Source organism: Semicossyphus pulcher, unplaced genomic scaffold (genome assembly GCF_022749685.1).
Source record: "Semicossyphus pulcher isolate SPU_LCO1_2020_fin unplaced genomic scaffold, fSemPul1.0.p SCAF_4, whole genome shotgun sequence".
In the NCBI taxonomy this organism is placed as follows: Eukaryota; Metazoa; Chordata; class Actinopteri; order Labriformes; family Labridae; genus Semicossyphus; species Semicossyphus pulcher.
The window spans coordinates 10973460-11117638 of NW_027211715.1; the positions used below are offsets into that span (position 1 = coordinate 10973460).

Here is a 144179-nt window from a genome sequence, read left to right on the forward strand (position 1 = left end):
TTTATGTGGGAGATGAAGGACATATCCTGATCAAATAGAACTCCCAGATTCCTAACAGTAGTTCTGGATGCCAGGCTGATGCCATCTAGGGCAGTTATATCATTAGAGAAAGAATCTCTAAGGTGTTTTGGGCCAAGCACAATAACTTCAGTTTTGTCTGAATTAAGTAGCAGAAAGTTTCTAGTCATCCATATCTTTATGTCCTTAAGACATGCTTCTAGTTTAGATAGCTGATTGGTTTCGTCTGGCTTCATTGATAAGTATAATTGAGTATCATCTGCATAACAATGAAAATTAATGGAGTGTTTCCTCATGATATTACCAAGAGGAAGCATATATAAGGTAAAAAGAATCGGTCCGAGCACAGAACCTTGTGAACTCCATGACTAACTTTGGTGTGCATAGAGGACACATCATGACCATTAACAAACTGAGATCTATCTGATAAATAAGATTTAAACCAACTTAATGCAGATCCTGTAATGCCAATTAAATGTTCTAGTCTATGTAACAGGATGTGATGGTCTATCGTGTCGAAAGCGGCACTAAGATCTAACAGGACGAGTACAGAGAGAAGTCCTCGGTCTGAAGCAGTAAGTAGATCATTTGAAACACGCACAAGTGCTGTCTCAGTGCTATGGTGGACTCTAAATCCTGACTGAAAGTCCTCAAATAAACTGTTGTTATGAAGAAAGTCACATAATTGATTAGCGACTGCTTTCTCAAGGATCTTCGAGAGAAAAGGAAGGTTAGATATAGGTCTATAGTTAGCTAAGGTGCCTGAATCAAGGGTAGGCTTTTTAAGAAGTGGCTTAATTACAGGTAGTTTAAAAGACTGGGGTACATAGCCAGTCGATAAAGACATTTTGATCATATCTAGTGAAGAAATGCTAATTGAGGGAAAGACTTCCTTAAGCAGCTTGGTTGGAATCGGGTCTAAAAGACAGGTTGATGGTTTAGACGAAGATATCAGAGAATTTAGCTCAGGAAGGTCAATTGGAGAAAAACAGTCAAGGTAAACATCAGGTTTTTGAGCAGTTTCCAAAGATACATCTGCACCAGTTAACGGCAGGAGGTTACAAATTTTGTCTCTAATCTTTAGGATTTTGTCATTAAAGAAGCTCATGAAATCATCACTGCTGAGGCCTATAGGAATACTTGGCTCAGTGGAGCTGTGACTCTCTGTCAGCCTGGCTACAGTGCTGAAAAGGTACCTGGGATTGTTTTTATTTTCTTCTATGAGGGAGGAGTAGTAGACACCTCGAGCATGCCGTAGGGCCTTCCTGTATTTATTGAGACTATTTTGCCAGAGTAAACGAGACTCTTCTGTTTTGGTGGATCGCCACATTCTTTCAAATTTACACGACATTTGCTTCAAGTTACGAGTTTCTTATTCATAACATGGAGCTAGCCTCTGTCGTTTAATAATCTTCTTTTTTAAGGGGGCAATCGAGTCTAGAGTACTTCTCAGCAAACCTGCAGTACTATCAACAAACTGATCAAGCTGAGAGCTTTCTGTAGTAAACAGATGTGGTAAAGAATTAAAAGCAGCTGGAATTGTTTCCTTAAATTTAGCTACAGTCCTATCAGACAAACATCTTTTGAGTACATTTTTGTTAACTGGAGAGTAGTCGGTTAATAGGACATCGAATGTTACTAAATAGTGATCTGATAAAAGAGGATTTTGTGGGAAGACAATTAAGTTTTCGGTTTCAAGGCCATAAGCTAGAACAAGGTCGACGGTGTGGTTAAAGCGGTGAGTAGGATGGTTTACACTTTGAGTGAAACTAATAGAGTCCAAAAGGGACATAAATGCCATGCTTAGACTATCATTATCAACATCTACATGAATATTGAAGTCCCCTACAATAATTATTTTATCTGAACTCAGGACTAAATCTGATAAAAACTCTGAGAATTCAGTTAGAAAATCAGAGTATGCGCCAGGAGGGCGGTATACTATCACAAATAAAACAGGCTGTAAAGTTTTCCAAGCTGGGTGTGAAAAACTCAGAACAAGGCTTTCAATAGAGGAGAAACTAAGTTTTGGTCTAGGGTTGATTAGAAGACTAGAACTGAAGATAGCTGCCACTCCACCACCTCGACCAGTGTCTCGAGGAATATGAGTATTAAGATGACTGGGAGGAGTGGATTCATTTAAGCTGACATATTCTTCCTGACACAGCCAAGTCTCAGTTAAAGAGAGTAAATCAATATGATAATCTGATATCAGATCGTTCACTAATAGAGCTTTAGATGACAGGGATCTGATATTTAACAGACCACATTTAATTCTCATATTTTTTGGCATAACTTCGGTTGTTGTTTTAACTTCATTAAATTTTTTTGATTTACTCCTTTTTTATTTAAGTTTGAATTAACTGTAATAAAAGGCCTGTGTTGGGGGGCAGACACAGTCGTTGACTTGTAGTGCCATAGAATGAGCTCCAGCAGAGGTACTCGCGAAAGCACAGATACATCCCATCCTCTTGTTTCCCGGAAAAACCGTCCCGAGTGCTTTACATAAAAATCAGCCCACAGGTTGTTAGGGCCAATGGAGGAAGTTGGGGAAGGTCTCAATTTATCAGTTCCTCTACTATCCCTTCACACATTGGCAATAAAAAATTATATTTGATTGATGGATATATGTAAAATCTTATCCTACTAGGCTTGGAGATACTGAAAGGCTGTCTGGAGAATTATCAGCAATCTGTTAAAGCCACAAGAGCGAATTATTTTGCCACCATCATCTTCAGAAATTCCCATAATCCCAAAGCTCTGTTCCATACAATAAATTCAGTTCTCCACCCTGTCGCTGCCACCTGTCCTGTTCCGACCACAGCCATTTGTGAGGACTTTTTTAACTTTTTCTCCACAAAAATTGATCACATACAATCTAATATTTCATGGTCCACATATGATCCCTCTCTGGTGTCTGCCTGCTCTGCCATCCTTAATGACTTTCATTAAGACTGCCTGTGTCCCTCTCCAACATTTGTGACACAATCTCTCACACAAAGTCCACCCCCTGCCCCCTGGACACTGTTCCTACACATCTTCTAAAAGAAGTGTTAGACACTGTAGGTCCCACAATTTCCCTTATTATTAATAGCAATCTTGCAAATGGAACTGTCTCGTCCTGTTTTAAACATGCAACAGTCCAACCTCTTATTAAAAAGCCTAACCTTGACAAATCACAACTAAATAATTTTCCGTCCATCTCCAAGCTCCCATTCCTGTCCAAAGTGCTGGAGAAAATTGTCTACACTCAGCTTCTGTCTCATCTAGACAACAACAACATCATGGAGAAATTCCAATCTGGTTTCAGGGTTCCTCACAGCACTGAATCTGCCCTTCTTAAAGTTTCAAATGATCTATTGTTGTCTTTAGACTCTGTCTAGAAATGTGCCATTTTAATTCTTTTAGACCTCAGCGGGGCCTTTGATACAGTGGATCATTGTATTTTATGAAACCTTCTTAAAGACCAGGTTGGCATTCAGGGCTCTGCCCTCAAGTGGTTTGCCTCCTATTTAACTGACAGGACTTTCTCTGTTAAGATTGGCAGCCTCTCCTCTTCTACTGCCCATATAACTTGTGGTGTACCTCAAGGCTCCATCTTAGGGCCCATTTCTTTGCGCTGTTTATGTTTCCCTTAGACTCCATCTGGCAGCAAGCACAATGTCTCCTTTCACTGTTACGCCGATGACACGCAAATATACTTTCCATTGAATCCGGGGGATTCCAGCTCCATCACATTCTTTATTGCATCCAGGACGTGAAATGCTGGATGGCAAAAAACTGTCTTCAGTTTTATGACAACAAGACAGAAGTGATTGTTTTTGGTCCCCACAGCACCACTGGTAGTATAGCCAGCCATCTAGGGCCATTGTCATCAAACATCCATACCCAGGCCAGGAATCTCAGAGTCATCTTTGACTTGGAACTAAAATTTGACAAACAGATCAACTCCGTGGTGAAAGGTTGCTATTTTCAGCTAAGGAACATTGCCAAACTTAAATCCATCCTCTCTCTCTCTCTCTCAACGACATGAAAACCGTCATCACTGCATAAATCTCCTCAAGACTAGATTACTGCAACTCACTGTACCTGGGTGTTGGCCAGTCCTCTTTGTCTCGCTTGCAGCTGGTGCAGAATTCTGCAGCAAGACTTCTAACCTGTTTAAGAAAAAGAGACAGCATTAAACCGATACTAGCATCCCTGCACTGGCTGCCTGTTAAATACATTATTGATTTTAAGGTTCTTCTAGTTGTTTTTGAGGCCACACATGGGCTGGCACCCCTGTATATCTCAGAACTCCTTTGCCCCTACTCTACCACTAGGCCCCTCAGATCCTCAGAGCAACTGTTTTTTTCACTGTTCCAAGGTCAAGGTAGTGGGTAAGGGAGACCGCGCCTTTGCAGTGGCAGCTCCAAAGCTTTGGAATAGCCTACCATTTTCCATCAAATGTTCCCCCTCCATGGACTCTTTTAAGATACAACTCAAAACGTACATGTTTTCAATGGCCTTTGGTTGCTCTTAGTGTTTCTAGTGTTTTTTTAGACACATATTATTGCTTTGTATTTTTTCTATTGTCATTTATTGTTGTTTGTTTTGGTGTGCAGTTTATTTAGGGGTTCCTAGACTTCTGTGATGTGCTTCAGCATGTAGTAGGTGGAATTCCACTGCGTAGCCACATCTTGTTTCGGCAGTTGGGCCTGTCCCATTTGCAGCTGAACCTTGGTTATGGCTTTGACCTTTTGGAATAATTGTTGAATTTGAGGCTGCTGGATTCCATATCTGACTGTTAGATTTAATATATGTGCAAAATACACCAGGTGGTTCCAGTGCAGGATGTCTTCTTAATATTGGCTGCATTGTCACTGACAGAGGCGGCAATCTCGTCACTGCTGTCCCATCCGGTGGCTATCGAGGCCAATTATTTAGCCAGTGTTGCAGCTGTGTGGTTATCTGGTTATTATTCAAAACAGTCCAATAAATTTGACTGCAGTTTAAAGTCAGATATAAAGTGGCATGTAACAGACATGTAGCCAGTTGTTGTGCTGGAGGTCCAGCAGTCAGTTGTTAAGCACACAGCAGGTGCTGCCTTGATTTTTTCCACAAGGTCAGCTCTCATTTTCTCAAACAGGTTAGGAATCATCTGTCTGCATATTGTGCTTTTACTGGGAAGCACGTATGAGGGGTCAAGTGCTTTTGTGTAGTCTCTAAAACCCCTGTCTTCCACAACTGACAATGGCTGGAAGTCTGTGGCAATCATTTTAACCAGAGCCAGGTCTACCTTGCTTTGCTGTAGTGGCATCATGGGACTTGAACCAAATCCTCCAATGTTAGTTTGCCTCTGCCATTTTCTCTGTAACTGATTGGTCCTGTCCTAAGTTTGTTTGTGTGCTGGTACTTGGTGTGGTTGTTATTGCAGATGAGCAGCTGGATGCAGGAGATGTGTGTGCTGTTGTTGTTGCTGAAGTATTTTGTGCAGCTGTAGTAGTCTGCTCTTGTTGGACCCATTCTAAAAGAATTGTAGGATGGTTGCTATAAATGACTTCATATATTTGATGTGCTTCCTCCTCGAAAAAAGATAAAAGTAACTTGCATATCTGGCATATTGTATATGTCGGACTATACATGCCAAAATGCATCCAAACATCACTTTTTATGCGTAGATTGATCATTTTTCTGCTACAAAATTTTACTCTGTTTCTCTTCTTGAATCTGTGAACTATTTCTGTGTGCTAATCTCTGCGTCCATCACTGCCGGCAATACTTCAGAAACGAGCAGGGTGGATAAATAAAAGCAGACATATGACCGCACTTCGGTTTTGCAATCAAAACAGAGAGAAATTATTTAGATAACCAACTTACAGTCGCACTAGCAAGACACCGCGCAGATTACCCTTTTACTCCACATTTCATGAATATGCTTACATTTTACAATGTCGCTCAAAAAACACGAGTGGCATTTTGCATTTTTCACCTGCACCTGTTTTGTGAAGGAGGCTCGTCTTTGAATACATTGCGTATCAAGAAGATCAACAGGAACCTGCTCGGAGCACCAAGCAAATGGTTAGTCAAAATCGGCAGGAACCTATCCCTGATGATGAGACAAGGGATGCCCAAGATCGTGAGCAATCTAATACGGAGGAACCGCCAGTGGACCCTGAGGAGCCCAGTAGCCCAGATGCCAAGAGTGTCCTCAATGACCTCCCGTGGTCGCGATCAGACGGAACAACGATGGATTCTTATTACAGTCCCCGCTGGTCTTCACCTGTCGAACCCATGCTGGATTCACATGTGCCTTTGGGTCAGGGAGCCTCCCTCACCCATTGCCCCATCTACTCCTCCTTCACCCCCAACCAGATCTGAACAACCAGTGGATGTGCCTGTTGACAAACCTGACACCACCCTCACCTGTTGCTTCATCTACTCCCCATTCTGCCCCACATGGATGTGACATACTAGTGGATGTAGGTGTCATGTCATTTCGCTGGTTCAGGTGATTCTTGGATAGGGTACCACCAGAGCTTGTTGACACCATGAGATGATCTTAATTTCATGTTCTTTATTGGTACTCAAGTGTCTTACTTGATACGTATGGGTTAAAACAATATAGAAAGGGTTTTGCTTGCTCTAAACTCATGTTAGCAACAAAAACAGCCCACTGCAGTAGATTTGATAACACCATTGTGTTTTGTTATTGATCTTAGATTTGCTTTACTTGTTAGGGTTGGAGCATTATGGGTTTTCTCCTCATTTGCCCATTTGAAGTTTTCCCTTTTGTTCTGTCTGGGTAAAGTAGTTAGTTGCAAGAGAATCTTTTTTGTCCATCGCACATAGCGCTTATTAAGGAGATTTACCCATAATACAACTAAAGGGTATTCTCAAGGCTTACATGACGACATGGGGCATGTAGGTGCTGATAAGGTGATCCATCTTGCCTGTGAAAGGTTTTATTGGCCCTAAATGCAACAAGACATCGAGCACTATGTGACAAAGAAATGTGTGTGTATCAAACAAAAACCTCCCAATGTCCCACAGAGATTGCTATGGGCTACATCACAACCAGTGCACCATTTGAGTTTGTCTCTCTTGACTACTTACATCTGGAGCCAAGCAAAGGAGGATATGAGTATATCCTTGTCCTCGTCGACCACTTGTTGGATACGTTCATTGGATACGCCTGAGTTCGAGAATAGCCTGTTCCAAAGATTACAACAACTGGCAGGAATTGCTCATTCACAAACTATTCCTTATGATCAACTGTGCAACTCAGTGGAAAGACTAAATCACTTGCTTCTTCAAATGCTGCACACCCTACAAGAGGAGAAGAAGAGTCAATAGAGAGACCACCTGCCTCATATTGTGCATGCCTACAACTTCACGAGGCATGAAGCAACTGGATACTCTCTGTCCTTCCTCTTGTACGGCAGAGCTCCACGGTTACCGATTGACTTGCTCTTTAGCTCCAGGAGAGAGACTGCACAATCACCAACCGTCTTCATTTTGACCTTGGGGACACTCAGAAGACCAGTCCCCTGGGAGCGCAGTGCCGTGCAGGCACATAAGGGTACACAAGGTCAGTCAGAGGATACAAAGGCATGGATAAGACACTCAGCATCCTTAAACAACAGGATAGATCTAATCTTGGCAATGTTTCTGAGGGGAAAAAATGCTACTCTTGTCACCTCCTTTAAATCAAATGAAACGTGTTGTCTGTGATCAAAAAGCCCGCCAAGATTCTTAACTCTGTCTCTGCAATGAATCCAGAGACAATCCAGAGAGTAAAGTGCTCATACTGATGACTCTGTCTTGTAGGTCCAGTAACAATCATTTCTGTCTTTGCTGAGTTAAGAAGCAGGAAGTTTGATAACAACCACTTTCTAACAACAGCCAGACAGGCCTCAAGCCTAGCTTCAGGACAGAGACTGCACAGGAACTGGCATATATAATTGTAAATCATCAGCATAGCAGTGGAAAACAATTGCAAAAGAATGCATAATCTGACCCAGTGGTGCCAAGCACAGTTAAACAACCAAGGTCCTAGAACAGACCCCTGTGGGACCTCATGCCTAACTGCATAGGACTCAGAGAACATATTGTTGTATAAAACACTTTGATCTGCCAAAATAGTTCTGAAGTCTGTCCACTAGTAAACAGTAGTCCACTGTATCAAAAGCAGCACTAAGATCCAACAACAATAAAACAGATATTGAGTTTGAGTCTCCAGCCAATGACAAATCATTCACCAACTTTGTCAGTGCTGTTTCTGTAGTGATTAACCTGAGGAGTTCGCATCCAAGACTGGCTTCTTTAATAGGAGTAGGGGCGCAGCAGTTTTAAAACAAGCTGGAAAAACTCCAGTGGAAAGCGATAGGAAAATCTTAATGTTGGCCATAGCTCCTTAAAAGCCCATGATGGCAAAGGATCCAGAGAGCAAGTTGTGCATCTTGCAGCCACAGCAACCTAAGTCAGAGCAGCCGAAGAGATGGGCACAAACTCAGAGAAGCCCTGTACTGTGCTTATTATTCAAAATCAAATCAAATTCAAATTTGAATAATAGTCTGCCTTCACAGCCGACATCCTAGACTGATAGGCAGTCAGACTGTCTTGCCATTCTTGATAGTACACTTCAAGCCTAGAACCGACTGCTTTTTCTGTTAGTAATTCCTCATTTAGTCAGGGCGTATGGCTCTTTTGTACACACTTCTGAGTCTTTGCTGGGGCCACTGAATCCAGCAAGCCCTGGAGTGCGCCGTTTAAGTTTTCGGTAAGGCAGTCCACTGAAACAGCCAGACTGAAAACTGGCTCTACCACGTCCGGCAATCTTAAGTTTAAATAATTTAAGGCTCTGGGGCTGATGTAACGAGATGACCTTGGTGTCCTTGTTACTCTCCCAAAGCTATATAAATTAGGAATTAAAATGTAAAATAAAATCAGTGAATGCTCTAAAATTGGTCAAAAATTTCATTAATTGACACAGGCAAACCATAGCCTAACACCAAATCTAATGTATGTCCACGCTGATGTGTTGGTCCAGACACAAATTGTATGAGGTTAAAAGACTCAATAGTACTTAAAAACCAGTGACTTGTCATCACAACAAGCGTGAATATTAAAATCACCAACAATTAAAATCCTCTCTTAGTGCAGAATAAATCTGGATAAAATGTCTGCAAACTCAGAGATAAAATTGTCAGTATACCTGGGTGGACGACAGATCACAGCAATTAAAACAACAGAAGGTTTGTTTATTGTAAAAAGCTGCACTTCAAAACTAGTAAAATCAGCACAATTAGAATCACGAAACATCATCATCAAGAAACAATCTTCCCTAAGGTAAAAGCTGCCCTTCCTGAGCAACTTCACAACCTCCAGCCCAGAGACTGGGTAGTGATCAAGGACCTTAGAAGGAAACACTGCCGTCAGCCTGGACAGGGCCATACCGAAATGTTTTGGCTTCATTTTTAGGGAGCTATCATGTCGTCCATCTTTTTATACAGTCTATGCTTTCGACACGATAGACCATCACATCCTGTTACAGAGACTAGAACATTTAATTGGCATTTCAGGATCTGCATTAAGTTGGTTTAAATCTTATTTATCAGATCGATCTCAGTTTGTTAATGTTCACAGTGTGTCCTCTATGCACACCAAAGTTAGTCATGGAGTTCACAAGGTTCTGTGCTCGGAACGATTCTTTTTACCTTATATATGCATCCTCTTGGTAATATCATGAGGAAACACTCAACACATTAATTTTCATTGTTACGCAGATAATACTCAAAAAAACTTATCAATGAGTCAGACGAAACCAATCAGCTATCTAAACTAGAAGCATGCCTTAAGTACATAAAGTTCTGGATGACTAGAAACTTTCTGCTACTTAATTCAGACAAAACTGAAGTTATTGTGCTTGGCCCCAAACCCGTAAGAGATTCTTTCTCTAATGATATAGCTGCTGTAGATGACATCAGCCTGGCATCCAGCACTACTGTTTGGAATCTGGGAGTTCTATTTGATCAGGATATGTCCTTCATCTCCCACATAAAACAAATATCAAGGACAGCCTTCTTTTACCTTCGCAACATGTCCATGCATTCGTTACTTCCAGGCTGGATTATTGTAACTCGTTACTATGAGGCTGGTCCCATTAACATTACTAACCATATATCTTTCTGGTAGTTCTTGGGCTCCCTTGTCTTGTAGGTTCCTGGGGATCGTTGCTGCAGACCACCTGCTGCTGTGGACCTGCTCGACTGCAACAACTACTAACATCAGTCTTCCCCATAGTACCGGGGGTCCGTTTCACAAAGCAGGTTTATTGAAAACTCTGAGTCTGTTAACCCTGAAATGAGGGAAACTCTGAGTTTTCCGTTTCACAAAGGGAGGTAACTCAAACCAGAGAAAGAGGGGTAACTCTAGCCTGTTTCACAGAGAGAGGTAACTTAAGCTCTCCATCAGTTACCGTAGTAACAGACTATATGAACCTAACCTGGTTGCGAGCAGGTTTTCTTTAGGAAACTCAGAGTTTCGCTCTGTCTCCTCCCTCTAGAATACAAAAAACCCTCATTCGACTTCCTCATTCATTCAGCCCGTCTCACGCGTGTTTGAGCGGTTACAAATTTTAAAAAAAACATTGCGTCTCTGTGGTGCTTGGTCAGATGCTTTGCAAAAGTCTTTTATAATTATGATTAAAAAAATCAAAAGACAAATCTGTGTCAAAGTCATCATTTTTAGATTTTTCCACCACCACTGCCGAGAGCACTCAAATAAGAGGCCGTAAGTTATTGGATTTTTTTTTAAACTAACACAATTCAGTTTAATCAACATAAATTATAATGTATGTGAAGTCAGCATCATGTTAGGGATAAAGCTAATGCACATTAAAACAGCCACTGAATGATATTTCATTAGTTTAATATTTAAAATAGGATTGAAGTGCTTCCATGTACGTTTTTTTCTCCCGCTGGATTGCTCCTAAATTAATATACATTTTTACTTCCGGTCATGATTAAGTATTAAATAAATAGACCAGTTCAAACTTGCGCATTTACTCGAGCAGCAGTTTCTTCCCACGCCGCTTCTCTCTCTTTTGCAGCTGTAGCCATGTTACTTTATGTTTCTAAAAACATGCTCGTGTTCGCTGAACGTCCGCATTGGCCTAAAGCCTGATATATCTGACCCTGTGTTTAAGTGTGCTTGTATTTTGTACCAGACTCTAATAGTATCCCTGACAAATGGGTTATGAATATCTTTTAGTAGTTTTTTCAATGTGTCAGAGTACAGGTAAAGCTTTATAGGCAAAGGAGATGCAGTGGTGCTTTCAATTGTGACCCAAGGCATAGAATTGTCTGAGAACCTATATGGCTTTTTGGAGTCCTCCCCTTTCAAAAGGCAAGTATAAGAAGGCGAGTCTTGGGCATCAGTTATTCCAAATAAAGTATTAATTCATTAAGTCATTAATTCTTTCAATCCTAGGGAAAAGATTAGATGGGGGTTGTAAAGGAATGGATTGAAATAGGTTTTAGAATTTTGGTAAAACGTGCATCTTAACAATATTGACATGGCCAATTAAAGAAATGGGAAGGTCTGACCATCTTTTAAGAGATTCTGATACGGGTTATAGTTCTCTGGCACCAAGTCATTGATTTCTGGGGTGACCTTTTTTCCCAGATAGGTAAGGTCAGAAGGTGAATTATGATACGTATCCCCTACTGGTAGATATAGAATGCTATATTTTGTATTATTCACATTGTAGTCAGTGATGCTCCCGAAAGACTAGTTTTGTAAGTGCTGATAAGGACTGTGTTAGATTTAGAAAAGTACTATATCTTCGGCATAGGCCAATACAGTGTTTATAGTTTCCAATTGTAACTCCTGTAATTACGGGGTTGGATCTGATTGTCATTGCTAGGTCTTCAATTGATAGTACAAATAAGAAAGAAATAATAAGCCTTTCCTCCCTTCATACCAGCAAGGGCTTCATATAACTTTGAAAGCACCATTGGTCTGTCCAGACTTTTCCGAAAAGTCTGGACAGACCAATGACTATCGAGGAATTTGTTTTGTAAGTTCCTGTTGGCTGAACAATCTGATTTATATTGTTTTTCGTAAAATATTTTAAATGTTTCATTGATTTCCTTTTCAGTTGTAATTACACCATTTGAATTCTCCATCTCATGAATCACTTTTTCATTCTATAGAGCTTTAATTCGCCAGGTAAGCAGTTACCAGCTTTTCCCCCCTGATCGTAGAAAGATTGTTTTAATTTGTTAAGGTTAGTTAGGGCTTGTTTACTGATTGTTCGTTGTAATGGGTTGTAAAGTATGGTTAATTTGTGTTAAAGTGCTGGAGTATTGTTCAATGTAATCTCTCTTTCTAATGCTTTAATTTCTTTTTCAATTTCAGACATTCTGTTTTTGAATTTGGGGTTAGGGTCAGATAAGTTTTGTTGTGAATGGCACTACATACATACAAATTGATTGACCCAAGTGATAATATTTCAACAAAACAGATACAAGCAGCAAGCAAAACTGTATTTTTATTCAATATATTCTTACATGATCATAATTTCTTATGGCCAATAATAATATAAAATAATATAAGAAATCTATGAAAGTCCATCCACAGCCCCGAATAATGAGTATTGTGGGAAAAGAGGCTGCCTAGCAGCAAAGTTGCAAAGCCACCTTCTGCTTTTCAATAACATCATATCCTATGATGCCAGTGTTCATCATTTGCCCATCTTTGGCACAGTTGGCTGCATGTTTTGAGTTCATTGATCAAATTACTTCCGGGGTCCCTTACAAGCTGAAACCAAATTTTATAAGGAATCAAGCCAACTGTTCCTCTGGATCACTTTGGAAAACATCATGTCACACCAGTCTGCACAGAAGGACTCAAAGTCCAAGCTATGCATTAACAAGAATCGGTCAGGACCATATACCTGGATTTCTTTCTTCTACCAGAATGACTATCAGTGCTATGTGATAACAAACACTTATAGGCTATGAAGTGGCATAAGAAGTAGTTCTGGTCCATCTTGGCTTGGTTTTAGTACTGTACTAGAAAGCGGGTTAAAACTGGTTCTGTGGGAAGACGATGGGGTACATTTGGCTATAGTGATCAACAAAGTGGACCTCCAGGCCCTGAGTGATGTAGTCTGGGAGGTCAGAGAAGTCCTTTCTGTTCTCAGCTGGCAGGATGAGGCAGGTCACACCAGCACGACTGGCCTGACAGGGACAAGAAAATGTAGTTAATAGAAATAGAGTAGAAATGGAATTTCATATGGATTATTAAAAGTAACTTGAAATGAATTTCCACCTCAAGTAAAACTATTCTATTCTAAATTGTAGTGTGTGTGCTTCATATTTGTGCATATCTGTGAAACATATTTCACAGCTACAGAACATATTTCACAGATACAGTAGTACAACCCAACATATAGAAGCAAACCTTGTTGTATAAAATTGGCGCACCTGGGGCGGCTGTGGCTCAGTGGTAGAGTCAGTCATCATTCAATCGGAAGGTTGGTGGATCGATCCCCAGCTCCCTCAGTCTACAAGAAACTAAACCCCAAATTGCTCCCGGTGGCATAGCCAAGATTCACAATCCCAATTGACGGGACTGATTACTTTCTATGCAGAATCCCGCTGTAATCTCCATCCGATATCAGAATTACTGCAGGTACTTTGGCTACTGCTGTCAACAACACTTTACACTCTAGTTGCTGCACTCGCAACTGTCATTCTAGAACACGCTAATTGATGTTAGCAAGCTACCGCGGACTAGTACAATGTTTTTAAAACCCCCTACTCCTGGTCAAATGCCAGGAAAAGGGGCAAACAGTGGGAAAAAAAGCAGAGTGCACTGGACTATGACAAAAAGAGGAAAAGATAGGGATGGGTGGTATATCGGTTTCAATACCGTCACCAGTGTCACGTTCTGCCACTGACACTGCAATGCCATCATTACTGGGATAAACACACACGTTTTAGTTTTCCTACACATACAAGGAAGATTTACTTTCCCCAATGCTGATGACCCACGTACACTCCATAGCAGTGTTTCCCACACATAGAAAAACAGGAAAACTTCTGTCTGATGGCACATTGGTGCAGCTTGATATGAGAGCACAGAGTGCAGTGTTTCCGCGACATACATTCTACTATTACAAATTTCTATAACTTGTCCCGAAGTTGCAATTAAACGACTCTGCGAAGATGTCCACTCGAAATGAACAGTCATTCGCCCACTCTCCTTGTTGAGGAAGAGCACTGAAACAGTGACAGGAGTCACAGGACATCAATCACACGTGAAGTCCTGGTAACCAAATAAACAACAGCGTGTCACACCGTGTTTTAACAGCAAAAGAGGGTCCAACATCCGGCGCTCTCTGTCCGCACACAATCATATGCAGTTCTGTTACACAATTGTGTATCCTATTGTGTATCTCCGTACATCCCTACTGTAAACTCATTGATTGTTGCTGTTTATAAAGCTTATAAAAAGGGGCAGATGTCATTTGGTAATGATCAATTGTTTTGATCGCTACATCATTAATAACGTCCCTTGTGCACACGCGGCTCACTACTGTGAGAACTGAATTATAGGAGAAAATGTGTAACTTTTGTGACTTAAACAGACTGCTGATGAAGACGGACAACAGAGCAGACAGAGAGACAGACAGAAAGAGGGGGGCAGGGCCAGCAGCTATGCAGAGAGCAGGGTGCAGGTGTGTTTGGGCAAAGCAAAGTGATCACATTAAAGTAGTTTGTGAATTAAAACTTAATAAGGTGAAGAAGAGAGTAGAATTAAAGTGTGGAAGTGGAAGTCTACATGTGATGTATCAGTGATATATGCGATTCATTGCGATCAATTAATTACAAAGCCTGTAATTAATGAGATGAATTTTTTTTGACAACATTCATTCATTTTTTCCTTTTCATTGAGAGAAATATCCAATGTCTCAGAACTGTTTATATCTATGTGTGTGTGTGTGTGTGTGTGTTGTACTTACAGCAATAGTTTTTTCTTTGATTCCACCTACGGGCAGTATTTTGCCAGTCAATGACACCTCACCAGTCATGGCTACATTCTCACGCACTGGCTGGTTGGTTGCCAGAGATAAGAGTGCTGTAACAATGGTGCAGCCAGCACTTGGTCCATCCTTTGGAGTTGCCCCCTAGAGACAAATGTCATAAACAATAGATAGTATTGCCAACAAGAACACAGTTTTTGTACTACTAAGGGGGCATTTAAAATCTACAGATAGTGGTTTTAAGCTCTGTTATTTTGAAACATGACACATAAATAAAGTAAAAAGTTACTGAAGGTAAATAAGCTACTCAGGAATAAATAAAAAGAAAAAAAAGATTAAATCAAAGAAATTAGTAGCCCGTAGCCTGTATAAGACAAGACTGCTACACCTCTGTTAAGCCTCACTGTCTCTGGAATGATGGGGCAAAGTCATTCCCCTGTTAAACAGCAGAGGAAGAAACACAGGCATAACAGAGGTGAAAGGGCATATGTTTACACAGCAGAGCCCATGGTTACCTCAGGGACATGCAAGTGCAGGTGAGAGTTGACCAGGAATAGATTTTCTGGTTCCTGGACCATAAGGAAAGCTCTGGCATAGGTTGAAGCGATCTTTGCACTTTCCTTCATAACATCACCCAGCTGACCTGCAGAGGTGCAACAACAAAATGAACACGCTATCTGTTCAGTATCTGGAGAAGATATCAGGTGCTTGACAACTTTTGATTAACCTCCTCCTGCGGAGTTACTTTGATGGAGGCCTTTCTGGCTCACCTGTAACTTCCATTGACCCCTCTCCTTTAGAGTCTGCCCCTACAGAAGGAAGGCGCAGCGATGTCTCAATGAACAGTGTAGACCCACCTAAACAGATGACAAAACGCAGAAAGATCCTCAAAATGTCCCATTTTCTATTGGTACTGTGTTGTGTGAGTGTTTGTGTGTGTGTGTGTATGTGTGTGTGTGTGTATCTCTCACCAAGAGCAGTCCATGCAAGGCCCATAACCACTCCTGGTGGAGTGAGAGTGTACATCCGATCCACTGTGAAAACAGGTTTACCCACATAATCCTGCAGGTTGTCAGGTGTAACAGTCACAATGTCTTGCTCACAGCTGACAATACTAAATGCCACTTTACGGAAAACCTGACACACAGATAGGAAAGGAATTACACACATGAAAAAAACAATGGGGGATGTGCTTCTTTCTGGTGTCACTGCACTGTTAAGATGAGAAATAATGTTTTTTTGTTGTTGTGGTTGTTTTTTTGTTTTTTTTTACTAAAGAACCACTATTCTTCTGCAGTCTTTTTATCCCCAAATTAATACCAATGACTATGAGATGGTTGGTTCTGGTATACCAGTCTGTGCAATTCTCCCACCTACAACAAACAGCGTTAATTCCTGCTGTTCCAAGTAGTGGAATTCAGTTTTTGAGAAATGTACAACGTTCTGCATTAATTCATAATAGGGCCGAGCTTGACAGGTTTTTACCTTTTCAATTTGTTTCTGCAGGTTCCTGACTCCAGATTCCCTGCAGTATTGCTTTATGAGCAGACTGAGGGCGTCAGATGAGATTGAGGCCTTCTCCTCAGTCAGACCACACAGAGAGCGGAGCTGAGGGACCAGATAACGCTAGCAGACAGGCACACACACATAGAGAAAAGCATGTAGTACTTGTAATTCTCATTAAAATATTTGTTGTTTATAAAATATATAACCAATAATCATAATAAGATACTTTATACAGCACACATAAAACGTGATCTTACCACTTACCATAAGACTACCCTGTAACATACCACATATGACATAACTTTGGTTATTTTGTTAACTTTTAATTTTCAGCATTCTAACAGCAGCTTTCCTCAATATTATTATTATTATTAAATTACATATGCTATCAGGTTGTTATAAGCAGTGGAAATCAAAGTGGTAAATTATGATGCTTGAGGTTGGTTTCTACTATATCTTCTTTAGGACAGCCTTTAAGGTGTAACAGTCAGTTATGAATGATGATGTGTTGTTACGCTTTAAAAATGGCTCATGTTTGCCTGTTATAAATGTTGGGCAGTCGATAGAAAGGAATAATGAGTAATTTTTAAAAGTAAAAAGTATAAATAGTGAGCATGCATTGATGTATAAAACTGTGTTTGTTAACAAGAACTGTGTTTACAATCTTATGAATAACCTAGTTAAAACAAATTATACATCCTTGTGGTACCAAATGTATTGATTTCCAATCACATAAGGACATAGGCAGAAGCTGGTGTTACCTCAGCGATAGCCAGTTTTTCCTGGCCCACATATCCAGACACATTAATCATCTCCATCCTGTCTCTGAGAGGTTCTGGGATGGTGTCAATCACATTGGCAGTGCAGATAAACAAAACCTTTATTGGAGAAGTCACAGATAGGCAGGCTTTTAGAACACTGCATTTTTCACGAGAACTGTGAAATTGTTTAAAAAATGACATTTTCCTACCTTTGAAAGATCTACAGGAACATCAAGGTAGTGGTCAAGAAAGTTAGCATTCTGTTCAGGATCCAGAAGTTCCAGCAGTGCAGAGGATGGATCGCCCTGGTAACCACGGCCAATTTTATCCACCTTGTTCCATTAGGTCAGTTAAAGAAAGACTCATTATCATTAATATCTTGAACATCATCAAGCCTTTTACCTATTTGGTAAAAGCAATAATCACTTAAGCCTTGAGAGACAAAAAACTGCTGTAGTTGTGACTTTGATTGCTGACAGCACCGTTTTGTTATAGCAGCACCACCATACTGACCTCGTCTATTAGCACCAGAGGGTTCTCTGTCTTGGTTTTCTTCAGGCACTGGATAATCTTCCCTGGCATCGCTCCAACATATGTCCTCCTGAACAAACACACACACATTTAGTAAAATTAGTTATTTTTTCCCATTGAAAGATTCAAACAAATTCATTAGTGAAAAGGAAATATGAAACCTATAATAACGTCCCGTAATGTGCAGCCTTGGCAACAGACTAGGGACTCTAGGAACACTCAGAACCCGATTCTGTTTTTCTTCCTGTCTACTTTCTGGGTGGTTAAAGCCTGTCCCTCCCTCCACCAGCACCACCACTCACAAGAAAAAAGACAACAGTGAAACTCCGTAGGGATTAGATTATATTTTACTCATTCCGATGATGATTATACACAAAATCTTGTAGTGTTGGAAGCAGTAAATGCCCTTTGTGAAACATGTGTTCATCTACAATGAATTAGTCATTCAAAAAGTAAAGCCTTTCTTATTCTTTTCTTTTTTATATGCATTTTTACAAGATGAAAAATGCACATAACTTCAGTTATTGTATCATCTAAAATAAACGGATAAGTATCAGTTATCAACATCCGCCCTGAAATTCCATTAAGGTACATTTCAAGTTATAACCCTTCACGTAGGTGCAGTTAATGGCAGTATAGACTTCCAGACCTGTGTCCTTTAATCTCAGCCACATCGGTCATTCCTCCTACGCTGAACCTGAAGTACTGTCTGTTTAGGGCTCTGGCTATAGAGCGGGCAATCGAGGTCTTTCCTACACCCGGAGGTCCGTAGAAACATAGGATTTTCCCCTGAGTGGAGCCACGCAGCTGGCTTACTGCTATGAATTCCTGCACAAAGACAAAAAGAAAGTAATGTTCATTTCAACTAGAAAAGGTGGTTGCAGTTTTATGGCGTGCATAGATGTATCCGAACATTTGCCATCAATGTAATAAAGAATTTTTTTTTCATTTGTGTATTTTTACTAACCAATATCCGTTTCTTAACATCATCCATTCCGTAATGGTCTTCTTCTAAAACCTCTTTGGCTGTCTCCAATAATAGGTTTTCCTCACTGTTGGTACCCCAGGGCATACTGGTCAGCCAGTCCAAGTAGTTACGGGTGACACTGAAACAGTTATCGTAGTTGTTCTTTGTTTAGGTTTGTTATAGTGTAAATAAGAATAGCAATTATTTTAGTATCCTCAGTGTGAAATGTGTCTGTCAACAGAACTACAAGTGCATACATGAGGCAGAGCTTTGCTACACATAGTTTACCATAAACCCTGAGGAACCTTTAAGGATCCTATTTAAGTTCTTTTTACATTTGCTTCAGTTCTGCTAATATTCAGGGTTTGCACGAAAACACACTGTATGTATATATGGTCTTGCAAAAGTGAATGAAACTGAATGTCCTTCCTCATAAAACATTTACAAAGTCATTTTTGGGGTCTGTTTAAATCTTGCTAGCTAACAGTCTACTTGCAGTAATGAAATCATGGTAGGAATCTATCAAGTTATCTGTATGCCCGTGGCCTTGTGTGTGTGCAGGAGGACAATACAAACAAGAATGTGAACTAGCTAGCAAAAACATTTCTACTAGAAACTCAAACCAAAAACTAAACTTAATTATATGCCATCCTGTTCTACTGTTGTCAACATAACATATTTGAGACTGAAGTGTTCCTCGAGCATCCCTGGATAAAATGAAATACAAAGACCAACTTGAACTCCGAGGAGTGGTTGTCTAGCAGTCCCAGTTTGTTGAGTTCTTCATTGATGACATCCATTATGTGCTGAGGTACAGTCCTGTCTTTGAGTCTCTCTCTGAACTTCTCCTCGATAGCTTCTTTGTCCTCTTTTTCCAGACCCAACTCCTAAAAATTCATAGACAAAGACACCTCGTTTTAATAGTTCCAACTTCACAGACATCAACATACACTTTATTCTTTGACATTATTTCTGCAATCAGATTGATGATGTGATTGTTCGTCAGTAATACAATGACCAAACATGCTGAGGTGGTAATACAATATGGTGAAGATGTCAAAATGTCATCTGTGCTTGACTGACACAATGTATTAGTTAGGATGGTTTACACATCTTCTGCAGGTCTGCATAGAGTTTTATTTTTTTTTAATGAAAAACACAATTACACACTGACGGAGGGACGACATTGTCTATACAACCTTTTTAATGATCTTGAGCTGCTCCTGCAGCAGGTACTTCCTGTGAGTCTGTTTAATCTTCTCTTCAACCTGTCATCACAGCAGGGGTACAGATAAATGATGGATAAGCAGAGCAGTGGCTGGTAAAAGGTCATATGTCTCTGGTAATGACCTCTGACCTCTCGGCCCAGTCGCTGCTGCAGTTTGCTCAGCTCATACTCCTTCTTCAGCAAAGACAGAGCCTTGTAGAGACGCTTTGGAATCTGTAGAGACACCCAGCAACAGATTTTAAAGACCTGCACACTCACAACCAGTTTTATATTCTACAGCCAAAATAGAAGCTCCTAACTGTAAATTCATAAATAGATACAGCACATTAAAAAGCTTATGGAAGCATTTGCTGTTCTGGAACAATTAACCAGAAGTCCATTCGAATTGAATACTTAGTCTTTGAAGTCTTTTCTTTGGTTACCAAAAATACAATTTTTAGACACTAACACTTATTCTAAATATATTTTGCTTGTCTTGTTTTACCTTGGGATTGGCCTTATCGATGCCGCTTATAGCTGATGTGTTAAAAAAAAAACACCCACTATGACTATAGTTAACTCAAACTGTCATTACTGTGGATGTTTTCTTCCCCGGTTTTCCACTGAAGGCCGTAATGACGCCATTCTGGCTTTGCACATCAGTATGATGAGAGGACGCCACAGTCGAAAAAAGACTAGAGGTATAGCAGCACAAAGCCAATACATAATGCTATCTGATTAAATTCTAAAAAGTATGTTTGGTTTACAGAGAAAAGACTTGAAGAATGAGGACTGACTAGTTGGTTTTGTAAATGCATGTCTGATGAAATTCACAATATGCAGCACACCGACGCTTCCCTAAGCTTTTATACAGGAATTATCTAAGACCGTCTCCCCAACAGTGGATAAGACTCAGTGCTCACATTGATCTCCTCCAGGACATCCTGTAGTTCATGTGACTCTGCTCCTGTCAGAGCTGCCCCCATGTCGCTGAGGTAAATGGGATTATCAACCACTCTCTGACCAGCCTGCATCATCTGGAGGACCGACTCTCTGACACACACACAAACAAGCACATTTAAAAAACACTTTTATCAGTGCTCTTAACAAATCACATTCACCAAATTGTGAGCATAAAAGGAGATGCCTGTAGCACTAGATAGTCTATAGAGAAAACTTACAGTGAGACAACTTCGTAACATGAAGTTAACTTTAGTTAAGGCTGTTTATTAACTGTCTCCCTTAACCAACACACAAGCGTCACCTTCACATGGTCAGTCAAAAATATGTAACAAATAAATAAACCCACTGCTTACACTATGCACCATGTTCTATCCATCATCATATCATACATAATATGATAATGTGACAGATTAACAAATTAAATAAGTATATAAACAGACCTGTAGAGGGGGTTGAGTGCGATGATGTCCCTGATGGTCTTCACTATCTCTGCTGTCAGCGCCTGTATCATCAATCAATCAATCAAATTTTATTTGTATAGCGCCAAATCATAACCAGGGTTATCTCGAGACACTTTACAGAAAGAGCAGGTCTAGACCGACTCTTTGTTAAGTTATTTAAAGAGAGGCCCAACATCATCCACCATGAGTAGCACTTAGCAATTCGGCACATTGGCAAGGAAAAACTTCCTTTTAACAGGCAGAAACCTCGAGCAGAACCAGACTCATGTTGAACAGCCATCTGCCTCGACTGGATGGGCCGAAAATGGGATAGAAGGAGATGCAGGATAGAGACAGGCAAAGAGAGCAACAACATATGTCCTTGTTACATGAACAACAACAGACACATACTTATGGTTACAATGCCAATAATAGTGGTAGACTAGGGTGAAGATTGGCTAAATAAATAAATAAATAAATAAATAAATTAGCGAGAGAAGCAGAGTAATGATAAAGGCTGAGGTAATCGTAATTGTAACAGTTGAAGTCAACAGGTCTACTATTAGCATTAGCAGCAACAATAATGATACTATGGGGAAGGCTGATGTTAGTAGTTGTTGCAGTCGAGCAGGTCCACAGCAGCAGGTGGTCTGCAGAACACACAGATTACAGAGACTCCTTTTTTAAGGCTCTACAGGTGTTGCCTTTCTAGTTACACCATCTGTTTTATGAAATAATGTGTCTTTTGTACCTTGACCTCCTCGGTGACAGTGAACTGTTCATGCTGAATGTTGTCCACTTCGACCATCAGGATGTTGGACAAAGGCAGAGGCTGAAGTTCCTGAATCAGGACTGCCTCTGAAATCTGAGCATCAACAACTGAGTTAAATCACTCAAATCAATGCGTATATTAATATAAACTACAAATATATCAACTAAAGACTAATGATGATAATTAGTTGATGATACATATGAGGAGTACACCGGTGCTTTAGCTGAAGATGACGTAAAAACATTAAAAAGAGCATTGCTTAAAACTTTATCCAGTTCTTTTATATGAACTGTTTTTGTTGTTTTTTTACGCCCACCCCATCCACCCATATCCACCACCTTCATACATTTATTATGTACTTTGCCGCATCCAATTTTCAATTCAGTACACACTGCTGAGTCAACAATAAAGCTTTATTCTTTACCCAGGGACTAAGAAACCAACTGGTGGTCTTACACTGGAATAACGTTACCAGACTCTACTTTTTGGGGGGGGCTGAGTTTGTTTATGGTAACTCAATTACAAACAACTTGATGTTTAACTTTATCAAGATACACAGTTTGAGCACAATTTTGAAGCAGCTGGACCACACTCCCCCTCCACCCTGAAGCATGTCAATCAGCTATCTGCGGTGTTCAGACATCTTCAACACCTCACTAGAGACCTGCCACGTGCCAGCCTGCTTCAAGGCTGGACAGGACTTAATGACTACATACCCATCCCCCTGAACTCTGTGGTAATGAAGTCTTTTGAACTCTTGTGCTCTCACACCTAAAGGACATCACAGACCCCCTCCTGGACCCCCTGCAGACCTATTGGCTCTGTAGGCGATGCAGTCAACATGGCCCTCCACTTCATCCTCCAGCATCTGGACTCAGCAAGAACCCATGCAAGGATCCTCTTTGTGGATTTCAGCTCTGCCTTCAACACAATCATCCCGGCTCTGCTTCAGGACAAGCTCTCCCAGTTGTATGTGCCTGACTCCACCTGCAGGTGGATCACTAACTTCCTGTCTGATGGAAGGCAGCATGTGAAGCTGGAGAAACACGTCTCTGACTCCAGGACCATCAGCACCGGCTGCCCTCAAGCCTGCGTTCTTTCCCCTTTGCTCTCTCCCTGTACATCAACAGCTGCACCTCCAGTCGTCAGTCCGTCAAGCTACTAAAGTTCGCGGACGACACCATCCTCATTGGACTCATCTCTGGTGGGGATGAGTCCACCAACAGGTGGGAGATTGACCATCTTGTGACCTGGTGTGGTGAGAACAACCTCAAGCTTAATGCTCTTAAAACAGTGGAGATGGTTGAGGATTTTAGGAAGCCAGGAATCACCATCAGTGACTCCACTGTTTCTACTGCTGAGTCTTTCCGCTTCCAGGGGACCATCATCAGCCAGGACCTCAAGTGGGAGCCGAACATCAAAAAGGGACAGCAGAGGATGTACTTCCTGCAGCATATCATCAGCTCTGCAGAGAGGCTGATTGGCTGCAATCTGCCATCTGCCATCTCTCGAGGACCTGTACACCTCCAGGACCCTGAGACCTACAGGTAAGATTGAGGCCGACCCCTCTCATCCTGGACACAGTCTCTTTGGGACCCTCCCCTCTGGCAAGACACAGGAACAGTTTCTTCCCCTCTGCTGCCAGCCTCATCAACAAGGCTTTGAACCCACCCCACCCCACCCCCCCACTTGACAAGGACTGTCATCCATCCAGCCCCTCTGTCACTCAACATTTCACGAATGTTAAGACTCTAATTCAGACTATGCGTTACATTAACGCACACTGGAATCACCAATATCCTGCACATCTGTACAGTTTTTAATTACACTTGTTGTACATATCTACGTTTAGCTTTTTATATTTTTATTTTTATATTTTTTTATAAACTTTTTATGTTATTCTATCTAATCACCAAAAGAAATTCCTTGTATGTGTACACCTACTTGGCAATAAACCCCGATTCTGATTATTAAATTAAATTAAAACAAATAGAGGGCTGAAAACTACATTTTATTTTCTGATTGTTTCACAACGGTTACTATCTTAACAACAAACTAGTTATCTCACACCTCCGTACAACGATGCAGGAAGGTACAGGGTTTTGTTTGTCTGCAGCTGAAGTTGCACTTTACCCTGCTGACTATGTGTGTCCGTCTGTTCCGCCCTCCGTCACCTGCAGCTCTTATACTGCTCACACTCACAGGTCAGCAAAAACCAATGTTTTGTTAAGTCTTTTTGGTGTCAATAAAGATGCAAAAGTTACGTTAGCCTCTGTTGCAGACAGACATAGAGAGGCAGCGCTGTCACCTGGTCTCTACGTTTTCATTTAGTTCTGACCTGCGGAACACCACTGCACAATTATTGACACCCTGGAATGTCCCAAACACAGCAAAATTAGAAGAAAATGAGAAAATACAGATAAAGGGTAGATTTTCTGCAGATACAGACACAACTAAAAACTTCTTATGTTTATGATTGATAATTGAAAAAGGAGGCTATATTTTAATATCAAATAATAATCAAATAATATTCATAATAAACATTTAAACATGAAAAGCCTGCTCATTAAGCCTCTCATTACTGTAAACACTATGTCAAATGGGCTGGCTTTGTGTTCAGAGACTTTTTCTGTACCAGCAGTGTGTGCAGGAAAAAATAAAAAACAGGAAGATTACCCAATTTTTGGTATCTAACAGTTCTTTTATTTTTGCCTTGGTATCGAAACAGGTATCGAGTATCATTTTGTATTACTAATGTTGTATTAAATTTTAAAATTCTGGTATCGTGACAACCCTATTTACTAGACAGCGGCACAAGATCAGCAAATTTGCTGGACAATGAAATGACAATTCATGTGTTCTGACTTGGTAGCAACTTAACAAGTAACTGGTTCAGAAACAAAACCCTTAAAATAAAATATGATTAAACAGCTAAAACTGTCGTCTTACCATCATGGTGGATGGAAGTCTGAAAGATGGCCAAAGTATGCCTGATTTATGCATTTCCTGCTCAAAGGTTTTTTCTGAGTTTCTGACTGAAGGCATGCACAGAAGGCTAGAGATGTGGCACATGAGGGTAATATTACAGACCTTCTCCTCCAGCTGCTCTGTCAGAGAACCTGGTTGGTCCTTACGGCTACGTTTGACTTTGCGCCTGGGTGGAGGTTTGGGTTGGGACTCTGCTTCCGTCTCCGACAGCTCAGGAGATGTTGCTTCCTCCTCAAGCTCCACCTCCAGTTGTCTTGTGATCCGGATTCTGAAAGACAAGAGTATACACATGGTACAGTATGACAGAGAGTCAAGTCTACTGATTAACATTTCAACCAACCACTATGCATTTAACGAAAAAACCTGCCATCCAGCGGTAGTGTCGCTTACCTGCGATGTCCCATGACAATCATCCTCAGCTTGTCTCCCAGGTCCTGCATCTCATGAATCTGAACAAAAGTCCCTGTAGAGTAGATGGCATCTAGAGACTCGACCACATCTGACTCATAACTGCAAGAGACAGAGACACAGTAACAGAGAGCAGAGAAAAAAACAGTAACAGAGCTGCGGGTGAAATTTTTACCACATTTCACTGATTACTGCAGACAGTATTTGCTATTATTGCAACACTATCCTATACAGAAAAACACATCAGATACAGATTAAAAGGATGGTTTAAATGTGAAGCAACAGCAATATGAAATTATCATCTAACATCACATTAAAGAAGGCTATCCATGCCATTTACAAGTTTTATAAAACAGGTATAATGGCCCGATGAGAAAGAACGCAAATAGCAGTTGGGGGCAGCTTTTTTGTCATTGTTTTCAATAAGAGGGACGCTTTTTGCATGCTGCTCTTGCGTTGCAGAGCGCCTCGCTTTTTTCTGCTCTGTCTGCCTCGTGTTTTTGAGGAAACGCTCTAAGCGCCTCGAGTTGAAAAAAACTTCAACTTAAAGCAAAAAAGCGGCTGACTTCATGGCCGTTTTTTCTCATTGTCCAATCAAATGAAAGGAGAGGCGGACCTTCTGTCAGTTTATAATATAACGGTTAGGTAAATGACAGCTAATGATTCTGTGATTGCCTTAACAGTAGTAAAAAAAGGCACAGCGAGCTGCTCTTTTTATAACCGTAGGCTTCAACAAAAAAGGCAGTGCGGTGCACCTCGCGTTTTACAGCCTGCAAAATGCGTTCTGTCTGACCAGGCCCTAAGGAATTAACAGCATAGGTAATTGGAGAAGATGCAAGCACACTGCAACCTGTTGCAGCAGTGGTGTAAGTCAAAACATAGTCCAGTTCAGATATAAAACATAACAGACATAACATAAAACAAAACATAACTCTACATTATATCTAAATAATAAAAATGCCCCTATGGTAGGTGTAAACCATAATTGTTGGAGAATTATACTTACTAGTGATAAAGCCTCTGCCATCAGTGTATGAATGTGAGTGAATGGGTGAATGTGAAATATGGTGTAAAAGCAGCTTTGAGTGGTCGCAAGACAGTGCTATTTAAGTACAGTCCATTTACCATTTACTTATCAGACTTACTTATCATCTCTCTTCAGAAAAACTCCAGCATACGGCTGAGCCAGACGAACTTTCCTCCTCAACAGCTCCATCAACTCTTTGTTCTTAACCTGGCAGAAAGACACACAGCAGCATTAAACACACTGAGCACTTAAAAAAAGACATACTGTGGACTTTGGTCTTAATTACAGAATTGTGTTTCAGCCATATGATTGTCTTAAGATCTTTAAAGTGGTGGCACAGCATGGGGCCAAATTGTTTAACAGGACTGTTGAAAAAGACAGTCCAGCTTCAAATGAAACTAAAATCAAGTCTCTAATGGGACAATACAATAAATTATGAATAGGGATGCACGATATTAGATTTTTTGCCGATATCCGATATGCCGATATTTTACAACTCATTTAGCCGATTACCGATAACGATACTGATATTTTTTTCCCGCACATCTAATTGCAGAGATCATCAACTCTCTTCTGTATTGGAATAAGCGTACAGTATAATGGTGATACTCTTATCACATTTGTTACAACGGTTGGGGTGACGTGTCTTGAGATGGTTAATCAAGTTTGTAGCGTTGAAAGACTTTGCCTTGGCTCCTCCTCGTATCACCGAAGCTGCGCAGTCATTGCAAATAGCAGTTTTGCTATCTATTTCGGACACTTTGAAAAACTTCCACACCACAGACATTTTGGCCTCTAACTCTCTCATGCTGCAGGTAGACACACGTGACGTCATCACGATGCGCCGCGCGGGTCTTCTTCGCGCCGGGGACATTGCGCCGAGGTCGGGCATTTCATCAAGTATGCAGCAGCCCATTATTTTATCGGTTAATTATATCAGCGGATATCGGCGTGTTGCCTAATATCCGATTCATTTTTAAGCCGATATCGGCCGATACTGATAGCGTGCCGATAATATCGTGCATCCCTAATTATGAACACTCCCTCAAAGCAAGTCTTCCACAGCAAGATCAAGCAGACTTAATCTAAGCACTACCGTAATACCAAATTAAACCGTTATGAAAGACAACTGCCTCTGGATCTAAATTGTTACGTGATTGCATCATAACAGTGCCCTTGAAATAAACGAAAACAGCGGGCAGGACATGCAACTTTACATCATCCTCACCTCTATGATCTTGATGAAGCGGGGAAACACTGGGTTCCTGCTCACGGCGATCAGCGGCACATTGGGAAACACCTCCGGGACCATCATGGGGGTGAGAGCAGTCATCTGTGGTCCGTTGTACGGCCCTCCCCCATCTCCTCCAGACTCTTCTCCCCCAGAGCCTGTACTGTCGCCGCCGTCCTCTCCAGAGAAGCCAGCACCACTGGCTCGGTTCCCGAACATCCTGTCCTGCCTCATGTAGGGTCGAGATGATAGTTTGAGGAGACCGGTTTGGGCGCGGACAATAGCCCCGACCCGCATCCATTGCTGAGACCTGGTGGTCAGTCGGCAGCCAGCTGTCATTTCTATGCTGAATGGAATGTTAAAGAAGCGGTTGGTGCATTTTTTCTGTGAGCTCAGGGTGCTGCTGTAGAACCGTGGGTGCTGTAGTCGGCTTAGGGCTGATGTGTAAGTCAGAGGAGGGCAACTGCCACCGGTCCTGAAGACCCACGGCCAGTTTGGTTTAACAAGGACTGATTTACTGTGCAGCTGTCTCGCAGCGTCGAGCATCTTCATGCAGGCGGCCATGACGATCTCGAGCTTTCTAGTACTACAGCATGTGACCGAGCTTCTTCCGTCAATGTTTGATGACGTTGTGTTGATCGCGGATCGCATTGGCTTCATGTTTCTATGGCAGCCCGTTTCTACTATGGAAGCCTGTTTCTGCCTCTTGAATGAAAAAAACATCCCGTGTGTCATTATATTGAGATACTTTCTCAATATTTCAACTTATTATCTCAATATTTTGACATATTATCTCAATTTTTCTACTTATTTCAATATTTTGCCTTATTATCTCAATATTTTGATCTGCAGACACGCCGTCAGGTCCGGACAGGATGTTTATTAATGTTCTGTGTGCTGACCATCAATGAAAGGTCGGCTGTAAATGTTTATTTACTTATTGTTGCTGGTGGATCACATGGCTGTATGCTCACGTGCGTGCATAAAACGGACACTGGACAGTAAATATCTGTGGGCATGATTTTTGGTGCCCGAGTTGAGGTCTAGCTCTAGCCAGGTTAGCCTGTGTTTGCAATACCAGTGAATAACAACGCATTATGTGGTATTTTGGGCATACAAACACTATAACAATATGTCCACAGATAGAAGTTGGACATGCGAGTATGGCTGATTTAATTGAGACACAAGTAACACAATAATAAGAAGTGATAATAAACAGTTAATACTACAGCTTTCATTTACTGTTGATGCACGGAGATATGAGGTAGGGGTTGGTGAGGTTCCTCCGACTCTCCGAGTTGGAAATCCGACTTCAGGGGGCGTTCCAGTTGAAATTTCCAACTGGGAACTCGGAAATTCCGACTTCCGAGTACAAATGCGACGCACCATAAGCAAAGGTACTCGAGAACGCGCAGATACATCACATCCTCTTATTTCTCGGTAAAACAGTCCCGATTGCTTTTCATATAAATCAGCCCACAGGTTGTTAGGGCCAATGGAGGAAGTTGGGTAAGGTCTCAATTTATCAGTTCCTCTACTATCCCTTCGCACATGGGCAATAAAAATGATATTTGATTGATGAATATATGTAAAATCTTACATATAGCCCCTTTAAATAACAAGTATGTAAAAACAAACTGGGTCAAAAATGTTGTGGCTGGTGTATTGCCAAAGTTTAAAACCATAGAAAGGGGGGGGGGGGGGGTAGGGGTGTCTTTTTTATAAACACTAATTTTATGTACTTTTTATTATCATTCAAAGTAATCGTTGAAATTTTAAAAAAAGTGTACCTTAACTGCTATCATTTAACATGTATCAACTAGAGTTGGAAAAAAGGTGAAATTAATTTGTTAACATTAGTTTATTGCAATATTAAAATGTTTTTTCTTCACTCATAGAAACAATAAACATTCTGACATAGAGTTTAAGCTCTTTTCATCATCTGCTGAGCACTATGACATGTCGCCTTTTCTCTGAGGGAGGCAGAGTGACTTTAAATGTGAGCAGAGAGAAATGTTTAGAGTGAATGTGTCAAAGTGGCAGTGGGCTCATAATTAACAAACCAGAAAACCAGCCCTCCCCAGAACGTGTCGCCCTAGAAGATTTTTTATACAGCCTATGGATTGAACTGGACCTGGCTCTTACCCCCTATTTTGACAGCCATTGAACAGTGTCAAGATCCATTTCTGCACGCACGTAACTTTATGTGCTCCAGCTCTTAACTCTTCGCTGGCCTTGCAGAATGATCAAACGGCTGTGATTGACTAGATCACCTTTCGATAGACCAATTAGTTTTCATCAGTGACTTCCTAATTAAAAGGTGCGTGTGTGTCACAACACCCATAACATCCACGGGTTCGACACGCCTGCTTTAGCCAAAGGTTAATCTGAATTGCAAGGGTTTTTTTTCCAAAATGGTGGCTATGGGGCAAAGTGAGCCAAATGCTGTGGGGTAAATTGAACCAGTTGTTCTGCTTGACTTCATACAAGTAGTTACACGTGATGAAGTTAGTTGCCTCAGTTTAGGCTAAACTACATTTGCAAGCTAAACTGGATTCATAGAGTGTTATATTGGAGTGATGTGGTCTGCTTGGCATATCAGCCACCATCAACGTTTATCTAGTTACACTACTATGTCTTACCGTCTAAAACCACTAATTAGCAACCCTTCTGGTCAGAAACCTTTAAATGCATTAATCAGGTCCCTTAATCATTTAAATGTTCTATATGCTGTGAACTGCCTTCAGTATTCAGACTGACTTCGGCTCTGTGTGGCAAAAAGGCAGTCGCTCTTTAGTTTGAAAAAAGCTAAACTAAGCTCTGTACATGAAAGCAATACCCACACATCATCACAGCCCTTTTAGTTGTTTTAGAGCAGGGCTGTTTTGAGTCGAACTTCTATTCATGTTTGTTTGGTCATCTTGATATGAGCAGAATGAAATAAAAAAACTGTGACTGTGTTGTGGTATAGCTTGTTTATTAATGGTATATTTTTGCATAGAGAAACATACTCATTTCCATAATGAACTTATCAGCAGTTGCTGATAGCAATGGCATATATGGTTATAATGACATATTATCAAAGATGTTAATATCCCCCACAGCAGATGAATAACATTAGGTCAGAAACGCTGGATCAGACAGCCATCTCAAATATAATACATTCAAACAGCAACAGAAGGTCCAACCTTGAACAGACTTCAGTTTAGATGACCACTAGGAGACAAAACTATGCCACAGTTTTCATTAACTGTCCCTGTCTAAATGCAATTCTAGAGAAATAATTGACATCATGCAAATAAAGGTTGATTAATGACACTTGTTTCAGCTGAAAAAAAGTACTTAAAGCTCTTGCTTAAGCTGCCACAAACTACATATAGTGCAGAGCATGAGCCCTTTACACCGTGAAAGTCTCAGGTTAGTGTTAATGTCAGTTATCGACTCAGCATAATCACAACTTGCCTCTACCTCGTCTATTGTTTTCTTATATTTGTATATAAAGTAGTGCATTATTGCATGTTTCTGATTGGCTGTCAGGTAACAATTAAAATAGTTTTTAAGACAGGTGCTAATAAATCAAGTTTGACAAGAAAGGTGTGTTATTGTCCTTTAAAAGCCTTGTTTCAATTCAGGGGTTGCATCCTTCGAAGGACACGTTCTACGACAGATGAGTTATTTGTAGCCTGTATAGACCACTCAGGCTGAACTGAAATGACATGGTCTGGTCTACTGAGGATTTATGTGTGTGAATCAAGGGTAAGGGCGGGAACAGCTGGTGACACAAAGTTCAGCTCCTGTCGCCTTGCAACAGGTAATGAGCTAACTAGTTAACATAAATAACGTCACGTAACTTAACTTGTTAATTTAAAGAAAATTTAAAATTTCAAGGCCCCTCGTTTTTTTTAACATTTGTATAGCTAGCTATTCAATTAACAAAAACATTTAACAGTGTATTCCTCAACTGCTTGAGAGTCCGCCATCTCGTTTGGATTGGCAAGCAATGAATCTCAGAATACGTTGGGCCACGATGGATGCACCCGAGTGAGCCTTCCTGGAAAAGGAGGACGTTTTGTAGGACCCATTTGAAGGAGCCTTCAAATTGGGACAGCCTTTGACACGTCGCTGTGATGCAATCGGCCTTCAAATACGTCTCTTCGAAGGATGCAGCCTCTGAATTGGTACACAGCTTATGAGTAACCATAACAGTAGCACTGATGTTTCTCTTTAGTGTTGTTCTGTAGGAAGTGTAAATGGTATTATAATGCAGTCAAATATGGAAACTTGTAGACTTAGGACAGCCTTGTCCTCTGCCTCAGGTATTTGGGAATTTTCAATCATTATTACTTACCAAAGATTTAGTTTTGTAATCAGATATATATATGTCCTGATGAACAGTTAATGCGAAAAGGGCTGTGGTCTGTGTGGGCTGTAGTCATGCAATAACTGGTCATGTCTATGCTTTCTCTGATGTAAGGGATATATATTTGAAAGCAAGCAAAGCAGTCCTTTACAATTATATCTGAAAAGTTATGTGAAAAAAAATCTTTAAAATATAAGACTGCATTAAAATGTTCTCTGAGAGACAACTCTCATCACATAAAGTACACAGAGTGCAGACGCAATGTACTGATAGTTGCAGAATGGAATCAATATGGCATCACTGTCACAGGAACAAACTCAAAATCTGGTTTTCAATAACTATGGTTTTTGAGTCTGAATGACTGAAATGGGTTTGAGGGGCCATTAAAAACAACACACATTTCAAGTAATGGCACAAAAGAAAGAAAAGGGAACAAACAAAAACAAATTTAAGTGACAAGGTATCAGGCAACAGATGAGAAAACGATAATATTAAGAGTTTATAGAAAAAAACCCTCCAAGGAAACCTTCCCCAAAATCTTGCCCAGAATTGTTAGACATCCTTATGTTCCCTCAAAGCATTCAGCTAATAATCTGACCAACTCTGACCAACTGCAGCTTCTAAGCTTCAGTTATAGTTATCACTCTTTACAATACTAACCATAACCCACCAATCAGAATCAAAAAGCAGTTATGATACTAGTAAGATGCAGCTTAACAGCAGCTGTATGTTATGTTGTTTAAATACGCTCTGCTAAAAGCTGTCAGAACAGCACTTGGTTTGTACCCCCCAAAAAAGGAAAATCGAGATTGAAATTTACACCAAATGCTATCCCAATAAATAACGACATCTCAAAAAAAAATTAAGTAAACTAATTTCAAAGATCTTAGACAATATACTTCCATATAAACTGACAATTCTTACAGTGCATATTTCCACAAAAGTGAGCAGGAGTTTTGAATTTTTCAGCCATTAATCAGGGCAAAACAACAATCATGCCAGCTATGCAGCTTCAACCAAGTAAAAATATGCAAACACTTTGAGTCAGTGTTTTAAAATATCAAGTCGACTCAGATCATATTTTTATACATATTATTATAACATTGGGAATACTGAAAATTGAGTGGGACACACTCTCCAAATTTAGACAACATAAAGGTGTGGTAGAAACACTAAAACACAAGTTATACAATTCTAAGTAGTTCCCAACTACAAATAGTTGTATAAATGAAACAAAGAAGTGCTAATTTGTGGATAGTTAGCTAAAAACTCCCAAATAAATCAAGGATTTTTGCAACACAGGATGCTGTCCCTTAAAAAAAGCTAAATGGAATTCAGCCACCATTTATTTTATAAATTACGTCTGTACTTTCCAACTGTGACATATCCAAATGTCTTATGCAACAAAGATGTTTGAGGCCAGTCTGCTGAAAGATGAAGCAGATAAAGAAAGTAATCACGAAGACATGGGATATTTTCACTGCTTCAACTCTATTCAGGAAATACTTGTTGACTATCATCAAAGGCATTTGCTGATTTCTTCCCTACTCTGACTTTGGTAACTACAGTATTTATAAATTGTAGAGAGGTATCACCACATTTCTCTGGCTGCATTTGAAATGATGTCAGACTATTTCACGTAAAACCTCAAAAGTAGGCAAAAATATATTCCCTACAAAAAGGAAGGTTGTCTGTTAGTGCAGATTTTCTTCAACTCTCTACATTTTCTTCAACTCTTTGGGTTGTTTTATGGCTTGGCAACTCATGGCCTGTCCAGTCCATCTCTACTGGCAGGGCTGGTGATGTTATCAATAATAAGCATCAATCCTTGGGCCAAATGTGTGTCGCACCACCATGTACTGTTATACTACAACATGTACTGCGAAGCCCTACATACAAAATAAGTCAAATTAAACCAGCAGTTAAAACACAGCACTACATGTTGAACATTTCTTTTCCATTTCCAAACTGTTGACCGGCTGGCGTATTTTAATGGAGCAGAGAAAGAGATACGTCAAATTCAAATATTCTTGGCAAGAAGATATTTTGATGAAAGGCTGAAGTTATGTGTGCTGGTTCAATTTTATCATGAACAATTTTTTCTTGAGGTGGGAATTGTTTTTCTGAATTGGACTTCTACACACCTTTCCCTCTTACATGACTTGGAAGAAATTTCCACTTTGATTGGCAACAATGACACCATAGTTTCTCTTTGAGTATTACCTAGCTTGAGTTGGTTTGACATAGAGGCCTGGGCATTCTGTATGCCTTGTTGCGTTGACGCTTGGGTGTGGTATTTTAAAAAGGAAACTGATGTCTCCATTTAGTACATTTTGTTGAATGGATTGAAAAACACTGCAAAAACTATAACACTTTTAGCAGAGCCAGGACAGCTGACGCACATCAGAACCCAGTTTTCCAATCAGCTGGCTGGTGTTAAGTAGGAAAGCTATTTGGCATTCTCTGTGCATTTTACAGAAAAAATAAAGAGGAATAGAAATGAAAATAATTCTCACTTTTTAAGTGCTGCTTAAACTGCCTAAACACAGACTCAAACCTCTCATTAGAGGCAAGAGCCATTTATTCAAAGTCTTGCATCACATGTTTTGCCTTGGAATAGTGCATACATCATTTGTACAGGTCAAGATATTATATCGGTCATCAGTTAGAGAAGATACAAAAACCATAAAGCCACAACAGTTTTCTGTAATCTACTCCATCACCTCTACAACATACATTCACTTTATAGGTTGAGCTGTGTAAGAGATGTGATTGTATGTATTGCCATTTTTGGCGATAGCTTTGCAATTGCAAAGCAGAATTATAGTGGAATTGGGTGCTATTGAGTCAACCCCATACATTTTGAAACAAGCGATAAGTTCCTAATTTTATTTATCCATTTGCTTACAGGCAGCCAGATCCTAATTGCAGGCACACCACAAATAAGTAAACCACATAAATACACAGAAATACCCTTTATCCGTCTGCTTGTAGCTTAAAGGGCAACCATGTCAGTGTACCTATTCAGATTCATAACTGATGGTTACACAGTCCTGGATATATCATTATGGTCATTTTAGAGGACAGTATTACAACCCATATATCTTTGATCGAAAAAGCTAATGCGAACATAAAAGTATAAAAACAACTTAGCCAAAATATAAATAGTATATAAAATAGTACAAAATATAACTTCAACCCAAGTTGCTTCTTTGTTTAAAGAAACAAAGTTTAGTGTCAGGTATGTATCTGTTGCCACAGTGCTTGTCATGGGGACATTTATAAAGCACTTTTCACTTTGGCTCATACTTTCTGAAAGAACTGCTTAAGAGAGGCCTTTATGGGTCCACTGAGTCACTGTTATCCAAGACCTGAGTCAGCCAGGTCTGGTCGGCTACTGTTGTATTGCTGCAGGTCTATTTGTCAATATATCTAATACCTGAGGGTTCCAAGCAGATTTGTCATCTGCTCTGACCATATGATGTGTCAATATTAGGGGGGGGAAATGTCTTTTCATGCAGATCGAGGGTGTAAACTGTGAAATGCAGGAAAATGCAATGTATTGCTGTGTTTTTAATTGGTGGCGCTCATGCTACTGCCTGTGTAACGGATCTCTGTCTGTTTGGAATTGTTTGGTTCCATAAAAGTTTGCATCAGATCTAATGATCCTTGGGTCGATTCACACAGGTTCTGTCTGTCATTGTTTTTTTATTTTTATTGTGGCTAAAATATTTGAATGGTGAGGCCTACACCTAAACTTGCTAAACCACAAATATTGGGTTAAGGCAATCATCACTAAGAATACTCTGTGTCCATTTCAGTCTAAACAAATATTCTGGCTTTTTTTCTCAATTTAACCACTTACCACTTTACAGCTACATTATGTCATTCCATTATTACAAAATTTGACATCTGATATTTTGATGGGCTATCCATTGGCTTTTTCATTTACCCAAAAAACTTCTGAACATGTTAGGTAATAGCAACCAAACAAAGTTAAATATCCAGACAAGCTGCAGCATATTTGCGATTTGTGACGATATTTTCCAAATGGGTGTAGCTACAGCAAATAGAAACATATCGTTAGTTTGCGATTTTACACAACTCATTCCCTACAAAGCCCCAATTTTCCAAAGCAGGATTTAGTTGCTCTAAACCCTGTCTGTTAATAGAATAACACAAAACTGTGTAGCCTTATGGAGGAATTATGCACTCTTTGAGTGCCCAGGCCAAGCACAAAATTGTTGGTGCCCAACCCCCAACAGCTTCAGCCATTTTATGGGTAACTTACTCTGCAGCTTGTTCATCTTCTTGAGACAACCAAACTAAAACGCACATATGCAACAGACTTAAACATTCTAGACATTATTTTTATAGCTTTATAAGTCCATGTTTTTATACACACTGCTGTGTTATAAACTACATATCTACAAGCAACATGAAAATAACAACCCAATAAAAACAAAAACAAAAAACCTCAAAGCCAAGTTGAGTAAAAATAGTGTTAAGTGCATGCATCCATATAAAACTTAAACCCAAACTGTGGCCTTTTGTAATGTTTTGTAATTGGATGGTGTTCTTATAGCCAATCATAGAGCTTCTGAGCCTTAAAGCTGAAACCTAAACATTTCTATTAGATGGAATAGGGTGGCTCGTTCACATTGGCTAAATGCTTGGAAAAAAATTCACAATAAGGTGTAAGAATAATATTACTATAAAATGTGTATGCATGTATTTATTACTTAATATTAAATGGGACGAAGTTAGAGCTGAGCAGCATAGCTAAGAATGTTTTTTGTTTTTATGTGAATATTTAGACTTGAGATTTACCACTATACTTTTTAACCATACACTAAATAAGCGTATCATTACAACACATTAGTGTCCACAATTTTGGACAACATACATAAAATTGTTGACACTGTCTTCAACACTGTTAATGTCATGTAACATCAGTCCACACACCCAAAAGCCAACACTCCACCTTTAAAAACACGGCCACTGAACAAGATCAGTTTTGTGAGTGCATCAACACCGGATTTTAGCAAATGTTGCCATTTAAAATTCACACTTAAAAAACATTTGAACATTTTAGGGAAGTACAGTTCTTTTCTACGCAGAAAAAAGGACAGAACACATTATTGATGTGTACAGTTCATTCTTGACCTTTTTGTTTGACAAAAAAACCTTATCTTGATGTCTAAATACTAGCTATTTAGAGCTTTCTCATAATCAGAGTTTGCTCAGCTGTCCTTAAAATGATTCAGTTGTTACATAATCAAGTAAAAAACTTTGGTAATATGATAACAAGTGTTTGTATTTACATGGCAGACCATAATCCTTAAACCAGTATAAGGGTCTAGAGCTAGCCTACATTTTTATACCACTTGTTATCAAAAATTCCATAGTTATGTCACCTGATGACATGTGAGATTTAGCTGAAATAACAGAAAAGGGTAGTAAATGACAGTGAAGTCTATTTCCCAAACTGGCATTTCTTTTGTGCTGTAAAAACTTTCTCTAACTTAAATGGAATTTTAGAATAAGCACTGTTCCAGTCTATGCTAAACCTAATGAAGCTTTCACAAAGCTCACATTCAAGCCAGTATCTTAGCTAGCAGTTTACACACTGTGACTGTTTAACCTAAACTACGTACCTGCTACACTGGTTAATGCCAAGCAATCATACATGCAGCTTTTTTAAATTTGTTTTGTATGTTTAAAGCTTCCAGCTGTACCATGAAAAGTATGATCACGTTCCCATTTAGTATTATTGTTCTTTAACTAAAGGCAAGGCACATAATGTGTTTTATGAAATATCGTGCAAAATAGAAGTTTAACAATAGGGCTATTATTAAATTTTAAAGAAATAGACAGCCCTTCCGTCTACTGCACTCTGATGAAGTACAGAGAACAGAGGGAGGAAGGGGAGGAAGAGGAAGAGCAGGATAGAGAGGAAGAGGTATCATCAGTTTGAGCCATGCATTCTTTAGGTCAGCACAGCGACCAAGGCAGCACCATGCAGTATACATCAGCTTTAAGCTAACTTTAACATAACCTTAAACCTCACCCTACCGAAACCCAGCTCATATCAGCACCTTTGGTACAAAATCTGAACCCATAGTAGGCACTGACTGCTGCCAACTTTAACCCCAAGCTTTTGAAAGAAAAAGTATAAGACACACACCGAGACATGTGTTCAGACCGAACACGAATTTTAGATACAACTGGACTAAATACAGAGTAAATAGAAAGAAGAAGCTAATTCAAGGTGGTGCAACATTACGTGGAGACGCCTCTGTGTGAATTCAAAATTCACACTAAAAGGTGTGCAATTTCAACTCCACCATGTTCGTTTCTAAAAATTTAAACAGAAAGACAAAAGCAAAAAGTAAAATACTGTAGGAAAATATCAGGCAGAACTATAGTTCCTTCCAAACTCTAAGCTATCATACAAAAAACACACAGCTACTCTGCACAGACATGGTTGGATACGTTGCAAGCTGGTGAAGCTGGGTACCGTCAGCATACTGGCTGTTTGGGTAGCCACATTTGTGACCTCACTAAGCACTGTCAAATTGTCAATGGTATTTTTGTGTTCTGACAGATTTCTGTTTTCTGCCAGGAATAGTTAAACTTTTTTCCTTGAGTAAAACTCAAGTAAGAATCCATTGTAACCACTGTCAATGCAACACTGCTCCATTCCTCTTCACTGGCTTTACATTAGGTCCACTACTCATGGTATTGAACAGATATATTCAGTTGCCCTTGGAAAATATTTAATCTTTCCAGGCAGAAGGAAGACACCTGTGAGATCAGGAAATAACTGGTACAACAAGTTAAAGAATGATGCTTTGACCTTTACACTACTGATTGTGCAGGACACACAAATAAACAAATTATGGAATAATGTCTGGAGACTGCAGAAACACTCCATCGGTCATATGTATGTGAATAATGCAAGGTGAATTTTTGTTTGGCATTCATTCTGATCTCACCTCAACACAGAAACAAGAATCCACATCAAAAGGCAACAAATTTCAATTAACTGCATAATAGTTTAAAAGCATTGAGGATTAAAAAATTGCACCGATTATAAAATTAGACCCGATAAATTTATTTTCAATTTGTTCATCTTTAAACAGATTTTTCACAAAATATTAAAAGGCCAAGGTGCAAATTCTTTACTACTGTTGCATTTGGAGTTTGCATTGAATTTTACATACAAGTACCAATGGTGATATGTTTTAGTGTTTGTTTCTGGTTTTTACTCTACTTCTATACACAGACTTTGACAACCATACATATACAGACTGATTTGTTGCTATCTCCTTAACTAAGATCTCACTGACATATTAACTTGCTTTCATACTACCATGTGGTTTCGAGATGTTTCCATTACTGTGGATGACAACTAACGTTTCAATTATATTAAATGCTTACTTTGTCTAATGTTGAAGATTATTCTAATCAAAGTAACATGCAACATGTAAGATTTTAGGCTTTTACTTGTTTTTCTAAAGATTATTGACTAAGGCCCTGTGCCCACTAACAGCACTCTTTTAGGTTGGCAGAGTCTTTTAGACAACGATCTGAAATTGGACCCTGTTGAGACTAAAATAAGCCTTGAAACGGGCATACTTTAGTCGGTAATATTCTCCCTTCCTTATGGTTTATCTCATGCACCCAGACCCCAGTTTTTTCGAGAGTACGATTACCTTTCTTTGAAGGGGTGTGCATAAGACTTGACATGACACCTTCATAACCATGAATGACACCTGTCATGAACCTGAATGAGTCCTTATGAATGTTCATGACTGTTGTCATTAAGTGTCATTCGGTCAATTATGTCATTTTTAATGCAAAGTTGACATTGTTTGAGATCAATTTGCGATCAAATTTGCATTAAAATTGACAAAATTGACCTTATGCACACCCATTCAAAGAAAGTGTTACCAAATATTGCATTGGTTGGGCACAAAATGTAAGCTCATGGCCTCAAAACTGATTCTAAATGCTGATTTGTTGCTTATTGTCGGTGGTTAACCATCAAGGTAATACTTTAAATCAACCTCGGCTCTGTGGCCAACATATCCCTTTGTTTATCGGTCTCCAGCTGCCTGAACTCCAACCCAAACCCCACTCCTACTGTTCCTCCACAGATTTTAAAGGGGGGGTTAGGGTTGAGCTACACAATGCAGAACCTGTCAAGAACACCTTCTGGACCAAAACTTATTCTAGAGCTGGATTAATCTCTGGAATTTTGTGCTCAGGTCAAGTCAGTATACACATCATCTGCTATCATAAACCAACACAATAGAACCTGCCAGCTTGGTAACATGCTGCATTACCGCAACTTTCTCATTTTGCCTTAAGCATAGTGCAAAGCCTGCTTTATCTCTTTCTAATCTACCTACATAAAAGTAAAAACCCCACCAATGTGTTCTTTAAGAAACACACAATTTATACACAACATCTCCTCCAAACAGAGCAGTGATCTTCACAGTCTGACAAACACACACACACACACACACACACACACACACACACACACACACACACACAACCGATCATCTACAGGTCAACACGCCAAAACATCAATTTAACAGCGACTTTTGTTGCTATAACACATGATCCAGGTTTTCATGTGTCTTTTTCCAACTGAGGTGTTTCTATGTGGCAGGTGCATGTCTTCTCCAAACAATGCAACTTTGGCTGGATAAGTACTGCAATACAAATTGATCAGTATCTGAAGTGAAGGAAGAAGTATGTTTAAAACAATGCCCCCTGCCTTCCTGATACCAGGAGCACTGGACCGTTTTTTCACTGTTGTCAAACTGTTGCATTGTCTCTTGTGTTGGAGGGGGCATAATTATAGCTCTTATATTCCACTCTTATACACCATTGTTTTTTTTTGTTTTTAAAAAAAAAAAGCACAATTAAACAAAATCTTAAAATTATAAGCCTAGCAAAGCAAAATAATGGTTTCAAGCTGATGATTGTCAATAAAAACACAAAGCCTCTGTCTTTAAGTGGGAAGAGAAAAAAATAATGTTGCTTTAACTCTTGATTTTCTTCAGATGTATCAATAAAATATGAAAAAGTGCAAAGGAACATTACATAATAATAAGAGGATTTCTCTTTCTAGTTGGTTCGGGAAAAAGGTAGGCTTAATTGCATATAATATAAGCAGCACCTGCAGCGGAGAGGGGCATTCTGGGTGTTGGGGGGGGATGAGGTCCACGTCTGTCCCGGGTCGGAGGCCTTATACCAGATTAAGAGTCGAGACCTGGGGTGCAGAAATAAAGGCTGACATTCATCCAAGGGAAACAGGCCTCATCCTTGGGACACAGTCAGGTTACAGGCTTCTTAGGATCTGGTGTGTTGAGGCCTGGTTCTGGTCTTGCAGTTCACCTGAATATAACAGACGTCTAGATAACTCCTTTACTTTGACTTAAAAATCATAACTCACATCAGTTGCCATTTTTAGAACTATTCAGTGTCATATGGCGTAGTTCATTCAGTGACTGCAATATGGCTGAGACAAAGCAGCATCCTTCTTTCATCCAGGCTGTCTCTGGTGGGTACATACACATGTATAAATATATTATAGTGCATATTTATATGTATGTATGACCACATGTTATGCTTCTATAAAGCTGAATATATTTTTCCTCTGGCAATGTCTTGGCAACAATGTTTCCTTTCTTCCAGGACAGTACTTCCATGACAGTCATCTTTCCTCCAGAGTTCAGTCAGTTGCCCAGATACCAAGACTGGAACAGAAGACACACACAAAATAGAAATGAGTAAGATACTACATTTATAAACTCACAAGAACAATGTTTTTTTAAGATAAGTAATTAACACATATTTAAATTGCATTATAAACATATGGTTAATGGTTAAAAAAACCTTTCACCCTATATCAGGACATTATAAACTATTTTTGAAAAAAACTTAGCACGTTATAACAAAGATATTGTATCTTTTTTTCAAATATTCATGCTTCATGAACAGTTCCAACCTCTAATGAAGCCTGTGTAAATGATGTATTAACATCTTTAATGATTTTTTAAAGTTAAGACTAAACTAAAAACTTGTTTTTTTGCCAGGTTTATCACCTCAGGACTTAAAAGAGTACGCCTTCAATTCATGCTTTACTGCTAGGTTTTCACTTCTCAGCTGAGCTAAAAAAAAAAGACCCACACCTACAGACCGACTAAGCTGAATATGGCATGATGTGATGAAGATAACACTGACCGACCCTAACATTGTGTACATTCTGTATACATTACCTGTAATGCTGATTGAAAATGTAATTGCAAGTGTACTGAAAAGAACTACAAAAACAGATCATATTTCTCCCATTTAAGCTTCTCTGCAGTGGCTTCCTGTAAAATCTACAATACAATTAACAATCTTTCTTCTTACCTACAAAGCTCTTAATGATCTGGCACCAAAATATCTTAAAGAGCTATAACCCTGAAGATTGGGCTGTATGTAGGGTTACTTGTCATACCAAGAGTTTTCAAAAGTAGTATGGGAGGCATAGCATTCAATTATCAGGCTTATCTCATGTGGAACCAAGTTTGGATCTTTGAGGCAGACCTGCTCGCTAATTTTTAGTAGAGTAGGATTAACTTCCCTTTTTGATAAAGATTATAGTTCGGGTTGTCTCAGGCTTGCCTGCCTAGAGACTTGATGCACTAAGCTCCTCTCTTCTTCCCCTCTCAACAATCATGTTGCATGAATGAATTTTACAAACTTTGTATGACTTCTCTAAGTTTGCTTTCTAGTGAGTTCCTGTGAATTGCTGTGGACTGTCTGCCACCTGTTGTCCCCTAATATTATCAGTCTATTTATATTATTATTATAATTATTGTTCTAATTGGTATAATAAGTCTTATTGCTATAATTAGTTTTATTTTTTTATCACTTTTCTCATTCGTATCTCTTTATTTATAATCATAGTTGTTATTGCATTGTTATTGTATTGTTATTTTTGCTGCTGTGATTCTCTATCTGTCTCCAACTCTCTGTCTGTCTGTCTGTCTCTTTTTCTCTCTACCTCTTTCTCTCTTTACCCAACCGGTCAAGGCCGATGATAGTGGGGCGGCTGTGGCTCAGTGGTAGAGTCGGTCGTCCTTCATTTGGAAGGTCGGAGGTTCGATCCCCAGCTCCCTCAAGCTACATGTCGAAGTGTCCTTGGGCAAGACCAAATTGCTTGCTATGAATGTGATATCTGATTGACAGTTGGGCACTTTATGTAGCAGCCTCTGCCATTAGTGTGTGAATGGGTGAATGTGATATATAGTGTAAAAGCAGCTTTGAGTGGTTGCAAAGACTAGAAAAGTGCTATATAATTACAGTCCATTTACCATTCCATTTACTTAGGGCACTGTTCTTTTCAAGGTTTCTGCCTGTTAAGATGAAGTTTTTCCTTGCAGTTGTTACAAGTGCTTGCTCATGGTGAATTCTTGGGTCACAGAAAATAGAAAATAGTATTATAAAGAAGACTTGCCCTATATTTAAAGTGCCACAAGATAACGTTTGCTGTGATTTAGCCCTATATTAATAGAGAATTACTTAAATGATACTTCTGAGCACCATTGTTTTATTAAATACAAAAAGCCTGTGTTATGCTACAGTTTCAAAACATGAGAGCTGTGCAAATGACATACTACATCTCTGCTTGAATTCAATTTGCCATTCCGCCATTCGAAGTAAGCTTTTTGCTCTGCCTTTTGGTTTCCCTTTTTGGCTTTTGTTGGAATTAAGACTTTGTTTTTGCCTTTTGTTTGTTAAATATATATATATCTAGGTCTGCATTTGGGTCCTCTCCATTTTGTGTTTATACAATTGTGACACTCTATGGTCTTCAATAATTATGATAATAATGTTTTAGATTCAGTTTAACTGTTTCACCAAATTTGCATTCATTTGAACACATTTCAATTTAAAAAAATCTACAAAAATGTCAATATTTAAAGCTAAAACTGGCATTAGATGACATTTAATATCCCTAACAAGGAAATCATCTCACCATGTATTTAGTTGTGAGAAACATTTAAAAAGACACAGAGACAAAGAGATAGAGAGGGAGAGAATGGATTTCTGGCTCAGCAGTATTAGCTGTGCTGTTTCTGGAGCAAAAGAACCATCTCTCCTCCTCATTATGAACATACTTTTTATGATGAATATGTTTCCAAATACCAAAACTACCAACAGATGCTGACCCATCTATGTACCTTACATTTTCCTGCCTGACTGATCCACGGTTCACTGTTCAGGCTTCTGAGATACTAATATCTTTGGATTGAAGCTGCCCATCCATAATAGTTTGTCAATATTCAACAGAAAAACAATGTTTTATTGTCAGAAATACACCCCTTTTAGCTTTGAGCACCACAAACCAAATGTAATTCTCCTCCCTTGTATTTGGGAAAGAGAAAAGTCACAACCTCAGAATTTAAAACCCTCCTCTGCAACTTTTTGCATGACTACATACCACTACAGGTAGGAGTAACCAGGAATTTAGAGTTCCAGTAATATATGGGGTTTTGCATCGTGAACTGAGTCCTCCCTATATTGAGCTTTACAATGTCAAAAGAATCATACTAACCTGGGCTTGGTAGAGTCCACCTGGGTCTCGAGGGGTGACTCCAACAAAGGAGGTGCGATTGGCAGGGGGGGTCCCAGGGGCCGAGTATGCTGAGGGTGTTGGCGTTAATAACATCAGTCTCATGTCTATCATAGTTCCATGTCACTTGTAAAGTTGGATGAGGTAATACTTTCAAAAAAAATCTGTCAAAATCTTCCATTATCAAAAAAAAATTAAAATGAAAAAGGCATAAAATCCTCCTAGGTCATTGATTTATCTTGTCTGTTCAAACTCTGGTGTCTGTATGATCACTGGTGGGACACAAGTTCAGATCACATGTGGATTCCGTTTATCCTTTTACTTTATTGTTGTTTAATTTTGTACTAAGGTAAACAAATAGAGGCAACAACTCTTTCTGTATTGTCTATCTATAGTATAAAGAGATAGGTGACCAATAAGTTGCAAGTGCACTTGCTGACAACATAGTTGGTAGTTATTTTAGTGGAGTATTAACATCTGTTTACATTCACAAGCTCTAACATCATCTCCACCTCCATCTCATCTTATCTGAGCAGCTGAACCTCCCACTCTATCCTGATCCCTCTTTTTCTCTCCGTCCTTATTCTCTATTTCTTTCTCTGTCTTTCTGTCCTGAAAGTCTATAAAGATCGTCACAAATAAATGCATGGTGAGATAAGTTCTTATTGGTTTGTCATGACAATGAGGTTGTTCTCGTTCTTCTAATGTAATTGCAACCTGGACTTAGTTTCAATAGATTTAGGCACAGGAAACACGTCATTCAATCTATTTTTTAATTTACCATTTTATGTCTTCTTCATTATTATTCTAATAAAAAAATCTGTGTTCTGAAATATTGTGATATAATTTCATGAGTAAGAAGACTTCTGTGATGTTGAATTTCACCACTGTTATGTTGATAATTACTTTTTTCTACACTTTGTGAACTCACAGAGATCCCACAACTCCACTGTGCCAGCTGAGCTCTACTTCACTTACAGATCTTCAGAGCTTAAGGCTCAGTCTAAAGCTGACTAAGTGACAAGCTTGAGCTGCTGTTGTTGTTTTTTTTTCATTGTGCACATTTCTTTTTCTTGAACACAACTATATCTACGAATATCAGTACTTGGATTATAGGACTCTAATTAGTAAAACGTTAACACCCATTGGAGGGTTATGTATCTTCATACTGTATTTGTAATGCCAGACATTAATGCTGTCTGTGGAAGCTTGTTAGCCTTTGAACCACTTACTTGGTGATGTGGGGGAGTTTGCTCCCCCATCAGAGGAAGTGGTAGAGGCCTTTGACTCTGCAGGTAGTGTTGGCCTAGGTAGGGAGGATGGAGGAGGAGCCAGGGAGGATGCTGGTCCAGGGGGTGCCAGCATCTGAGAGGAGATGTAGTGACTGGGCACTTTTACCTGGTTGCTGCCATTCAGCTGTAAATATCAGAGGGACAACAAGCAAATATACTAATATTTAACTTGTGTTGCAATATTGCCAACCGGCACTATCTTAAAGAAAGAGAGAGTAGCAGCAGTGAAAACCTGATGGTGTATGACATTTTGATAGTAGTGGCTGAAAATGTAGTCTTGCAAAGCCAGATACAGCTCCACATTTAATTTTAGACTGTACCAACGCAACCCGTTCATAATTCTACGCCAAAGGCAGAAACAAGTCACAATCGTCTTGGCTGCACTAGGCCCAGGATGCAGCGATGGTGTCCTTGCTAAATGATGTAGGCAAGGAACTTGTTTTGGTGGAACGTCGAGAGGTGGCTCCTGGCGTGAAAATGGCTTGATTCTTGACATCACTGTAGGAACCAAAAAGGCCTGCCCTATTGCCAGTCAAAATCTTTGTAAAAATGTTCAATTTCAGTGTGTAGGTTGCTAGCTCTAACTCAGGTTTTTGCTGTTGATTCACTTACCGATGGAGCTTTTAAAAAAGGGTAACGCAGAGATAGTAGGAGGGGAGGAGAATTCTGTCAGAAATAGCACCCAGTGGCAGGCTTATATCCACAGTCTACATCCTGTCCTAGTTTAGGCTCTACAAATAAAACTTGCACCACCCATTAGCTAAAATAAAATATGTAAAATACAAATTACTGTGCCACACTGCCCTCGACTAACCTCACCAGAGATAGTAAGACAGATATTCAATTAATCTTTGCTTGTAAAACATGAAACGTTTCAGCAATTACTATTTCTTTGCTTTATCAGGCAAATGATTGAAGGGAGCTTTGTTAAGTATTGTTTGGTGAGATTTTGCAGGTAGTTTTAAAGTTCTGCTAAAAAACAAAAGCACCAAACAGTTTTTTCTTTACCTACCCAGTTACTTTTCTTTCATGGTGGTGTTGAATAGTTTGTCAAAATTGTAGGATGTTTATTTTTTATTCCTGTAGACGGTGCAGATAAGATCTACATCTGCAGTTCTTAACTGCTTCTAATAATACTCTTCTTTTCTACAGATGTGTAACTGCTTACACCTTGGCACTGCAACTGGCTGGTATTATTTTTGTTACAGCTTAAGTAGTAGTCGGGTAGGGGGACAGTTTTTTGGACTTCTGTGATGGGCTCTTGTTGGAGCTGACTTGCCTGGTTGTACTCACCGAGCTGGGGGTTTGATTGGCAGGGTCGCAGGTCAATGAGACGAGATCTTTGAGAGGATCCTGGGCCAGGTGAGGAGGATAGCGGATTGCTCCATGGGGGAAGTAGGAGGAGGACGGGAAATGAAGAGATGATGAGGGGTGGGGACTCCTAGACAGACCTGGACAGAGAAAGACCCAAGACAGAGAGGTAAAAAGAAACTATACAATACATTTTGTTCTTTGTTTTCTTCTTATGGATAAAAAATTAAATAAATGTGTTTGACTGACCACTGTGAACAGCTATGACTGGACGGTGGTGCTGTGTGAAGGAGCCCAGTCTTTGTGAGTCCTCATGCGGCGAGGGACTGTCCAGTTCTGCTTTTTTCACTGGAGGAGATAGACCTAAAACAAACATTTACACACACACTGTTGAGGATATATGTATTGGTGCAAGCACCAAAGGCGCTGGACCCATATATATAATATTTTTTAACTTGTTGCATTAAAGACAAACTTAACAGCACTGTAAATGTTGTTTTTGCCTACCTCTAGTACCACCACTGCATGATTTGCCTTATACGGCAGTTTATCATAGAGAAAGTAGAAAGTACCCTCCGAATTGGGAAGAAATACTAATTTGGTTAATATTAAGTATAAAACAGAATGTTGGAGAATATCTCAAGGTAGTTGCATTATTTTGAAATAGTGCTGTGTAATATAGCAAGAGAGTATATATATTCAGCTAACCCTCAAACCCCAAACCTCCTACTTAAAAGTTGGAAGCCTTACTCAATACACCATTGGGTACACCACACAGCAGTCCCATGACAAATCAACTGTGCTGAAAGCATGTTAAACATGACCACACACCATGCAGTCAGGTTTGCATTCCATTGCATTGTGTTGGCCCGATCTATAAAGTAAAGCAGTAAGAACTTTTCTATTGCCCTAGTGCTCTGAGAAGCTTTGGAAATAAAGTGACCATTAAAGGGATAATTTACTGGAACTTCAGTCTTTCTATGGCATTCTTTCATTTACTAGTTGCCATTTTTAATTTACCTACTGTTAAACTTCATCCCATTGTGTCTACCCAACATCTAATGATGGTGCCTTCCAAAGTGTTAGTGCATTGTGTTAATGTTTGTCTTGTGTGTACTGTAGTTAATGCGGTTATATTTAAATGCAATTGTAAAAGTTGAAATATGGATACATTTGACAGCCTAATAAAACATGTTTTAGATGTTTTAGATCTTCAGAGCAAAGCAGCTGTTGTTCAGAGCAGTTGTCCACTTTTCAAAAACTAAAGCATGTTGTGGCTCAGAATAACCTGACCAGTCAAACAGACGTCAATTATGTATTTATCAGATTAAATTAACAATGCTTAGGAAGGCTTGAAAAGTCAATCTACAGCCTCCTCTTCACAACCACCCTGGTGCATTATTGACTTCGTTGGTGGTACAACAAAAATCCTTGACTGAATTTTACAACTAGAATATGATAAAAGCCACTCTGAGCTTCTTTCCCTATAGTGTATCTTGTGTATATCGGTCCTATTTAACATTCTGACAGAGGAATCCTTAATTTCCAGCTGTTACTCAGCTGTTCTTTACTCTGCAAAATGATGGCTTGTCTTTAGATTGAGACAGCTAAAAAATGTGAAAAGCCTAAAAGCAACATGAGCCTTGGCCACTCTTCTTTCTTACATTGAGCTGTAAATGATGTTATGTTGTTATTTCATCTTCATAGTTGATCAAGAGCTGTTTACTCTTACGCTCCACTTAGTTTAACTCCACTTAGTTTAACTCCACTGTGGTCAGTCTGTCTTACATTTTGATTGCTTGTATGTACGGGGCTGTGTGATGGATCAAATTTTCAAAGATCTATCAACCTATCTTCTAGTTAAGAAGAAAAGTATTCTATTCTATTTTTTGATATTGATATTTTAAATAAAGGACAGAGGAAAAGAGAAAAAAAGAAATCAGAAAAATTCAGTTTGTTTATATCACAATTGGACAATAAAGGAGCAGAAGGTGTATGTAAAAATGCGGCTGTGGTTCAGTGGTAGAGTCAGTCGTCTTTCAATCAGAAGGTTGGAGGTTTGATCCCCCCAGTCCACATGCCATGTCTTGGGCAAGACACTGAATGTGATAATTGATTGACTGAATCCATCAGTGTATGAATGTGAGTGTGAATGGGTGGGTGAATGTGACATATTGTGTAAAAGCAGCTTTGAGTGGATGCAAAGACACGAAATGCGCTATATAAGTACTGTCCATTTACCATTACCATTTAAAACAGATAACACTTGGTTACAATGTAACCTTGGTTCGCTGAGTAAAGAGAGACTATCTCTCCACTGTTACATATTCCATATGTACAGGGAATGACCCGGCCACGCCTCACGGTTAATCTATAAAGCATCTGTGCTGGCATGGAATTGGTGATGGGTTTGATCGGAACCGTCTCCAAGTGGCCTATAAACTCCAGAGACCATCTCTCCACTCCGTTACATATTCCATATGTACGGGGAACACTTGAGGAGACAGTGCTGCCCACAAGCCCAATTCGTGAAACAATAGGTACAGTTATTTTATTTACAAACTATTTATGAATGCACCCTATCTAAATACCATCCAGGTCAAGGCCCTGCAAGAAAGAAAGGCCAAGCCTGAGCGGCGGAAGGGCTACTGAGGTCATACTGCAAGATGCAAGGCTGACCCTGGGAACACAAGTAAAGACACAGGGCCAGACTTAGGCACGAAGTGGCCACTCTGGCCAGCCTGCAAGCTGCTAAGCTGACAGAGGAGACAACCAATCGGTGAAAAACACATGGCCCACAAGGCCAAATGGTTCATTTGCGGGTGACACCCAGCACTAGCTCACCAAAGGAGGGACTGGCTGCTACATTCACACGGTAGAACCTTGCAAACGTGGTGGCGAGAGCAGCGTGAACATGACTTTACTGGCTGGGACAGGTGGAACTCTGATGGAACTTAGCAGGAATGCCAGGTTGGGCAAAGGATCGCACCCACCTGGTTGGGCAAGCACCTGCAGCAGTGACTGCGAACAGGCAGTGCCTGGAGCTCACCAATCCCTCTGGCGGTGGTTATGGCCAACAGGAAGGCTTTTTTAAGAGAGAGCCATTTAAATTCAGCCCCCAAGGGGCTCAAAGGGGGGACGCTGAGGTGTCCATCAGGGACATAAGGGACATAAGGGACTGAGTTTACTTAAAACAAGGCCTTGGTGTCATTGAAATAGCTTTTAAAAGATACTGATTTATATTGGTTGATTTGAGTTTGAGTGTCAGTAATGACATGCCATTGTAGCATGTCTTGGGAAGAAGTAGGAAGTCTGGTAAACAGCTACATGTATGAGTTAGATTAGCATTAGCTGTCAGAAGGATGACATCTGAGAGAAAGAGGAATAACCTTATTTATCACTTATAACTGAAACAAACACTGTAGGATGATGTGGTCAATGGTATTCATTAGTGCATTAAAATTAAATATAAAAACCCTTCAAAGCAAGATACTTCACTCACGTGTTGTAATAATTGTATGTAGGTCATCTTATTCAAAAAGATTTATTGGCCGCCCGTTTAGCTCATTGGTTAAATCGGCGACCATATACAGAGGATACAGTCCTCGATGCGGCGGCCCAGGCCCCTTGCCGTGTGTCATCCCCACTCTCTCTTCCCCCATCTCTGCCAATATCCACTGTCCTCTCTCTAAAATAAAGGTAAAAAAGGGCCAAAAAAATATATATTTTTTTTTAAATGGGAGTGTTAGATGTTTGAGGTTTGTTTTGCTGCATTTTCATATGTATTTGATGATATAAAAACACTATTCCCCAATTGAGGTGATGTACATTTCTCATAAATATTTGGGAGATGTTGTAGAACTTCCTCTTCAAAGTTGCCAATGCAAATGCCAGTGGTACAATGGTAGAGACAGTAAGGTATCATGAACACTGATGTTTTTTTTTGTTTTTTTTAATGTTTTTTTTTTTTTTTCTCTTTACTTAATTATCTCTGTCCTCATCAAGCCCCTTGAGGGTTTTCTGGGTTTCCCCTGCACGTCTCCTTTTCTTAAAATGTAAAATCTTTTTTTTATTTATTTTTTTGATATGTGCTAAATAAATAAATCAAATCAAATCAAATCAAACACTAGTATTGTCCTTCAAAATCTTCAAGGATCAAAAATGAATAAAAGATAACATTGATTTCACTGTGCTTTATCCTAAGTGTTTACCACACTAAACCTACTAAAGAAAACTGGCAGACAATGATTTAAGTATGTATGTAACATACTGCTCACTTCTTAGAGACAAATGCTATCTGTGTCTCCTAGTGCAGACAATGGACACTGTAAATCTCTTCATTGTTATTATTATTCTGTTACCTCCTTCCATGTCATCAGTCCAGTTCCTGGAGCTGCTGGCAGGAGAGGAAGGTGAGTGGTAATACTCCCCTCCTGGACTGTCAGCCTCTTCCTCCATAGAGCCAGACTTATGACGCTTACTCCTGTAGACAAATACACACACAGTGTAATATTCATGTTGAATCCCAGTTAAGCTCTATTCTTAAAACTTTTAATAATATCTCTCTTGGAACATTATTTAAGCTGTGTTTAAAACAAACTGCCTGCCTCTTTGACCACCAACCAGCTAAACATTTTAAAGATCTCTGGCGATCTTTCTGGGCCCTACAACACTATATATTGTTAGTTTGTCTCACATTACCCTTAGTAGGTCTAAGGCTACCATAGTAAAACCTCTGTAACCTTTCCTTTTACATCCCTCAAGTATTTACCTTGTAAATATATGGTTAATCATAATATATTGTTGGGTAAATGCCACTGATAAATAAGAAGGTAAGTACAGAGAAACTACAGCAGTAAGTTTGATTAAAAAAAAGCCTCAGCTATTTCCAATTAACCAAACTACGTAATGTGTATTTGTGACTTGTTTAGGTAGCTCATAAATCAGATATATTATGGAATTTTGTGCACTGTACTTTTCTGTTAACTGTGAATTACAACATATGCAATAACTCCACAAACAATACCACAATGCAACAAGTTGTTTTAATTTTATTTTGCACTGTGTGCACCATGTGGGGTCTTTGTTGTTTTGTGCTGTGTAACACCAGAAATGTTCTTATTGTGGGATTAATAAAGGTTTTCTTATTCTTATTCTTATGCTTACATACTTCAGGAAAGAAGGCAGCAAATTTTAGGAATACCTCTTCTTAACCATGAACCATCTTTGACTCTCTTTCATAATCCTTATGTAACCCAAATACTTATCCTCAGAGTGCTATAGAGGGAATGTGGGGGAAAACACCCCCTTGTTAGCAAAATGTCAAAAACACATCCTTCAAAGATCAGTGTATATGATGAAATAATGACATTAAAATGCCCTGGAGGCAATCAAATCTGGGCTTTTGTGGAAAAAAATGTTGGTTACTGTTACTTACATGCTGAAAACTTCGGAATTTCATAACTAATTAAAGCATCCTCTTCTCCATCTATTGTTTTTAAGTCATGTAGTCACAACATTTTTACGGGAGACTTTTTGGCCATCCCATCTATTAGAAAATTAACAAATCACCAACTGCTTATCCCTATCTTGCAATGCCATGGCACGTTCCCATCCATCCAACCATCCTTAAATCCTTGCATCAACAAATCTGTCATACACACTTTATCATTATAGGGGGCCAGAGTCTATATCAGTATTCACTATGTAAGAGGTGTGGTACAACTAAACAGGTGTATACAAAATAGCATAAAAACAAACTCAGAGTTAATTAGAGTCAATAATTGAACTAACCTGCATGTGTTTGGATTGAAGGAGTAAACAGGAGCCACCACAGAAAAGGTACAGGTTAATGTTAAAATATATTCAGCATATGTGTGAGCCACTGGTTCGCAATCTCATGTTTTCACAACTATCAAGTCATAGGGTTAGTTTGATTTCAAGGCATCTCCCTCATTAGGATGCTGTTTGTGGAGGCTTTGGAAAAGTACATCATTGTTAACTTGTTATGTCATTTGCTTTTGAAATACAGACTTTAAAAGAGGGGGTTGTTTTAAAGGAAAGCATAGAGAGGTTTGGGGTTAACATTTGAGCTAAGCTTGGTACAAGGTCAAAGCAAGGTTTGATGTTATATATTTATTTACATTTTACAGTATCGCTATTTAGTGCTCCAAAACTGGTTTAAATTGTGATCTCCGTGCAGCTTACTCTGCAAGTATAGCAATAATTGAACATCCATTTGCCCTCACTGAGGTTTTTACAATATTGTGTTGTACTGTAGACTGAAAAACCCTCTGGAGCAAACAGTAAATAGTAATTTTGGGCTTTACATATAAAAATTGATTTACCTTATTTGACTAAGTGTTAAGTAATATTTGTTTGGCTTAGTGATTACATTAGATTAAGATTAATCACCAAGGCAGGTTGTGCACTCTAATGTTTTGATACTGAAGGCAACTGTGAGGTAGTCAATACAGATTTATAGCAATTTGCAATTCAATTTTTCTATTACTTTTTGTTTATATTTATTTATTTAGTACAGGCAAAAGTACACATAACACAACCCACAGTAAAAGGATGTTATGATATGATCTCACAGGAATGAGCAAGAAGACAAACAAAAAAGTAGCAAAAATGTATTTTTAACAAAAGTTAGGTTCCGATTAGTTCTTGATAGTTCTTTAAATATACATATTTTATCCAGCAGAATAGTATTTATTATCCAGGGACAATTCTTGTCCAGACAAACCAACATAGTGTTTAAAGGTATAAGTTGAGGATAAATATTGAAAGGGCTTTAGCTAGTTTTGCATATTAGTCCACAGACATGCAACATATGGACAGTGGAAAAACAAATTAATTTGGTCTTCCTCTTCTCATTACAAAATTTACATAATGGTGATGTTTAATTTCAAACATGCTAAGCTGTGTATTGGTAGCAGTGATTTTGTTGTAAACATGAGCTGAAAGATTTTTGAAGTGATTGTTGTTCGGGAAAATGTTCTGGAAATTCTTTCCAGTGAATTAGAATATTAGAAAAAAACAGTAAGAGGAAACGCAGTAAGGCCTCTGTAATATCTCCACAGACCCGCTGATTGCACTCTTTTTTAATGTTTGTTTCCAATTATTTGGCATAGCTGATATCACCTAATTGACATTAAAAAAATTGCATAGGCTATCTGATGGTATAAAAGGAAGTCATCCTTCTAGAAGAGAATTTAGAAACACAAATGCTCTTTTCTCTTTCGTGTTTCCCATAAGAACGTTTTTTTCATCTATTATTACTTCTGAGTTCATCCACTTTACTTGATTTTGGATGTCTTCTTGGGTAAATGGAGGGAAATACTGTAAACTTAGAGGCCCTGGAAACTGGGCTTGAAATAGCAAAAATACATATATGATATCAGAGTTGAGTGTGTTATAAAGCATCCACAAAAATCTGAGTGAAAATAAGTGTTCAGAACCACTAGAAAATCTTCTTGAAAAACAGCTCATTTGGCTATTCAGACCATTTCTCAGGACTGTGTAGGTGTGGCAGATCCCATGTTGATTGACACCTGCCGGGGCCCGCCTGTCCACGTTCTCATGGCAACTGTCAACACAACAATAGCCCATGGGAAAGCAGTGTTTTCTCTAGGATTTTTTTCAGCAGCAGGGTAGAGGGTTTGTTGTACCACCCAGGCATATGCGCATGTGCACATCATATCAAAACAATTGCTGTCAGGTGATTGAAAAAATGAATCTAATTAATTACAGGCTTTGTAATTAATTGATTTCAATGAATGTCATATATCAATGATTTCTGTGAGAAGCACATCACATGTAGACTTACCCTCTTTCTAGATGGTTATTTCTTACTTAGAAACTTTAATTGTACTCTCTTCTTCACCTCATTAAGTGATCACTCTGCCCCCCCCCCTTCTTCTGCTTCTGTCTGTCTGTCTGTCTGCTGTGTTGAATGTCTTCATCAGCAGTCTGTTTGATTAAGTCACAAAAGTTACATATTTTCTCTCGCAATTCAGTTCTCACAGCACGTGAGTCGCGTGTGGATGAGGAACGTTATTAATGACGTAGCGATTAAAACGATCGATCGTTACCAAATGACATCACCTTTTATAATTCTTATAAACCCTGACAATCAATGTATTTACAGTAGGGAGTTACGGACTACGGAGTTAGATAGACAATATCTCCTCATTTCAGTATGATATTGTGCAGCTTGCTGGAGGGACATCGCCAGGGAGCTGAAAGTTAGATATTGAGCGCACAGCTGATAGAGGCACATAGACTGTTTACACTGCGTAATAGAACTGCATATGTATGCCGATGTCAGCGATGCGGAGCGGACCCTCTTTTGCCGATCCTGCTGTTGTTTATTTGGTTGCCAAGACTTTGCGAGTTCACTGTATCAGTGCTCTTCCTCAATGAGGAGAGGATGGACGATCCTTGATTTGAAGGGGAGATCTCTAAAGAGTCGTTTAATTAACTTTTTAAGCAGCGGCTGCAACAATTCAATAAATGTATGTAGCACAAACACTGCTGCTTCTCCAAGTCCGCCGCATTTAGAAAATAAAAGAATGACATGTTGTCATCTCAAATGGTAGATGTGCACCCGGGGACAGCACACACAGGCATGACGTTCAGGGTATGTGGACAGGAGTTAGCTCAGACTCAGAGAGGAAGATTGATCGCGAGCCGAGAAGTGTTATTGCATCTGTGAGGGCCGGACAATTGCGGTTGATTGGTTCACGGAAATTTATGACGTGATAAATATCATACATAACCACGCCCAATTTAACCCCAGCATCAGGGAAGTTAACAAAGAAAGAATGGCAATAACTCGAGTTTGGATTAAAACTAATTTCTAAAACTTTTAAGATGTTTATTAGTATGTCCATAAGACCCTAAATTACACTGTTAGAAGGATTTTGTGGATTTGTGTTTACAAGGGCTTTAAGAAAGCCTTCAATGCATCTTTAAAAAAGGGAGAAATGCTTGCTAACATTCCTTTAAAAAACAAAATAGCTTGCTGACAGAGAAAAAGTGCACAAAGGACATTCATATATATTTTCTAAATGTAGTCCACCATATTCATGTGTAATATATATTGTGCCTTCTAATCTTGTCAGGGTTATTGTTTTAAATTAACTTAAAGATTTTTTATTTAAAATATTTAAAGACGGAGGCCTCTGGAGAGACGAGTACAGTAACAATTAAATTAACTGAGGAATTACATTTGTATTTATCAATGTCATCTTTCCTTGTAAATAGTATTTTCCCCCGCCATGGTTGTAATTTTTTTTAAATTTGTACATTTTTGGTTCATAATTCATCTTATTCACTGAAGTCTTTAAGATTTACTGGAATATATATATTCCCAAAAGATCTACGGTGCCATTACTCCACTTGACTGGAGGTGGGAAATGAAGATTAACATCTATAATCCAGGGTGCTGGTTTAGCTCAGTGGTTAAAGAGCATGCCTTGTGTTCAGAGGCAAAGCCCTCGATGCGGCTGCCCTGGGTTCAACTCTGCCCCTCGGCCCTTTGTTGCATGTCATTTCCCATTTTTCTTCCCATATTTCTGATTCTATCCACTGTCCTATTAATAAAAGCAAAACAAAACATCTGTATCCCTCAGTAGTCCAACTGTCAGAATTGTGCATTTTTAAAAATTTGGCCTTAATCTGGAAATTTTGAAAAAAAGATTCAAATCATATATAAAGGCTTCTAGTGAAGATTTCTCAGGCTGCAAATAAAAAGTTGAATCATCTGCATAGTTTTGTTTCTATCCTTTGGTTTTAAACCACTTATTAATTAATTATTTCTAACCCTAATTAAAAAAATTTCAATACATAATAAAAACAAGTATGATGATAGTGGGCATCTCTGTCGTAGGCCTCAAGACAATGATAAAGTATTGGATAAATGTCCATTATTCGCTATTTTGATGGTTTTTCTGGTATTTTGTTGGTTGATTATACAAATAACCTTAACCCGTTTTATGCGAGTTTCGCATGAAACATGAAAAAAATTTAGAGCTTTTTAAGTTCCATCTACTTTGTCAAAAGCCTTTTCTAAGACAACATAAATAAAAGCCCAGGTTTTTGTTCATTTTCATAGTAGTCTATAGTATCAAGACAACACCCATATGTTATCACCAATAAAGCACCCTTTTATTAAATCACTGATAATCTTTTGGATTTTTAGTGCAATACATTTGGAGAGGATACTGGTGTCAAAGTAGAGCAGTGTCAGTGGTCTCTAATGTTCCACTCTGAGTTTTGCTTTAAGAGCATGATGATGCCCTCTTTCTGTGTGTCTGAGCATAGCTTTCCGGTTTCAATGTTTTTCTTCGCATAATTTATTTGGTTTCATCTTATTGTGCAGTGCACTTCTTCCTTTTTTCCCTCCAATTGGTGCAAGATCTATTGATAATATCATTAAAATGCTTAGAAAATCAATTCTCAAGTAGTAATTATTTCCTTTTTATTGAAAAAGCAATTTGTACAGAGGGCAGTTGCATTTCAGCCTTTTATTCAGTTCATTAATCTCTTCCATTAAATTTTTCTCATTCGTCAAATACTTTTTTTTTCTCCATGACCCCATCTTAATGGCATGTACTCTGAACAATTCAGATGTAGGTCCCCCTTCTGCCATCAAAAGAGCCTTGACCCATCAAGGCATGGACTCCACTAGACCTCTGAAGGTGTGCTGTGGTATCTGGAACCAAGATGTTAGCAGCAGATTGTGTTTGGTAAACTGAACCATATTTGCAATGTGGCAGGGCGCATTATCCTGCTGAAGCAGGCCACTGCCATCAGGGAATACCTCTTCAAATGAAGGGGTGTACTTGGTTTCCACCAAGAGACACTCTGTGTTCTGACACCTTTTGGCCCTTGTCAAAGACACTTACATTCTTATGCTTGGCCATTTGTTTTGCTTCCAACACATCAACTTTCAGGACAAAATGTCCACTTGCTGCCAAACAAACCCACCCACTGACATGTGCCATTGTAACGAGATAATCAATGTTATTCACTTTACCTGTCAGTGGTCATTATGTCATGGCTGATTGGTGTATATATGTTTGAGTCTGGATTTTGTAGACTCCAAACGTCAACTAAATGTTAGGATGACTTATATTGTTGAATTTCACAAAATGTCTCGGAGGGGTTATTGAACAAATAAGTTCCTGTACTATATTTGCCATCTATTAAAAAAATACTGAAGCCTCCCACTATTATATTTAGGTTATATTTTATGAAGAAATAACATGCATTTTCTGAAAGAAAATTGGACTATCTTAATGTGGAGCATATATATATATTCATTATTTGCTAATGTGTAGTCTGAGCGTATGTGTGTGTGTGTGTGTGTGTGTGTGTGTGTGTGTGTGTGTGTGTGTGTGTGCGTGATTACCCGCTGGATGAGGTGCTGGCCAGTGATCTTCTGAGGCTGACTGGCTGGTTGACAGACTGATTGAGGTCGTATGCCAGATGACCCTGGAGCTCCCCCATAGAGAAACTAGGTCCTACTCCTGTGACTACAGGAGCTACACACATAGGGAGATAGTTATGACTTACACCATGAAAATTGAAATCAGACTCTTTCGGCTTATCAGATATCCTAACTACCTGGATTGAATTAACAAAATCTGCTATGAATATTTTTTTTCCTCCCATCTTGAAAGGTGTGAAGCAAATCAAAATTTCATTACCCTGATGACTCATAATCATTAATCAATCAAATAGCAGTCATCTGGTAAAACAGCAGCAGGGATGGGTTTGTTTTTCAGTTTAGAACAAAGGACAGAAATACAGATTAAGGGCTGTGGTGCTAAATGATTTAGGGTCATGGTAATTCTAGGCTTAAAAGGCAAGTTGGACTTGGTTGAAGTTCTTGAAGACGTTTCACCTCTTATCCGAAAGGCTTTTTCGGTTCTAAACTGACTGGTGGACAGAGCTCGAAAATATAAGCCTCTGTAGGTAATTAGTATTTCTGAAATCTGCTATTTTCATTCTGCCAATATAATTCTTCTTCTTATATAAACCGGACTCGGGCCGGTATCATGTGTCATGATATTATATGTCATGTATATTAAACTTCTTTCCTTCCACTGTGCCCCTGCACAAGCAGAACACACACAGTACGATATAACACGCCCATGTGTGCCAACGTGGGCATAAGATCACTTGCTAAACACAACGTGAAAATGACAACTGCGTCGGGCGGAAAATAGCAACGACACTTGCGCTGTGCACTGCAGTGCTTTGTGCCGGGTGTACGATAGGGCCCTAACTGTGAAAAGGGAATAATTAAAAAGCCTTATTTTTGTAGATTTGTCATTCTAACTGTTCCACTCATTTAACATTTACATACACTTTGGTAAAGGGAGCCCAATGGATTGTATGACACCAAATATTTTGACTTGGGACATGAATTCTGATGCAGAGGCCCATTAGATGAAGTGCCATCTCATGCACATTGGAAGAATAGAAGTGTTTATGCATATATATTAGAACTATGGTACATTTTTGTTGTTTATTTGGCTTTTAAATATATAGGGCTGTATTGTCCATGCAAAGTATTTTTCAGTCAAATGGCCAACTTTGTGATCCTACATATAACTCAAACTAACTCTAAAGGTGTGTGTTCCAAGTAATAATCGTATTAAAGCTAGGTAAGGACTAAAGCTCTTTGTAAAGAACACTTACTTCTTGAAACCTGAACAAGCTCAGTGACACTGAAAACTCCTGATGTCACAAAACTCTCCTGGAACTCTGGACCATCTGTAGAAACACAACAGCAATAAGCTTTAAAGGGCTTTGTATGTGTGTGAGTCTATAGCATAGGCAATTTGTTCATATAAATAAACTCAGATATTGACTGCCATACAAATACATTTGTATTCTACAGATTTATTGGTTGGACAATTTTATCAGCCAATATTGGTCTCTCGCAGATTAATCAGCATAGAATGTAATAGGTCTGTATTGTGCATGTTATATACGCTGATTAAAACTTTTTATACACATTTCATTTGTACCTCATAGCTGTTGAAAACAATCAGATGGTTATTGAACATAAAAGTCTAACATCAGTAGTCCAAACAGAAACAAGTGGAAGAATTGTTATGGCATGTGGCACTCGTCAATGATGTCCCATGCCTCCATTAGCCTTATCCTAAACCTTTGGTGCAATGTCAAGACTAGAGATGAGACTTAATAATACTATGTAATGCTATATAGGAATGGCTTTTCTTGATCCTAATCCTTCATCTGTTCCAAATGTTTTAAAAAAGCAATGACATTTTAATTTGTAATTACAAATGAATCCTCTATCGCAGCAAACTGAGTTGATTGGTTATTTATGTATGGGGTTATTGCTGTGTTTTTTAAGTCATTACAGAAAGGGAAAATAAGCTTATACGCAGACAGAAATTAAAGATCAGGGTTGTGCACAAACATTCCCTTCTCATGTAATCAGGTGAAAAAAAACAGAATGTTCCTATATAATGGAATATCCTTTACATTACCCATGGTGGCGGTTCGACTGTCCTCCTGATCAGAGCCCACTCCTGTGCGACTGGGACTACTGCTCTGCTCTGCCTCTGGAGGGTGAGAGAGACAAAGAGATAAAACAGAAATTTACATATTTTAGCTGATGGATGATAAGAGGAATGCAAAAGTTAAGAACTTTTTTTTAGGTTTTACCTACTGCCTTCTACATTCATTAGGGTTTCTCTTCATGATGCTAGCCAATATGTCGAATACACCCGAGTGAAAAAAGTGTATTTTAAAGTAATGTTAGTAAATGTAAGTAAATGTTACTAAAGCACACAAAAGTGTACTAGCTAACAGACTAATAGTTGGTACACTTGAAATGTGTTAAAATGGAACAACTAATTTTGTTCTTATTTACCTTTAGTTGTACTAAAGTAGGACAAAAGCTCCATATTAGGTGTCTTTAGTGTACTTTACCGTACTAAAATGGGACTATTTTTTGTAAACTTAAGTACACTTCAATATACTACTGCATATGTATTTTCTTACATGCTTTAAATGTCTTCGCAGTGAAATTAAAAAAACATTTTAAGAGTATACCAATTGCACTTCAAGCACACTATAATAGCTTACTTGTAACCATACTTCAAGTTTATTCAAATTACCAAAATAGTACACTTCAAGGTAAAGTCGGTAGCACTCAACAAATACACTTCAACATACTTTGCCACACTTTGAAATGTGTTACAAATACACTTCAAAATACAATTGATGTTATTTCAAATGTGATCATAGTACTAAAAGATAAAGCTGAATCATGTGTTAATTTCTACTTTTGAAATATTTTGAGTATACTTTCATCACAATTAAAAAATATATTTTCAGCTTATCTATATTAAAAATGCACTTAGTCAATACAATTCAAAGGTGTGTCTAAACATATTTGTGTCATCATTTATAATAAAAATTACAAACTTCTCTGAACACTGTAGGTCAAGGGCTTTTAAGTTTAATTGCTGCTCTTTAAAGAGTACAAATAGTTACTGTGTTAACTCCACATTAAAATAAAAGTGCTTAACATAAAAAAAAAAAACAATTAGTATTACTTTTTTAATAAATCTGAGGGAAATCACAAATCTTTAAAAGATCATTATCAAACAATGCCATCTCAGTTAAAACTATTGGGCCTTTAAATAATAAATAAAAAAAGGGGCAACATATATAATTTCCTGGCAAACTGCATTAAGATTTTTCAGTTAGCATTTTTGAGGCTGATGTACTTGAATGTCCTTCAAAAACTGCACCTGATAAAGAAAACGGATGAGAAATAGTTCAGGATTGAGTGTGGAATCTTACTTAAACAGCTTAATTTAGTTATACTTTTAAGGTACTGAAAATAACAAATAATGATCGCCCATCTAGAAATGTTTCGCTATAAGAACGTTCTGAGAATGTTATGTGCAATGTTTTTAATAGTAGGAGAACGTTCTCTGAAAACATTTCCAGAAAGTTGCAGTGATAATGTTCAAATCACATTTCAGGAACGTTTTATAAATCACTTTCTGATAGTTCAGGCCATACTAACATCCTGAGAAGATTCTCAGAATGTTGCAGTAAGCATGTTCTACCTTTGAGCAAATGTTTTATAAAAGGCGTTCTGAGATCCTAGGCCTCAATAACATCCTGAAAATATCTTGAATGTTGCAGTTAAAACATTTTGTCTTAGTTTAAGTTTTAACATCACAAGAACATTATTTGAAATGATAAACATTTCTTTCAAACGTAATTGGAACTTGTAGGTAATGTAACAAATGTTATGGGAATGTTCCCTGCTAGCTGGGTATTTGCTTGACAATGTAAGGGATGTATCAATTCATTTTTAGCATGTACAGTTCTACAGTGAGCCTGTTTTTTCAAGTGACACTGGTCTAAAGTTAAATCTTAAGTTGAATAAGATTAACAAGTAAAAATATGATAAATGGAAAAATATATCATTATTGAGACAATTATGCACAGTTACCTGTTTTGGCACCTTTTGAAAACTGATTGTTGGTCTGGCACCCGATGAGGTACGTCAGAAACAATTTGATCGCTACTAAGAATCTTTGCTACAGTAATCTCCTGATATTGAGTAAAGCGAACTTGACTTAAACGTGATAGGGCATCAAAACAAAACATTAAGAGACGTTTGACTTGACGTTGAGTCAGCAAGTCAATTTACGTAGATATGCTGTGAATTACTATTCAAGAACTTCAACCAAGTCCAGTTGCCTTTTGGATTAAGCTTGAAATGAATAATTATTAAAGCAATAAAAAGTAGATCAAAAGAGTACAATTTAAATTAAAATTTTAACTTATGAATAATTTCGGTTAATGATGTGTAAGTATACTTCTCAGGTATTTTCAAAGCTCATTTTTAACAATACACTAATTATAGCCTATATTTGTGCACTAATTAATTACATACACACTAAAGTAATTTTTTACAGAGCATGTTAAAAATGAATTTTATTGAAGTGTGCTTTTGTATAATATTATGCTTTTAATAAATAATTTAACACACTGCCTGAAAGTATGCAATAAATATATTTGAAAACAAGCCTCTAGTGTACTTTAAGTTATTATACTAACATTTAAGTAAGAGTATATTTCACTAAAATACATTTTTTAAAGTATTCTAAGTGCACTTAGAAGTATTTTATAAAAGCATGTAATAAATATACTTTTAACATATGTTGTTGTTTGCTGTTTACCACAAGATACACGAACAATAGTAGTGTGGAGCATTTATCAACCTTGACCTGTTGGTTGATAAACCCTATCAGACTGCTTGTTTTTAGTTTCCTCTGTTGGACTACTCTTCATCTTCCTGTTTCCAGACATCAACTCATTTTTGTGAGCACAATGTTATTATAACTGTGAGAAATGTTGGACAGTTGCCTTTCCACTGAACCCCTGCTATAAAGCTTTACCAAGTTATAAATGGGAGCTCACTGGTGTCTCAATGGAACAAAAACAATCATTGATAGAAATATTTCAGTAGTATATGTCCTGTGATGATGTCTACTATAAGAAAAGTGTATATGACTCCACCAGACATTTATAATGTATAAATAGTAAGGGTCACCAGCATACAAAACAAGTAGTATAACTGATAGCCCACAACAGCAGGAAACTGAAATCCTACAGACACAATATATGCAGATTGTCATGAGATAGGTAGTATACATACAGAGTAAGTTGCGCGAGTGTTCAGGAAATGCAATGTTACAAACAGACAGCAAATTATTATGTCTTTGTTTGAGTAGGGTCTCACATCTTACAACAAGTACTCCATTAGACTTTAGACATTTGGGCTTTGGGAACTGAGTTTCTTTGACCACATGGATGGTTCTGATTCTTGGCAAACCTAGAGTATGTAAAATGAGGTGTGGTCAGACAAAAAGGTGGCACATTGCTATCTTCAGGTCAGAAAGTGACTGCGCCATAGACCAATAAAAACCTGGTGTAAAGTCTAAGTCTATGGTGCAGTCTGTCCGCTGTTTAAAGTAAATGGTAAATGGACTGTACTTAAATAGCGATTTTCTAGTCTTTGCGACCACTTAAAGCTGCTTTTACACTACATATCACATTCACCCATTCACACACACAAAGCAGTGTATTTGCTGATACAGTGAAAAAGCTTTGTTTATGGGACTGTGAGACAGCAAGCTTTTGTTTTCCTCGTCTCCTTAAATCATGATATTGTTTTCTGTTTGTTACCGATCTGGTGAAGCAGGTGCATTCCCCATTAGGAAGATGCCTGCTCGAGCCACGCACAGGCTAAAAACTGCAGAGACCGACACAAAGCTTTCAATAATGCACTCTCACTCTGATGCACGCTCTCTCTAATACATGCAGAAACAGACACACACATACAACTAAGAGGTACATTTATTACAGTTCTCTGACATAACTACCTGTGGCACCGACAATCGTGCCCACAGATATATAATAATAATAATACACTGTCCATTGTCCATTATGCACACACTGGAGAATACAGCCGTGCGATCCAGCAGCAACAATAAGTAGGCTAAATAAATATTTAAAGCCTACCTTTCTTTGATGTTAAGCACACAGCACTTTATAAACATAAGATCCTGTCCGATCCTGACGGCGTGTCTGGAGATGTAAATAATTCATGTTACGCTGCTGTGCCTCGAGCATAAGGTACACAGGTAATTTATAACATGAGTCCGTGCTTCGACATACTGTATATTGTACAGTGACCTGTGTGTGTTATGCGTGTGCAAGGGCACAGTGGAAAGAAAGAAGTCAAATATGCCGGTCTGAGCCGAAGAATGACTGAAATCTGCCATGTAAATAGCTGGCATTCTGATTGGTTTAATTATGTTATGTAAAAGACACCTATGAATAATCCAGGAACTTGAGCCATTTTGCGTCTTCTAACTAGCAAACTGGGTAGGACACGCCATAAATCACAGTGCTCCATGCACTTTAGACTGTGCGCCTTCCATCGTGTAAATAGGGCCCTGTGTGTTTTTGAGCAAGTATGTATTACCTGTTGTTGTTGATGTAACAAGAACATATGATGTTGTTGCTCTCTTTGCCTGTCTCTATCCTGCATCTCCTTCTATCCCATTTTTCTGCCCATCCAGTCGAGGCAGATGGCTGTTCAACATGAGTCTGGTTCTGTTCGAGGTTTCTGCCTGTTAAAAGGAAGGTTTTCCTTGCCATTGTGCCGAATGTTGCTAAGTGCTACTCATGGTGATTCATGTTGGGCCTCTCTTTAAATAACATAACAAAGAGTACGGTCTAGACCAGAGGGGTATTGCATAAAAGTAGAATAAAGAAATCCAGGATAACTGAGAAAGCCCAGCTTGACCTAGTTTAATCTGCGCATCCTGGCTTAATTGGTTGCAGGTTCGCCGAGCCAGGATGAGAAGGCGCAGCTATGTCAAGCCAGGTGCAGATAGTCAGGATAAGTGCACGTTCAAGGCATTCTTAAATAGACCACAGGATCGATCACAGAATCACGGATGGAAAAATGGACAAGACGCATCATACTTTTCATCAGCAGAACAACAGCTCCTCATGGAGATATACGAAGGAATGAAACACATAATTAGAAAAAAAGGAAATACAGCTGCTATAATTAAAGAACGAGAGAAAGCCTGGCAGACTATAGCGGACCGGCTGAATGCGTAAGTAGTGCAAAAATGTACAATTAATAAACAGTGCTCCACTGAAACTGTCATAATTACAATTAAAGGAGTTACTTTTCAAGTTCAATAATTAACATTTGTACATTTTGCCTTAAATGTGGCAAGTGGAAGTGCATGTTACTCAGGAAATGTAGAAGATCATTGCAAACAATTATCCACAATGTGCGTCTATTTTTTCTGTCCACTTTATTTAATCTATTTATCTATCTTATGTTTTTTGTCTATTTTCATCTATCCTATGTATTGATCTACACTGCACTCTTGGTTGCTTTTTGACTCTATTCATAGTTATGGTAAATGGACTGCACTTTTATACCGCTGTTCTAGTCTTCCAACCATTCAAAGCACTTTTACACTACATGTCACATTCATCCTTTCACACACACATTCACCCACCAATGGCAAATGCTCCTATGCAAAGTGCCAATCTATGAAGGTAAATATGTTGCAAAATGCGAGAGCTCATGCTTTATGTGCTTCATGTACTCTCTTGCATCACAAAGTGACGAATCTGCATGCCTTGACTTTTGTAACGCGGCTGTTGGGGGTGTCCTGCCTATCGTCACGCTTGCATTCAATGATTGATCTGGTCATGGCTGCGCAAGGAACCCACTGTTTTAGTTGAGTCTAGTCCCTTTTTCCCTCTAAATGCACATATTGCAGAGGTGCCCACTCATGAGAAAGACTCTGTGTTTTTGTGAATATACAGCATTTAGCTTGAGAGCCATATATATTGATTTTCCTGTATTGCCCAGGACAAAAAAGCTTCATATGCTAGCCTTTGTAGCTAAAAGAAGAATAAGGTTTACTTTATTAATTCCCAAGGGAAATTCAATGTTTTTACTTATGCTACACAAACATAGGCTCAAAATACGCACAAACGGGAACCTATGGACATGCACTAACGGAGAGATGTCTGAGTGAGGGGGCTGCATATGGATTGCGCTCAGAGCAGTTGGGGGTTCGGTGCCTTGCTCAAGGACACCTCGACAGTGCCCAGGAAGGGAACTGGTACCTCTCCAGCTACCAGCCCAAATTCCATACTTGGACTGTACCGGGACTTGAACCGGTCACCCTCCAGTTCCCAAGCAAAGTCCTTACAGACTGAACTACTGTCTGCCACAAAATGCCCCCAATATACAGTATGGTTCACATGTAAAGTTTTCGTCTGTACTTTATTGATTTAAGTTGATTAGCTGATAACCCTCCTTAGCCCAGGTTAATGCAATTTTGCAATTCAGGCGAGAATGAAAATAAATAACTCCTAATGCCAGTAGCACTGACAGTGATTCTGACTGTATGAGGAAAAAATTCAGAGTCTTACCTTTCAAATAAACCCTAAACCATGCATATACTCCAAATGGTTCAGAAACAGACCTTTATTTACTTTTTCAATGCTTTTTCTAGGTGTTTTAGGCAAAATTAACAGGAGTGATAAGGGGTTAAAAAGCCATTTAACAGCCAATTAGTTGGATTCCAGTCAAAATGAGCAATGTTTTGGTGCCGCAGAAAAAAAAGTGGACTCTTAGAAATAAGGGTTCCAAAAGTGTACAATGTGATATTCTTTATTTTTTGTTTCTTTTGTTACAATGTGTTTCAGCTACAGTTCATTTTAGGGATAAACAATTTGCATTCTGATATTTTTGTTTGTTTTCTCTTCCATTAATTTCATTTCCTATACTACCCTTCTTCCTCTGGCAAAGAATGAATCTTATGAATATTTTCCTGATGATCTCTGTACTTTTTGGTCAAAGTAACAGTATATTTTTACAGTATATTTACACTTTTTTATATCCAGTGGTTTCCCACATGAGGCCACTTGAATAATTTTGAGTCAGACATTGACAAAGGTGTAACATTTTCCTTATTATATATCCTTCTGTTTAGGAAACTTGTAAATGCTGTGATAATATCACAGGTAGTGAATTGGAAGCTATCTAAATGTGAAATTGTAACGTACAGTATTTCTTTACAGTTATTCTGTATTTAAGTTACACCTGAATATGCTGTATCTCAATTCATACATGAAAGATAATGATAACACAGTGATGTTGCAAAACACAGAGATACATGAAAGTGTGTTATAGTACATACCTCTCTCCTGCACATAGTAAGCGAGGTAGAGGTCCAGCTCTTTGACAGAGACAGAGATGTGTCGAGGCTGGACACAGAGGACTGGATTGGAGCACTGGCCTCCCTTCATCAGCCGCTCTCCATCTGTGCTTTCTAACGGGATTCCTTTAAACAGAATCACCATCACCAGGTCCAACCTCCACACCTTGGAAAAGACAAGACACAATCAATCATGAACTCAATCTAAATATACCATGTGAAATCATGGCACAAGAGCTCCCCTACATCTGTTCATTACAGCTTCATCTGATTATTGAAAAATTGATGTGTAACACTGATTGGAATTTACACTATGAAGTTTAATGTAAATACTTTTTCATACTTTCACATATTTCGTATTTCTATTTTTCCTTTACATTATGTTTACACATTGGAGTATTATGTGTATTCAAAACTTTAAATAGCTACAGCAATCAACATATTTGAAATGTGAATCTCACAATAGAATAGCAACAAAAAGTTAAATCTGGGAATAGAAAGTTTCATTTATATTTATGTGTGGACCATCCACTCTATCAACTTTTAGTTAAAAGCTCTGAAATCATCAACATTTACTAATTATCCCGGATAGCAGAAGAAAACACAACTGTTTAAAAGAACTACTTATAATGAACATGACCTATTAGGCAGAATTTAGTTCACCTTGTCAGCTTGTCGGAGACAGTCTATGCGTCTCATTTTGCCTTTCTGGTCAGGGTTTGACAGGACACAGCACGCAGCTTTCTTCCCAGTGATTGACAAGACAAAGTCTTCCCTGCATTCAGGTCTTATGTCCTTTCTTAGCTTGGCCAAAAGACGACTAGCCCACTTCTGTTTCACCTAGAAAATGAATGATATTATGAGGGATTTGTGTCTATTAATATATTGAATAATGTATGGTATCAGAATGTTAAAGTAGCTTTAAGACCAGTAAGTGTAATTTAGTTTTAGTTAAGTGTTTATTATATTTATATGCTGTATAACACTGGTTTGTTTACAAATAAAATGCCCTGAGTTTGTTAAATTATAATCAGTTAATCACTCCTTGATTTGTAAAACTAATTAAATTTCTCTCTACTTTCAACCACTAAATGTATTCATCCCACCTCTGCCTTCTCTCCCAGCAGTTCATCTTTAACAGCTCTCTCTTCTTCTTTAGTCATCCTTTTCTCATGTTTTTTGAAGTACTTCCTTTTCCTGGCTTGGAGGTTGAACCATGTGTAGGCGAAGGCACGAACCTGGGGTAGCAGAGCCTCAATGAACGGATGAAACTCATCCTACCAAACAGAAAGACAGAGAAACATCAATATCCATAGAATACACACAATTACCAGTAACCAAACTAACTTTAACCACAACTTTTTAGGTTGGCTCTTGAAAGCCATCTCTTCCTCTCTGCATATTAGCTGCAGTTGGTTAACTGACAACCTAGCTAACATTAGTTACATTACTTGCTGTGTTGATGTTTGTTCTAGCATCATGTCATGGTATTTGTCTGAACTACGTTTAGAAACAGTTTTATAGCAACTATATTGTTAACAATACAGTGCACGGTATCAACAATCTGTATTCAGAATTGTACACCTAACCTTTAGTATACTGACTGGAAGAATTAAATTGCTTAAGTGATTAACTTACATGGATCCTGATGTTTCACTAATGATGGAGAATGACATTTTTTATGTTCTTGTAAAGGTTGTATGTTGTTTGTTTAAAGTTTTGTGCTTGCTGTGTAATTTAAGAAACATAATAAATTGTGTTCAACAATTCTTATTAAGTAACTATTAAATATGTGTACACTGCAAGGAAAGATTAATTTTGCAATCCATTTAATATTTCCACAAAAAACACTGTTCCAATTTTTTAAAAAAAGAAAAGTGACTTTTGCAACACATATCTGACATAATTTACAGATTTCACTTAAATTGTGATAACTGGGGCTCAGGAAGAATGGAAATTTGTCAGTTAAACACAAGGTTGGATCCCCAGCTCCTCATGTCCTCATGACAAAGTGTTAATCAGCAAGACACTGATTAAAATTTCCCCTGATAATGGCAGGTTGCTGCCATTGGTACAAGTGTGTGTGTGAATGCTTGAATGACAAGCAAGTGCTTTAAATTAAAGCGGCATATAAATGTAGTCAATTATAAAAACATTCGCAGGCTGAAGATTCTACTGTATTTACATGGATACTAATATGCACCTGGGGCTATGTATTTTGGGTGCCCAATTTGCTAAAATCTTAAAAAATTCAGGGCAGTCATTACACCAATAATACTCTGTATAACTGTGCAATTGTACAAGGGTGTTTGCCCCTGTCAGGCACCATAGGGACACAATCTGCTGCTGTTATAGCCAATACCCAATCATATAACTGCATTTGTGTGATAAATATAAATAAATAAATGTAACCAATATTTATGTATTGAAAAAACTTCAAATTTGATGCATTTTAGTGATGTATGGCAGCAAAGTTCCCTTTGGTGGTAGAAAGACTGACTTGTAAGCATAAATAACGAAAGGTTTTACTAGATGCTAATACACTGAATGCCTACTGCCGGAAAAAAATTGAGATCAGGAAAAGTGCATTGTTTTTTTGTTCATACAGAAAACCAAGAAAAGTTCAACTTAATGTTGTCTGTACATCCGCTGTGTACTTTTTGTAAATGCCAAAATATAATTAATTTCTAAGTTGACAAATTAATTTGATAGTTTTAAAGAAATTACATTTTTTAACATGCAGAAATATGTTTGTTCCTCATTGAACAGGCAGCGTTTATGAGCGTTGAGCAAATCATTCTTAAAGTCATATTTAGTTGACTGACAACAGACACAGAAACTTTGTCAGTCAACTAGATGTATTTGGCTAAATCAAAACAGGATTTAAGAGATTATGGAGAGTAAGAGATGACTCAGAAGTAGGGATAGACTGATTATCGGCCGGGCCTTTTTTTTTTTTAAATCTGACGGCCGATAAGAGTTCATTTCTTTGCAAATTTTATTTAACTTTGTTTTATTTACTATATAAAACCTCAGATAGTTATTTATTTATTTATTTAAATTTTCAGTTAACTTTATAAGAGATGCTGCTGACCCTGGGAACTCCCTGCGATTTTTGTTTGTTTGTTTAATAAACATATGCTTAAAGGCATTTAAACAAAGTTAAGTGTTGGAGTTTGTATTATTCAAAATTTTGACGCCAATATTTTAACTTTTACTGCAAATGAATATCGGCTCCAAATATCGGTTATCGGCCTCCTTGACTACTAATAATCGGTATCGGTATCGGCCCTGAAAAAACCATATCGGTCTATCTCTACTCAGAAGAGCTAACATACTGATAATAGCATTGTGTTGACTTACAGCCATGTGAATAGATCTAGAGACAAACACATAAACCAAACTTTGATTGCTTAACAACAACACAGAAAAAGACATAGTGCTATAAATATGAAAAACAAACAGAAACAAAATGATGTATATCATTCAACAACTAAGAGAGGCGAGGTGAGGATGATAGAAAGACAAAAGTGAAACAAAGTGAAAGTGCAACTGAGACAGATTGAAACAACTAGAGAGAGAACCCTTTGAATCCTCAACATAGCAATAATTCCAGTAGTAAAAACCTGAATAATAGTGACAGAATACGGCAGAAAACTAAAAAAAGTGCACTTTACAAGAGCTCTCCATTCAGCACCATAAAAGTAGCAACAATATAATTTGAAACTGGCATGGTGGATGACATCATGATGACATCCTATGTGACAGCTCAGTTGTTACATACATATGCTACACTACATCAGTGACAGCCAGGATCCTATACAATAAATTGAATGAGCTCTATAAACAGCCTACAGCAGATACCATATATACTGTATACCCTATATATTTCTCCCTGTAGATTAAAGACAAAATTTTGCTGTACTCAAAAAAACAGAAATATGCATACATCACAATATTTTGTCATATTTAAAATGCTGAACTTATGCCTGGTTCTGTGTAATCAATCTCATTGAACAATCATTATACAGAGAGCAGTTAATCAGACTTAACCAACCATGGGTTAAGTTTGAGTGGAGAAAGCTTTGACTCAACCAAGTAGTGCTACTACCTAAACCAATTTCACAAAATGAATTAACAATTGGTAAGGTTTAAGGATCAAAACTACTTCAAAACCCTATAAAAATTTCTAAGCACCTCAATATCCAGTGTAATACATTAAGATTGGTAAATCATAGGTAATTTTCATATAGGGAACTTCTATTCATATATAACATGTTTAATCTCACTTTTAAACATGTTTCTGTAACAACAAACAAGTGATCTATTTTGACTTTTCAAATGATCGACATTTGGCCTCACTATGAATGTGATGACATTGTGAAACTGTGAAAAAAGATTTTCATTGACTATCGATTGTCTCCCTGAGATAGTCCTTTTTTCATTTTCGTTTTCCATTTATGGGACAGTAGGAAGCCATGTTTCCAACGTCTCACCAAGCTGTGAGGGATCTGAAGTATCCTCCAGTTTTAGTTGACCAAAGTTATTTGATACATAAGATAAACTTTAAAATCATGTTCTTAGGTTTGGCAATATGTTACAATTTTTCAACTAGTATTTGTCAGTATTTTCAAGCAGATATGTGAGCATTTGTGAAAACACCATCCCGCTGCTGAGGTGAGACCTCTCCAATAAATATACGGATATGATGTCTTTTCACAAAGAGAGTATTGTTCACAATTTTTGGAGGAATTTTATATTTTCTAAAAATTGCCATACCAGATCTCTACAGAAAGTTGGGGTTGAAAGAGCTGGAGGCAGCAGTTTGTCACCCTGTGTATGTACATGTTGTAAAATATCAATATTGTCACTTATATGAGTATCACAGCACACTGAGTCCTTGAAAGTGAGTGCAGCATGTCAGCGAAATGAATGACCACACCTTAAGTGCTAGGCCAAGAGCTGCCAAAGTACACTTGAGAATGGGGGATCACCGAGCAAAGGTGCCCTGTTAACCAAAATAGTTAACACCAATGTTTTTATTTATCAAAGCAGGAAAGATGGTCTTCCTCATGTAATTACAAGTGGAAAAAAAGCGACTGAACGTCACAACAGCAATTAGTTCACCTGTGGAAATATTAGAGACTTTAAGCAGAGATTCTTGAGCAAAATGGCTTCTACTGTTATGACGGGAATGCTATGGCATCTCATTGGTCAATTTTCTCCTCTTGCTGTGAGCAAATCTGGCAAGAGAAATGTGAAATAATCCACTACAAATGATATTGATAAATTATATATGATATAAATAAACTGATTCTGATAAATGATAAAAAGTACAACATAACGCATACAAAACAGAAATGCATGTCACAACTTTAAAGTCCCTTAACCTATAGGCATTATGTAAGAAGTGGATTTAGCCAGCTTGACATCACCCATTGTTAATCTATTTGGTGTGGAGCTGAAGAGGGAAGGGGAGTTAGAAAACAACAAATTATCAGCTAATGCTAGCACTAGGTTAATTAAATGAATCATTGATTCATGGTAGCTGTGATCTGGGGAGCAAAAAAACAGGCCTTTAGGAAATAACACTTGAATGAACAGCTGACGAAGACCACAGACGCTGAACAAGGCATTTGATCAAGCATTTGCTGCCATCCCTATCTCTTTACAGTGAGTTTTCCATTGATAATGGCATAAATAATCGAATGTTTTATGTAGCAGCTCAAAGGACTAATAATTCATAACTAATTAATATCAAATTATGTAACAATAATCCATAACTCAAAGTTTTGCATCATTATTACAGACATTGGTGTAAAAGCTGAAGGAGAGTGAGGGCACTCATCTTCAGCTCCTAGAAACGATTAGTTCATTACTAAATAACAGAGTTTAGGTTTACCTTAAATTCAATGTTTGGATGCCACCCATTTTTGACAAAACAGGGAAAACTTATAATTAGTTATTAATTAATTTAGGCTTGTGATCTCAGGGTTGCCACAAGGTTCTTGGCCATGGTGCACAATGACTTTACCATTTCATACACACACAAATCACAGAATCAAGGTCTTTATAAATGAAATATTTATTAAACTACTGACTACATGACTAAACTACTAAATAGAAAATACATGAATGATTGAAGAATAAATGAGTGAGCACAATGAATAGGTTGCACAATGAACAATCTCTAAATAGGATTGACATCAAGTCAAGTCAAATCAGTGACCGTATCTTTGGTGGTTTATCAATTGATTAAATGTATAAAACACCATTCGGCAGTAGAGAGTTTGAGGAGCATCATGGAAGACTGTGAAGCAATTTAATATTAGGTTTAACTATAATTTTGATTAAGGATCCTAGTTTAGGTCTAATGCTTATTAAATCTCTTGATTAATTTCTCAATTGGTAATGTAGCTTTAGTTGTCTGACATCAACTCTTAACACTTGAAATAGTATTGTTCACCTGACGATGGGCAGAGTGGCAGCAGCAGAAGTTCTTCCTGGCGGCCTCAGCATTTTGGGTCCCACGTTGCAGACTGCAGGCTTTGAGTCTGTGTCTCTCCATCTCTCTCAGTAGCAGCTGGAGCATCTCTTCATGTCCTTTGGCTGAGGGGGGTCACAAGGGCAGCTTTGCCATAGTCAAAGTCTCTTCCGTTCAAAGTCTGTCTCTAACGTCAGCTTTTACTCAATAGTCACAAGATTTGGCTCTCAGGCAAGTTCAGTGCAACTTAGGATTCAGGAGTTGCAGCAGGCGGCGTTTTCTGACCCAGCATTCCGCAGGGCAGCATCAAGGTGAGAACCAGAGGCGAAGAGCACAGGCAGCAATAAGGGATACTGGCTGGCAGGACCCAAAGTTCTAATTGTTTTCAAAATCAGAAGTTTCCTTCACGGGTTGGTTGGATGTCCCTTCCAACATGCTCGGTGTGGCTAGAACTCTGCAGCGGGCCTTGGGTGGCCAGACGGCTGGCTTTACCCCCCTCTCTCCGGCCTTCCGCCATTAGGCCAGAGAGAGGGAGAATCACATCAGTACATCAGTCCTGGGGTCTCAGCAGAAGAGCCACAGCAGAAGAGTAGTCTTATCACTTCTCCTTGGGTATTATCCTTTGTGATAGGGGTGTTTTGCATTGGCGGGAGCTGCTGACCACTCCCCATCATAAACCATCTGTTGATTCTTTCAGTTAAACTTCTTTAACAAACTTAATATTAATTCGCTTCACCTTTTTAATTCTACCATATTTGAAAGTTTTGCTCTCTCTCCTTTGAAATAAGACCAAATACTTAATATCACTCACCGAATAAAACATTACAATAAAAGTATTAAACGATTTCAACAACCACATAGATGACAACCTTAGCTGTTATGACAAATATGTATACCTGTACACATACATGTTATATATATGCATCTGTATACCCTTTGTACACCAAATGAATGAAATAACTTTAATAGTCTTATCAATGCTCCCTCTACCACATGAATGTGTCTGTGTCCTGTGACGTGCAGAGGTGCTCAGAGAGATCTTGCAGGCAGATAAATTCACACAACACACAAAACACAGGAAAGGCAACCATTGTCAATTAGTGTCCTTATCAACCGATTCTTGTTGATTCCCTTTGTTTTGTCTGAGGGTTGTTAAGTCCATAAGAAAGTGTTTATTTGTTAATCCCTTGTTATGGGGTCCATGGACCATTAGAGAGGTATAAGGGTTGTTGCTGTTTAACCCCTTTATCTTCTGAAAGGTCATTTCCTGAGGTGTCTGGGGACCTGGGATACCAATGGGAAGCATTACTTTTGTCATCTTTATGACTTTGAGTGCAAAGCCCATGAGAAGGTGTCAGGATGTCTGCTCAAACATCCTCCCTAGGCTTAAGCACTAATGTGCACATGCATTCCCATCGGTGACTATAGGAAACATGTTACAGAAATATAAATCTAACATGATAATGTAAAATAATTGAGGTAATAGAATAGGTATTAATTAAGGGTTCGGCCTATAGGTTTAGGAATTGTCAGAGAGTCACAGAACTGTAGTATCTGTAGGCAAAGGGGGGATGAGAGGGAGAGTGGGCAGATAGCCACTCATCCTCTCTGTACATTTAGAATCAACAATCAACATTAAGCATCAGTCCAGTAACTTCAGTTGGTTATTACACATAACATATTCGTAAATGTACATTTTAATCATAAAGTTCTTTATTTTCATATGGTTTTTGGAGATCTCCATCTTGTTGCTCGAGTGAGTCTTTTGATGTTAGCCAGAAATCAAGGAAAGTCGCCCTCCTACAAGAGCCATAAATTAGCTGGCTTCACTTGTCATTATTTACCAAGAGGTCATGTGAACAGGAAGAAAAAGATTCAGTTTTTGTTAAGGAGTAAATGATTTTAATTCTTCGTCATCGGATCATCCGCTACATTTATTTTGATTTTAAAATAGTTTTCAAATATACTTAGTTGAGACAGAAATCTGAACCAGATTGAGGGAGTTTTCAGTTGGAAAAGAAGCATATTGAAAATAGTAATATTGCTGGTTTTATGTGAATTTAACAACCCACACATCATTTTCACAGTCTCTTTTGATGAAAAACTGTAAGCAGCTTGCGGTAAATTAGAAAAGCCTCTTATTCTCTAGATTTGCGGAACTGCAGCAGTGCGTGAGTTGTGCCTGAGCCTTGCTGCTCTCTCTAACCCATAAACATGGCTGCTGAAATAAAAACATGCACTGCTCAGGTATTGTGGCTTAGGTATAAGCCCCACTTTTATTTGTTTTATTACACGTTTGTCTCCTTTTCCTGGTCTTTGTCCTGTGCTTGGTTGTGTGTTTGAATTTATTTTTCTGCCATTTAAATGTTCTGTGTGTAACACTTACTCCCTCAGAGGATTTAATGTGACATATCTAAATAAAGCACTGATTTACCAACAATCACGATCACATAGATAACTGTTGGCATCTGATGTTAACGCCCCTGCATTGAGAATCAACAATTCATAATACTTAATCACAAAACATAAGGGGACCACAAAATCACCGTAGATATTTGAACTATGGAACATGCTGAGAATATCTAAAAAATAGAGCCCGACCGATATTGGATTTTTAGGGCCGATGCCGATTCCGATATTAGGGAGTAAAAAAATTCCGATATCGATATATCAGCCGATATAGTCATATATGTTCTAATTGTATCTGAAATCAAAATATATAAAAATTCCAAAACTGAAAAGTCTGAAATTGTCACATTTGCATGACATACAAAATTCAAATAAAATAGTGTTTCTGTAGCAGCTTAAATAGCACAAAAATAAAATATCAAATTGTATAACACAAAAACACACAAAAGAAGGGACAAAAATGATTTTCTTGTTTTTCCCACCTTCACATTGCTGCTGAAGATAAAAGTCACTAAACACAGACCAGCTCATTTGACATACAGATACTGTTAATAATAGTAATAAAAGGCTTAATGAGCAGGATTTTCTATATTAAATATTCCCTATTAATCAACATCATGAGAAGTGTGAGATGGTGTCTATATCTGCAGAGGATCTGACCTTCGTCTGTGTTTCTATTCCTATTTTTCTGCTCTGTTTCTTTACAACTGAGCATTTAAACATATGACTGAAACCAGTTGACACTGGTAATCCTGCCTTGGTAGTGGCAGTAGCTTTTATAATAGCTGGAGTAATCAAAGGTGTAGCTACAGTAACACTACTATTGATAATCTAAGCAGCAAAAGAAACATATATTATAGTAGAGCTAAGTACTTAGTAGCACTACTACACTAATTCATTAAAGTTGCTAAGTACTGCACATTAGAGGCCGACCGATAGTGGATTTTTAAAGGCCGATATAATAACGATAGTTTGTTAGTTTGTACGAGGAAAAAGCCGATAGCCGATTAATCGGCCAATATCACCCTACCCTTCGAAAAAAAATTAAACTAATTTAAATGAACAATCTTTATCTTTATTACATATCCTTACACTTAACTGTTGAACTGAAAGTCTATGTCAAATAAATAACAAAAAAAACATCTGGAACAGAACATGAATCTCAAAGAGTAATGAATACCTAAATAAATAAAATAAGAAGTAAAGAAAATATAATCTGCAAATGAACATCTAACTCAAATTGTTGTGCCGACATTGTGCCTTTCCTCAGCAAAATAGTCCCATAGAGGGACTGTGTTTCCTCCAGCTGCCATCTAATGTAAGAAACAAGAAACATGTAAATCAATTCAATACAGCTATTAATTACTAAAGTTACACATTAATGGTTATTATCATCACGGAAGCTTTCTGACATATATTTGTCAGAAAAAAATAGAAACACTAATTCAGCAGACACAACTCAAGTAGCATCAAAGAAGTTACCATAAGAATCTTATATAAAAAGCAAATGTATCGTCCCTGCGTCAGTGTCTCGCTCTTTTCCTTTAACTTTACCTACACATTGTTGTTCACAACAGTTTGTGTTGACGCCATGACGTGCTTTACTCCTACAGCAGCCTTATGCAAACGCTGGTTTTTAATAAACCTGTTTTTTCCCACTTCAACTTTGAAAATAAGTGTGATTGCTGGATTACATCGTTGGAAATATGTTGGATTTGTTTACATGGCGATGCGCTCTTCCGTGGCGTATATCAGACAAGATGCTGCACGTCCAGTTACATGTTTAAACACTATTTAGAAGAGAGAACGCCAAATTGGTAAGTAATTTAAGTAACAGTTAAATTATTTATTTTCCTCCCTGTCTGCCTGTCTTGTGTCGTGGAGAGCTGATATTGTTGCATTATATTCCATAACAGAAAACTTTTGAGGGGAGAAATAAACTGAAACGAGTCAGATATAATATGAACCACGTACCACTTGTCAGCTGTTCCCCGGTACAGCAAAGGTTTAGCCCCCCCACCCCTCTCACGGTCTCCACGTACAAGTGGCATTTCATGATTTTCTAACAGTTGTTAAGAGTATCCTCGGGAGTTGCACACGCAAACTTATATTTTCAGCAAAAGTGCCCCTCAAATGATCAGATATGATCCCATTAGTTGTGCTAGGCTTGTACTCACTGCTATCCAAATTGTAGCGAGCTTGCTAGCTAAACAGAGACAGCAGCATGAGCTCGGCAGAAAAGCAGTTAAAGTTAACGATAGTCTAATTAATTAATAATGCAATATTATAAACAACAACATTATCATGATCATAATTTGTGAATAAAGCTGTGTTACAAAGTTAACTTTAATTAATTATCCCAGGTACCTGCATTACCTGTATGTCACGTATGGAGACTCCATTAAAAAGGCGAATGCACGCAATGTACTTCCCCGCCTGAGGCTGCACAGCCATCGGCCACTATCGGAGCCCAGATCCGCCGATGATTATAGTTTTTAATAAGTCCTATCGGGGCCGATTATTCGGCCAAAACGATCAATCGGTCGACCTCTACTGCTATGGTGCATTAATGTTTGGTCTTTCTCTAAATAACAAAAAAAAAGAGTACATTCTATACGGTTCTATATTCTATATATGGTTATGATTTGGTGCCATATATATACAATTTGATTTGATTGATATAGCAGTATTAGTAGCACCAGTAAACGTGACAATAGCATGACAGGCTGCAATATCATCTGCATTACATAATATGTCAACAGAGAGGAATAGAGTGATAAACATTTACCACAGATAAAGCAGAGATACATAGCATGTGCATGCAAAGCATAGCCTACTGCGAGCAGACAAACTGACATACAGACAACCTAGAAAGATAATGCAATCCCTTCCAACACTCTCAGCATGTTCCAGCTAAAAAACATGTTAATTCAAGTCCCTGTTCAACAGGCCTAGTAGAGCCTGTTGTATTTAGCTCTTTACACCTTCAATCTGTGTCATGTTACTTGCCCCTGAAATAAATCCATTTCACTGCCTGCCCCGATCTACACAATGACAGCAATGGTAGCCGGGAATTGCTGAAATGTTTTAAATGAAGACATTTGTTTCTAACGTTTTTTCTTTTTTCTTCATACACTCTGGATTTTCAAATCAACACATGTCCTGGTTAAATCCATGATTGCCTCAGTCCCATGGAGTATTAAAACAACAGTTACAAAACATAATTTTGCTGACAGGTGGCTAAATCATTCCAGGATTTAAGAGACAACTGTGTTTAAATGTTTAAATTTCCATTGCATCGTTGTTTGTTTTTGCAGATTGCCACTTATTCAGTTATGCAGCTGTACCTCCGGGTTAGAGAAAACGCAGCATTTCCTGGGCTGTTAAAGTTTTTTTTAAAGAATCCAGATATGAGAGTGCTCTGGTCGCCTCAGATGACTCTGCTGCTTTAACTCCAGAATTGATGACACAACAGAAAAGTTGAGGACCTGGAAAAATTCGCCGCAAGGGAAAAAATAGAGAAAGTTCGGAATAATCATTCATAGGAAAATATGGCCGGAGGTGGAGGGGCACGGGGAACTGTGTCATTAGGAGAGGGAAGGGGATGAGGGGGCGAAGAATAAAAGAAAGAGAACTGAAATGATGCTATGACTTCAGCCCACCCAATATGACAGCCTAAAAACCGCAGTTGTTGTAGCCTCCTTAAACTGCCCCAAAACACCCCAGTGAGCACCAATCGGGATTTCAATGTTGAAATTTGGTGAAAAACAGGGTGAAATCAGGTCGGAACATCTAAGACAGGGATGTCAGACTCATATTAGGTAGTTAGGATTTGTTCAAATGAGACCTCATAGGGGCCTGACTATTTTTTGCCAACATCATTATGACTTAACACATAGATAGGTTACTAGCTGTTTTATTATTTGAAATTATTCAATAACAGCCAACAGATACTTATACCAATCAGTGACCATTGCATGTTGTTGAATAAACAACAAAAAATGTACAATTACATTGAGTAGAAGAGAGAACACCAACAAGTCTAAACAAGTCAGACAAAAAGCATTATGCAATCTTTGCAACATATTAACAAAGGTACATTACAATTTAAATGTCTTTGTCATTCACTGATACATTTGAAAGAATGTATGTTACAGCTATAAAATCCTAAATTTCTTTCTTGCAAGCTGAAAAATGCACACTACAGTTCATATCAGGATCAGCTTTACCCTAACTACAGTAAACATTAACCTACCTTCTGATGTGGCCCTAATACAGTCATTCATGTTCTTGATTTAGTGGCAAACATAACATCAGCAAACACAGACACTCTCCACTGAGCATGCCCAGTGAGCATTTTTCAGTTGAAAAGATCTTTAAAAGGTGACTATGGCCCCCATTTAAAAGACGTTCTAAACTAGTTCAACAGTGAACGTTTTTTCTGACTATTTGAAGACATTTATTAAACATTTAGTTTTTGACAAGAATGAAATGTTTCGACCAGATTTCACCCGGAAATCTGCTTCTGTCACACGAGTCATCACACATTTTGACTGCAATTTTCAAGTGTATCTTATAAAATGATTGTGTAGCCTAAGTGAGCAGTGCAACGAACTGAGTTTGATTCGATCTCACGAAAGCTCCATGTACTGCAATCATCGCCATCAGCCATCTAGGACTCTACACTTTTCTTCCTGTCAGATGTTATTCAACTGATCAATAAAAAGAAAAAAATATCTATCAACTATGTCAGCATCCAGGGCTAACAAGGGCAATTACCCTGCAACAGCCTAAACAGTTTCCATGAGAAGAATCAGGCTGCAAATGAAAAAAAAAAAAGTGCTGCAAAAGGCAGACGCCAATGCATCAACATCAAAGACGCTGCAAATACAGAAACAATGCAAAGTAAAAAACACACAGAAACAAAAAATACATGCAAAAGCAAAAGGCTGTAAATCCAGTCAACACAACAGAAGTACTACAGGCCTGTGGGGGCGCTCGGTGTAACAGCTAAGAGCAAGAGCTAAGGGTTGCTTCCCTTAGCTACAGATCTAAGTTAGTTATCTAAGCTAGCTCTGACCGGTGTCAGGGCTCTGAGCACATGGGTGTGTTAGTTTTCACTCCTCAAACTAACACATGAGCTCAGAAGTTCTGAGTTGTCAGGCACAGGGCAGGAAAGACTCAGTAGGGAATGATTAGTTTGATGACAGGGAACAACATTACTGTTACAGAAGCCAAGATATTTAGTGAGGCTAACCTGGACTCTGAAACCAGGGGATATTGAGACACGTTGGGGGGAGATGTATGAGAGGGATGTCGGACATCAGTTTGTGCCCATCTCAGAGGCCTGATCGGGGGTTCGGTTGGGGAAGCCCCAGGATGCCAAGAGCCAAATCTGTCACGAAAACCATCACGCTTCTGTCTTGCCTTTCCTCAAACTGAGCTCTGTTGGTCTCTGACTATATGGCAGCGGCCTTTGCCGTGTCTATCCCTGTGGGTCTGATCCCAGAACTCCCAACTCCCGCAGCCCCTATGCTAGTTAGATGAGTTAACACCAACACTTCACTGTGCTCAGAGTCCGACACTATTAGGAGTCATACACTCACCAGTGGTTACTTTAGCAAAGCTACCTGACAACCATTTCTCAACAAAAGTTTTTGCACTGCAGTCAATGTCAAATGTTACAAAGTCTGATAACGAAAAAAATCACTGTCTCATCTCCCTCTCTCCTGTCAATAATAAACCTGTTCCACTGAGCGCCCCTACAGGCCTGGAGAACTTGACACTGGATTTGCAGCGTTTTTTCTTTTGCATGTGTTTTGTAGGTTTGTTTGACTTTGCATTGTTTCTGTTTCTTAATGCATTTGTTTCGCCTTTCTGCAGCACATTTTTTATCATTTGCAGCACGTTTCCGTCAATGCATGTGTTTTTGATTTGTGCATGTGTTTTTGAATTTGCATCGTTTCTGTATTTGCAGCCTGATTCTTCAAATGGAAACCACTTGGGCCATTGCAGTGTGATTGCCCTTGTCGGCCACCATAGTCTAGGGGTCATTCTGCCGTTGTATTCAGTTTTAAGGAGTACTGGTTTCTGAAAACTTCCTTCACCATTAGTAAACACCAATGGTACGTTTTAATATAAGATAATTAATAATTGTCCACCCTAACAGGATAATGCAATTTTGTATCTAATAAGTGTAAAGAGAATAGGGTAGGCCAATATCTGATGAATGTTTCATAGAATGATCAATAAAAAAGGATGTGCCAAATGTGTACAAAACCTAGCCTGCAATAAACAAAACTGTATACAATTGTGTGACTGCAGAATGAGTTAATGAAGCTAAACCAGTAGTTAAGGCTATGAAGTCAATATGTTGATGGAAAATTAGTCTTGTAGTCTATGATCCATAAACTTGAGCTGCAAAGCGAACACTGTCACATCAAGAATAGTCAATATTATTTCAGGCTCGTGCACAAGGCAAGCCGTGTTCAGGAGGATTTACCCACAGCAATCAATTAAAGGCAGTTTATCCAAAAGCTTTATCTGTCACGTATCATTTACGGAGTTTATGGTGAGGGAGGAGCAACGTTTCTCTACAGCGGTATCTCAGCTGTGTTTCAATTCCAAACTTCAATTCGAGTATTCTAGTGAGCGTTTTCGACGAGATTATGGGTACAGAAGGACCGCATCTGCTGCCAGCTGCAGCTGTTTGTCCTAGCGGCTCTCTGCCCCAGCTGTATGCCGGGATTGGAGACCCTCTGTCGGCTGTTCAGCCTAACTCAGTCGGCTGGCTCCAACTGCGGCCATTTTCTGCTGACTAACACACACACACACACATGCACACGCACGCACACAAACGCACAAGCTAAGCGGAGGCTTGAGTGAACTTCAAGTTGGCCTTCCGCCGTCCCGCGTGACGAACGGAAGGGGGGCAAACGGGCCTGCCCCTGCACGTTCATTTTGAGTCACAAACTGTGCTACTTTCAAACACGACTGTACGCGCTGACATATACCCACCAAGGCATGTTGTCCGCTTAGTAATGCACCGCCAGGGGTCGGAAACCACTTTTGAGGGTGGGATAGAGCCTTCATAGCCAATACGCCCCGTTCTTCGGCATGGAGGCGACATGATTCAAAACTCCATTTAAAGCTGTAAGAGTTTAAAGCTGACTTGTTTATTGTCAGGCATACTTATCGTCACAGTCGAGATTTTAAACAGTCTCCGATTTGATGGTCTTTTGGCTAATTCGGCACACGTCTTATCCTCAAAAATAGTTTAATGTCAACAATATGTCAAGTTTTATAAATGTTTCTAACTGCTGACTTCCGCCCTACACTGTGTTTTCGACGGAAGATGCCAATTGAAAAAACGGATAAACGGATTCTAAAAGTGAATATTTATCAAAGTACGTTGTGTTTTGCTTGTAATTTATGTGCCGAATTAAAGGGTGGCTCCCCCAAAATCAAAATTGTTTTTAAATTTTGTTGTGCCTGGTTAATATACTTGCCGGCGATATATTTGTCAGATTTTACAAGACATTTAGTTACAAATTCTCTCCATAGGCAAACGTCATGTATTGTAAAATAGTATAATGTTAAGGTGCTGTTACAGAGTAAAAGACAGACAAATGACAGACGGAGAAAAAGAGAGAGAAATCTAAAAAAGAGGCTTGCTGACATTTGTAGAAGCGGATGCCTCTTTCTGCTCCACTTTCAGCTGCGTAACTCCTCGCATTGCGTCTTTTTTGGAAAACACAGAATAGCACACCAGTCGGAGGGGAAACTCCACTACATTATTGTCAGAAACAGGTTTTCTCCTACCATATCGAAGCTGTGCCGCCACCGGGGGAAGTTAAAGCTGATCTCAACGCCTGCCCATCTTGCGTTGTCTGGCGTTATCATTCCATATTCATTTCCATCACCGTGCGCGTGCCAGGTGGAGTAAATCCGCGGTGCTCGAGAACAGAAACGTCCCGCGTCAAGCTTCGGGCTCAACGGCAGTAACCCCCTCCCAACTCACCCTCTCTCTCTCTCTCTCTCTCTCTCGCTCTCTCTCACTGACACGCACGCACGTACCCACACACACCCGCACGGTAGGCTGCGGCAGAACAGAGTAGTGCTACCTAGTACTTTCGTCGTTTTCAGCATTCTCACCGACTCTGTCTTTCAGTATTCCCGCCCTCCTTGAATTCCATTCTCGTCGTATTCTTACGTTTATTTTTCACAGTTTTTTTTCCTTCACTGTTTGTTTGAACTCTTAACTGCCACTCCACTCTTCTCTCAATTATTTTTAAATATGTCTTTCCCTCTTCCTTTGCTGTACTGTTCTGTTTTTTTTCTGCGTATTGTTTATAATACGTTAATATATTTACACAACCCATCACCTTCTACCTGGAAAAAGCTTCAGTAGGTAAGTCTATGTTCAATCACTAAGCACTTAATAAGTGGAATCCCTGTACCATCACTTCCCTCTCCATGAGAATGTCCCCTGTCGAAATTTTGTTGTTCTGATGACAAGTTAATCACATCACAAAAAAATGATAAAATGATCATCTACACAGCTCAGAGATAAAAAAAAAAAATAAGTAGAATTATGATACAAAGGCTATACTTTAACTACAAAAATACAAAATGTTTTAAGTAAGTTAGAAAAAGAGGCAGAATAAGTAGTAAAAAACATCATACAGAACAAAGGTGCAGGAATTTGCTGTGACTCACCATTTTCTTGTGGATTATTCACTTATGTGGTTGGACTGTCATGTGGTAGCCTACTATAACTCAGCTGTAATGTCCTATTATTGTATTGAATTATACTACTGTTGCTATAAGTAAGTAAAGTACTGTAATATTTGTGTTATTGTTTTTCCATTAGCACTGCCCAGACAACTGGTATTATCATATGAATCTTGACATGTTATGATGACCTGAGTTAATTTTCCTCTCTGGCATTAATTTGGCATAAATTTGTTTTCATATGCGACAGCTCCACTACATCAGTGGAACTGCACTTGACCAAAACAGGGAAGATGTCAAAGGTAATTGACCAAGAATCAGTGGCTGCAAGAGAAAGATCAAGAAGGCCTTTCACATCATAAACCAGAGACCATCTTTTAGCAGAAACAGATACAATCGGTGTGTCCGAAACCGTATACTATCATACTAATCATACTAAAATTGAATAAAATTGAGTATGTCATGCGTTCCCATCTCATAGTATGCAATTTTGTGTATGAGAGAAATGCCCGGATGTATACTAGATCGGCCCAGATATTTGAGTATGAGACGGGAGCTCACTGGTTGTACTCAACCACCCCAAAATGCATTGCGGCCATTCAGCTTCTACTATGGCGGAGATGGACCAGAGATCAGACCGGACATACGTAAACGATTAAGTCACGTGATACGGAGAAGACGGCTCTGAGTATGATGCCAACGGCATCCTAATAGTCAGGTTAGTAGGCAGTATGCAGTACATACTGTTTGAGTATGTAGTAGGCAGTTCATTAGTATGCGGTTTCGGACACAGCAAATGTCTCTCCGCCATATATGAGAATATGTTGTCATGTGACCTAAGTTTGACACTTCATGTAGATGTAGGTCATGTGATGACAACTATGCCAACTCCATCTGCTGAGGCCATAGACACATTACTACACAGGTAAAGGAGGAAGGTGCCCAGGGCTCTGCAACAAAATTTTGTAACAGGAATACTTATTCTTTTGACTCCTCAGTGGATAATATAGCATTACCATTGGATTGCCGTGATAAAGTTTTTAGAAGAAAGAGGAATGGCATTCAGAGGAAATAATGAGCTTTTGGAATAACTAGACAAAAGAAACTATTTGAGGATTTTAGAGTTTATATCCATATTTGACCCATTTACGGCAGTACAAAAAAAACATGGTACAATGGGCAGAGGGTGTCACGGTTTCAGTAGAAACAAGAAGGTTGAGGACCCAGATGCAGACTTAGATATATATTTAAATAAAACAATACAAAACAAGCCTAAAACAAAAGGCTTACTTCCAGGAATCAAAAATGAGGGAGAAACACAAAAAGCCAAGATGAAAATCCACACAGGAAACATAAGGCACGAGGATACTGGATGGTCAAGGACATAGACGCAAATGAACTAGCACAGAAGGGTAGGAACACAGAGACTAAATACACACAGGGTAATCAGGGACAGGTGAGACTCATTAACACAGGTGAACACAATGAGGGCAGGGCACACAATCTGAAAAGCGCGAAACAGAACAAAGGGGGGAAGTAAAACAAGACATGACATACAAGAGGCAAGAACTACAAAATAAAACAGGAAACACTAGGAACCAAACTCAGGACTGACAGGATTACAAAGTAAAACAGGAAATTCTCTAAATTAAATGCACAACTAAACCAGACTAAACCAAGACAGGAACACAATATACAAACTAAACAATAAGAACTCATGACAACAAGAGACAAAGTGACCAAGGAAAACCGGAAATAATATCAAAACACCGAAATACAAAATAACAACATAACTAAACTAGAATGACTCATGACAGAGGGAGCATTTCAAACTTGTCATCAACAACAAGTTAATTTAATTAATGATGTGAAAATTTCACTTTTATTTCTAACATTAGCTGTGCAATCTCTATAGCAAAGAAATCCACTGCATTTACATAATGTAGGAGTGGAAAATATTAGAAGCAACTCACAATTATTTTAAAATTTTATATATCTTTATATATTTTAGGGGCGGCTGTGGCTCAGTGGTAGAGTCGGTCATTCCCTGACAGTAACATATCGAGGTGTCCTTGGGCAAGATACTGAAGCCCAAATTGCTCACAGTGGCATAGCCATCGGGTATATATGGGCATAGATCTGATTGGAGATTGGCACTTAGGCCTTTGCCATCAGTGTGTGAATGGTTGAATGTGACATGTAGTGTAAAAGCAGCCGTATTTGGTCGCAAGACTAGAAAAGCACTATGTAAGTACAGTCCATTTACTATTATGCTGCCAGTACAACTTAATTTTATGACTATGACCTCTGTAATTAACAAAAATAACATTAATGAAATGTGGTAAAATCACCAACAATGTGCTGCACTGTTCATAGAGCTATGTATCTATCTACTGAATTCAGTCAAATTGTGGTATTTACAGTATGGAGTGATAAAATATAGTGTTTTGTATATGCTACATACTGTATATTTACAGTCCGCGTTCAATAAATTTCAGATCTCTCTTGTCAAAAATATGATTGTTCTGAATTTTGGCAAAACTTTAAGTATGCTATTATTTAGGTCATCAAGAGTATTCAGCCTAATCTCTATTGTTATTATCTATTAACTATTTTCTTTGTTTCACACTGCAGTCACACAAATGATCAACTCTTCACTGTCAATGGGTGTGTTCCCCACTGCATTCAAGCAAGCTCAGGTCACCCCACTGCTAAAAAAAAACACCCTCAACCAAAACCAGGTTGAAAACTTCAATCCAGGCTCATTTCTACCCCTCCTGTCAAAAATACTTGAGTGCACAGTCTATAAGCACCACCCTGTCTACAACAGAAATTCACACATACCTTTTTCTTCAATTATTATTCCAGGAACAGGAATAACAAAACATAAAACACATGCAATGAATAAATTAAATGAATAATTAAAATAAATTAAAATGAATAAATAGGTCTATCTTAAGAAACATTACAAAGAAAAAAATAATAGGCCTGTTTTGGTTAGTAACTTTATTAATTTTAAAACACACAGTACAGAGCAAGCTCAGGTCACCCCACTGCTAAAAAAAAACACCCTCAACCAAAACCAGGTTGAAAACTTCAATCCAGGCTCATTTCTACCCCTCCTGTCAAAAATACTTGAGTGCACAGTCTATAAGCAAGTCACTGAATTCCTGTCCAAGAACAATCTGTTGGACCCAGATCAGTCTGGCTTTAAGCAGGGTAACTCTACCGAAACGACTGTTGGTAATGGAATCACTGCGTCTGGCTTATGCTGGCTATTGCTACTAGATCTGTCAGCCGCCTTTGACACAGTCAACCTCCAAATCCTCCTCTCTACCTTCTTTGAGCTTGGTATCTCAAGATCTGCCCTCCTCTGGTTCAGGTCCTACCACTCAGGGAGATCTTTTAGAGTATCTTGGAAAGGAGTCCTAACCCAACAGCTTTCCCACAGGGGGGCCTCAAGGGTCAGTGCCTGGTCCCCTTCTCTTTTCAATATATACCACCTCACTTGGTGCAATCATCTGCTCCCATGGTTTCTCATACCATTGCGGTCATGTTGATTTGCCCTTTACAACATCAGGAAGATCAGACCCTACCTTTCAGAGTATGCAACACAACTGCTGGTACAGGCTCTCATGATATCACGCAATGATTACTGCAACTCCCTACTGGCAGGCTTTCCTGCATGCACATTCAAACCTCTGCAGATGATCCAGAATAGCAGCGCGACTGGTCTACAATCAACCCAAAACAGCACATGTCGCTCCACTGCTCATATCCCTCCACTAGCTCCCAGTCGCCACTCGCATCAAATTCACAATCCTGTTGCTTGCTTACAAAACAGCAACAAAAACAGCTCCTGCCTACCTGAACGCCCTCATCCAGGTCTCCACTCTGTCCCGCCCACTACGCTCTGCCAATGAAAGGTGCCTGGTACTCCCATCACGACAGGGCCCTAAGTCGCTAACTAGACTCTTCTCCTCAGTAGTCCCCAGGTGGTAGAACGAGCTACCAAACTCCATTCGGTACGCAGAGTCCATTTCCACCTTTAAGAAGAAGCTTAAGACCCAGCTCTTTCATGAACACCTCTGCACTTAATGATATTGATGCTATTGATGATGATGACATCGAGGATGTAGTTTATGCTGACTAGGATTTTCATGATGATGATGATGATGATGATGACTATACTGATCTTGTTGATGTTGCTGATGATGATTATTATTATAAAAAGAAAAAATATATATTTGGTACCATCGCACAAGCTGTTTTTTGGCATTAACTGACTTTGTTCCCTCCTGTCTTGATCGTTGCTTGTTAACTCTCAGATGTAGGTCACTTTGGACAAAAACGTTTACTAAATGAAATTGTAACATTATATCACTGAACTTTGAAAAAGTAGTGTCTAATACTTTGTTGCACACAAATGAAATGAGCAAAAAAAGTCACACTGTTTCTGTTCTCTTGAATATTTAGTTGTATTTGCAATCACACGTTTTGTGTTTTTTCTTAATTGTGAAAAAATGTAATAGATGTCTATAAATTGCCTGTGCGTATAAGCTTACTGTATATGTTAATATTTTACAGGTATCCCTTAAAAACATTTTTTTATTCTTATTCTTATTCTTTATAGGGTCAGGGAGGGACCATCATATTTTAGAGAGCTTATAGTTTTCTATTACCCATCCTGAACACTGCGCTTGAAAAATGCAGGCTTAACAATTGTGCCTATATTTACTAAGTTAATAGGCAGGCAAAGCACATCTGCTCCTCTCCTGTTGAGTCATCCATCAGTTTGGATCTGGAAGTGAGGCATTCTATTTTATTTAAAAAACCAAGGCTTAAACCTTTCCTTTTTTATTTGGCTTATAGGACTGCCTCTTACCCACTATTTATACTGCTAAAAGCCTGCTAAAGGGTTCTTGATGCACTGAGCCATTAATACATGTAATAATGCAACAATGCGTTTGACAATTACTTTTTGTGATGTCTTGTCTTGCAGGTTCTCGTGGATCTGTCTTGTGAAGTCTTTGCTACTGAATATTATCCACTACTATTTTTATTATTATATGTCATATTTCTATCATTATTACAGCTGTTATTGCTGCTTGTTGCTAACTTGGATAGGGTAGCCTAGCCTATGGAAGATTACTGTCCACCAAATATGTCATTGGATTCCTTCTCACACACACACACACACACACACACACACATGCTGCTAGGGCAGACAGGGGTTTATTAAGTGGTGCACATGAGCAGTAAAGATTTAGCAATCAATAACACTATAAAACAGTCCACAAAATAGTAAGTACATACATACGTACATACGTACATAACTACATACATACATACATACATACGTACATACGTACATACATACATAAATACATACATATGCCATGCATCCCCTAAGCATACACCTGGTGGAGATAGAAGTTTTGGTATTGTTGTTGTTTTTTCTCTCTTATTAAACTATTTAACTAAAACAAATAGTTTCATATGATACATGCTTGTTGTTTAGTGGCACCTAGTGGTGTCTGAAAGGGCACATGTTTAGTTTTACACCACAGGGTGTCACTCAGATCCTGTTGCCATGAGAGTTAAGGGCTCTGTACTGTGTGTTTTAAAATTAATAAAGTTACTAACCAAAACAGGCCTATTATTTTTTTCTTTGTAATGTTTCTTAAGATAGACCTATTTATTCATTTTAATTTATTTTAATTATTCATTTAATTTATTCATTGCATGTGTTTTATGTTTTGTTATTCCTGTTCCTGGAATAATAATTGAAGAAAAAGGTATGTGTGAATTTCTGTTGTAGACAGGGTGGTACAATCTGTAGAGCACGAACCATGCCACATTTAGAAAGTCTACATACTAGAAAGGTATGATCTGTTTGAATGCCATTAAATTGCATCTTTCCTAACTGTCTTTCTCAAAGAAACCACTGATATAATGAGACTGAATTAGACAACTGAACACTGACTGACTGCATGAATTTAATGAAAACATGTCAAATCTGTGGTTTCTTCATGGAATAATGTGGTTCAGTAGAATATAAACAGTTCCCATGTTATATTATGGGTGGTGAAGGATCAGGGTGGGAATTAGTGCATGTTGTTGGGCCCCTTTTCTTTGCTTGAGCCCCTGCCCCCAAAATGTCTGTGCACAGCCCTGGTCCTGTTAGTAGTATGTGTTTAGCTAACTGTCTACGCTGTGTACGATAACACATGGTGAGGGCAGAAGGGTTCATGAACAATATCATTGTTAAACTTAACGTTAGTGACCTCACATCTACTTTTTAGCATCCTACTTAGTAGCTGTGTGTGTGTGTGTGTGTGTGTGTGTTTCCATGACATGGTCTTCACATATAACAGACTGATATTTAAACTAGGCATAATGATCAGTACGTAGTGTGTGTCCTAGAACAAAAGAGAAGCAGTTGCTGACTCAGCCTCCTTTAATCTGCATAGTGACTTCCCCTTGAGGCCTCCATTTTCGCTCATACACCAACTGACACACTCACAGCCTGAAGCTTTTTCTAAAAACAGAAGTTAAAAAGTGGTTGCAGTGCTGAGTAGAGATGGGAATACCAGGTCTTATTAGAGAGCCTGATCATTTGGCTCAGCTCAGCACTATGAGCTGCTTATTAGAGCTAGCAAACAGCGTATCATTTAATACAACTTCCTATTACCTATTACGGTTAAACATAGTAAGGGCCAAGAATAACTATCCCAGTTGAATATCAAAAATAACAAAATAATAAAACAACTCCATAATGAAACAAACTAGTCAGCCATAACATTGTGACCACTAAATGGTAGAGTGAATAACATTGATTATCTTGTTACAATGGCACCTGCCAGTCGGTGGGATATGTAAGGCAGCATGTAAACATTTTGTCCTCAAAGTTGATTTGTTAGAAACAGAAGTTACTTTGACACGTACCACCTACCTAAATATTGTTGCAGACCAAGTACACCCCTTCATGGAAATGGTATTCACTTACGCCAGTGGCCTCTTTCAGGAGGATAATGCCCTCTGCCATACTGCAAAAATTATTCAGGACAATGACAACGAGTTTAAGGTGTTGAACTGGCTTCCAAATTCCTCAGATCTTAATCCAATTGAGCATCTGTGGGATGTGCTGGACAAAGTCTGATCCATGGAGTCCCAGCCTTGCAACTTACAGGACTTAAAGTATCTGCTGCTAACGGTCCAACACAATATTAGGCAGTTGGTCATAATGTTATGGCTGATCGGTGTAGAGTATATCTCAATTCAATTAGTATACAGGCCAAGGTAAATTCACTATCCCTTAAAGGGAAATTCTGGTGGTCATGGTGCAGAAGTACACTAACCTGGCTGTCAGGATGTCCCTTTGCCAAGAGAGCTTAGTCGGAACCTGTTTAGTGGAGGCCAAGTTGGATCACAGAGGATCCTCGCAATCAACATTGGCATTGTTAAAGAGACTCCAAGTCACTCTATCACGTGATGCGCATGAGTGCCTCCTCTTCCCCCCTTCCTCCTGTGATCACATAGTAGCAGCTGTCAGTCAATAGGGTCTTTAAGCTGCGACGGCTGAGGGACAGCCACAGCATCGGTGAAACATTCCAACGGGTTGCTGTAGTGGTAGAAATCAAATGTCACTAAGCAACGATTTGTAACGACGGCCACTTCTGCTTCTTGCAAAAAACTGCTACAATATCTCTTAAAATTGCCCAGGAGCACTTGTTATATGCTTTAGATGACAATTTAATAACAGGAGTTTACGTTACTTTATAACATGAACAGGTCCAGAGCGTTATAATTACATGCTTACACTCTGACGTTGTATTGACTACGGCAAACCAGTCTTTCTAACGTAGTTGACAGCTGGGCTAGAACGACAGGAAGTATGGAAGTAGAACTTTTTTTTTTTTCAAACGCCGTAGCTGTCCCTTCAACCATTGCTGCTTGAAGACCCTAATGTTGGCTGTCCTGCAGTATGCCAGCGAGAGGAGGAAACCCCGCGAGGTGAAGAAGAATGAGAGAAGAGTGGAGAATAGTTCAGAAGTTAGAGGTTTACCAGTGTAAAGAGTGGTTAATTCTCTAAGCTACCTGTGTGTGTGAATCAAAAAGTAAGTTCAAGCTTGTCTGTGTTTGTGTTAGCATAATTATAACCGTGACACCGCATGGTATTAAGCTAGCTGATATTGTAGCTCATGTGGTCTCAGCTGATGATTCAGTTTACCTGCTAAATAAACTGTTCATCCTGTTTAACAACTTATACCTCAATATTATCAAGCAGTGTTAAACATAAATGTTATTGGTGTGAATGCTGAAGGCACATGTTCTTCTATTCACGGAATTTTCTTTATTTTTCTTATTTTTCTTATTATTCCGCCACGTTTTTTCCCACCTCTTTTCCTTCAACATTTTTAAACCCATTCAAACCATTCAAACATTAAAACATTCAACGCATTCGGTATCGATGTGCTATGACTATTCTCATTCATACTATTCATCGTTTCGAGATATTACTGTTTTTCCCGGACATTTTGCCTATTCAAATGAATGGTGGAATGTTCTAAAATTGAACATGTCCAACCTTTTACAGCATATTTCAGAAACTCCATTCTACTTTTAAAATATTCACACGTCTTTCAGCTTTCTTCAGGTCATTTCAACTTTTTTATATCATTCATAGTTTTTCCACAGTCACCTTTCAAAGCACATAAAGTTTCAGTGAAATGTTCAACATCAGAGTGCAGGATTTCAAAATCAAAAGGGGGGGGGGCTGCTGAAAACTAACTTGGACACCTTCTAAACAAATTGCAACTGAGGCCACAGTTTTCACTTCACATACATAAATACTCGAAACCAAAAAATGTACACTTTTGCCTGGAGATGCCCAACTGTCACAGAAACTTGACCAACTGCCCCATCTGCTCTAATGTTAAATATTTCTGGAGAACTCCAAATTGATGCCCTTTTGTATTTCACTGCCCTAGCAACATTTTTGGCAGTAGAGACATGAAATTCAAATGACGGCTTCATCAGACCCTTGTGATGGTCACATTTAATTTTTGTGTTGATCAAATTTGTCTTGACACAAGCACAAAAGTGTGAGAGGGTGTTTTCACCTTAAATCTCATTAAAATCAACTGCCAAACTAAGAAGTCACACAGCTGCTACTCATGAACCATTGCCACAGCAACAGCTGAGTTTAGCAGGAGGTCACTTGAGGTCAGTTGGAGCTCAGTTGACACACATACACACACACAGGACAGACATTTGAACACTCTCTCAAGCATTTTTCAAAGCTGGTCTTCCATTTTAAAGTCCTCCATCGTCCGCATCACCTCCTCAGTCATCTTCCTCACCTCCAGACTCACTCTCATCGCCTTACACATCTTTCATACTTCCATTAATTCATCATTCAAGCGCAGCATTAGCAGATTAGCGTCAGCTCTTCAAAACATATTCCACATCTTTCATACATAACATTCATTCAACATTCAAGCACAGCATTAGCAGATTAGCGTAAGCTATTAAGCTATTCAGCAGACAGCATTCACACCGCAATTTCTTCAGAAATTGCATTTTCTAGTTTGGTATTGGAGTTCTCTGTATTTTGTGTATGGTGAATTACTGTTAAATTGAAATAATCTTTAAGCATAATTACTTCTGTTTGCTACCAGAGCTTGTCTAATTACCATATAACTTTGATTTTGACTGATTTTGACTCATTTTAAGAGTGTGTCACCAGTAGCACACGAGGCCATAAATGAATTTCCAAACAAGTAAATTAGGAGTTTAAGCTAATGAAGGAGACCATTACTCAGATATGCAAAGGCGATTTATTTATTATTTACAAATGTTATATTGGTCTTTACTTAAACAGAGAATATGTAGCCTATTACTTACCTGCATTTGCTGTCTTATTTTAAGGTCAGTTACAGTATGTTGTGTAACCATTACGTATAATGTATAACCTTATTGTTCTCTGTGGATCTTTCTGTTTGTTTCCTGTAGACCACACACCCTCACCTGACTTTAACTGCCAATAACTTGGTAAACGACAGTTCTGCCTCTTCCGTGTCTAACCCACACACCAGCAACAGTTTCTACACCTGGTTCAGGTGGTTCACTTAGTCTCGCCTACAGGCACAATTGGCAAAAAAAATTTTATTGCAGTTTTTTAACCTTCATGGTAGCACATTCATTGAACTTCAATGAGTCATCAATCTCCATCTGTAACCATTTCCTTTCTTTTAATGACACTTACCTAAAGAAAATTGTCAGTACCATTTAAGTAGATTACCTACCTCTATCTTGAAATAGCTAACTCAAAAATGAGTTGTCATGTATTGGGAACCCACCAAGGCTGTATCATCTGCATACTCAATATAATCTGAAACTAAATTAAATAAATCAAAATAAATGCATTTCTGCTCAACATCTCTTTGTTTGCGGTTTAAACTTCAACTGAAAAAAGACTTTCGATTATTTTAGCTAGAAAAAACATAAATTCCTCCTCCACTTGTCACTGACACACAAAAGCATGCCAACTGTAATAATGTCCATAATTGTGATGGACACTTATCGGGGAGTCTGTTACCCTCAATACCAAGAAAAGAATTTAATGTATCGGAATATAGCAATTATCTGAAAGTTGTTTTGTGATGTTGCTGTTGATGCCAGGTCAATAGAAACTTAACGATCATGTTCACACGTTAGTCTGGAAAAAGTGTTGAGAGTTTCTTAGTAGGTAAGAGAAAAGATTCTATGTCCAAACAAGAAAATCCTGACCTATACATTGATGAAAAAATTTGATAAGATTGACAGACCCCGTCTTACATTCAGAGGCATTACTTTCTGCTGGTTCCCATTCATTTTCTTTGTCTCGGAATTATTGTATATAGGTTATCAAATCACCAAGTAAGTTTGCTTCAAATGTATTCCATCTGTGTTTTCAGAATGAGGACAAACAATATGGTTATTCATTCATAGATTTAAAGCACATTGCAACTTTTCTCTGTGATTGCAAAATACTGACAAAATGTCTGTTATGACAACTATATGTAAGTGTGTAAGACTGCATATTAATTTCTATTAGCATATGTTACCAAACTGTGTTGAATCTCCGTACCAGTGACCAAAAGAAAAAAAAAAAGGCCAGATGTTTTGTTTTTGCTGCTAGAGGGCAGCATTTCACTATACATCTTAGGTCTACCCTCAGCCTGACTTTCTGGAGCTGTGAAAAGGAGGAGATAGCGAGGAGGGAAAGAGGAGACAAGCAGAGCTGTGTCCATGTAAGCATCCAGAAGACAGATGTTAGTACAGGAATTATCTTCTTTAAGACTGATCAGCTTGACTTACAGAGCTCAGCCTCTTTCTGCTGGATCCACACAGCACCACAGTCCTAGTGTTTGATGAAATTTTCTTTGCCAACTACATTTGTAATAAACCTACAGTTAGATGCCTTTTTACTGTCTTGGTCAGTTGCTGACAGTAAAAGCAATAGAAGAGAAAGTGAAAGCACATAGCTGGGGGGGGGGGTATATTGACACAAAATCTGTGAGCTGAAAATCATTTTTTCAATGAACACTTCTGGTAAGAATTTTCAAATCTGTTCCAACAGTGATGACACTGTGTACACACCAAAATGCCTGCAGTAACAAGAGAACAGGAGAGAAGAACACATAGCAACACAAATAACAACAACTGATAGAGACTTTGTAGCAATGTCACAGTCCACACCAGAGCAGGTGAGCGATCACAACAATGAATGTACAACTACTCCAGAACTAGAAACTACGACAACTTACGTAGTTCTGGTGACAAGGTAATATTAACATAACAGTTAGCAATTTATATTGTAATGAATTCACATGACTGACATTCTGCCTCACCTGTCCTAAACTGAAAAAAACTTGGTATGTTAGAAATAATTAACCAAAAATAAAAAATAGGCTATGTGTAAGTATACATTTCCTTAAACTTGTGGTCTAAGAAATCATTGGCTGAACGCGGTGTCAAATAAATATCTGGTATTTAATTGGTTAAATAGCCTGAATGTAAACAAATTAGCCATGTGGCTTCTTGATGCCACCTCACGGCAGGCAAAGAGACAATCTACCTGTAGCAGTAGCTTAAACCACAGACATGCCAAAACGAAAGACTTTGTTTAATCCTGAATGGTCAAAAGAGCATGGATTCATAACAAAAAGCAGAAAGGACGACTTCCATGCTTTTTGCACGTTGTGTCGTTGCGATGTGGACGTAAGCAGCAAAGGGAAAAGGTGCCATCGACAGACATGCTAGCACAGACAAGCACAAAAGCAACAATCAAAGCGCAGATGCCTCTTCACTTTTTTCGTTTTTCCATTAGGCTTCATCACCTCAAGATGACAAAATCTCCACTGCTGAACTTTGTGAAGTTTATCATGCAGTCAAGCATCACCAGTCATACAGGAGTGTAGACTGTGGAATAAAAGTTGACTGAGAGATCTACAACGACTCACCAATAGCAAAAGGGGTGACCTGTGGAAAAACAGAAGCTAAAGCTTTGTGCGAAAATGTCCTAGCCCCCTACTCTGTCCAGACGCATGTGGATTATATAAAAGACAATGAACTGCATTATTCAGTGGCAACTGATGCATCAAACAAAGTGTTTTCCTATTGTACTGAGATGTTTTCACTTTGAGGAGGGCGTGCAACATGCACTGTTGGATTTTTACAGTGATAGCAATGAAACGTCGGAAGCTATAACAAATCAGCTGCTGGCTAAACTGGAGATGTCTGGTCTAGATGTGAAGAAAATTTCAGCATATGCAGCAGACAGCGCTAACATTAACTATGGAAAACACAACAGTGTTTGTCAGAAGCTGAAACTGGCTCAAAAGGACGTGCCTGCTGCAAACTGTTTAGCCCATATTCTGCACAATGCAAGAAGGTATGCAGCAAGCAGCTTGGATGTTGTCATTGAAAATGTTGTGCTTAAGGTTTACAGCCATTTTAGCATCTCAGCTAGCAGAACGGCACAATTGAAGGAATTCTGCGAGTTTGTGGAAGTGGAGGAATGCAATTTGCTGCGGCACTTTGTCACGAGGTGGTTGTCTCTGCTGCCATCAATTGACAGAATCCTAAAGTATTGGAAACCCCTGACCAGCTATTTTCAGAGTCTAGGTGAGGAGGAATGCTCCAAGATTTTGTGGAAATGCTTTGGAGAAGATGACATTGAAGTATCTGAGATGTATTTTCTCTTCCTCAGTCACATTCTAAAGGTGTTCTCAGACTGCATTGATGCACTTGAGGCCAAATCATTTAGCATAATCTCTGTTTTTAAGGTAATGACTGATCTGAAAGGGAAAATTGACAGAAGGCTAAAGGACGCATTTTTTGGCTTTGCTGTGAACAACAAACTCAAGCAGCTAACCCCTGATATGGCTAAGAAATGTGAGGCCGATTTTATTGTTTTCTATGAAAGAGCCAAGAAATACGTGAGTGACAGGCATGACTTCTCTGAGAACAGCTTTCATAGCAAAGTGTCAAAGCTTGGCCTAACAACTGCTGTGTCTTATGAAGAATACAGTGATGTATTCCAGGCCTGCAGTCTGAAAGACATTGATATGGATGGACTCTATGAGGAATATGGCATGGTGGAAGCTATTCTCAGCTCTTCAGTAATGGAAGGTTGCCACAGTGAGGAGCGGTATCTCAAACTGTTTTCCAAAGCAGATGTCCCACTTGTGAACCTGAGGAAGGTCAGCGCATACATTTTCTCCATCCCATGTAGCAATGCACACACAGAACGTGCCTTTTCAATGATGACATCAGCATGGAGAAGTGAGAGAAATCGTCTGGATGTGGACAGTGTCAAGGAAGAGCTGCAAATTTGTGTGTTCATTTCAAATTTGCACAGACATGTACCGGAAATGCCTTACAAACAAAAAACTCTTGGAAGTGGCCAGGAAAGGGCAAAAGTACCGCAAATAGACATTCAACTCTGTGGTGAGTACACTAGAGTCTTATTATGTTATAGTTTTGGGATTATTTTTCAGTTTTTATCCTGGCTTCACTGACTCTTGCAAAGTGTCCTCCTTTTTGGTGTTATGGAAATGGCCACCCTAATGTTGGCCCAGCCTGGTTTATATAAGAACAAAGGCTGAATTCCGCCCTGTAAAAGCAACACGCTGCAGGCGCACCTGGCTCTTAAAGGGAATGAGAGCGGGAACTCTGATTGGTTTAATTCATGTTACACCCAAAATACACAGATGAATAATCAAGGGACTTAAGCCAACCTCTTTGTGCCTTGGGCCTCACTTTGCGTCCAAATTGTGTGCTGCTTAACTAGCAAAAGTGGGTCATGCCCTAAATCATTTAGCGCCATGCGTTTTAGACCTCATGCCATGTGCACTTCTGAACAAAAAACACACTGTGGATCTTTCACACTGTTTTTGGGGATGCATGTAAATCCATATTGCAGAAAGTCAGGGTGATATTTCCGAAGCTTGTTCGGAGCTCAGGGCTCCGTTGAACTGCATACGCCTTGCATTTCTTAGTCGGTGCTGCTGTTGGACTTTCAGGTGACAAACTTGAGACATGTCCTGTTGGCCCAAGCTAAAACACTTCCTGAGAAGCCATTGCTCCATAGTCATTCCACGTGATAGCTAGCAAAACTGGCTATAGCTGCTTCATTGAAGCTGCAGTAGGTAACATTATTAAAACCAACTTTTTGTCATATTTGTTCAAACTGTCACTTTAAACATGCAGTAGTTCATGAGAGAGATAATCTGTAAAAAACAAATCATGTTCCTCTGGCTCCTCCTACTGCTCCTAATGGCATTTGTAAGAATCCACCGCTCCCGAAACACACGACCAATCAGAGCTGAGCAGTCTCTCAGGCTGCTGTCAATCAAACATTCTCCTCAAGGCTGTTTTTTTTTTCCTCCATCTTCTCCCTGTACACAAATAGCTGCACCTCTAGTCATCAGTCCGTCAAGCTCCTCAAGACCATGAACACCACTATGATTTGACTCATCTCTGATGTGGATGAGGCCACCGAGAGGTGGGAGATTGATCATTTGGTGACCAGGGGCCTCATGTACAAAGGGTGCGTGCGCACAAAAACGTGGCGTACGTTCTTTTTCATGGCAGAGTTCAGATGTATCAAGAGTGAAATGATCGTGGAAATGTGCGGTGCCTCACTCCAACTTCATGGCTGGCGTACGCAACGTTTCTACAGCTGTTGATCCTTTGGCGACACTTAGAGGTGATGCTGGGAAACTGTTATAATAAATACATGTGAAAACAATTAGTCCTCAGACTGAGTGATGTGCACATCAGAGACACATGAACAATTAACACTGATGAACAATTAACACACCCCCGTGTCTGCAATTACATGAGTGGATATAAAAGCATGCGCAAAGTGGTGCAAAAAATACCGTAAAAAACAATGGCTGCTTTAGCAGTATTAGAAGACATTGTAAATGGTGCAATACGAAGAGAGCGTGTGTTCAGAGACAGAGAGGATTTACTGGCACATGACTACAACTGGCTCATCAGCCGCTTTAGATTCCCGAGGGCAATCCTCCTGGAACTGTGCGCAGAGCTGCGGCCAGCCTTGGAGAGCAAGACAGTGAGAAGCCATGCGCTGCCTGTGCCCATACAGGTGCTGACCACACTTTGGTTCCTAGCAACCAGGACATTCCAGAGGGAGCTGGCCGACCGATCGGGACTGTGCCAGTCGACCCTGAGCCGAGCCATGCCAGCCGTGTGGGACGGAATTATCCGCATGTCAGCCAGGTATATCAAATTTCCATACAATGCAGTAGAACAGGTCAACATTAAAGTGCAATTTGCAGCGAAAGCCGGTTTTCCTAATGTAATCGGAGCTATCGACTGCACACACATTGCTATAAAAGCGCCATCACATGATGAATTTGTATGTCAACAGGAAACATTTTGATTCGATCAATGTACAGATCATATGTGATGCGCAAATGCAATTAACCAACATTGTCAGCCTCACCTTTTCCCCAGCGCACTTCTGCACTAATTTGCAACAATAGTGTGTGATCCATGTAAGTAGTGTATAAAATTAACGAATGGAAACTGTAAATCCAGTTTACTTTGTCTGCTTTCAATTGACCCCAGGCGACCGTGGCCACCCACGTGGCTGCGACTGCGTGTCCTCTCCTGTGTTTTAAAATAATAAATTGAGTAATCAAACATGAGTCAAAGTCTTTCACATCCTCTTTGATATGCTGGCATGTTTAAATTTAAATTCAAAAGATTTCAAACCAAATAATACCATACATACAGCATTTACGCATGAAGTCTATCTTATAGGGCCGTGAGCAGGCTACTGTATGAATACATTTGTTGTGAGTTACACAAATACATAGGTATTTACCTTGGGGGTAATCAGAGTCACCCACATGTGCTCCCACCACCCCTGAGAGAGCAGTGTCACCCACAATTGCAGCGACTCTCTGTTCAAACGGGGTGGGCCCCTCTTCTCCTGTCCCCCCGCCTGTTTTGGCCACACTTTGGCAGTGGGCAGCCATCCTTCACATCCACCCTGATGTCGGACCACTTCTTTTTCACTTCTGCTGGTGTGCGCTTCTCTGACCCCACAGCATTGACAGCCTCACACACACTCTCCCACTCACTCCTCTTGTGTTTGTTGCTTATGCCGGAGGACAGCGTGCCAAAGAACACATTTTTGCGTGCCTCCACTTCAGCGAGTAGCGCCTTCAATTCGCTTTCTGTGAAATTCTTTTTTTCCCCCGTCTTACTCATTCTTTTTTAATTTTCTGATTCGTGCAGAGAGGGGAATCTTAGATGCAGGGCTCATTTAAATATGATTTGCATATTTAATTGGGGACGTGGACAGGGACCACCTCCAACATGTGCGCTCAATTCCACGTTGATTGGGATGTACAAAGGAAATGTGCTTGGATTCATGCGTGCGCACAGATTCATACATCCATATATTTTTGTGCGTCCAACGTTTTCTGGATTTGAGCGAACGCCATGTTTCAGTAGGAAATCCACGCAAGTCTTTGTACATGAGGCCCCTGGTGTTTACACTCTAAAAAGAGTGGAAAGGTTGTTTTTTTTTCCACAAACAAGATAACCACACCCACCCCACCACTCTTATGCTTCCTTTTGGGCCATCATTACTCAGGAGATCGAGTGGAAGTTGAACATTAGCTCTAGAGTATGTACCGCATGTGGCAGTTGTGGAAATTCAACCTGTAAAAGACAATAATGGTGTACTTCTACACAGCTCACTTCTCAACATTCCACTGATGCCACTGTGGAGTGCTTCTGCTTCCTGGGGACCCTCATTACTGAGGACCCAACGTGGGAGCTTAACATTGTTCTCTGACCAGAAAAGCACAGCAGAGGATGCACTTGTGACAGCTGAGGAAATGCAACTTGCTAAAGACAATGACGCATTTTAATTTCCTTTATTGCCATCTGGTATACTATACTGCAACTGCCAAGGACAAGGGCAGACTACAGCATGTCTTTCAAATGCAGAGAAGGTGCAGCGAAGATGAATGGCTGCAATCTTACATCTCTGCATGACCTGTACACATCCAGGGCCCTGAGGCGGTCTGGTAAGACTGGCGTGGCCAATCCTTATCTGGCCATAAAGTCTTTGAGACTCTCCCCTCTGGCAGGAGGCCACAGTCTGTCAAGACCAAAACCTTAGAGGACAGCCTCATCAGTAAAGAACCCTCCTGCCCTCATACACTGACCCTTATCCAGCAACATAGTTACTTAACTTTACATTAACAGTCTTTATATCAAAGTGTGAGGTTCATTAAAGCACGCTGGATTGTTATTTGCTTTACGCACTCTTTTTTTCATGCTGTTAACTTTTGCACACACCCTGGGCAATATCTTTTCATATCTTTAACTGTATACCTTTTAAACTCACACTATAGATATGTTGTGCATATTTTCTAAAACATTCTTTAATATTTTCTTTTTGTTTAATGACATGGGAGTACTACAGTTTATTTGCTTTATGTTTTTTATTCTATTTCTATATTTATTGTTGTACACAAATACACCAAGACAATTTCCTTGTACATGTGAACCTACTTGGTTTGCAACTATGTTGGTCAGTAAGCTTTAGGACATATGTTATGCAATTGTTACTGTCATTTAATTTGAAGGACCATGCTGGTGGTATTGGTGATATGTTTTTAGCCCATATGTATAACTTTCATATGTTCTCATATATTTTACTTACTAATATTCTTCCAAGTCGGAATCTGATTTTAGATTGCATTTCATCACATCCTTAAAATCATTATATGAAACACATAAATATCTAAAAATAGCCAAAAAGTCTTTGCATCAAATTATTAGAGAGAAATTCTGTGATTGGCCCATGAAACCGGAAGATTGGATTTCTTTAGACAAAAGTTTAAAAAAGAATTTTGCCATCTGGGGCCAGCGTCTCCTGTCATGGTTCTAAGGGAAATGTGTTCCAAGTTTAAACCTACCCTGTACAGTAAACTGAGCTTATTTCTTGTACATTTATTTAAAAAAAAGATGATTATGAAGATGATCTCACTTGGTTTATTGGCATAATTCTAGTCTCTGACCAGATCAGCCCATCAGAATTATTCTAGCAATGTAATAATGATCTCATTGTTGATAAGGTAGCAACTAGTATCAGATATAAAAAAAGAAAATTTTGCCTTATTATTATTTTGTTTGTCCATTTGTGTCTCTCCATTGTAATTAGGTCAGTGCAGCTTTTTCTGTTATTGCTGGTAATTGGCGGCTTCTCTCACTGTTTTTCCAGTCTTTCAGGTCCTTGTACTATCCGGATGTATCTGTCTCCCTCTCTCTGTGACCCCTCCTGTACCCCCATCATTATAAAGATCATTACAGCCTGCTACCCTCCTACACATCACATGCCACCCAGTGAGTTGTTTAAGCCTAAATGGGATGTAACTGGAGGAATGGGCATTTGGAAAAAAACTAAATAATTTGCTTGTGTTACTTCTGAGAGTAAAATACTGGAATGATTATGTTCTTCGTGTCACTTCAGAAACTTTAAAAACAATAAAACTAAGGTAGTATCTGGGGTGTCTGTCATTTCTGTAGTAACAGTTATTTACGGGGTGGCTGTGGCTCAGTGGCAGAGTCGGTTGTCTTTCAATCGGAAGGTCGGAGGTTCGATCTCCAGCTCCCTCAAGCTACATGTCGAAGTGTCCATGGGCAAGACACTGAACCCAAATATGAATGTGATATCTGATTGACAGTTGGGCACTTTATGTAGCAGCCTCTGCCATCAGTGTATGAATGTGTGTGTGAATGGGTGAATGTGACATGTAGTGTAAAAGCAGCTTTGAGTAGTCTAGAAAAGACTAGAAAAGCGCTATAAGTACAGTCCATTTACTTGTGAACTGTAACCACCACTTAACCACTGATCGGATCTGACCTCACACAATAATTATTCATAGGGCACAAAACAAAATTGAAGCAGTACAAAGCCATAATAGATATAGACACTCTGTGCCATATGTCTGGATAATGATAATGATGCCTCATTGACTGAAGATGATGTCATATGCACACAGCTGGCACACAGGGTAACTAAAAGGACATTACAAAATTCAACAACATTGACAGACAACTAAAACATACATCTTTAAATCATGAAGTCATGTATGTTTTAACATTAAAACACACACAATTATAGAAAGTCAGTAATGACATACATTGTTGATAGTCACTGTAGTAAATTTGAAATATGCATATGCAGTTATTGCACTGTGCAGCTAAATTAAATTAAATTGATTAATGATTAAGAAGACAAACAACAGCTGAATTCCTGCTAAAGGTGGCTCATTTAGTGCAACAGATCTTGATAGCTGCAATATTTTGTTGTTCTGGTGTAGTAGTAGTACACCATTTGTAGAAGTTTCCTCCACAGTGTGGCTGGTGTCAGTTTAAGAAATGGGGTAAGAAACTCAAACATCTGGCAATTGCAAAAAGAACATTAGGTCAAGGTATAACCTTTCTGATTATCTGATTCCATATCTTTTCTTGCCCCATTTAATCTCATGTAGGGATGTCACTTTATTTCAAGAACAATGTCGTAATTTTCCTTTGCAAAGATTTTGCAAAGAAGAGCTACTTAAATATAAACAGAGTGGTCATCAATTTTTGTTTTGCGAATAGGGTGATCAAAATGGACTTTAAGCATATAAAAGGAGGTGTAATGGAAAAAAAGTAAAGGAAAAGTCATGAGCGGAGAAATAGAAATTTGCCATAGGCAATTCCAAATTAGCCTATTTGAGTATAAAACGTCATATTGATGTAAAACCTGTAATTCTGAAGCTTAATAAGTCATTTTATAAAATGACAGAAAAAGAAAGAGAGTTGTAAAAACTGGGGGAAGAAACTAGAGAAAAGTGAGACAAAGAGCAGGAGTGGTTAAGTTTAAAGTTTTGAGCTCATAGTCTGAGCTCTTATACAAACATGCATATGTTCACTCCAAACAGGTATATATGTTACTACCTAGCTAAATGACTATTATGCAACAGTTGTTGGTACAATGAAGAAAAATGTACACAGTATGCGGTCAAGTTCAGTTGTCAAATTTGAACAAATAAAGCAACCTGCAATCTAAATGCCCAATTAAGCATCTCAGTAGGACTCAATCAGACAACAAACTCAGTGAGCTTAGTGCCAAAGAAAGCTGCATAATCCAAAAACTAATGCATGAACAAAAACTCATTTCAATCTGTTTCTTGTAAGATTGGTAAAACCTTTTATTTTATATTACTTATATAACTCTTTTAACAGATATAAAAGTCCAACTTAGTTATCTTTGTGTTCGGTCCAAATCCCCTAACTAGATTTTTGAGCCCTAGAAAAGTTAAAAACTCAAACTCAAACTCACCATCCACCATGTCTTCGCAGTGACATCGTAACACAGTTGCCACTTCACCGAGCTGTCTGCCTCACTGCACCCTCCTTGCATTGCTGACATTGCCATGACAACTGACAGGAGCCGTAGAAATTCAAACAACCATGGCTTTGGAGAAAAACAGAATTTGTGTTATTTTCACTTTGTTGGACCGAATCAGTTTTTATCCTGTGTGGAATTTGCTTTATAAGTGAACAAATTACAAATGAATGACAAACAACTTCAACTTCAATAAAACTTGGTCTGCTACCTCCAGTTACATAAAAGAGATTAACACAGATTCTGTTATGTAAGTGAGCATTTAAAGATGCATCTGAAATCTGTAGACTATCTCTGCTCCTTGCATGATATCCTAGTGATTCAAAACATCAATCCAGTCTGACTTGAAATTTAGAAAACACTCTAGTCACTCACAGAGGTTACACCACAGAGCCTACACTTTGTAAAAAACACAACTTAATTTCAAAGAGCTATCCTGTTAGCAGCAGCACCGTTTCTCCTCTCAGTCCTGCTGGACTCATACTGAATCAAAACACTACCAGGTAGAGACTTTCACAGCTTCGAGTCCACCATGTTCCACTTTCAAACACACACAAACACAGAGCCTCTTACCTGCTACTCTAAGCTGTGGTCACTCTGTCTCCAACAGCTTCTAGAAATCTTGTGCACACCACAGGAAAATGTTTGCTGTAAAAAAAAAAAAAGCATGCAGCTGCTAAAATCAAAGTCAGCTAGATGGACCTATTTCACATCAAGAAAAACTCAGTCTACTGTTTTAGTAAAATTACCTCCACTGGTCATGCCCACATATGGCTCTTTATGGCTGTCTTAGTCCTCGGTACATCCTGAAGAGATTCTAGTGTTGTTATCCCCCCTCCCTTTGCACCTGTCCAAGTTAAACAATGTCCTTTCATAGAAACAACTAGTTCAAAAAGTCCAATCAAGTTCCAGTCCCTCTGTATTATTTAGAGTGGAAAAAGCACTGGCCACCAACCAGACCAACCAGCCAGCCACCCCCTTTCTTTATTCCTCTGAGTGGGCTGTCACTCTGAAGAGGCGGATTAGGAACTAGTAGAAACTGACTCGGGCACACTCACACATGCATCCATGCTTCGTTCCAGCTGTCTAAACACGCATATGCAACATGTTGTTTCAAATGAGTTTTTTCATGGTTAGCACACACTAATTATCATGACATGGCCTGTCTGTGTGTCTGTCCATTGTGACTCAGAGCCCATTCTAAAATAATGGCATTGACCTTTCTGTGTTTGTCTCTTACTTGCTCTCGCTCCCTCTTTCCATCATCCTCACACCCTCTGAACAAAAAGGGTTCTGCAGAGGACCCCAAATGTTTCTGTGACTTTGGGCAACAGAGAAACCCTTCCTGTGCCATTGAAAACCCTTCAACAAAGCAGATGTTCTGAATGAGCAAAAGTGTTTAAAGCAGCCTCAGTTTGAGATGATTCAAATTTCCACGTACCTATCAATAAATCTAGCCATCTTACAAAGCTCAACAAAGAGTCCTGGCAATTTATGCGATAGTTAATACTAATGCTGATTGATTTGATAATGTGTACATATGTTAATTCCTTTTAAGGAAAAAAATAATTATATATAGCTCAAAGGTCTATATGTATTCAGGGCACAATTCTGTTTTGTCAGGTATTAAAAACGTTTTTATGTTTTAAAGCCAGGAGAAATACACATCAGCAAAATCCATACAGTATCATTAAACTGTCTGAGAAAATTATGACTAAAACATAAACCAAAAATAAGACTGCAATTAAAACTAAGTTGCAATGACCACAGAAGACTAAAACATGACTTTAAGCCAACTAAAATTGTCAGTATGTGAGTAAATCTAAAATTCAATTAAAATTCTTGTCAAAACTAACACTGCAATAGATTTTTGTTGTCATGTAGATCATTTATATGTCATTATGTGACAACTACATCACAAGTGAACACCCATTCCCAGTCTTTCTCACTGAATATTAGGTGAGAATGCTTACATTATAAAAAGTTTGGACCTCATCTAAAGGGATATCCTTTTAGGGTAGAGAAGGGTAGATAGACACAACCTCATCTGGAAGGTTAAATACTGAACACGAGGAATGGTCTGTTCCTTGCATTACTTGCATTTGCATTACACTGCACCTCCAAGTGTATTGTTTCTGTCACTTCACGTTGATCAAGATATTTAAACTACTTCAACTTAAGTCATCTGAGTCTCCTGAATCTTCTTCTTCTTTTGGGTTGTGAAGCTTCATGAAATTCCTCAACAATCCGTGGATGCATACAGCAGGATAAGGTTAAAAGCGCAAAGTGGACCCTGAGACACTCTTATTCAAATACTTTGAATTTTGATTCTGGATGGAAGAAATTTGAATCTCATGTAATTTATGAATGTCTTTACAGAATCTTTTTCAGAATCAGTTTTTATTTCATGAGATGTCTTTGCTCTGTCAGTTCTTTCTCAGTGCAAAAAAATGTTTCTGTCTCCTAACTTTTATCTCCTTAAAGTGGCCCTGTAGTTAGTTGCCACTCTGTGAGCACAAGGACAGATATATTTTGTATTAACAAAATAACGAAGCATTAGATCTATTAACAGGCTCCCCTTCCCAAGATAATGAGTGCAAGCAGCCCTTTCAGATTCTCCTCTAAAGAAAGACTTCTTAGTTGAAAGGTATTGTTAGTTATGTTTCTGTGTCAATGGAGGTGTCAGATCAAAACATTCTTGAGAATTTAACTATTAAACAAGGAATTATGTCTTACTTTGCAGTTCCTTGTAAAATCAACCAATTCAAATTGGCTTTACCCTAAACAGAGAACCCTTATGGAAAGGACTGGTGGTTTTTTAGGGTGTGGTGACAGTGTGGTCAGGTTAGTGTCTATGTCAGCCCACAGAGCTAGAGCCTTACAGCTGAGGGCTTGAGGTCTCTGGATCAGACCAACCACAGCCCACTGTGGAGAAGGTCAGGACTCCTCCACCAAATGTCACACTGCTGTTTTAGGCTCGCCTTAAACTGGCATCATTATATATGGTAGCATTACTCTTCATTGTTCTCTCAGTGGGTTTTTACATTATGTTTACTGCTGCAGAAAAGATGGGGGAGAAGAGAAGATTGAAACTTTAATCCAAAGGTTGAGCAACGTGAAACAGCCCACCTCCCACCACACTCATAAACTAAAACACAATCTGGTAATTAGTAGCCCAATCAATCAACTCCCAGCTCCCGCCCCCTCAGTTAATTAGCCACTTAACCTCCCTCAAGGTGTAAACATCCAACCAATCCGGCTTAAACACAACAGCCTTAAGCCAATCACAGTGTTGGTCCAGAAGAACAACAGGACATAAAGAGAGAAAATTACAGGCTGCAGTACACACACACATACACTTACACATGCACAGACTCCATTACAGAAATCCCTGAACAGACCTCACACTTACTGAATGACAGAGCAGAAAAACCCTCTCTCCTCTCTGTGGCTTCCAAATCTGCTGTACTTTTTCTGTCAATGCACAACCATTATGTGCTGTATCACACATAATGTGTTCCATAAAACTGCCTGCAAGGTTTTTTTTATTGTTTTTTATTTTTTTTATTATGCAAACATCGACCAATACAGAAAAAAAGAGAAACAGAGTAAATAGCAACAGAGACAGCAGCAACAACTAAAACAAACATATAGAACATATAAAAAGAGACCAGTGGTAGTGGTAGTGATTGTCAGGTATTAGACTCAGGTCTGGTAAGGTCAGGTGTATGTGTGACTGGGGTTGAAGTGTGCATGGTTCAGGGGTTGGGGCTAAGTTGGTAGTTGTGTTTGGTGAGTGTAAATGAGGTTGAGGGGAGTGGGGGGTACACTTGGCCGCACAAGGACCCCAGTGAAGGGGGAAATAGGAGAAATATATAAATAGAAAAAATATAAAATTTAACAGATGTATAGTAGTGGCCATAAGGCAGTTGGTGACACCAAAATAATAATAATAATAATAAAAACAATAATAGCACCGTGGTGCAGTGGTTAGCGCTGTCGCCTCACAGCAAGAAGGTTCCTAGTTTGAGTCCCGAGCATATCTGTGTGGAGTTTGCATGGGCACTCTGGTATCGTCCAACACTCCAAAGACATGCTTGTGAGGTTAATTGGTGACACTAAAAAATTGCCCAATGAGCCCAATGAGCTTTTCCTAAATGTTCAACAGAAATTAAACAGAATGGAAAAGTAATTGACAGAGCAGATATGTATGCTGTAGCACAAAAAAAGCTTATTTAAATTTTTTTTGAAGTTTTTTGGTTTCATGATGGTGACCCCTATCTTTATACATTTGTTCAAATAATGTCCAGCAACATAAGCGGAGAGCTTAAAAACGAGTTTACACTAAAAGGGGATCCTCTTCCATTTTAAGGTAGCTCAGCAACTGGGATTTCAACATGGATTTTTGGTTTAAAAAAGGGTGAATTAGGTTACATACTCAACATGTCACAAAACTTATAATTTGTTTATTTCAGCGTTGAAAGGGTGAGGAAAGTGATGATTGTAGCAGCATTTCTCCAAAATCATTTTGCAGCGGTAGGTTAAATCCAGTCTACGCAAAGACATAATTTTGACTTATTTTTCATACAAAAATCTAAAATATGGCTCTTTATGGGCTGTGTGTTGTTAACAAGAAGGTTCACAGAAACTCTCAAAGAGAGCAGTTTTTATTTGGGCTGTGCACCTCTGATGATGCTTACCCACTGAATGCTAACTGACGCAGCTAAATATTTGCCCCCATGTATTGTAAGCGGCTGATTCGCTGCTCAAGGCATTCTGGGATAACTAGCTATGTGCACCAGGTTGGCCGTGTCACTTTTGAGGAGCTTTTATCCCCCGTTATGTCATAATCATCCATTTTAAGAAAATTGTGTTCTACTGATAAGTAACCAACCTTGTGAGGAGCTGTTTGGATTGAAAAGACTCCTCAATTCACGACAACAAGTGACCAGAGAGGCTTGGCAGAAGCAAGTGTGGACGAATTGGTCGCGTGCAGTGGGTCCACACCATGATTACAAAGACACAACGACCCCTGGATGCTGTTGATTAATACCTGACGGGAAGACAAAATTTTAGAGGTCTCACAGGCTGACGGTGGTGAGCGCTGCAGTGAAAACAGCTCTAGTCAGATCAAATCCAATGCCATTGGTGTTTGCAATAATTTAGTTGTTGGTGACTGTGATCAATCAATTTATCAATCAATTACATTTTATATGTATAGCGCCAAATCATACCTAAAGATATGTCAAAACATTTTACAATAAAAAGCAGGTCTAGACCATACTCTTTTATATTGTTTAGAGAGAGAAAACATGAATCCTAAGCCCTTGAGCAGAACCAGACTCATGTTGAACAGACATCTGCCTCCACTGGATGGGCCGAAAAGTGGGATAGAGACAGAGATAGTGATGCACTGCTCACTTTCCTTATACAATCATTTTAGCCACTACATGAGATGCGACTTGAATGTCACTGTTAATATATGTTTGATTGAGTGATAATTCTGGCCATAGTCGTCTTTTAATTGTCTTTGCAAAGGAAAACTGCTCACTGGGAGGTATTGTAATAGTGAATTGTGGAGTGAGGTTTGCCCGGTAAGTACACAAAAGTGTGGCGATGAGGTTTGAGGTTGAAGTTTTCTTTTAGAGTGGAGAGATGACATCTACTTACGTATATTTAGCTGTAGGCCTGCTTATACATACAGATCTGCATTAGCTGGCTCAAGGCTCGACCAACCACTGTGCATTTACAGGCATAAGTTACTATGAGAGGAGAGGAGAGAGGTCAGACCTTTCAGGTCCACATGGAAAAACTCAAACTCAGTCTTTTTATAGAGGGACGGGTAAGAAGCCTCTGCACCTTCTCAATGTTGATTTATGTTTTGTACATATTGTATGTTTCATTTTGTTATTTAATTAGCTTGCCCTCCTCGTCTTATCCCACAGCGTTTTATGTGATGCAGACAGATAGACATACAAACAGACAAACGGACAGACAGACTGACAGATGGAAGCATACAATAGAGAAAGGGAGGAAAAGAGAGAGCACAAATGATGGAGAGAAAGTGAGAGAAGAGAAAACAGCAGATGATGAGAGGAGCAGCACTACAATGCATAAACTGTGTTGTCTGTGAATGAAAAAAAACATTGAATATTACAATAATCTAAAGATAACATATGAATTTCACTTTTTTAAGCTCTTGTCAATAAACGTTAAATGATAGCACTTGAGATACACATTTTAAAATTTTCATTATTACTTTGAATGCAAAATAAAGAGTGCCTCAAATTGCATCAAAATAGAGGTTTTGTCCTTATATCCTAACACATTCTAGTAAGCACAATCTTTATTGAAAAATGTTATCCAAATCTAAAATTGTATGTAATGTAGAAAAAAAATTATATGGTATGAAAAAACTGATATTATACCATTTGCAGTGTGGAGCGCCTAAACTTGACTAGAGCAGCAAAATGGTCAGAGCTGGCCCAGTTTATAGGGACTAATGAGAGTGTAAATTGTTGTCAGATGATAGCCTTTGGGTTCAGGACTGCATAACTGTTGATGCTTTCAACCTCCTTTTCTCTCCATACTGACTGTTGTCCTGCATAAAGCAATTGCATGCAACTACTTGCTTCCAACACCAAAAATCTTGTCCCTTGACTACAGATTCTGCAGATTTTTATTCATACGCAAAATCTGTTTGTACAGATAATGTTGTGGTTGATAGGTCAATTGATCCTTTACATGTAAACCTCATTAAAACTATTTGGTCCAAGGGTCGTCACTTCCAGCTACCTGTGTCCAAGACTTACGATACTTTTGAGTGGTAAGTGCTTTCCACAGTGGAAGTCCTTGCTAAGAGCTGTTTCCAACTTGATTGATATGGCATGGATTTAGCTGTTCTAGCACTGCTGAAGAAATCCCTGCTCCAAAGAGGCTTATGCTTGTGTCCTTTCAAAGCGATTCATCCAGTATACTACTCTTCAAGCAAATGAAGAAGAAGTGTGTAGCTCAATCAAATCTTGAACCTCTACATTGAGGTTTGCTCAGGGTCAGAGGATGTCTCAGACATCTTCTCTTAAATAAGAGGTAAAAAAAACAACAACAACTTATTATCCTCTCAGAGCAAAGCCATATAACCAAGCTTCAAGGGAAACATCATCACATGAAAGCAAAACACCATGGTTCCAGATCATAGAATTGGCCTTTAGTGTGGCCAGACTAAGGTTTGTTTCCTGTAATAGTCTGGTTTGCTGTATTCTCCTTCAGTGAGTTATATGTTGCAACCTCGAGTGAAGCCTGAACTGCAAGAAAAGGCTGAACTTCCTCCAAAGTGTCTGGACACAGATCCACCTTTAACTTTCGTGAAACTGGATGTATTTGGACTTTAGACAATGTGAAGGCTCTTTGCAGCTGCTAGAGGCTCAGCAAAACAGTTTTGCTCAGAAAGGGGCACCAACTGTGTTATGGATGGTTGCAGGACATCGGCATGAGGGACCAGAATCTTGAAGTATCTCCATATGAGCAGATGCACATTCTTCTCATGCTTCCACTGTGCAGATGTATGCAAGTGTATGATTGGGTGTAATGCAGAAACTATGACTTTTGCTTTTGCAAAATAAACATTTTTAACCCACCCACAAGGTGCTTGGTAGTCAGAAGGTGGGGTGAGCATCCCTCAGCCCAGCATTGTTTCTTGGGGCTTGGCGCACAATTTTAGCTAAAACTTAATTTACAAAAGGTCCCTTTTCAACCTCAAGACAAGCCATGAAGAACAAGCCACCTTATAAGTCCCATATTATTTCCCTTATTATGTCAGTTGGTGCTTTTGCAGTGTAATTGTTTTTATTCCAAAACAAAATTACAATGTCAAATTTGAACAACTGCTTCCCAAGGGCTTTAGGGCATGGGCCTCCTTGGTGCAGAAGACATCCTTCATTAAATTACAAAGTGCTCAAACTTAACGACTAACCAGAGGCAGATAACCATTTACCCTTTAGAACACAAAGTTTCATGTTTTATATTTTGAAAAGAAACAAACAAACAAAAAAAATGAAAACCTCCAATCAGAAAATGCATTGTTGAATAAAGGCTTATCGAGGACAAGCTAGTCCTGAAGTTTTTTTATTAGTAATAGGGTTGTTTGCATTTAATATATCTTGTATTTATGTAACCTTATATATTTAAACATTAAAATAAACAAATGAAATTATAAAAAAAATATTTATTTATTCTTTATCACTCCGTTCAATTGTACTTATGTGTCATTTGTCATTGCTTTTTGGTAAAATTATGGTAAATGAGTGAAATCTGAAATTGTTTTTACTTGAGCACCTGGAATTAAGTTTGCAAAGAGATTAGTGAAAAATGATGTAACAAGCCACAAAGACAAGGTACTGTTCATAAATATCTGGAACAGGTTCAGTGCTCTTAATCATTGATATCTCATGTGTGTGGAACTCTATTGTAAATATACAAAACTCTTTTTAATGTATTTCCTTAGTGCTATATTGAACAAATCTCCTGTAGGTGTTGGGAGAGATCTGGTGACTGTGATCACAGCATATGATTCAAAACAATTTAAATTTTAACAACCTATTCAGTGAGCCCTGGTTTCCAAATACAGAAACAGCTCTTTTTATTTCCATACATACGTCTGACAGATTCTGTATTTATTGTGTTCGTCCATATATTTAGTGAGGTTTTCCTTTCAATATGTCAACTCTCAGTAAAATTTGGATCCGTTTATAGGTTGTTTAGATCGATTTTTTCAAACAATCTATGTAAGATAACAAATAATTCCAAGCTTATTGAACCATACAAGCGGTGGATGTTTAATTACAGTAAAAAACAGCTATGGTAATGGGACACAAAGGCAACACAAGACTTAACTAATGAGATGATAAAAAATAACAAAAGCTATAAGATTCAAGCGAACCCTTCTTAGTATACTTTAAATACTGCTGTAGTGATATACAGGCAAGTGGACCTTGAACAAATATTTACTGCTGCTCCCAAGTTCAACAATAAACCATCATACTCCAGTTAACACGAGTCAAATGTCACAACAGTCGGCCTGTAATAGCATTATAGCTCTGACAAATACTGCTGTTCTGTAACTGGAGCAGCAGTGATGTAAGTCATTATATCGTTTCTAGTGTTCTTATTTATCTGTGTTATGGGTCCCTCTGGTGGTGACATAAAACTATAGCAGTTCATTAATGTGTGAGACAGGGTAGAAGCAAGCAGAACATTTGTTTTATTAACACTGAAATGCTCATCAAAGATTGTATACCTTTATAATAAAAAATCACCCTGACAGATTTGGAGTCCCTGTATCCTATGGGAATCAAAATCAGTATCACTATTGTAGGTTTTAACAATGGTTGGTATAAAAAGACTAGTTTATGTGAATTTATACTCAGAGTGCAGAGGTCAATCAATTTTTTGATAAGAACAGTGATCGGCTCACCCTCCCAGGAGTTTAGGGAATGGTTCATTGCAATCAAAAGAAAAGAAAGAGTTGAGTTAAAATTGTATTTCTGTTTTATAATGGAAAGCAAATAATAATTTGTTTTTTTACTTGTCCCATCTCTGTTTCTAAGAAAAAAAAGATCAACAGAGGAAAGACAGATAATCGAACCAGCACAGCTTAGACCAGCTTATCATTAGTACAATAAAAACAGCACACATTATTAATGCTCTCACAAAAACAGATAGGACAGACTTTTACAACACAGTTTGATGCAGCCATATTCTTTAGTGAAAGGGCACTGAGACACCTGTCAGAAGTGCGCAGGTGACTTTGACTTGATGGCAGAGTGGTGACTGTCCAAAGTCTTACAGATTGGTTTGCTTAATTTCAACTTCATCCAACTCAAAAGTCTTGTTGTCATAACCCAATTCTTCTTCATTCTCCCTGTGACACAGGAAAACAAAAGCAGCTAGGTTAGGTATATACTTATCTTTAGTTATCACAGACTGTGTGTGTGTGTGTGTGTGTGTGTGTGTGTGTGTGTGTGTTTGTGTAGCTGACCTGTTCTTCCTGAGTAGTCTGTGAACAATCAAGATGGTGAAGACAATGAAGAGGAAGCCAACCACAGCTGTCAGACCCACCAACCAGGGCTGAAGAGTCACTGACTTTGATCCTGCAGCGACTCGCATACCTGCCTGCACACCTGAACACACACACAGACATACACCATTATATGCTATGTGTATAAAGCAATTATTGTCCAGAATAAAGCCATTGCGACAGTGTGGTCTTCTCAATCTAAATCTAAAGTGAAACTAAACCTTGGCATACTTATAGTATGAGCTGAGAAGTTGCCAAAGAAAAAGTGCAGTAAAGCATTAAGATTAGTTTACAAGAAAAGTATTTGAGAAAAGGTTTTACATTTGAAAAGAAATGTTGTTATTTTATTAAACATAAATATATTATTTTGAAAACAATATCACAGTGTATAGAGACAAAAGTACAGCTTTTTTTCAGTCCAACCGAGGCCCTAATACACCATGGCAGGGTAACAACAAAAAGAAACATTATGTAGCACACATATTTTGTATGTTGGGTTTATAAAAACTTCACTGACTTGTATATAAAAGTTTTACCTTTGTTAGCTGAGCTGGTGGCAGACAGGATCACACACAACAATAGAAAAAAAAGATTCATCCTGAACACAATGGACCAAGTTGACTCAACACAGTACACTGGACCTTCAGCTCACACACACCTAACTCTACCTGTTGTCAAAGTTTAAAGTCCAGAGGGAGGTTTCCACGCAATCTGGGTGTGTGTTATCTGCAGTATTGCTCATAAGCAGTTTTAAGCAATAGCCTTTGTATCACATATGAATTAAACATGGGGACAAATACACAAGCTCAGCTCTCTGATTGTCTAATTTCTTCAACTTCCATAAATAACTTAGCCCCAAACATCCTAAATGAGGCATGTTCTGAGAAGAAACATGTTAACTGACACCACCACACTGGATTTATTTTAACCAAAGGTCACAAAAAGTATTGCATATTTAGCTGTTTCCAACGGTCTATGTGATAATGCCAATATTAAAGGCTATAAAACTAGATTTTAACTTGCCTCTACTCCACAAGACTGGCCTTTCAAGATCATATATTTATGTGGGCCTCATTGTATGTCAACTGTCATTTCAGTGTATATTGTTCTTTACTTTGAATCCTGAGTCTTTGACACCCCATTGTACAGGTAAAAAAGACAAATACAAAAAAAAAACAATGTTACAAACAAGAGTTACATTTACAATACCAGGGATGCAACAAACCAACCCTTTATCTACTTCTTTACTCTCTACATCAATTCTGATACTTCAACTTAGAAATCCTGCAGATACAGTATCACATTCTCTACCTCTCCACTTTTTATCATGTCTCATTCCCCTTACTCCCACATCCTACAAATTGTAATCTCCATTCTAAAGCCCATGCGTTTAGCCCTTATAGATTTCATTGATTACAGGTGTGTTATGTTTAAGTGATGGAGTTCATGAGGGCACAAAATGGTTTGAAAAAGGAGGAATGGAAAACACCATTGTGACATAAACAGCACCAGGAAACAATGAATTGTCAAACACAGAAGAAAGAAAGCCACACCTCTAGTATGTTTTTGTTTATGACGATATCCAATCCATGATCAGCAATCATAAAATGTTAATCCATTGAAGAAGTTTGAATAAAAATACAAACTATAGACATTTTTTAAAGTTTACAGCAATAGCGAGTACCCAAATGCTGTCACTTACAGATTAATTTCTAAGCAGATGTTTTCCCTACACCTCTCATGTTTGGTTTGTGCAAATTTTTTGGGGGGCAGGTCAACCATATATCACCGATTTTGCTATGAAATATGGGCTGGTCACTCTGGAAAGTTAGCAGATATTTGGACCTGAAGAAAGACATAATTTGTAGATGAAAATTCTGCATCGGATGCCTTAGCACCTTACCTGAAGTTTGAAAGTGGGACAGCCCTTAGCCTTCACACCGTTAACAGGAAAGTGTACCAGGACCTGCTTCTGCTTCTTTCTTCATGTGCAACTGCCTGTCTGTCTGTATAGCCTACATACCTGCCTACCAGTGCCTGACAGTAAGCTATTTCCATCAAGAAATCACTAAAAATCTTCAATTTTGCATGGATTAATTGCATTTGGGTTCCTTCCCTGTGGAGTCCTTATAGCAGCAGCTTAGGTTTAGAAAAGGTTTTAGACAGATTTCAGCCTGGGCCCTTTGTTGCAGGGATAACCCTGTTCTTCATTCCCACAACAGTTTTATATTAAATGATGATAAGGTACATTACACACTTAGTTCTTACATATCTGTCACTTTCTTAATGAAGTGTTACAATATTGACAATATTGGCTATTACAATATTTTCTTTAATTTATGGTAGACATAGGGCCCAAAAATTATCCATCAAAACCCTGAAATCTTGAGGTTTTTTTGCAGGCTTTTGAATATCAGTTATATAAGGTTTCAGCACTTCGCTGTATGTTGTGGCACTGACTTCTTTTTATAAAGTCTATTATACAAGTTGTTGTTATTATTATTATTATTATTATTATTATTTTGTTAAAACGATCAGGAGTAATATTTTGACATACTTAGTACAGTTTTGAGACAGAATATGTATTGTGGAAATATTACTTTTATTTTGAAAGATTCTAGACGGAAGAGGTTACTGCTGGCGGGCGGAACTTGTACAGTTTGGGTGTGGAGCAATGGTGTGGAGGTAAACCTCTTGTATGAGGAATAACTCTCTCAGTTCAGTGCTACAAGGAGGATTCATTAACTAAATATACTGACAATGTCTCGATTTAAAAGAGCGAATAAGGGTGACTCTCTGGCGGGCTTCAGAGCGGAAAAGACCGAACCGACCGTTCCGTACGGTCTGCTGAAGGCAGCAAGGAAAAGCGGTCAGCTCAACCTGTCAGGCCGAGGGCTGACAGAAGGTAATTTTCCCTTGATAGTTAGCTTACCTTCCAGTGCTGGACGGGGACAGAAATATCATGAGTGGTCCAGACTGGCCACTTACAATCTGACGAGAACTGCAGTACCAGCACACCACCTTTGAAACAACTACAAGAAAACTCTGGAAGTGCAATGTGCAAGTGTACCAGTGTGTACTCACTTGCTCTTCACTTACTCCTGCGTCAGTACAAGTAGTTGTCAAAGAAAAAGATCTGCTGGAAGTCCAAGAGTAATTTAAAATTATTTATTTATTAAATTTAAGTGTTCAAGTATACAATCTAAAATCCACTACGCAATGCAAAGTTTACTGGAGCATCACACTTAATCAAATCTTCGTTTACTTCAATATTTACTTTAATAATAACATTACTGTATACCTCTATTCCAATTTATCTTAGTTGTTATGTGATTTTTTGTTTGACCACTTAACTCAATTAAATATAGCCTACCAGTGTTTCATCCCTTTCTAGTCCAGTGAAAACGTAGTATCTCCCATTTGTTGTAATTATGAAAGTTTGTGTTAAACTAAATGATTAAGTCTTTATTTCTGCTGTGTGATGGGCTATTTGATCCATCCATATTGAGTAAAAATAGATAACACATGCATGCATTTTCTTGTAAAAACAGGCAGGCTGTTTTTCTCACTCAAAACATACTTGGAACTCTTTTGTTATTTCTTGAATCCTTCCAAGCACGAAAAATAAGATAATGCATTAAAGTCGGGTGTGCACAAAAAATCTTGATATAATACGTCTTGTATTGATTTATAAGGGACAGGGGATTAATCTTTTAATAGATCTTTGGGGCTATCCCATACTGGACAATAGAAAAAGGGCAAAAAAATGTATAAAACATATATAAAGCTGTCCAATTGTGATCAGAACATCCAGGATACATGATAAAAAAGGTGGTAAAAGATCCTTAGACTTACCAGTTCCAGTAAACTTACACCCATAGGTCTCACAATCTTTTAAATTTCTAAGATTTCTCCAGATAGATAGGCATGGCAACTGGCTCTGCAATGATAGATGATCAAATGATTTCAATGGTATTTGCTCACCTTCTGGAACAGGGTGGACCTGTCTGCTGGAGACCCGAGCAAACTTTTAGAATATTTCTATACTAGAATATTTACTATTTGTTCGTTTTTGTGTAATATCGATATCAACACATGTCTCAGTCCCTCAGAACGTATATCGATTAAACATTGACACACCAGAGGAGGCCCAGCAAAATGTATCCTTCGGAGAGTCCGATCGCTGGTGGGAACAGAATGAACTCACGAAACTGCTGCTCTCATCCAATCAGCTTACACAACTGTCTGATGACATCAGACTACTGACTGGACTTACAACACTGGACGTAAGTAACACCACCTCAGTCAGTAACGGGTCTAATTAAATCAGTCATACACCAAGAAATGCACATATTCTTTGAGTGTTATGAATATGTCAACTAGGAATGTCCAGATCAGGTTTTATTGCCCTCATGTTTATTTGTCATTATCTGTTAACATTTCCATGTATAACATTATTGAATTAGTCTTATTGGGTTTTTACTTGTAGAGCTTGTGGTGTCTCTTTTTTTGTCACACTAAGCTGAAATGAAAAGTGTTCATACAAAGTATCATACTGTGTTATGCCGTGGTTTATACTGTGTATTTTTAATGCAGGTGAGGCTCAGCCTCTGCTCTTACACACATATGGAGCTCAGTTTAGTAGAGGAGTTAAATAATTTGCATTTATTTAGGGGATCAGGTTTACTTAAATCTGACTGTTCAACTAAAATGTTTGTTTTGCTCTGGCAGCTTCATGACAACCAGCTGAGCAGTTTACCCAGTGCTTTGGGAGAACTGCAGGAGCTCCAGCAACTGCGGCTTAGGTATACACACACACACACACACACACACACACACACACACACAATAAATGCATCCCTTACATTTTATGTATTTCAGCTTGTGAATTAAATATTAAAGCATTCTGATCTTCTGAATGTTTGATTAATTATGATTTGGGATGGTATGCAGTGAACCTGAGCACACATACCACCTCAAAGGCCTTTTTTAGTAGTAAATAAATCTGACGTGACGTAAGCTTAAAACTAAAAAAAAGGCAGTCTAGTAAAATCTGTGCATGAGAGACATGAAATCACGTCTTCTATTGATATTGTGAGCGACAGTGCATGAGTGAGTCACTCACTCACTCACTCACTCACTGTATCTACCTATTTATCTATTGAGAGAAGGCTCTGCAATATAGTTTTTATATTAGAACTATAAACCACAGAACTGAAGAGAAACATTAGGCTTCATGATCAAAGAAAGTTTTTGAATTAAGTCAACACTTCAATTCAATTCAAAAACTATGCAGTATAGTTTTTTTCTGAAATGTTTCTTTTATACTGAATATGATGTATATTTCTATTCATTAAAGTGACATGTGATCACAAGTGATCACTGGCAGTTCACACCTGGCATTCTAATGCCATACTTGGAGCTAGGGATGTCACAACCAGCATTTTACGGCAAACAAAAAGCCATACTAGGCATCCTAAATTAGGTAATTTTCTTGTTTTTAAATACCATCCTTCACTTATTATCCAGGCTCACCTGGGACATGTGTAAACTCTGCCTAATTTCTATATTACATGTATAAAATGCAAGTGATCTATGCTTTGTGTGCTGCTGCTGTTTGTTGTTTACACTTTTTTGCTCTGCCTAATATGTTCCCTCATGTGGCAAAATAACAAAATATACCTATGATTTTCCAGTAAACTAACATCTGATGTCTTTTTATTCTCCTGTGGGGCCAGTCATAACCAGCTGAAAGCACTGCCAGTGGAGCTGTGCGCTATGAAGAACCTCTGCAGCCTCACTCTCCAGCAGAACTTGCTGGAGAGCCTTCCAGAGGAACTTGGAATACTGGAGAACCTGACAGAGTTGGTAACTAACACATACTTTAATGTAGTGAATTACAATCCCATCAGTCTCTTTCTACTATGTGGTGTGATTGTCTTATCGAGCTGTTCTGTCCTGCAATTGGCTTAAGGACCTGTCCAACAACAATCTAAAGGGCCTGCCTTCCAGCATTGGCCATCTCACCTGTCTGCAGAAACTAAACCTGTGTCACAACAAACTCAGCAGTCTGCCTGACAGCCTGGCCAAGCTCACAAGTAAGAGCAGCTATATTGTGGGTCCACTTGTCCTGCTTCATTGTCTTTGTTTTTCCAGTGTGTTTCTATATTTTTGTTTTTAGATGTTTGAGAAGCTGCTGTCATTGAAACACTTCCTGTTTCAAACAAAAAGCCTTTCTACAGCTAAAAGGCCACACTCCCCTTCTTTTCAGGCAGGCTTTTGACAGTAATGTTTGAACTTACAAACAATATACAGTATGTAAGTATGTACCCTATGGTACATTGAGAGATTAACACTCACCTGGGGGAAAATAATTCTTTTAAGGCCTATTTACCTTTGAACATGGTGTAGTTGTTAACTTCAGTCTCTTTACACTAAACTGAGTATGACAAGAACAAACACAACACATCCTTTTCAACCTGTATTAATAGAAAAGCAATCCTGGCAAAATTTTGAAGGAAAAGAAAAATCAACAAACTTGGGAAGATTATTTAGGCAAGTTGGGTGCCTACTCTCCCCATAGCAAGACAATGGCTCAGCCAGCGGATAACAGTTGTAACACTATATGCAGCCTCAGCCAAAGTTTTTCTACCTTTTCTGAGGCTGCACTCATGACACCTATACCCAACCGCCCCTTTGCTGGGTTGGTTTTCCATGCTTTTTCCACTTAGCAGTATGGTAGCCTGAATCTGTGCAACACATAAGCAAATTACCATGTGAACTTACTACATAGTAACAAATACAGTCTAATAAAAATATCTTACACGTTGTAGTGAGTTTAAGTTTTTGACGCTATCTCCATTACTTTTTACTCTATTACTTTGATTATCAGCTAATAGAGGCTAAACGTCCGTTAAACTGGGCCTCCCCTACTTCACTGCTACATAACAAACAGTGTGCCAGCAAGGCCAAATGGAGCGCAACAAATGTCTTCACTGGAAGGCGGGTGTAGAGCCTGCTGCCTGCAGGCTTGCCTCTTGGCATTATCTCCCTCATTTCTCTACAAGAACTCCTTCCTGCATTTCTTTTAATAATAATCAAGATCGGATTAAGAATATCTGTATCTGTCTTGAGTCCCAACTTGTTTTGACAGATGTAAAGCTGTTGGACTGCAGCAATAACCAGCTGACAGACATTCCTGCCAGCCTATCAGAGATGCCTGTTTTGGAGCAAGTTTACCTCAGACACAACAAGCTGCGCAACCTACCAAAGCTTACTGCCCCCATGCTCCAGGTAACCATAGCGACATGAGAGTTTCCCTAGTTGGAAAGCTAAAATTACTTAGCTTTCTGTGTGTTCTTTTTGATACGTTTTGCTCTGAGTCACATTTATTATAAATGTTATAGATGAAGTGCTGTCAAATGAGTCAGAGTCAGCAGCCAACTCAAAAATTATTCTTATAGTTTAAGAAGAGTATAATTTAGTTTGGCCATTTGTCACACAGATCAAATGGAGCAAAAGGTTAATATGTTTTATAAGTAGAGGTGGCTTGCAAATATGACATATTACATTTTATCTGTGTATTTATTGTTAGGTATATGATCTATTTTTTAAATATGTGTGTATTTTTTATTTTACTAGTTTATCAGGATTCATTAGTTTATCAGAAGTCAAAATATGGTAAATGTCCAATTAAGGTATTTGGATCCATATTTTAAGTAAGGAATGTCCAGACTTGGAACTACATATTCTTAAAAATGTTCATATTATGGCCTCAAGAAATATAAATTTGTGTATGTACTCGCCTTTGTGTGTAGGAGTTATATGTTGGAAACAACCAGATTGAGCAGTTGGAGACGGAGCAGCTGGCTTGCCTGACATCCATCTCTCTACTAGAACTCAGAGACAACAAGATCAAAACCCTCCCTGAACAGATCACCCTTATGAGCACACTGACACGCCTCGACCTCACCAACAATGATATTTCCATGTAGGTCACTGACATCATGACATCACGACCACCTATTGCAGACAAAGTTTTGGGCCAATAAACCATACTCAATAAATTAATAGAATTTTAAAGCAGTAAAAACTGTTAGTCTGTTCAGCAGTTCACATTTTAGTCATCCACTGCTAGAAGGGATTTCACCAGGAAGATTCAAGGCTCAGCTACTGAAACACATTAATGTACATTTTTTTCTGTGTATTGGATCTCTCTTGTTAGGCTTCCAGCATCTCTCAGCCTGCTGCCCAATCTGAAGGTGTTACTGTTAGAGGGAAACCCTCTGCGAGGAATCCGGAGAGACCTGCTCACTGTAGGCGATATAATGCATACACAAACAGCAGAATGTAGACATTTTATTTCAGAATTAGATTAACAAAACAAAATATGATTAAATAAATTATGATATAAATAAACCAAAAAAGGCTTTGATGCTCATCAGGGAAAAAAAATGCAATCGGCAAAATATAAATTAATAAATGATTGATGATAATACTTTTTTGCTTGTACTTAATGCCTACAATACACTAAAAAACTTCAAAAAGACTATGACTAATACACCAAATCTGACACCCTCTTACATCTATAGATCTATAGACTTCTTCTTTTAAATTTCAAGATTTTAGAAAGACTAGGCAACTTAGAGAGGACTATTTACAAGACCAAAACTAGATTTCTGTTAAGATTATTTCCCAGGCTGCCCCTGGTGGAAATTTACAAGAAGAAATATGAACAATGGAGCTGGAACAAAAGCTTTTGGCCACAGCTTTCCTAGTGTGTGCAGTGGTTTGCGATGTCTGTTATTGAGGCATTAATGTTGGCTAGGTTAGCATTACCAGCTAGCAGGTCAAAAGGGAGGAATTTCGTGCCTTGCCTTTAGATGTCAAACTTTCTTCGGTTTATTGGAGCAATTTTATTGTCTAGTAATACAAGCAAGTGTCCAACTATCATGTCACATTTAGTTAGGACACAGTGACAGCAAAACCTTTTTTTGTCGACAGTGTTCACTAACTTGTTAGTTACAGCCTCAACTTGATGGCTTCATAAGAACAGCAATGGAAATGCATGGGGTGTTGCTGAAATCACAATTTAACATGCTATTCTTTTAGCAGGTGTCGAGGACTAATGTTGGGTCCTCGACTGTAACCCATTTGACAAATTGTAGATTGAAAAAGAGGCTTGGTCAGAAAAGATATATATTTTTGTTTTGAAACCACTCAGAAGAATCTAATTCTTTTGTAGATATCAGTGTTACAATGACAAAGAATCTTGACTGAATCATTCAAAATTCATTACAAATATAAAGTTTTACAATAGATGGAAAAGGCTCTTACCAAAAAAGATAGCACAGTTCCAGCTTCAGGTAACTGTTCTTCACTTTCTTCAGCTCAGTGACAGGGAGAGATTAGGTCTAGAGAGTAGTTTCAATCTCAATGTAGATTTAAAAAAAATACTTTTCAGCCTTAGGTTTTATATGGTTCAATAAAAATGTTGATAAAGACTGGTCTTTTCGGAAAGATTCCTTCATGTAGCTGCGCATGTACACGAAATGTTTCTCATCTCACGCTTTACTTGCTATGATTCACATCAATACAGTTATGCATTATACTCAGAAATGACAACAGTACACTACAGCTGTCACAGTTTATTTTATTCTTTTTATTATAGTTAATTCTTTATTTCTTGAATTTCAAGGGCATGTTTCAATATCAAACTATTAAATGTTAATGTATTGCTTCAGTAAAACATACATTTTATTACCAAACATAAACTTTTCTATTGTTCTTGTTACAGAAAGGAACCAATGAGCTCCTGAAATATTTAAGAGGAAGAATTAAAGGTACCGTTAACTTTTCCTTCTGACCTGATTGCTGTTCACCACCAAGTACTCTGTTTCGAACACTGTGTGAACCCTACCAAAGATGAATTCCCATTCCTTTAAAATTGACATTTTTACAAATGTATTTGTTTTAGCCAAAATGACAATTATTTTGTGTGATTACGTCGGTCTCCATTTTTAGACTGTGTTAGATATTGTGTTGTATATTCTGTTGCATGTTTTTCAGTAGTAACCATTTCACCCCATGTACAACCTCTTATCATGTGATTAAAATAAGGTCATGTGATGACACTAACTGTGAGATGACATTTGGTATTCCTTAAAAGCTAGTAGGTTGACATGGAGTTGAGATTATACACATTCTGTATCTTGATTCGTGTTGGATTTATGTGAAGTTCACTCAATTAGGGTTATCACTCCTTCATTTAATTTGCAGTTACAACACAGCAGCTGACCACCTTATAACGCACTGTGATCTTCCATATAAACTTTGTTGTGCTCCATGCTGTTTTTCCATGCTTCTTTTTTTTGTTTGTAGCCACAGTTAAACAATGCTTTTAATGCATATACAGGACAATTATAAGTAACTGTAATCCTTGCCATCTAATAATGTTGTATATGCACATTATAATGCGTTTTAGTTAATGCATTATACATAATGCATTATACATAATCATAAAGTCATAGGGTGCTATCTTCTCAGCAGAATGGAACCTGCAGGCTGTGTCACTGTGACCCGTACTTAATATAACCAGTAGTCATCACAGGGTGTCACAAAATCCTTATTCCTTAAGCAGAAATATTAAAGATTGATTTCATTTCTTCAAATAATCAGATATTGCACAGTACAAAAAGTGTTGAAAATTTTCAATACTACTTAAAACGATACCTCCCTTTAATTTTATGTTCAATAGCATTAAAAACTACTAAAGCCTAAAAAGAAACACATCTACCACCTTTCTTCAGATTTTCTACCCAAAGCTGCTGCAAGCAAAAAAGAGTAAGAAGCCTTGATCAAACGTAAAGCTGAGAAATGGAAATAGAACTGTATTTTTTGATGGATTCATATTGGTTTTTGTGTAAAAATCCTAATAATTATGCCTTTCTTTATTATTTACAGTATTTTAATTGTCAGTACCAGCACTGTGTAAAGGCTGGTATTAAAAAACATTAACATTCAGGGGCTTTTACACGTTTATTGAAGATCAAAGACATTGTGTTGGATTTTTTCAGCCACTTTATCAAACAAGCAAATAGCAAAACATAGTGATACCTATACCCTTCCACCCTATTTAATGCATTTTCTATGTTGCAGAGGAGCCTGAGAGAGCAGATGAAGGACATACAGCTATGACCTTACCCAGCCAGGCTGCCGTCAATGTACATAACATTAAAACTATGAAGTTATTGGTGTACAGGTTAGTGATACACACCTGTTGATGTATGTAATCACTCCAGCTTTAGAAAACAGAATATTGTTAATACATTTGGTATATTACAGTCTGTGCAACCAAAAGGCTTACAAACCTACTGATGCGTTTTGACAGAAGGACTTTATCAGAACATGGTTATACACACCATGCTCTGATCTGTGTGATACACACAGTTGCGTCCTTGGACATAATTTATTTGTAGTAACTTGGCAGGTCCAGGTGGCAGGGATAGATGCCACTAATACAGTATTAAGATCTGACCCAACATGGCACAAATTCATACATTTCGTAGCCAGTTTTATTTTGGCAAAATGTAAATAGTAAATATAAAAACAAAATATAAACAAAAAAAAACGTTGAAGGGACCTTTCTATTTTTTCCACATAAGGGAAAACATGCACAACAATATAGTCATATTTAAGACTTGATAAATAGACAGAACTGATGCTACAAAGAAACAGAACTCTATGTAACAATTTGATAATCACTTTAATGATATATTTTGGCTTCCAGTTGTCAATAGAATGGATGGTAAGCCTCAGGTGTGACTCAGAACTAATACCAGACCTATAAGTCAACTAGTTTCTATTGTAATAAACTGGAATATTTATATTATTATGTAATATTATATTAACAGTATAATTAAATAATATTACAATTTAAAAAGGTAATTTTAGCAACTTTTGCATGAGTCAATTGAATTAGTGTTTGTATGAAGATGTTGGTGCAAGGGTAGTTTGGATTTTTTGATGTGGGGTGCATGCGGAACCTGTAAATAGTGACATGAGACATTATGTTTTCTGATTGTCAGACCGTCCGTCTGTACATCCCATTCTTCTAAATGCAATATCTCAGGAATCCCGCAGAGAAAATGTCTTCATATTTGGCACAAACATCTGCGTGGACTCAACAATTAACTGATTTGATTTTGGTATTAAGTTCATTGGTCAGGTCACTGTGACCTCATGTTCGTCCCATTCTCTTGAACATAGTATTTCAGTAACGCCTGAAGGGAATATCTTAAAATTAGTACTAGTGTCTGGATTGACTTAAGGATGAACTGATTAGATTTCCGTCTAATTCTCATGAAGACTATATCTCAGCAATGCAAGAAGGGAAATTTATTACAGCTGGTTTTATTTTAATTTTATTTTTTCGCCTGAGGGAAGACAGCATCTGCAATCTATTAATGGACAATCTCCCTTTGCTCCACCCCTTGCATGCCTGTTTGTCCTGCTGTCGTGAGAAAGGTCTACTGACAATCACATGCTCTGCAGAGGAACAAAATGAGAGAGAGAAATGTTCTCTTATTATGTCCCTCCTTAAATCTAGGGCATGCAACTTCTCATGTTCAATGTAGGCCTACTCATGCCTCTGTTTTGTTTTAAGGGTGATGTAGTCTGTGTATTCAAATATTTCCAAAATATAAATATCTCCCACTGACCGCTTGTCTCAGCCACAGTAATACTATCAGTCTTTGTGAAACCCTGCTTTACCATATTGTTAGGCCACAATCAGATTTCATAACTCTACTAGTCAGTGTTTCTTTCTGATTGAAAACATTTGTTATCCTCATAATTAAACTTTCAGTTCTCAATTTTTCTCAATTTGTTTTGAGCTCATAGTACATATATGACACATTTGTCACCTGTTCTTAAAGGGAGTATGTGGACCTCCATCTGACTAAAGATAGGTACCTCATACAACTCCAAAAACTCAGCTGTCACTTAAATGTTTAAGACACGAATTATTGTTAGTTACCTAAGAAGATAGAGTGACCAGAATATAACTTTGTATTTGCTTTTCTTAGTGAGAAGCAGGCACCTGATATTCCAGATGAGCTGTTTGATGCAGCAGCAGATCAAGGTGTTACCACTGTGAACTTCAGCAAGAACCAGTTGACCTCCGTACCTTCACGGTACACACCAACTAAAAACACAACCACATACACCATTTCACACATATACACAAACAATGCATTTGTTGGTGCTGACAATACCTTGTATACCAACACAAGGCTGTCTGAACACATACGATAACCAAACATGTTGATGTGTTTTCAGACTGGTGGAGTTCCAGTCCTCAATTTCAGATATCAATCTGGGTTTCAACAGACTGACCTGCTGTTCTCCTGACATCTGCAAGTTACTGCAGCTGATGCACATCGACCTGGGGTAAACACATAAGCACAGAATAATACACATAGACTTACAATGCATTTAGATTTCAGGACTATTCCATAGACCTCAGCTAATGCACATTGGCATTATATGAAGTTGTACATACATAGTATTTACATGTAGGGATAATACTACAATTATTTATTATTTTATAATTTAATCTGCTCACTTTTATGTTCGATCACATTTTGGTAAAATGCCCTGTTCAGATCTGGTATCAACATGTGGTTTTTGTGATTGGATCACAAGAGAACAGCCTTAAATACAGGTGTAAACACACCAGGGATGGATTGAGGACACACTGAGATGAGGGATGGAAGCTTGTGTCAACATTTGTGTGGCAGTGTGTACGCACCAATGACTTTGTATATAGATGGACAACGCGTCTCCATCTGCTCCCATTATACGGAATTCATGACAAAATAGCCCCCATGATAGGTGCTGCCATCTTGCGATGATGACATCATTTGGAGCCAGAGTCTGCGCAGTAAAGATCAGCGGGTGGCTCCACCGTAGCCACTTCCGCTAACCGAAACACACACTTAACTTATCGAAAAAACAGCAAGGATCCTGTGCGCCGGCGTGTTTACCAGCAGAACCGCTTCTTTGTGTTTGTCTGAGGTTAATGTTCACAGGTATGGAAACTTCAATGACTGTAGTGATTGTTTTAGTTACTTTTTCTCTCGGGGGGGCTGGTTTTGCTCAGTTGGTAGCACGGGCACCCCATGTACAGAGGCTGTAGTCTTGTCGCACTGATCTCAGGTTCGACTCTTGGTCTGCCGATCATTTGGCGCATGTCATCCCACTCTCTACTCCCAACATTTCCTGTCTATCTTCAGCTGTCTTATGAATAAAGGCAAAAGCCACAAAAATAATCTTAAAAAAAAAAAAAAAAGTTAAGTTTCCTCTCGCTGTTGGTCCTCCACTCTGCTTATCTGGAACTGATTGGCTGCAGGAGCCGTATTTGTCAACAGAGCTGTCAATCATCCTTTTGACAGCATCAGATAACTACTTGTCAGAAAAATGAACACTTGGGAGTAAATCAGCATGTTATTAAATAGCTATAATGACAGGAACCATGTTTGAGAAAAAACTATTTTGGGTGTATTTTGATTTTATAGTTTTACCCATGTCCCACCTGTGAACATGGAGGAGGCGGGCTTTATGACCTATACTGCAGCCAGCCAGCAGGGGGAGCTTAAAATGTTTTGGCTTCACTTTTAGGGAGCTGTCATAGCGTCCATCTTTTTATACAGTCTATGATACGCACATGTGTCCTGGGCCACATTAAGGACCGCCCACTTTCCCAGCATCCAGGGCAATGATCACGTTGTTGTGAAATGACAGGGAATGCTGCTCCTCACTTATGGAACTGTTCCTTCCATTTAATAATCCATCCAATTTTTTTTAGAGTCACCAATTAAAACTCCACACAGAAAGGCCCACCTTGCCCAAACCGGGGTTTTGAATTGGTGACCTTCTAGCTGTGAGGCAACAGCGCTAACCACTGCACCACCGTGCAGCCCCCCATTTAATAATATTAAAATAAATTTGACTTTTGACGAAAAATGTTAAGGAACTAAACACAGACTAGTTTTCCTGTGATGTTTGATTTTAGCAATTGCAAAACATTCTCACCTGAAGCCAGCAATTTAACAGATTTCATGTCTGAAACATAATAGAATTATGATATATAGAACCTCCAGTTGGGTCAATATTTTTTTTGTGTCTTGCCTTTATGTCTTTTCAGGAATAACCAGCTGAGTGATTTACCACCTGAAATGAAGAACTTAACCAAACTGCGATCAATTACCCTCAATTATAACAGGTAACTTACTGTTTCAGGAACAGTTCCACTCCATATTCCATCCATACAGCAATTGCAATGAATATGAAAATGTATGTAAAGCTTTACCCCTGACATCATCTGTTGTTTTACGGTTGTGTGAGTTTGTGGGAGGAGCTCTGGTGTGACCTGTGGCTTACATGACTCCTCCCTTTGTTGTTGTTAGGGAGTTGTATTCACCAAAGTTGAAGTGGCAGTAAGCAACATGAACATTTCAATGTAAAAAACATTCCACCTTTCTGTATTACTCCACTACACCAAAAATGCACGCACATTTTGCAACTGGTTTGTACCACGCAGCCGTTGCGTCTCTCTGCAGCACCAAGGCGTTGAGAGAGAGGGGGGGAAGATGCTGTTTATTCCAAAAAGTGCACTTTATTTCTGGCAAAATCTTCAAAAACTCCTATATAAATACTCATTATAGTTGATTCTTGGTGTGGACCACCTTTTTATCTCTAGGTGTTGGAGCTTAGTGCTACTGTTAGCTGTTACCGTAAGAGCTACTGTTACCTGTCAGGAAGGAACAGGGCAACCTCTGCATTGCTTCGCTCTTCAGCCCCTAACACTCCCACTCGTCTGATCCCTCTTTATATTTAGGGCTCTCTTTGTAGCTTTTTTCTTCTCCAAGGTCTTCCTTCTTTTTGCTTCTTTAGCAGTATATGTTGGAGGTACAGGAAATTTAATGCAAGTTGCCCTAGCTCCTGACTGACACAACCTCTGCCTGCGCACCACTGACACAAACCACATAGAAGCCATGACGCTAGTTTGCACAGAGTCGCTGTGATACGTAGAAAGCTAACCCTGATTGGTTGTTTGATTCAGAGCGGACACATTTTTTTAACAAAGTAAATACAAAGGGGCGGGCGCTCACAGTCACAGATCAGCAATCAACATCATTTCAATTTAATGTTGTTAGGGAAATGCAATGAACAAAATTTCTTATTTTAACCAAATTTTTATTAAAAAATGTTGCCTACTGTAGCTTTAAACATCCTGCAAATTTACTCCCGCATCATTTAAATCAGACCGCAATTACTCATGACATAGCCTATCAACTTTCCCAGAATGTGCAAAGGTCTGTAACAGTTGTAAAGAACAACACCTGATTACTTCTCTTCCAATATAATAATTATTGTCATAACTAGGTGTAAAACTATGTGACTGAAAGAAATGTGCAAATAAGAAGATGAAATAAAATGTGTTTAATTATAAAAAAAAACGGACCTTAGGGGCTATGAAATTAGGTGCTCTGTTGATATGACATGGCACATTTTTGTAGAGGCTACCACAATTCAAACTGATTAAAGGGATTGATAAAGAGATGGAACATCCTCAATGATGACAGGCAGGAGGAGAAAAACACCTACAGTAATCTGGACCGTCTCCTACAATTTGTCCAATAAGAGTCTTTGTTCTAATCACAGGTTCAAGTCTTTCCCAGAAGTCATCTACCAAGTAGTTTCCTTGGAGACAGTTTTGCTTCGCAATAACCAGTTGGGCGGGGTGGACCCTTGTCATCTTATTAAGATGGTTAATCTGACAACCCTGGATCTGTCCAACAATGACCTGCTGAATATCCCCCCTGAACTGGGCCTGTGTACCAACCTCAGGTATGTAGCACATCTCAAGAAAGAAACTAAAGTACACTTTCCTGTACCTTCTGTCTGAACTCTTTTACTGCAACCACAAGCTGCAATGTCCAGTGTATATCTGACAGAAGAGAATGACAATGTGCTGTTTAGTTTTCACCCTGTGAGGTCCAGTGCGTTCTAGGAGTCATTATATGAACACACGATGTAATTGAACCCAGAGTTAATCCGCTTTTTGTCAAAATGCATTATTAACTTGTTCTAAAGTAGTAGTGACGCCCTACAAAGAGCATAATATCTTGGTAATGTACAAAACTGAATTGGGGTCAAGGCTCAATGTGTTTTGTTTTTATTTTGCCCAGAAATCCTGTAATTTCTGTGTTGTTTTTTTTGTTTGTTTTTGAAGTTGGGAAATTTAGGATTAAGAAATTGCCTTAATTGAAACCTAATCTGTCCCTAAGGTGTCTCAGCCTGGAGGGGAATCCTTTCCGCACACCCAGAGCAGCCATCATGGCCAAAGGAACAGATTCTGTGTTGGAGTACCTGCGCAGCCGCATACCTTCATGACCCCAGACCTCAGCATGATCAACACAGATCAATTTGGGATTGTAAATCCACATTTCAGATGCTATTTGAAAGTCTGTTTTAGAAGTAAGCAAACAAGCAAAGTTTCCAACCAGAGTTCTTTGAAAAACTACTTGACAATCAGATTCAAACTAAAGTATACTGCCACATAAAAGGAACAATGACAAAAGCACTTCAATAAATAAAGTTTCTTAGAATTAAAAGGAGTGGTGTGGTGTGATGATCATTCAGTAGACCAGGCAAGCCTGCACAAGATAAGCAGAAATAAATAAATAATAAAATGGGAAATCAAGCAAGGTGTGAAAAATGTCCAAAATTAAAAATAATGGTAAAATAACTTTGTCTATATTCTGTTATGCTTCTGTCCAGGTGGTTCTACAGATAAACTGTTCTTGTCTATTGCAAAGCAAAGGTTTAAAAGTCTCATGGCAAATGGTGAATGGACTGTACTTATAGCACTTTTCTAGTCTAACGACCACTCAAAGCTGCTTTTACACTACATGTCACATTCACCCATTCACACATACATTCACACACTGATGGCAGAGGCCTAAGTGCCAATCTCCAATCAGATCTATGCCCATTCACACTCCAATGGCTATGCCTTAGGGAGAAATTTGGGGTTCTGTGTCTTCACCAAGGACACTTAGACATGTGACTATAGCAGTCAGGGATCAGACCCCCAAACTTCCGATTGAGAGACAACCGAATCTACCACAAAGCCACAGTCACCCCATGGTAGTCTGCAAATTAAACCTGAGACCTGTTTTTTATAGAAGCTGTTCAAACTAAGGCCTAATCGATCCATATTAATAGATCTGGTTTTGTTGAAATAAAAACACATTCAGAAATTGCTCTTTGTAGTATACATGTAGCCTAATCATTCATTTGTATGGAAACTCTGAACATTTGTTTTATTCCTATATACATATATTTATGCGTATTTAGTTTTGCATTAGAAAAGTTGTATTCAAGTGACAAAGGTCGATAAAATGTTCAGCAATTACGTTTTTTATTTACGTTTGAGGTGATCCACCTGATGCACAAAAAGGATATGGAAAAACTGACGTGGCTCTGATGTCTTGTCAGAGTGGGAATTGATACCAGGGCCAGTGGGAGAAACACTATTGCTCATAATCAGTGGCCCTCATACCACAGAAGTAAACTACAAGCTTAGAAACTTCTACCAGCTATTCTCCCTGTGGCATAATGAGGCTTATATGATAAAAACAGCGGTTTAAAGCTGTAATGTGTAGAGTCCTCTGCAGTATCACTTACTGCTGCAATTGAGTTGGATGGTGCAGTCTAAGAATGTAAATGAAGTACATGGTCTTCAGTACACTAACTGTTAAATAAAGTTTATTGAAACTGTCAACCAGGACAGGTGCAACCCAACAAGTTTGTTCATATTTTTCATAAAGAAAGTACGAAGAGAGTCACCCAATGTTAATGTGCCAGTTTGTGTTTTACAATCCTCAACCACATGGCAATTGAGCTATTTAAAAAAAATGGATACCAGCTTAACTAAACAAGCACAACATCTAGAAGCTTTATAAATGTGATTTCCTTGTTGTCCAAACAGAGAAATCAGCTCTGATTTATTTATTTATTTTATTTACTTTGGACATATAGTCAGCGGAAATCACATCTATGCACTTCTCCTATTTGGAAATCTCGCACATCACCGATAAGTCATTATCTTCTCTCTTTTTACTGCAGGTAAAAAGACACATAGAAACTACCAAAGTTACAAACAAAACAAATGAAATGATACATAAAGACATTAAACTCTGGTCTTTCCAGGCAGACATTTAGAGAGAGACGCACAGCAGAAAATATAGCCTTGGAACCTCATACAAAATATAACTAATACACAGTCAGCACTCCAAGAAATGCTGAGTAACACTGTGTCTACAAGTCAACTCACACCTTGTTCCTACATACCCTAAAATCCTTTATTGTAGTCAAAGTAAGCCAGGACGTGGGGGAGGGGTGTTTGTGGGTGTCGTGTGTTATAGGCTGGATGCTTCTGTTTTGTTCATACAGAATAAGAACAGCTAATGACAACTAAAAAACTTCAAAGCACCACTTTATGCCCAGAGAGATTACTGTTGCAAATGGCCGACCTCCTTACAATATTTACAAATATATAAAATGTAAATAAGATACAAACAAAATCTCTTTTTAAAAGTATCCTTGTTAAGAAAGGAGGACTGAGGTGTTGAAGGTTTGCTGAAAACTGGCTGTCTCTTGATGGTGTCCTCCTACAGAAAGAGCAAGCACTGCTGACTCTACTTATCTCTCTTCTGTTTCTTGGTTTCAACTTCATCCTGAAAACAAGAGAACAAGGTGAGAGGTACATTCCCCTGTAAATACAGCAATGTCCTCAGAGGTCTGAAAAAATGTAATCAGCTGTGTGCAGTGCTTTATTAAGTTAAAGCATGTTGGTGCCGAATGCCCACTGCCATAAGAGGAATGAGTTTAGAAGTTTAACTCCTTTTTAAATGGTTGTTTTTGTTTATTGAGACTTTCCCTAAATTGCAAATGGCAAAATATAATTTAATTTAAACGTGGAGCAGACAAAAAACATGCAAGGAAGAGGAGACACAGTATTTTACACATGCTTAGAAAATATGTTAAAGAAAGAAGGTAACTTATAGTATTTCTAAAGCCAGGGGTGCATGGCTGTTGCCAAGATTTTAGAAATACTGAGATTAATTTGAGAAATAAGGTTACCTGATGTTATATTGCCATTTGTCTTTAGATCGGTTCAGTTTACATTTTTTCTTTACTTCAATGAACATAGTAAAAGAATCTGTATTTTAGCAGCTTGGCAGTTTTGGAGTGCAATTCACTCCCTCAAAAATGACTTCGAAGCCAGAGATTTATTGTTGTCTGGCCACACATGGGAGAGGTTTACCTCCAGGCCTTTCTGCAAGAGTTTCTTAAGGAAAACCTCTACGGAGGTAGCATAAAGAGCAACAAAGTCAATGTAGGGAACCGGTATGGGTGGATAAATGGATCAAGCACAGGACATCACACAGTAGACCACTTTTCCTGTCCTTTGTGAAATCACAAGTTAATGATGTATTTAGCCCAACCATGATCTTTTCCTTTATCTAACCAAGTAGTTTTTCTGCTATCTTGTGAATCACTGGTAGTAGCAAGAAACCCTAAAATAAAACTCTTGTGCACACTATGATGTCAATACTGAGAATACCAGGCACATTTAAATATAATTATTATCTGATCTTAGAGGAGCTTTAAAAGACCATCCTATCCTCAGCAAGCATGACTTCTTGCAGCAGCGGTCACTGAGTGATATCCAGTCTCTGCTCTTCTGCTTTGGTGGAAATTGCTATTCATTTTCCACTGAGTGTCCATCATGTTTGTTAAAACTTGAATGTCTCTTGGCTGGACAAATTACTTAACATTCAGAAGTAACATTCAGATCAGTGTGTTTTCTCCTTCACCCTAAGTAATACAGTATCTAGCCATGGCTTTGGTCTTAATTGTCCAAGTTTAAATATAACAATTTTCATTTGAGGTGCTCACATCATTGAGAAAGTGTGCTTTTATAATGAAGACCTTTATGTAGTGTGAGGGATCATTTTGAACTTGTATGCATGATTTTCTTTTGTTACTGATCTTTCTAGAGCTGAAAAGGCCACTGAAAAGGCCACTCTGCCTTACGTCTTCATCATCATCATCTTCAGCTGCTCTCTTCCCTCTTGGTCCTTCAAGTGCATCTTCTTCGTCATCCTCCTCGTCACCTGAAAACACACAAATAATCACAATTTGTTACGTTAAAGGATATAAGCTTAAAACGTTCCTCTTTGATAAAGACTCAAGTGAGACCAGAACCATCCCTTAGGTATGCTGCTATAGGCCTTGACTGCTAGGAAATTTCCCATGATGCACTAAGCTCCTCTCTCCCTTTCCATCTTGAACGAATATGCATTCTTACAGTTAATGTATGTTACCAATTCTTCACCCTCTCTCTCTTGTAGTTTCATGCTTCCTCATATTTCTGTCTTGTAGCTTTCTGCAGGTATCTCTGCCTTCAGAGCTTTTAAGTCTGGATCTGTGAAATTAAGTCAACTGCCCCATCTTCCTGCTCAACACCTGCTTCTACAGTTGCTTTTATTAGTCTTCATATTATTGCTATCCTTACAATTATAATAATTAATATTACTACCACTACATTTAGAATTATGTTACTATTACTTTACATCTCTATGTGGAACTTGCATTGTGCTAATGTATGTGATTTTTTTTAAGCAGTCAACTCTGCAAAATAGATTTGTATAAAAACTATGATTCTGTGATTTTGAAAGAAGTGTTTCAACCTGCAGTTGCATGACCCACTCTATCTCTGAGCCCCAGACTACTGAATTTAAATAAATATAAAGGAGCTTGCTTGTGTAGGCATATCATTTACTTGCATCAGTGGTGTTTGAAGTAAATTCTGCTGGTTCATAGTCTGACCACCAGATGGCAAACCTACCCCTTTATTTAATCAACATGGAATCCAGTAACTTAAACTGGTTTAGCTGATGAATTAAATGAGTCCAAGGCTTCTATTTTCATGCGCTAATCATTGTTTGCAGCCTGACCACCAACTTAAGACCTGAGAATGGAGTTGGACTTGAGATACAATAGCTATGGCTAATCTATATAAACATGCATCTACATACAAGTATATGAATAGGAAAATAGATGCATAGAACAAGCTTTAGTTAAATTAGCAACCCCTATTAGATTCTGTGGACCATGTGACTGTAAAATAAATTTGTAAGATTATTTTGATTATTTTTATATTCAAGCAGTAGCTTTCACAAATAATAAAAGCAGTAATAAATTTTGCATACTCAACAAATAATCAGAGGCGAGTTTGAATAGTGCTCTGAACTCTGGTTAACCCTGATTACCAAGCTGTCAATACAAATTGAAATATTTTTGTTCTGGGGACAAACACAAGGAGTTTGAGTCTCAAAAAATATGGTCAGTTTGGTAATGCTGTGTATCATGACCTTTACTGTCTTTCTGTTTTTTTTCTTCATCCCAATTTGTTCAGCAAAGAACACATACCCTCTCCATCATCTTCCTCATCCTCTCCAACGTCCTCCTCATCCTCCTCTACCTCATTTTCCTCGCCATTCTCCTCGTCCTGCCAGGACGAGACAGAGTTATATTGGTCACCAGAAGAGAGACAAGGATCACTCATGTTGTTCAAGCTGGAGGAGGACCAAGAGGAGCAGTTCTTACAGTTTTGCCATTGGCTGCAGCATCATCCCCATTCTTCTTCTCTTCTACCTGTTTCTTCTCTTTCAGCTCCTGAAAAGAAACATATTCTTAGACACACACATGTCCAATTTCCCCCTCTGCCTTATGATTCCCATGGAGCAGGGCTTTAAGTTTTCTTATAGGCCTACAGACAGGTGAAGCTTTGAAAATTGGACCTCCTATTGGTGAAATCTTTCTTAGTCCCTCCCAACTCCTCCTGGCTGGCTGAAATCTGACACCGCCGTCCCCGCTGCAGTTTATTCAAGCGAAAACACACCAGTGCAAAGACTACAACTCCCAGCAGTACAGTAGCTGATTACTCCCTGTCAACTTTAGAGCAGGTGCCAAAGCATGCAAACTCCTCAAATAACTCCAGTGACACAATACTTGTACACTATTTGTCAATAAGGCCAACAGTAATACGCATTACCATACCATACAACTATAGTAGGACATGTTTCCAGTGCATTCTACCTTTTACATGCCTTCTCATTCTTAACATCTATCTATCTATCTATCTATCTATCCATCCATCCATCTATCACATCTTGCTCCTTTGTGCTAAGCAGTCTGTTTCCCTCACGCCCTCGGGGGGCTTGCAGAAAAAACGAGCGCAGCGCGCGGCTCAATGATACGGGCACGACCCTGCCCCTCGCGCACCAGCTGCTCTCAGTTACCGACCAGAGAAAGCACTGGATCTATATGATAAATATTTAGGCTCTACAAATAACTAGCTTTTGTTGGCTTTACCTCTGACCACTCTGTTCCTAACGGTCACAGGCAGCCTCATTAAGGAGACAGACTTTGTTTGAAATGACAGCAGCTCGGAAACAAAAACAGGGACTCGCGGGAAACAAAAATAACCACATATGCTCACCAGAACCACCAAGTACAACAAGAACGGCAGAGTTTCTGAAACCAAAATCATTTACAGAAAAAAGTAAAGGAAATCGAGAAAGAGGCTGGGAGTGGCGAACTTCAAGCGTTTGACGATAACAGTACCTCCACAATGAAAGCATTCATAAAGCACATATAAAACCATAAAGGATCCGTGCGCGCTGAATGAATAAACTAAGATTATCGTTCAGTCACGTCACCGATTGGAGTTACAGCCTAATGAGCCTTAAGCTGGATAGTGCAGTTATTAAAGGCTATGTATTAGTTGCCCACGTCGCTGCACTGTAGCCTACAATTTAGCCCGAACTCCAATAAAAAACTCTTTCGGAATCAATTGAATATGCAAATGAAATTGTCAGGGAATAAGTATCTCCTCCACGATACACACAAGAAACTGTGACTCAAAGCAATTTTAACAATTTGTGGAACACCAATCATCATTTTTTATAAAGACCTAACATTTAATAGCGTAGCTTTTAATCAAGCAAATACTGTTAAAGCAAGAACCATCTGTTTTAGTAGCACCAGGTTCGTTGTTAATCAGACAGTCTTGGAACAATACGCTAGGCTAATTGGTGGACGGTATAAAGTACCAGTAAGATGCGTAACTTGGCCGATTCAATTGGCAAATCTTTCAGTGAGTTTGGCCACAGATATGCACGAAACCCCTCTTACATGAGGCAGAGAAAGCAACATGGAAAAAGCAACTATGTGTAGTTCGTAGCCTAGATCTAGTGTGCAAAATTGCATATAGGCTACGCTTGCACTAATTTCTTCATTGTTCCCAATACAGTAAAGAAGGAAGCCGATTCTTTTCCTAAAACGACACCTTCACCAGCCTGTCTTCATCCCCATCCATTCACAGCCGCCTCACCTAGACACCTCAATGGACTACAGTAGAGTTTAAAGTCAAAATTTTATGCAAAAAGCAATTATTGAATTATGGTTAACAAACGGTATTTTTCTCTTTTCTACTCTGTCCTTAAAATTGGCAAATTAGCAAATACGGTGATAAATCAAAGCAGGAGTTAGAAAAAGGATTTTCTCTGTCTCCCTTTCATGTCTTTACCTTGGCACTCAGTTCTCCGCTGCTTTCCACTTTACTGTCCGCCATGATAGTTTAAGAGAAACAAATTTTTATCCAGTCAGAATACGGCAAAATGTGATGGAAAAAATACGCTGGGATTTTATTGCAGATGGTGATACAGAATGTCGTTGTCCTGCCAGCGGCGTGTGCACTATCCGTAGCTCGCGACTTTATAGGCCAGTAGGAGGAGGAAGGTGTCTGGACGTCAACGGGGATTGGTGGATTACCTTCGAAACTATTCGGTCTGCAATTGGTCAAATGGAAACAATAGACAACCCTCCCTTGTGTGCCTGTATGTATGTGTTACCTCGATATAAAGCAAATTTTTCGTCTAAGTTTCTCATCTTGATTTTGTCACTCTCCATCTTTAAGCCAAACTATTGGAAGCAAATGTGATTTATCTTACAGCAATTGAACTGGTAGCCCACTGTTACCACAGGCTGCAATGGCGAAATGAGTAAAGTGTTTTCTGATATTGAAGCAGTAACTCTTGGCTGTTTTTAGTGGCTTACAAGAAAAAGGTTTTCCTCTAAAATTAATTTGATCCAAAATTAAAATTACACAAAGTAAAACTGCTCAAGCAAAGTGCAAATTGTAAACTATTATTGTAAAGTATTACAATTGTGATTTGCCTACTATAACTATTCACTAATATCACAGCTAGCCTTGTGATGGTAGCCTACTTCTATTCATGTGGCACTATGCAACAGCAAATAAGCTTCTGCTATTTTAGCCAACACCGGCTACTGCTGCAGTCACTTAACAGTTGCTTCTTGTATTAGGCCTATTGCTTCTATTGCTTTTGCTTTTATTATGCTTTTACTCTATAGGCTAATAATGGTAGCCACTTTTACTACTGTTGCATCTATTGCTCTTATTGTGACTGTTGCAGCAAGGCACTGGTATGAGACTACTGGTTAACCCAGTTTATGCAGGATAAACGGTTAGATTTATATATTATTATTTTGGCTGTCTTCTGGTTTCCTATTATTTAGTCAACAGCACTGAGATAGGCAATAGGCTAGATATAAAACGATACAGAGTGACAGGAAGAGGGAAAAGGCTTCAAGTGGTTCAAGTGAGAGAGTCAGAATGGAGGGGGAAGAACTGGAGACAAAGTGGTTGAGAAATTAAAGGAGAGTCAGCCGGAAGGGGTCAAGAAGGAAATGGAGAAGATGGGCATTGAAGTGTGTTGACAGATATTGAAATCAGCACGTTGTAAAGCTCTTCTCTGTAACGTACAGGATGATGTAGGCGAAAGATAAACAATTCTTAACTGTTGAAGCATAGTTTGATTTATTGTTTTTCTGACCTTAATGACTTAGCGTAGCCTACTACGTTCTTTGGAAGCTTACAAAACTAATAATATCAGCTATATTACCATATGGCGCGAAAGCAAATACAAATGAATGATTAACATAAAATCTACATTTAAAAAAAGGAAAGAAACGGATCTATTTCTTTATTTTAATATTGATTTTACAGTAAAATTGATAAGGATTGTTCATCAGAGAAATTAGAATGAGTACAAACAGCGCTGTGGGTTTTCGTCCCTCACAAAAATGGCTGCCCGTAGAGTCCGTATGGCGTCGCGACTGTAGAACATTTTAACTGATTGGTTGGTGAACAGAAGTGAACATAAAGCTGACGCTTTGCGCCCGATGAGTGGCTGATGCAGCTGTCAATCAGCCAGAGCAGGAACTTGGAAGTGTAGTTGCAGGTAACGGCATGCGCTATTCAGAGGCAACTTTAGCTTGCTGTTTCACAGATTAATGTTAAACAATGCAACATCGTCATTCAAGGCGCTGTGGTGTTTAATAAAATGCGTCCAGGCACCATTTCCTGGTAGATTAGGAAAGACTAGCCTCTAACACGTTTTGTCTCTGCATCTATAATTTGCTGATTTACTGAATGAGAATGTGTCTGGTTGTCTTATAGAGTTACCACTACACACCATTCTTACATCAACAGTATTAGTAGGTCTACTTATTAAAAAGACTTGGTCAAAACAACTTTCTTTAAAAATAAAAATCAGTTTTAGGCTGTAAAATCTGCATACTATGCACTAATCTATGAAATATCACATGCAATGTCAGAAAATAAGTGAACATGCATAATGGTATGATTACCTTTGATTGTCAAATCTTGGTGGAAAAGGTGCTGATACAACCATCCCCAGTTTCCTTGCACTGTAACATGAATCATAATTGTACTTCTTATAAGGTTATTGCAACTTTGTATAAATTGAATTAATGGTACCTAAAACAACCGACCAACCTTATTTTTAATGCAGGGCTGATTTATTAAAAAACAAAAACAGTGCAACTAGATCAGTATGGACATGATGAAGCCCCTTTATTCTGACACAATTTTAATTCAGGGTCCCCTGACTTTTTATATCGCTCTCAAACACATCTCAATTCAATAGAAAAA

At 38.6% G+C, this 144179-nt stretch overlaps 4 protein-coding genes across 6 annotated transcripts; 1 reads left to right on the plus strand and 3 right to left on the minus strand.

Annotated features, from left to right (window-relative positions):
- Positions 1 to 12533: 12533 nt before the first annotated feature.
- lonp1 (lon peptidase 1, mitochondrial) lies at positions 12534 to 28429 on the minus strand. Its single transcript, XM_069679585.1, has 21 exons — positions 27851 to 28429; positions 26741 to 26829; positions 25578 to 25697; positions 25290 to 25455; positions 22179 to 22292; positions 21428 to 21489; positions 20948 to 21077; positions 20175 to 20258; positions 20017 to 20085; positions 19553 to 19704; positions 18818 to 18956; positions 18500 to 18678; positions 17833 to 17920; positions 17529 to 17651; positions 17320 to 17436; positions 16538 to 16678; positions 16024 to 16189; positions 15823 to 15909; positions 15568 to 15695; positions 15032 to 15196; positions 12534 to 13244 (listed from the first exon to the last, which is right to left on the minus strand). The coding sequence occupies exons 1-21, from the start codon at positions 28415 to 28417 to the stop codon at positions 13089 to 13091; spliced, it is 3042 nt and encodes a 1013-aa protein (XP_069535686.1). The 5' UTR covers positions 28418 to 28429; the 3' UTR covers positions 12534 to 13088.
- A 2389-nt stretch (positions 28430 to 30818) lies between these two features.
- On the minus strand, positions 30819 to 85132 carry nfic (nuclear factor I/C). Of its 3 annotated transcripts, XM_069679587.1 has the most exons (13): positions 85017 to 85132; positions 69409 to 69579; positions 68966 to 69142; positions 68285 to 68468; positions 60995 to 61069; positions 60174 to 60248; positions 58879 to 59011; positions 51821 to 51942; positions 47709 to 47822; positions 47442 to 47599; positions 46089 to 46272; positions 44839 to 44927; positions 41881 to 41989 (listed from the first exon to the last, which is right to left on the minus strand). In XM_069679587.1, the coding sequence occupies exons 1-13, from the start codon at positions 85095 to 85097 to the stop codon at positions 41969 to 41971; spliced, it is 1584 nt and encodes a 527-aa protein (XP_069535688.1). In that variant the 5' UTR covers positions 85098 to 85132; the 3' UTR covers positions 41881 to 41968. The 3 variants fall into 3 exon arrangements, with proteins under 3 accessions (XP_069535690.1, XP_069535688.1, XP_069535689.1); XM_069679589.1 differs by lacking the exon at positions 44839 to 44927 and having other exon boundaries at positions 30819 to 41989; XM_069679588.1 differs by lacking the exons at positions 41881 to 41989; positions 44839 to 44927; positions 46089 to 46272; positions 47442 to 47599; positions 47709 to 47822 and adding an exon at positions 50526 to 51147.
- A 34528-nt stretch (positions 85133 to 119660) lies between these two features.
- lrrc40 (leucine rich repeat containing 40) lies at positions 119661 to 135109 on the plus strand. The gene is made up of 15 exons (XM_069680178.1): positions 119661 to 119906; positions 121106 to 121287; positions 121733 to 121806; positions 122740 to 122869; positions 122976 to 123099; positions 124155 to 124294; positions 124819 to 124991; positions 125226 to 125316; positions 126798 to 126843; positions 128159 to 128261; positions 130087 to 130194; positions 130340 to 130450; positions 132207 to 132284; positions 133727 to 133912; positions 134353 to 135109. Exons 1-15 carry the CDS (start codon positions 119762 to 119764, stop codon positions 134456 to 134458), a joined length of 1797 nt encoding a protein of 598 aa, XP_069536279.1. The 5' UTR covers positions 119661 to 119761; the 3' UTR covers positions 134459 to 135109.
- Positions 135110 to 135818: 709 nt separating this feature from the next.
- On the minus strand, positions 135819 to 141902 carry ptmaa (prothymosin alpha a). The gene is made up of 5 exons (XM_069680179.1): positions 141729 to 141902; positions 139745 to 139813; positions 139568 to 139646; positions 138170 to 138249; positions 135819 to 136806 (listed from the first exon to the last, which is right to left on the minus strand). The coding sequence occupies exons 1-5, from the start codon at positions 141771 to 141773 to the stop codon at positions 136768 to 136770; spliced, it is 312 nt and encodes a 103-aa protein (XP_069536280.1). The 5' UTR covers positions 141774 to 141902; the 3' UTR covers positions 135819 to 136767.
- Between the last annotated feature and the right edge of the window lie 2277 nt (positions 141903 to 144179).

What these genes read in the sequence shown, in the direction of transcription:
- lrrc40 (XM_069680178.1), top strand. Translation starts at nt 119,762, where the DNA reads ATGTCTCGATTTAAAAGAGCGAATAAGGGTGACTCTCTGGCGGGCTTC. An exon ending in CAGCCTGGCCAAGCTCACAA is followed by an intron (nt 123,100 to 124,154) that starts GTAAGAGCAGCT and finishes TTGTTTTGACAG; the next exon opens with ATGTAAAGCTGTTGGACTGC. An exon ending in TTTAAGAGGAAGAATTAAAG is followed by an intron (nt 126,844 to 128,158) that starts GTACCGTTAACT and finishes TCTATGTTGCAG; the next exon opens with AGGAGCCTGAGAGAGCAGAT.
- nfic (XM_069679589.1), bottom strand. Translation starts at nt 85,097, where the DNA reads ATGATAACGCCAGACAACGCAAGATGGGCAGGCGTTGAGATCAGCTTT. An exon ending in GGCGGCACAGCTTCGATATG is followed by an intron (nt 69,580 to 85,016) that starts GTAGGAGAAAAC and finishes TCTGTTTGGTAG; the next exon opens with GATGAGTTTCATCCGTTCAT. An exon ending in CCAATCAAACCCCCAGCTCG is followed by an intron (nt 46,273 to 47,441) that starts GTGAGTACAACC and finishes TGATATTTACAG; the next exon opens with CTGAATGGCAGCAACCAGGT.
- lonp1 (XM_069679585.1), bottom strand. Translation starts at nt 28,417, where the DNA reads ATGGCCGCCTGCATGAAGATGCTCGACGCTGCGAGACAGCTGCACAGT. An exon ending in CTGTCACCGAGGAGGTCAAG is followed by an intron (nt 21,490 to 22,178) that starts GTACAAAAGACA and finishes TTGATGATACAG; the next exon opens with GCGCTGACAGCAGAGATAGT. An exon ending in GCACTCAACCCCCTCTACAG is followed by an intron (nt 21,078 to 21,427) that starts GTCTGTTTATAT and finishes TGTGTGTGTCAG; the next exon opens with AGAGTCGGTCCTCCAGATGA.
- ptmaa (XM_069680179.1), bottom strand. Translation starts at nt 141,773, where the DNA reads ATGGCGGACAGTAAAGTGGAAAGCAGCGGAGAACTGAGTGCCAAG. An exon ending in GCGGAGAACTGAGTGCCAAG is followed by an intron (nt 139,814 to 141,728) that starts GTAAAGACATGA and finishes GTTTCTTTTCAG; the next exon opens with GAGCTGAAAGAGAAGAAACA. An exon ending in AAGATGATGATGATGAAGAC is followed by an intron (nt 136,807 to 138,169) that starts GTAAGGCAGAGT and finishes TCTTGTTTTCAG; the next exon opens with GATGAAGTTGAAACCAAGAA.